Source organism: Polypterus senegalus, chromosome 5 (assembly GCF_016835505.1).
Source record: "Polypterus senegalus isolate Bchr_013 chromosome 5, ASM1683550v1, whole genome shotgun sequence".
NCBI classification, from domain to species: domain Eukaryota; kingdom Metazoa; phylum Chordata; class Cladistia; order Polypteriformes; family Polypteridae; genus Polypterus; species Polypterus senegalus.
This window is the reverse complement of record NC_053158.1, coordinates 65520361-65664539: the sequence shown is the minus strand read 5'-3', so window position 1 is coordinate 65664539 and position 144179 is coordinate 65520361. Positions and strand designations below refer to the sequence as shown.

Sequence of the window (144179 nt, the reverse complement as noted above, 5' to 3'; positions counted from 1 at the left end):
TTAAGAATATAATGAAACAGAGAAGTAACCTTTTTCCTCTTCAACACCTTTCTCAATTTTTGTGATTTGTTCTTTTTTAATTTTTCATTAAAACATTTTTAGAACAAACTTTATTGGACTGAGAGATTTCTTTTGTTATGTGTTTGACTCTGTTGGACCCTGCCTTGCCAACTCAATAGGTGGCTGACTTTGGAAACCTAAAAAAGACGCAGCTACACGCACACCCCTAGCTGACCACCATCAGGATGCTTTTTTCATTATAGCTGCAGTACAGCTGCAAAACAATAGACTAATAAAAAATAATGAAGGAAATATAAACTAAAAAAACACTAAAATTAAATATATAAATAATTACATGCAATGAATGATGCAGTGAAGCCCACTAGAAAAATGTTTACATTGAGTAGTATGTTTCAGTTACTAGACAAACTTAAAAATGGGGATTATGAGGTGAAAATTTGTGATGAATGTTGTACTTGTATATTTAATGTCTTCCTATATTAGCTATGAAGTTAACATATACTTATGTGTATAAATGGATATGCCTGTGTTCAATGTTACAAAATAATGCTTTCTGAGAAATAGATACTCTCTTCCTGTCTATTCCATTGTTTCAAAGATGCACTTTATTTTCAATCAATGGTTGTTTGCTTTGCTACAAAGGTAGCTATCAAAAAAACTGTGAATTTACACACTTCTACCAAGATTATTATTTTTCCTAGACTCAGTAAAAACGAAAAGGCTGTTGAAAAAAACTACAAATGAAGAAAGCTGGGAAAGTTGTATACTGTGACAACATTTTTTACTGCCTTTTTATAATATGTTGCTCTCATGTTTCCTATTAGATTTTGTTTGCATGTGAAGAACAAAAATGAAACCAAAACTTAAATTTAAAAAAAAGTAATCACAAAAGGTTTAAACCTGGAAAACGAAAAACAACAACACAGAAGGAAACTCGATCAGAAAATCATCACAATCCCAGATACATGTCAAGGGCTGAAGTGTGATGAAGACACTCGTCAAAACCTCTGGGCTGTGTCATCCTACAAACACACAGTCGAGTTCTAATAACCAAGCTAGAAAGTAGTGCCACAGAACAAAAAGAACAACATGACATCATGGAGCAATGAAATATAAAATATTAAATGAAAATAAATCTCATGGAAGCTGCTGAATATTGCTAACAGCTTAAGAGATAATAGGGAATAATATATGAAGAAAAAGACAAATGTATTCACAGAGAAAAACAGTTTGAAAAAGTAACTGAAAATCATGCTACACCCACTGTATCGGCTCTTTTACACTAATACATCCCAATAAATAATATCATAATTGATTCTGTGAGAGAAGTTTCCTATCATAAAAAGTACGTTGATTTAATTTTTTGTGGGTCAGACAGTATTTGAATTAATTTACTGGAGCATATTCCAGGCATCCAAATTTTTTTCAATTATTGACCATTTCTGATCATTTTTAGGTGTATTTACATCTTTTTATTACTATTCTGGCAACTCCATTTTATTTTTTGGCTTTGCATTGGATGCCACCATTTTGTGTCAATGCTACAGCCATGCTGTTTATTGTTGTTAGGCTTCTGCAGTAAATAATTTTATAATTATGCAAAACATTGCTCTCCATTTTGTTAAGATGGCTGTGCACAGCTTCTCACATCCAAACTTTTGGATATTTTCCAAAAAAGCAATCCATCACCAAAGATAACACTTTCATTAAGGCCTTTAGTTCCCAGTTCTGTTTTGACGTTTTGATCTCCTTTTTTGCTTCCTAGTTTTTGGATCTCATTTTTACAATTTAGAAAGACCAGTTGAACTTTTTGGGACCACGTCTGCTTGCCTTCTGACTATAAATATTTGCTATTCAACAGTTAAGAAATAAAATATTATCTATCCATCCATCCATCCATCCATTTTCCAACCCGCTGAATCCGAACATAGGGTCACGGGGGTCTGCTGGAGCCAATCCCAGCCAACACAGGGCACAAGTCAGGAACCAATCCCGGGCAGGGTGCCAACACACCGCAGAGATAAAATATTAGATTTAGAAATTATGTTAAAACACCACTTTCCATAAAACAAAAGACTGTACAAAAATAATTGTGTTTATGATTAGCTTAAGACAATGAAGAATATAAAAGATGTGCTCAACATGGCCTAAACAGTAAGTTTAGTATTTTTCAAGTCAAGGTTATTTCATCACAAACATGCTACATATGCATTTGCCATAAGAAATTGTGTTCTAAAGTTAATCACTTTCTATATAAAGTGGAACCTCGGTTTGCAAGCATAATTCGTTCCGGAAACGTGCTTGCAGTCCAAAGCACTTGTATACCAAAGTGAGTTTCCCCATAATAAATAATGGAAACTCAGATGATTCATTCCACAACCCAAACTATTCATATAAAAATGATTAATACAAAATATAAAGTAAAAATACATAAAACAAATTAACCTGCACTTTACCTTTGAAAAGAATCACGGCTGGTGTGAGTGAGTTTCTAAACTCTTGTGGGATTCCACCCAACAGAACGACATGCGGAAGAGCGTCCCAAAGCAATCGCAGTCTCCCAGCAGTTTGCAGTAAAAGCGAATCTGAAAAGATTGTGGACATGCTATAAGCGCCTGCCATCGATGGGTGATTATAATGCACAGGGCGCAGTACTACTCGGCAACAACCCTGCCTGACTGCTGTGTTTGTGTATAGGAGAGTGGCAGATCCCGCTACAATAAATAACCACGCTGTTGCTGCTTCAAGCTGAATAAAGCTGGTGTTGTTAAAGTACTAAGACTCAGCTTCGTGTTTTGGGGCACAAGACGGGGACTCACACGTCACAGCACACACACACACACACACACACACACACAGTCACAATGCTGTAGTAAACAGTATACGGCCGTACAGATGTTGACTATATGAGTGAGGCATGCCGACTCAGACGGAGAATAGGAGACGATTGCCTACGAGAGAGAGAGAGACACACACACATACACGAGAGAGAGACAGGGAGACACACACACATGCGCGTGAGAGAGACAGAGAGAGAGAGAGAGACACACACACACGCGCGCGCGAGAGAAAAACCATCAGCTCAGTTGTGATCACATGACGCTCAGCAGACAAAGCGTATCCATACTGCTTGTATTGCAAGACCTCGTTCGTTTATCAAGTCAAAATGTATTAAAAATTTTAGCTCGTCTTGCAAAACACTCGTAAACCAAGTTACTCGCAAACCGAGGTTCCACTGTATTTAAGAAAATCTCTTACCCACAGTGGCATTTTACATTGTAGTCTATGGGGCATGGAGGAAAAGCTTAAAACTTACCAAACACATCTATTTCTCAAGTCAAGACATTTGTTGAATTCTGAACTACATCTTGTGATTATAAACATGTTGTAAAATGGTTTATAAATGTTATTTTTTAACAAAAAACACCAATATTATGAAAGTCGACCATTTTAACAGAAGACCAGGTGCCTCATGTATAAATAGTGTGTACACACAAAAAATGTTGTGTACGACCATTTCCACATTCAAATTGCGATGTATAAAACCTAAACTTGGCGTAAAGCCATGCACATTTTCACAGTAGCTCCAACCCTGACGTACGCAAGTTCTCCACTCGGTTTTGCAAACTGGTGGCACCCAGCGTCAAAGCAGTGCTACTGTTCTAGTGTGGTTTCCTTCTTTTTTAGATCCACATCCCTGATGCTGCTTTATAAATACACTGCAATTAACCGCATACTGTTTTTTTAGTTTAATGCATCTGATTGTAATTAACCTGTAACAATATAATGATCCACAGAATGGTCAAACTATTCTAAATACCATAGCTGCTGTAGGATTGTTACTCTCACTGGACCTTTTTCTTCTTCTTCTTTCAGCTGCTACCGTTGCCACAGTGGGTTACCACAGCAGGTTGCCACAGCGGATCATCTTTTTCCATATTACTCTCACTGCACCACTTGGAGTATTTATATCACTGTATCTGAGTGGGGAATCACAGCTCTACAGCAGCTGACTCGAAAGAGAATTATCGGTATACAGCATCAAGCACATGCTGCCTCAGCCATGTTGCCTATTTGAACTGCTCTCATATGGCAAACGCTTCAGAGCCTTTCCTCACAGTTCAGTAACAGTTTCATCCCAAGGACTCTAAACGCACTCAATCAGTCCATCAAGTGCTCCTTGTAGAACGCTTTGTACTTATAAGTACAAATACCTCACTGTAAACTTGCAATAGTTATAATATTGCACAACCTGAGCCACTTTATAAAGTGCGTATGTACATATGATGACGATATCATTTTAAAGATAAAATGCAGCAAAATATGTTTATTATATTATACAGATAAAACTCTAACTTCATTTAAATAATCTATATTGTTAATAATTAAACATGTACTACGAAGATATTTCAATGTCCCTTAAACGTTTTGAAGAATTGGCATTCTAAGCTTACAGATGGCTTAACGTCTATTACTGAGCTGATTGTGTGGCGATTGGTTACTTGGAGAAAGAAAAGGAAGGACAGGAATTGGAGGTTAGTATGTTTGAAAGAGATAGTACTGCTGCAATAATTATTTTATCGAAGGTCGCACATGGCACAGCAAGCATCTTGCATGAGGCATGAACAATCACCACACCACCGTGTTCCCATGTTTAATAATTAACTCTTATCATCATGAAAATGATATTAAGTATACATCTCAGTATTTTAATTATTCACAGAGCTGTAATATCATGAATGTAATGGATTCTGTGTCCTGTCGGAGGAAGAGAAAGCCCAGAAGCACGTAGTGATTCACACACACAGAGCACATAGAAGATCAATTACAAAATAAAGTATTTAACATGCTACTTTAGTTATGATGGGATTTGAGAAACTAGTAAATTAAACAATTTTAAGATGAAGTTTATGATGTTCTATTTTAATGACAAAATAAACTATGTGATTAAAGTGGAAATTTCAAGATTAAAGTTGACATTTTGCACTTTTTTCCCCACTGTGTGCCTTTTTTTTCTCTGTACCCTAATAAGCTTTCATATGACACTCAGACTATGACTCACCTTTTCACGGCAACTTTGTGAACTTGAGCTTTTGAATTTCTCCGACACTCTATGTCACACGATCAACTTCCTTTTGTTGTTTATACCACTGTTTAAACCAACAAATAGTACGTTTTCCTTGCCTCCACTTGGTATTCGCTGAAATTCTTCTATTTCCCCCCATGCTTTTGCCATTGCCTTTTCACAGAATGCTGAGCTTAAGGGCTATTTATATTTATTTTCATATTGAAAGTGGCATAATTCTGGGAGGAAATGGGGCGGGACAGCAGGCGTTTGCATGTGCGTTACTTTTCACGCTGACCGGGATTTATGGAGCAGAAGAATGTGGAAGTTGGCGTTCACACAGATTTATGCATCTGGATTTGTTTGTGCGTACATACATTTCTGCTTTAGCCCATAAACCATGTTATAGTGTGAATTCTTCACACGGCGTTATGCATGAGACCCCAGCTGTGCATGATAGCTCAACACTTAATATTGCTACTGTGCAGCAGCCTTTCACACCCCGGGATGTTGTATCCTCCAAACAGACAAAATCATTGTAAACTTTTCATGTCATGTGGTTTGTTTTGTTTTGATTTACTTCCTTATTTATGTGATAATTCACACAAATGAAAAGAAAATGTATCCAGCACCAGGAATATGAGATAAAATTAGTATTTCCAGAATCCTTTCATTGTCACAAACACATGTTGGAAATACTCGGCTTGAAAAATTGAAATATTTAGTAAGTTTTTTAACTTTTCCTCTGTGCCCCATTCTTTTCGGTGTAAATCACCACAGCGAACAAAATTTTTTTTATATTTATGGAAAGCACTAACTGTAAAACACAATTTTGCATGGCAAATGCATTGACACTATGTTTGTGAGGAAGTAAGTTTGACTTGAAGCATACAGAACTTATCCTTTAAGCTTTTTGGAAAGGATGAACCATCTTTTGCAGCGATATCACTACGACCCTGTATTCGATTGGATTACAGTTAAATCAAATCACCATACAAATAACCATTCAGTTCCATTGAGATCATCATTACTTAGTCAGGTTACTGCCTCAGTTGTTTTTAATTGTGTTGGACCTTCAAGCTGCATACAAGCCTATCAGCATAAGGAAAGGAGATGAATTACCACTGGGCATTACAGTATTAGTTCCTGGTGATGCCCTAAAGATTGGCCAATGCACCATCAGTTTCCAAATCATTTGTGACCAAATATATATTTTAATGTTTAGGGTATATTTGCCCTTGTTTATATTAATTTCTTCCAAACCTTCTTCACAATAGCAATTTATATGTCAAACTCAAAAATGTGTGTTTTATAGATTGCAATAAAATAGGTAGCAGTTTGGGGATGGACACCCCATATACTTGAAAAAGGCAGGAAGAAATGAAAAATACGTCTTCATAGACACAAGTTCAAGACAGAACAGACTCACAGGATGAAACTGGTCTATAAATATGGTGGACTACAGGGTGATGTGGAGTGAGGGAAGCTGGAACAGAAATTGATGTGGCAGGTAGGTGGGTTCTGGGTATCGGAAGTGATGCCATCCAATGGTGCTGGAAGTGACATCATCAGTGGGTAGACAGGTCACTGACCGGCATGGTCTTCAGCTAGTCTGCAGAGAGACAAGAGGAGAAAAGATCAGATGATAGCTCCAACCCCTGGTCTGTCTGAGAAATAACACTATTTGAGCCATTAAACTGTCTCCCATGCGCATATGTTTGACAAAATCTACAGTAATATTTCAGGCAATAGAAAATTACAAAATCATATTTAAATTTGAATTAAACCAAGCTTCACTGCCATTCACTGTTATTCAAGGTCACTGCTAGTGATAAGTGAAAGTTTCCTTTTAAATACAGTTTCATGAAATTGCACCTAAAATTTGCTTTTGCAATTGCAAAATATAAAAAGCAAGGAATGCTGCACCTTAAAGGATATTGCATGGCTGAAATCGTTGTCTCCTTCCTCGGTCATCTTAAAGTTTCCACCCTAATATGCTGTCATTTTCCTCCTGCACTACCTGCCTGGACATTAATACCGCTGATTTCTCCGTTGTATCGCTCAATTATGTTCAAACATCATCTGTGCTCACTTTCACCAGCTCCGTAAGCTGATTTAAGGCAACATCCTTCTGGAGACTTCTCGGTGGTCATGCATTCCACGCAAATGACCATGTTTCCAGATATGTGCCTTCTATCAGCTCCCCCTCCCTTACACACTCAGCATTAGAATAAATTTTCCTATGTTCTTACAGATGGAGAAAAAGGTTCAGGATGAGTTGAAAATATGTGACTAGCTATGTTACCTGTTGTAACAGAATAAATTCAGAAATGATAGGTATTTGATATCTCTTGCTTTATATGTAAACTCAGAGTTCATCCTACACCTTTCTTTAGTATCTTTGTGTGCCTCAACCTGGCATATTCACATAAAGACTGCTTCTCAGGCTCTGTCAATTTGAGGTGTGTTGCTCACCTCCTATATCTGCTGTTTGACTACCACCAATGGTAGACAGGCTCCTAATACCCCCTGTGAAAACATCAATTATATTCTTGCAAATACTTCCATTGTTTGAAAATAACTGTTAGATAGATCGATAGATAGATTCTTTTCTTAGTCATTAGCTTTCGTCATATACCTTTCCTCTGTATTCTCATGTGTGTCAATCTCATTTTCCAGGTACTTCTTGTTTTAATCTTGTTTGACTGAGCAACCAAACCCAAAATGGCCAACTAGTTTGCTCAGAGGTACCATACACAGACACACACACAAACAGTAGCATGTTATTATACAGTAGAAGATAATGGAATGCGTTTTGCTGAATTTAAAACTCCATTTATTTAGCAAAATTCAGTGTCACACAAATCTTTTCACTCATCACTAGACTACTATTCATGAATAGAAACACCAGTTGCCGACCAGTAAGTAAATCAATTTATTTACAATACGGGATACCCATCTCAACTTTTTCTTTCAGGCGCTCCGCACCTTAAGCCAGCTGAGCTGGGCAGGCTGTGTGGACACTTTGTTAAACCGAACATGTGCGGAAGAGCCCGTACTGGCCATTATGCCACATGTGCCCAGACTCACCGCGCCTCACAGCGCTCACCTGCTAGAAAGCCTCATGTTCCTGCAGCAGTGCCTTCAACACACAAACGGTAAGTGCACTTCCTTTACGCTGGCATACTTTTACCCTTATAAATAATGCTGCTCAGTTTAAGGCTTTTTAAACTTAAATTTGGTAATGCATGGGTTTGCGTATTACCACAACACACTGCTGATGGCTGTGCCAAAGAGGTCATTACAAGCCTGGATCTTGGTTTTTATCTAGGACACTCACAAGCCCAGACACTCAGACACCTCACTCAGTCTCTCGAGCATCCTGATCAGAACCTCCATTGACTCGACAAAGGTCATAGAATCGTTGACAAAGTCAAGATCATTGAATCCTTCTTCACCAAAAGATGCTGCCCCACAACCATTTTTACACCTAAGAAGTCTTCCACATACCACATCTAGGCCCCAGTGGCTTGCAAAACCATGCATAGCCCTGGACTTTGAGTCATTTATGTTGGATGCTGGTCCAATCATAAAACTAAAGGTTTGTGAAGTGGAAACAATGTGTAAACTAACTGTATAAGAGGGTTTTTGCTTTATTCTGCTAACTATATATACTGTACCAGTAACGGCGCACTGCACGATAACGTGCAGTGAATACACATGACTTGAGCATTCCTAGTTTTCATCCTCTTTCTCTGTACATTTAGCATTCGTTTGCTCAGAGGTTGATGCGCTTGCTGCTTCCTGAGCAGCTCTTCTTTTCTCCACCCTAAGGGCCCACTACTTCTCTTCTTTCGTCTGCATCTTTTTGTGTTAAAACTGATTAAGTTAGCTTTTGTGTTGCAATTACTTTGTATGTTTTCTTTCATTTTTCACTTAAGCTGGCACTAAAGTCTTCAGTCTGCTTCAAGAATGATTAGTGAAGGTGGTAGGGAATGAGAACGGCACCCATACGCATGCGCTGCACAGCCGCCCTGCTGCATGCTGCCGAGAGTTAATTCTACAAAAAAATAAAATAAAAATAAAAAGAGTAATAAAAATCATCACCCGAAAGCGGATAGTAGACATCACGTAGTATATACTAAATTTCAAGTCAATAGGTGAAACGGTTTGCGAACCACAGGTATTTTAAAATCCTGGACAGGCAAACAAACAGCTATTGGTAGCGTATTATAGAAGATATTATGTTATTGCCAAACAAGATTATGACTAGTGAGCAGGTGGAACTTTCTTCATTGTGATTAATACGTTATTCAAACAATCAAATAAGTGTAATAGTAAAATACTGTGAATAAGAAAGTATTTTTTTGCACAACAAAAGAATCTCTCACCTCCTATTACCTCTTATACAGAGTAGGAAAATTCCATAATAACCCATCATGCTGGCTGTTTCATTACAGAAATAAAATATTATTACTCTATAACTCGGGAGGAATGTTATTTTTTGAGTCAGAAAATTCCATGTTTTTAGTGAGATTACTTTAGGCCAATCCATAGATTATACTTCAATAACATGTGAGACCTTTAGGGGCACTGTAGAGACAACCTCAAAACCAAGGAAAACAATTAAAAGCCAAGGTAAACATATAAAGGGTGTTTTATTAACAAAATATAAGTACACACAGTGTGGGAATTCAAAATAAAACAATAGAGAAATGTCACTGTTTACATTTGGAGAAAGTAAAATGGATCAGGATTAAATGGTATGGTGATGGTAAGGGATCTTTTCATTTATGGCAATAAATAAATAAATAGTGGTGTTAACATATAAAAATTGGGATGAAACTGGGTCTAAAATGAGTTCAGGTTTATATGAAGGATCTCTGAGAAAAAGTGTATTGGAAGGGCCAAATGTAGCAGGAAAGAGAACATTGTGGTAAGTATGAGACACCCTCACAGCCTGAAGATCAGATGCTCACTAGTTTAAAGAGCTATCCTTTAACTTAAATAGTTGAAAGGGTTGTCTTATCATCGGACACGCATTTAGAGACTTAAAAAACAATTTTATATTTAAGGACCCCACTTCTCTTAATTATTTATCTATCTAATGTAAGTATTTGCATATTGTATACTATTTATTCATTATTTTCTTCATCTAATTTTAATTTGTCTATCTTTGCATGTAACTATTTCTTTGACATCTTGGAAAGCACTTTGTGATACATCCTTTATATGAAAATGTACTATAAAAATAGATGTTTGAGGAAAGACAAAAACTTAGGGGGGATATGGGGAGTATCTTCCCGAGACAGAAAACTAAGATCTAGTAAAAGAAATAGCTGAAATGAATCCGAGAGATCCAGAGAAAAACAATACTCAGCAAAGCTTGGGGTTGCTTCAGTAAAGTATTTGTAGAAGATAGCATCATTTATGTGTAGTACTCTTCTTATTTATATAGATGACAATAACTCAGTAGGCGTTGATTTGATTTGGATTTGTGTAATCTGTTTTAGTCTGCAGTCTTCACCACCAGTTCTCTGCTGTAGTATTGCAAATATTTTAGACCAGGAGCACTGGCATAGCAGACACTCCTGAAGCCCCAATGAGGTGGAGGGCCTCCAGACCCGAATGACCCCTATATAAGACCTCCACAAAGGTAACCACAAAAAATGTATATTTAATTTTTGAAAATAGAAAAAAACATTTTTGCTTTGTTAGATTTAACAAAACAGTGTGAAGCTGCTATGTTGCATCACATGATGTTAGAGGGAACAGATAGGTTGATGGGTGGGTGCAGTACTGCAAAATTTAGCTAGTACACAATGAAGAGTGGCATCTTGATGAGAAAAAGTAAATAACTAAGCACTGCTCAAAGCAAGCAATTGGCGCAACAAGTCATTGCCAAGCTATACGTAAGATAACAATGATGCTTAAATCATCAGGGGAAGACAAAATTGGCAAAATTCTACCAATGCTGTGTGTCATAACTAGAGATTACAGTAAATCGAGCATCACAACGAACTCGACAGAAGAGGCTTCTTCTTCTTATCCTTCTTGTCTGCCTCTTCTCATTGTAGATGACCAGAAGCCTGTTCACCCTTAACTACTCATGCTGGTGTATTTTGTACACCAATATCAGTTATCTTTGTCCAACATCATTTTAATTGATCCTACCAGCAGCTTCCACCATCTAACCTCAGCTTGATTTACTACAAGTCTAGTGTCGCAATGATTTCCCTCCAGTGTGCACCAACAGCCAGTTTTATGAGTGAATGAACAGTCGCAAGTTCCATATGATGCATTTGATACACCGTGCGGGTACTTACATATGTATGACAACAATGAGATGTTCTTCTTGCAGTGACTTTTTCTGCAAGAACATTTAACAACTGAAGTGAAATGTGATACATGTGCAGATCTTGCAGTGGATGAAAATGTGACTGGTGATGAATGAGCAGTGGAGAAGTGGATCAGGTTTATTTTCAGATAGTCCTAGACTGTGTCATACTATTCAGTAATATGGTATTAAATTACATTAAAAAACATGTACCATTTAAAATTATTACAATATTTTGTATAACAACCTCACAGCGTGCATATAAATAGCCATTTTAACACTGGTACATAAAGTACACCGTGCGAGTACTTATGAGATGAGAAATGGTGCAAGTAGTTAAGGGTTAATAAAGACATGCAGAGCAACCTAACAGCCCCAGACTCGGGTAGAAACAACAATAAGCGATTTCAATGCAAATAAGTAAATATTAACATTGGGGTATCAAAATGTTTCATACATTAACTCCATAGCAATTTTCCCTCTAAATTGCAAAAAACTGGCAAGGCATAGCACAGGTCTAATTTAATTTGAAACTGACATTTGCTTGAATGATTATTGACTTTGGTGGAGAGGCAGGCGAGTTTGAAATATTGTATCGTAGAACACACACGTAGCGTTTTTCTAGGGACTGATAACAAAAAGTTATTGTAAAATGGAGAGTATGACAAAGCCATACACTCAAAGTCAACACTTGTTAACACTTAACCTGCAGACTGGATCTTCCACATTGTTATGCTGCATTAGTTCTGAATTATGATAGGAGCTTCAAATAAGAAGGGTATTTATGCCTTTTTTTATGTAATTATGCCTTTTTGCATAATTTAAATACATTAAATACATTAATTTTGCATAATTTAAATACATACATTTACACAATACATTTAAATACTTTGGCAATGGCACTGTAACATGGACTTCATATGAAAACTGCACAACACAGCCTGTCCAATTTAAACACACCTGACCTACTGTGTATTCTTAGTTCTATACACCTTTGTCTTGTATGTGACTTAAATGTTAATATAATCATTTTTTACTGTGTGTTTCATATATTCTGTACAGTTGCATATTAAAATGATTATTAACAGGTTCATATCTTCACTTTTTCTGAACACAAGACAGTCACCAGCCCAGGAAGCAACAGCAGTGTGCCGCACACTCATACTTTCACTTGCGTATACATAGACAATTCAAAGTTACCAGTCACCTTAGAATGGTGTCATACAGATGAGGGAAAAGTGGAGAGTGCAGAAAAGACTCATTAAGGCATTTAAAAATGGAGAGTTACTTTGCGTGGACATTAGGTCAGTTGCTTAAAACAGATTAAACCCTGCCTTTAAATAGTAAAAAGTCTGGATTATTTGGAAGTAAAAATCTTTTCCAAACATTTTCATGTCAAGTGACAGTTAAGACTAAAATTCATGAAACCTATTGATCTCACTAGAGGGGTATGCTATAAACAATGGCTAGATGGTGATAGCCAGTGCAGAGAAAAAGTAAATTGGGAACATTCTTCATGAGCAAAGGAGCAAGATTACAATTCATGTCTGACCTGTATGTCAAGCATTTACCACAGAAACTGGATTTTGTAGAGTTTCCCTGTCTATATAGATGAGTTTGATTTACCTAAAAAGGCCACTTTTAAACTTCTCTGGCAAGAATCATTTTGCTTAGTTTTGGTTTTGTTTAGTCAGAAAAAGAGCTTAGATATTCTGTCTGATTATTTTATTCAAGTGTGAGAAACATGCAGAAATGCTGAACTTTAACTCTGCTCTGTTTCAAATCTGTCAGTACCTTTATTCTAAAAAGCTACAAACAAAAAGGCTAACTGGATCCATTCCTTAGGTGAGGTCATTAGTGCAGGGCCCTGGCATTAGTCGCTCAGGGGTTTTCTTAAAGGGGATTGGTCCTTGGTCTTGACAGAAAACAGAGTGCAAGGATGGTCCCATGGCGTTACCCCCTGAATGGATGCCTGGGCATGGGTGACCATGTCTATGGGAAAATTGGATCCACTCTCCTCTCTAGGTCGTAAGTACAGCACCCACAAAACCACAAATCCATTATCCTAATAGGAATGACATGGACTGTGAAGTCAGCTGAATTTTGTATGTGGTAATCTACCTATCTATCACTTAATTTCATATAGCACCTTAAAAGAACAATACAACTTTATTATTTCTTCTTTCAGATTATTGCTTATGTTAAAATTAAATAAAACACTAAAGGCTGCCAAAAATGAAATTCCAGAAGATGCTCTCATCAATGTACATCAAAAGGAGAAATATAATAAAATTAAACTGTAGGTCCTCAGTATTACATGTTTCACTGTGTGCGCCCCCTTTTAGCACTGCTCACCTTTTCATTGTCTTATTGAACATGTGATATGGCCTTTTAAACTTAAATGAACTGTAAGTGTTAGATGAATATATAGTCAGTCCAGGCAGTTAATTACAGAGGATAGACTGTTACTATATCATTTTCTTAGTTTTTTGTTTATGTTCAGGTTCTACTTAAATATAACTCTTCTGCTTTTATGGTAAGGCTTTTCATTTGTATAAATTCTAATTATTCTACAAATCTAATTTCATTTGCATTTTATACTCCCAGAATCCTGATCTACTTACATATCTTTCCCTAATCACATTAATGAGTCATCTCATATCTTCTGAAGACACTGCTTCTCTCACCCAACTTGTTGCTGCATCACACTTTGTAAACATCCATTGAGCTTTGTAGCACAAGAGTCTCAGCTCTACTCTATTAAATTCAGCCATTCTGCTTAAAAAGTAAGCAGAAAAAATTATTCAGGGGAATAGCTGAGGTCAAAACCATGAAACAAAACAAAAACTGAAGGTGAACTAAGCCCAATACATAAGTCAAAAATCGAAAACATCTTGGACACCAAGATGTGTACACAGTCTCATTGCATACCTCCTGGTAGTTACGTCATAACATGCAACTTCCTGGCATCACTCGATGGTAATGGGAATGCGTTGCTATGCACAAAATGGTTAGTTAGTTAGTTAGTTAGCCACGCTTTCATTGTCTTCAGCGTTGCATCCCCACCTGTTATAAAGCTTACTCCACTTCTCTTGATCCTGTGCTACTTCCTCCAGGTTTCTTCCCCTTACTCCTCTGTGTCTTGCTTCCTCTATCACCATATCTTTCCTCCTCTTTCTTGGCCTTCCTGCTCTTCTCCTTCCTACTGGACACCATCTTTCCACTCTTCAGGCTGTCCTTGAATCATCCAAGTACAATACATGTCCTGTCCTTTTTTTTATTCATTTTATTGATTTTATTGTAATCATTCCATACAAATAGATCAATTTTTACAAAAAATAGGATTGAAAACAAATCAACCCCCACCCCTGAGAAAGGGAGCATGGCCAACATAAACTTAAAGCTAGTAAAAAATAAGTAAATTGAGTTTAATAAACATGTAAAGATAAATGGAGAAGAAAAAGAATTGGGAAGATAATCTGCTTCCTCAGTGCTTCAAGAACTTAATCTAAAATGTTATTAATTAGATCCTGCCAGGTTTTGAAAAAGTTCTGCACAGATCCTCTAAGTGAGAATTAGATTTTTTCCAATTACAAATAGTATAAAACATCAGTTACCCACTGACTGAAAAGAGGAGAGTTAGGATTCTTCCAGTTGAGCAAGATAAGTCTGCATGCCAATAGTGTAGTAAAGGCAATCACAGTTTGTTTGTCCTTCTCCACTTTAAGCCCATCTAGAAGAACACCAAACACAGCTGTTAATGGGTTAGGAGGGATTGTGACAGCAAGGCTGTCTGAAAGGCATTTAAAGATTTTGGTCCAGAATGATGTTAATTTGGTGCAGGCTCAAAACATGTGACCCAGTGAGGCTGGAGCTTGATTGCAATGTTCACAGGTTGGTTCTCGTGTAGAGATTCCACAGATAAAAGATTCTCTATCTTAAAATGCTTCCTACATTGTTTCCATATTCGGAGTGAGTGAAGCACAATTGGGTTATTAGTATATTGGTAGTAACTTGCATTTATTGGGGCACAAAGCACAAAGCAGGGAATATAAAGAAGTACTGCAGGATTTTATTTCTATTGTGGATCAAGCCTGTGTATGTTCATTTATTTAATTCCAGTTTTTTATAGCTTGTACGTTTGCTGCCCAGTAATAAAACTGAACGTTAGGTAGAGCCATGCCACCTTCTGCCTTAGGTCTTTGTAGGGTCGCTCTTTGGATACGTGGATGTTTTAAGTTCCAAACAAATGAGGTTATGGTTGAATCTAATTACTTAAAAAATGATTTATTGATGTATATTGAAATGTTTTGAAATAAAAAACATCTTAGGAAGGATATTCATCTTAACAACTTTAATTCTTCCAGCCTGAGTGAGATGAAGGGTTGACCATCTATGCAAGTCTTGCTTAATTTTTTCCATAGAGAAATAGCTTTATGGTTACTTGTGATGTTTACCCCTAGGTATTTAAGTTGATCTGCAATGATAAAAGGGAAGGTGTCCAATCTGATATTGTATGCTTGAGAATTCACTGGGAAGAGCTTTTATTCAAATTAATTCTTAGACCACAAATCATTGAAAAATCTGTAAGTGCTGTTATGACTGCAGGCACAGTATTTTGTGGGTCTGATATATACAGTACCATATATCATCTGCATATAGAGAATCCCCTTTATCTGATAAGTATTTCGACAGTGAACTGCCAGTGGCTCAATGGTGATTGCAAAAAATAGTGGTGACAAGGGGCATCCTTGTCTGTTACCATGTTCTAGTTTAAAGTAGTCTGAATTAATGTTGTTAATACAAACTGAAGCTTCTGGATTGGTATACAGTAGTTTGATCCCGGCACAAATGTTCGGGCCAAACCCAAATTTCTCTAGTGTAGTGAAAAGGTAGTTCCATTCAATCATATCAAATGCATTTTCTGCATCCAATGATAATAATATGTCTAGGGTGTTTGACTTTGCGGGTGAATATATTACATTAAACATATATCGAAGATTGGAAGCTAAGTGTTGGCCTTTAATAAATCCAGTTTGATATTGTGATATTACCGAAGGCAGCACTTTCTCCATCCTTCTAGCTAGGATTTTGGAGAGTATCTTAACATCATTATTCAGAAGTGAAATTGGTCTGTATGATACACATTGTAATAAGTCCTTATTTTGTTTAGGAAAGACGGTGATTAATGCTAGGTGAAAAGTTTGAATTAGAATTTGATTGTCTGTAGCTTCTATGTTGCTAATAGGTAACCTAGCTGAGTGGAGAATTTCTCATAAAATTCGACAGGGTATCCATCACGGCCTGCTGCTTTCCCGCTCTAAAGTGACTTTATAACATCTAGTAATTCTGATAGCGCCAAAGGTTTATCCAATTCCTCTGCACTAAGAGTATCTATTTGTGGTATCTGTAATACATCCAGAAATACATTCAATTGTGTGTTGTCTTCTTTAAACTCAGTAGAATATAAGGATTTATAGTAGTCTCTTTATGTGTGCATTGTATTTTTATGGTCAATGATTTTGTCTCTGTTCGAGTTGGTGATTGCTGGGATTGCATTGCGACCTTCTTGCTTGTGGATTTGTTAAGCTAAGAGCTTATTAGCTTTCTCTCCATGCTCATAGCAATGATGTGTTGATTTAAAAATGAGTTGTTCAGTTTCTTTAGTTGTTAAGAGGTTGAGCCCTGAATGTAGAGCCTGCCTTTTCCTATGAAGAGCCTTAGACACCTGATCTTGATCTATTCTAGTAATTTCACTGGATGGCTCCGATACCTTCCTGGTTTCTAATTTATTTCTGTGGGAAAAATATGAAATAATCTGTCCTCTTAAGAAGGCCTTCAGGGTTTCCCAGAGTATTCCTGCAGAGACCTCTGATGATGTATTTGTCTCAAAAAAAACAACTGATTTGTTTTGATATAAATTCTGTACAGTTCTCATCTGCTAATAAAAGTGAGATGAGTATGTGGGGCATAATGATTTTAGCTCCAAGATCAGAGGGACATGGTCAGAAATAACAATAGCGTCATACTTGCAAGATTTAATCGTAGGCAAGAAATTATTGTCTATAAAGAAATAATCAATTCTTGAGTAGCAATGATGCACTGGTGAGTAGAAGGAATATGTTCTTGAGTTTGGGTTTAAAAACCTCCAGTGGTCTGATAAGTTGTGGTCAGTTACAAACTGTGTAATTGTCTTTCCAGTGTTAGATGTCATCATCCCTGTGACAGGAGACCTATCTAAGACTGGATTTAAAACACAATTAAAGTCCCCAGCCATTATAATTTTATGAGTGTTCACATTGGGAATGGATGTAAATACATTTTGCATGAATTCCCTGTCATCTACATTTGGTGCATAAACATTTATCAAAATCACTTCACTGTTAAATAAATTGTCCATGACAATCATATATCTCCCTTTAGGATCAGATACTACATCTGATACCACAAATGAGACTGTTCTATGTATAAGAATTCCCACACCTCTAGTTTTCTTTGTAAAGCTGGAATGGAACATTTGGCCAGTCCAGTCTTTTTGCAGCCGGAACTGATCCATGCTTAATAAGCGAGTCTCCTGTAAAAATACTATTTTAGCATTTAGACCTCTTAGGTGAGAGAATACTTTCTTTCTCTTTAATTTGTGATACAGGCCTTTAACATTCCAGCTCACAAAGTTAACTGTCCCATCATGGAGATATTGATTCTAAATTTTTGATGTCATTTTGTGGTCTTAACTGTCCTTCTTATCATTCTTAAAATGCCAGTTTCGCTTAACTCCATTTAACAAGTCTTTCCTCTCAAATCCTCTTAACTAATTGTTCTTGGCCATCTTATTTTCATTATCCATCTCAAGCATCTTCGTCAAATCTGTCCAATTCTTCATTTGCACAGAGTTATGCACAAATGTTTCAGTCCATGGAGTGAGCAATCAATTAAACAATTCATCTGCTTTTATACATGTTTCTAATTACATCAACTTATCTAATACATCACATCATCAGACTCTTAATATACAGAACTTTATCACCTCCTCCAATCAACTGAAGCCACCAGTTATTTCTGGCTCATGTCGATTCTCTTATTATTCTGAACACTGCTTTGTTAAGGGGGGTGTTTAGCAGAATGTCCCATTGATCTTAGCACCACCTCATAGGAGGGGTGTATGGGTTTTCCTGTCAGTTTATCTCCACTTTCTGGAGATGTGTCCATTAGTCGTTTATGTCATTCTAACCTTGGAAAATGTTGGTGGCTTCACTAAGACAAGGCAGAGACCTCAGGTGCTTAAGCTTTAATTAACATTTAGTTAATCCTTGAGTTACATTCAATCTTTTTCCTTATGTTTAAAAATTAATTCTGTTATGCCTTCAAATATATACTTGTAATAGATTGTAAAAGATTATTATATATTAACTAAAAATTCCATTTGAGCGTATAAAGAAAACATCCTGGCTTACTCAGCAATAGGTTCTCATTTCTGCTAGCAGGGCATACTAACATTTTATAGCTTTTGTCAGTATATGCAAAAACTAAATGAAGAAAATGTTACAAAACATTATTGTTCCTCAAACTCATGAGCAACAAACTCATCCCACACCCAGCTCAAGGTTAGTTTCCTGGAACACGAAGCTCATAAACAGCCTGACTATGCAAAAAAAACTCTCAAATCCAGCAGCTGTAATATATTTACATACTGTGGATTATTGTATTTTTTTCTTTGCTATAATCTTTTTATTGCTATATTATTTTTTATGTGTGAGCAATACAATAAATAATTAAATTACTTATAGAAAGTACAATACTCTACTTATTTCTTCTTCTTTCCATTTCTAATTTTTCCCATCTTCCTTCTCCACTTCATAACTGAAAAAGAAACAAAGAGCAAAAAAAAATCTAAGATCTGCGGGGTCAGAAAGTTCCAATAAAGTCTTCATTTCTTTGGTATGGCCATATAGTAGTTCTACCTATCATATCACACCTTACTAGGCATCAAGTTAATGTTTTCACATTTTCTGTCATCCTTTAAATTTCTGCTGAATTCCATTCTCAAACAGGATGCAAGGTCAGACGGAGATCATTGACAGAGACAGCCAGCAAATCTCTCTCGCATCATCTTTGCAAGTCTTTGGCTGTGTTTAATTTTTTTTTTAGTATTACCTAGCCTATTATATTGCAGGGAACACTGGCTGCCATCCAGCTTTCGGTGCAAATTAGCCTTAACACTTCTGTCACAGTTAGGCAGAAATCATAAAAGCTAATTTCCTGTGCTGGGCCGATGATGAAGTGACTCTCTGTGACCTGGATAATTTTGTTTTATTTCTATTAAGCAGCAAATCCAGGCATTGTTCTTCTGTCTTGCTAACTTTAAAACTGATTTATGATTCTCATTATTTGATTCTTCATTTCATATTTCTATTCTTTAAACCCATAAACTAATGTTCTAATTGTAATTACTTTAAGCACATGTAAACACCACTAAATTTTAATCATTGAACATTTCTATCAATATGAAAATAGACATAGTCAAAAATTTATGGGCCACTCATTCACTGCCCCATCTGTTGTTTTTCCCTGCCTGTTCGATTATGGGGTCAGAGAATGCAGAACCATCAAGTACAAGATGGAACTTACTTCTTTTTATTATATTGTAATGTAAAAGCATACACTTTTGATGTTTATTTTGGCTAATATCCTTTTTTAATTTAATTTTGCTGCTACTGATTTAAGCAAACAGAGTAGATGTGACTAATATATACAGTGCATTCAGAAAGTATTAAGACCCCTTCATCTTTTTCACAGTTTTCTTATGCTTTTTTATGCATTTTTATTTCAGAATAACAGTGAAAACAGGAAAAAAAATGAAGTATCAGTTTGACACAAGTATTTGCTGAGTACTTAGTTGAAGCACCTTTGGTGGTGATGATGGCCTGAAGTGTTCATGACACAACGAGATCCACACACATGGATTTGTGGATTTTCTACAGTTTTTCACTGTAGATCCTCTCCAGCTCTGTCAAGTTGGATGGATTCCATCGGTGGACAGCTATTATCAGGTCTCCCCAGAGATGTTTGCTCAGATTCAAGTCCAGGCTCTGTCTGGGCCACTTTTTCCTTAACCCTAAGTAGCTTCCCGGCCCCTACCGCTGAAAACCAACCCCACAGCATTATGCTGCTACTGCCAGAGTTTTACCACTAGAATGGCATTGCAATGGAGATGAATGGTGCCTGATTTTCTCCAGACATGATACTTAGAAGTTCAGCTAAATAGTTCGATCTTAGTTTCATTAGACCAGAGAATTTTGTTTCTCACAGTTCAAGAGTACTTTACATGCCTTTTAGAAAACTCTAAGTGAGTATCTGTAACGTACTGTGTGTAAAATGTGTGACATGCTCGTTTGGTCTGAATTGTTCCGGCTAGGCCCCTGTAGTGTATGCTTGTGCAGTTCGCAATAAAGAAAGAAATTCTACAAAACGGCTTCCTGGTGGCTTGTTATTATTCTTGCTTAAATGCACAATATTTTGCATGGTGTCAGTAGTGGGACGAGAAAGCAACAGGCTGGTTGTCTTGAAGGAGGACTGCTTCTAGCCTAATGTTGCTGGCATCAAAAAATATCTCTACAGGCTTCACTGGATCAAAAAATTTAAGTACATACCACAGTAAAATCCTGCTTTTTCCATCTTAGGCGAATCGCCAAACTCAAGCCTCTTCTGTCTAACCACCTCCTGGAATCAGTAATTCATGCATTCATTACATCCCGGCTCAACTACTCAAATTCCTGCCTATATGGTATCAGTAAGGCCACTCTTTCTAGACTCCAACTGGCTCAAGATGCGGCTGCAAGGCTTCTAACTGGAAGCAGCAGAAGCCAACACATTACGCCAATTTTAAAAACCCTACACTGGCTGCCGGTTAGATTCAGAATTGATTTTAAGATACTCCTCTTAACCTATAAGGCACTAAACGGTCTAGCCCCCGCATATTTGAGTGTCTTGCTCCATCCTCACAATCCTCTTCGTGTTCTTAGATCCGCAGATCAGTTGCTCCTAACTGTTCCCAAGGCACGTTTTAAAGCTCATGGTGAAAGGGCTTTCTCTGTCTGTGCTCCCAGGCTCTGGAACTCCCTACCTTTAGTGGTTAGAAAAGCCACCTCTGTCACCTCATTTAAATCACGCCTAAAAACACACTTCTTCACATTGGCTTTTACTTCTTAACCTGTCTCATTTCCACTTGTTTCTTCCGTTTTCCCTATTTTATTGGGTTCTCTGGCCTGTTTTTAGTATCTCTGTTTTAATTTCTCTCTTAATGTTTGTGTTTAATATTTTGTTTTTAGTCTTGCTTCTTTTTAACTGTACGGTCAGTTGTAATGCTGTGTTTTTAAGCGCTCAACAAATAAAAATGGTATGGTATGGTAAGTACTGGAGGGTGTGTGCACAATTCCTTGAGGCTTTTTGTTGTTCTGGTTGCCAATTAAATTCTGTTGATACTCTTAATTTTTATATGTCTTTGTGACAATTCAGACTGTGGTAGAATTTCCATGACTTTATCCAATGTATCTTTATCTAGAAGCTTTTTCTGTACTCTCTTTTCACAGACTCCTGCAATTATAGCATCAATCAACATGTCATCTGGGACAGCATACTTACAATCAATAAGTATGAGCCTTTAAGAGTCAATGTGTCAGCTCGAGCACTACAACTGCCAAGGATCCACAACATTTAATATGTGATGAGCATTGGACAGAACCTGCAGATTGACCGCTGGAACAAGAGGTACTATTCCCATCTCATCTGATGCCACCTCAGTCACCACCAAAGAAATCTCCAGCTTCTGTTCAAGCTCAACCAGTCAAACAGAGAACAACCAGACTGGGCCGCTTTGTGGAATCCCCTGATAGACTGAACCTGAGTCCTGCAAATTTGGAAATTCTTTAATAGTTACGGGCAGACACCTTGGGGAGATGAACTACTGGAAACCGCTCCTTCCAAGTTAGTTGTTGTGTTGCAATAGTAAAACTTTTAAATTGCCTTATTAGTTCTGAACATTGAAAGTCATTTCTGTAGTGCAAAATAAACAACTAGACGAAATAAGTAGGCATTGTAAATAATTTGAAACTAATTGCAGATTTCCTGCTTAAAGATACGTAATATTTTCTTCATTTGTCCTCTGTGTTAAAAGAGGGAGGTGTAATGTACTGTGTGCAGAATGCATGACATGCTCATTTGGTCTGTATTGTTCCAGTTAGGCACCCATAGTGTATGCTTGTGCAATTCACAATAAAGAAAGAAAGAAGTCCTACAAAACATCTTCCCAGTGACTCGTTATTATTGTTGTCTAAACACACAATATATTACAGCATCCATGTGTTTTTATTGAGGAGAGGCTGCCCTCTGGCCACTCTGTGATAAAACCCAGATCAGTGGAATTTTTGCAATGATGGTTGTCCGTCAGAAAGGTTCTCTCAGCTCTAAACAGGTTCTCTTGAGCTTGGACAAAATGACTATTGGGTTCTTGGTCATTTCTTTTACCTTTGTCCTTCTTTCCTGATTGTGTGCCTTGTTTGGAAAGAAAACATGGAGGGGTTGTTTTTCTTTTGATATATTCCAGCCTGTGTCAGGTATATAAAATGTTATTTTTGGAGTTTGACACCCGTTCTATAAAAAATGTTAAAAGAGTGCTATACCTGATGTCCATATAAAAAAATAAAGATCAATAAGATTTTTTTGAGAAAGGATTACCTGATTTAGGACTTTAGTTTATGTTATGGTTTTGCCTTGGCTTCATCCCTGGCTTGTGTTTGTTTAAGCCTTGCTTATATTGTCATTTTTGTGTACAGTGAACCCTCGTTTATCACGGTTAATCTGTTCCAGACTCTACCGTGATAAATGAATTTTCGCGAAGTAGGATTCTTTATTTATAAATCGAATATTTTCGCTGTTAGAGTATAGAAAACCTGTTTACGACCTTCTAAATATGTATTTTAACATTATTAGAGCCCTCTACACATGAAGTAACACCCTTTAGTCACCATTACACTCGTATTACCCAATATATTAGACAAAAAAAGAGTAAATAAGACATATTAGACATTACAAATATCATATTATTACTAGGCTCACCCGCCTTTTAAGGCGACTGACTTTTATTTGTATGCGCTCCATGTGTACATCAGGCATGTAAGTGGAGGGAATGAGAACATCAAAGTGCCCATTCATAACATCTCCCGAAAACCTACGTTTTTTTTATCCCCTCGAGTGCCTGTCCAAAGTCGTACAATGTCAGCCCGAATCTGTTTCATGTACTAAATAAGCTATAGATAAGAATAAGCAAGCACCATCTCCCCTGATATTTACTACACGGTGAGGCATTTGTACTCCATCAACATTAATTATTTCCAGAGACATAATTTTGTCGCGCACAAAAGCAAAGGAACGAAGGGAGCACCAGGACTCTGCTCACATCGCGTCACTTTGTACCGCTAGTAGTAAGTCTGTGATAAGCGGAATACCGTTATGCTTTGCACTCATGGGACGGAAGGACAATCCCAACCGCTTTTATATAGTAGATTATTGTACTGTACATTTAATTACACACACACACAGTTCTTAAACACAACTACTAACCTATGAAGGCACGACCTCAGTTGGAGAGTCTTCAGGTGGTGCAGTATCTTCAGCAGGTGCGTCATTGTCTTCTACCGCTAAAGGAGTACTAGGAGTAGGCAGTGGGTGTGCGGCTAAAGAACATCTTGATAGGCAGTTGCTGGCACTGTCTTTTCATATGCGTGAGGAGGCTTTTGTAGGGTATTGCCATCTTTGATCATATCCAAGAGTTTCACCTTCTCCTGGATAGTAAGCATCTTCCTCCAGCGCTTAGTTTTATTGTCAGAAGGCTTAGAAAAAGCAGCACATTTAGAAGCCATCGTGGGGCTTAGATAAAAGTTCTCAGAAAGCGCATGCGTAGTGACATAAGCATGTATGAGAAAAAATCGCGATAGAGTGAAGCCGTGAAAGTCAAAGCGTGATATAGCGAGGGATCACTGTATTGTTTTATTACTTTTTATTATGTCAGTGTACTCATGAGGATTTGAGAAACAATCGGGAGGCAGATGTCTTATTTATTTTGCTGTTTTTTGTGTAGTATATTGGTAAATTTGGCCAGACAGTCACCTCTAGGGAGAGTTGTGGTTGTTCCAGATGTCTTCATCTTATGGAGGCCACTGTGCTCTTGGGAACCTTCAATGTTGCAGATTGTGTTTCAGTAGCCTTCTCCAGATCTGTGCCTCAACACAATCCTGTCTCTGAGCTCTGCAGGTAATAATAATATTATTGTTATTAAGTTACTGTTAACTTACTGTTACTTACTATTTTTATAATGTGTTACTTACTAGTGGTGGCAGGACTCTTGACCAATGAATGGGGGCAGGTCTTCAATTCATGAATTCAACCCCATAACCGTTTAGTTTAGCACTAGTTTCCTCTTTATGAGGTATGCAGACTTTTGTGGAAGTGCAGTAAGTCCCCTACATATGAACGAGTTCTCTTCCGAGAGCATGTCCGCAACTCCACTTTGTTCATAAGTACAGCAAAGTTAGCCTAGGCTTTCAATGAACACGATGCAACCCCCAACCCTCAACTCCTGAAGAAAACATGTGCATGTACAGCTATTTCTACAAAAGAAAATGCTTTTAAAAGTTAAATTGTATTTTGTTAAAATGTTTTGTGTATTTTAACAATAAACAGCAGAAAGTTAAATTTTGTTTCCATTGTTTTCTGTCAGCTGATATACATATGCAGACCTAATCTATATCTCCTCAATTCTTATTGAAAACATATTTATACTGTACAGTACACAAGAAAGTGCTTTTAAAACTTAATATTTGTATTTTTTGTTACATATTTCTACTGCATTTTAACAACAAACAACTGAAAGTAAATTTTTATTCCCATTATTTTCCATCAGCTGATCTCAGTACACTTGATTTGTTTACCGCTGGCAAACGAGCCTTCATGATTGTCTTCAAATCCAATTCTAGCTCCCACACACAAAGTGAGCAATTAGATAGCATAATCACTCGACACCCACTGCCCATCACTTAATACTAATGCCAACATTAGTGTTAGTGTTCATGGTGAAGATTCATGGTAGTCTTTGAAGTCAGAACAATAAAAAAGCATCACAAAAGAAGTACTTCCAGGGGTGGCTCCAGTTTGAGGGTATCGAAATAAAAGCCCTCTTTAAGCCAGCGGTACTCCTCTCGGGATGTTCATATCTGAAGATTATACATTAGAGTTGATTAGGACAAGTTAACAAGAACAAACTGTTCCCGAGAACCGACCCTATTTCACCTGTATTCCACCACACTTTTGGGTTTTGTATGGCATGTAAATGTGCTTCTCTAAGTGAAAAAGACCTTACCCTTAGCGAATTTCCAACCATGTCTCTATGTTCTTGTTGAAGACGCTTAATTCCGGACATCTTGGGCTTCAAAAAAGTGTGTTAACGTATACAGAGATATAGCCAAAAGCACAACCACTTGTAGAGGATGCATGCACGTTACTGAGAATGTAAGCAATAATAGTGTGGGTTTTGTACTCTGCCTATCATACAACTAACTTACATGCTACTGCAAAATTTAAAGTTACGCTACAATTTTTAATTTTTTACTTATTTAAATCATTTTTAACTTATTTGACATGCATGTTCGCATCTTTGAAAGTTTGTAAGTTGAAGGTTTGTATGTAGGGGACTAACTGTATACATTTAACAATATATTACCAAAAAAAGCATGTGTTTTGCATGTTTTGACCATGTGACTGGATAAGGGATTATGCAGATTATGCAACAGAAGTAATGTGACATTTTTTTCTTTTTTTGACAAACATTTTTCACATTATTTGTTGCTGTACAAAATTAGTCACTCTTGACTTCTGTTATGTCATAAATGTCTTTCTCTCCATTCTGCAATGAAAGTACATGGGGGTAAGTAACATATAAAAAGAAATATCATTTTGGGTAGACTGTCCCTTTTAAGTAAACAAACAAAATCAAAAATAAATGTCAGAATCATAATATTTGGTTGCAAAAACCTCCAAAATAAGCGTCAGACCTCTGAAATTGGTCCAGAAAAGGTAGAAAAAAGTAAAAGAAACTCGTTCATAACAGTTCGATAATTAAACTATTTTTGTTTTTTTTTCTGTTTAATCGTTTTTGATTGCATTTTTGTTTTTAATTAAATGTTTATTTTCTAATTGTCCTTTAGCCGTGTCTATTTAGTTGGTTAACTGTCTTGCTACTTTTATACTGAACCAAAGGGACTGGGGCCTCCTGACGCTCCAGATGTGCAGCTGATTAGACTCCCTATTTACTGGCCTAGATTCAGAAAGAGCCAAATGAGAAAGTGAAAGGTCAGACGGAGTGCTCATGAGAGAGTTACCTGAGTAGGGTTGGATCTGGATGGACCATGGATCTGTCTCAGATGTTGGCATGCGAGATTGTGTAAATTCTTTACCCCATATTGTACTAGTTGTGATTAGGTGATGGAACGCAGTGCTGCAAGCATGATGACATGCTAGCCGATGGGTGGGGCGGTGTGAGAGATATTTGACTAGGATTGGCTGCAGAGGTCCTTTGAGAGCATATAATGGCACGATGGTGACTAGAAAGGAAAGAATGCGTTCATCATTTGCTTGTGCAGTCGAGCAGTGTGATGGAGTCTGGCAGCCTTATGTAAGTTTCATATTAGGAAGAGAAGGTTAGGTAGTGTTGTTGGAAGAGACCTCCGATTTATTGTCGGAGTGGAGGCAGAAGCCAAGGTTGAAGCGATGCTACAGGTGCTGGAGGGATTTGACTTTTTTGTGACAAGCCTTCAGATAACTCCATGTTGGAAGTGAAGGTGTTGCAGTGCCCATGAAGGGAAGTCCAAGTGAGGATAGAATTAGAGGCAGCAGAGTGAATTGTTGTGGAGAGCTGGCCATTGGGGTGAGACGATTGTTGTCACCTGTTATGTTTTATCATGTATGAGTTAAATTCATTATTCTGGAGTCTGCTACAGTAAAAAAAGATAAGAGGGATAAGTAAGCAATCAGGGTTGTCTTCATATTTATTTATTCCTTTTAATTACATCTTGCTTTTGCTTGTGTCAGTGCACAAGAATTGATTTCTTTGATAATTCACTGCTTGACACAAGACTGTGATATGGCACAAGTGAAGTAAACAGCTTCTTCATTGTTGTGTCTGTGTCTCTCAATTCCCTTTCTCTGGCCATTTGGATATGACTGCAGATGCCCAGAGTTCAAGTCATGTACAAAGGTGCCATTGCACACAGCCTGATTTTTTGGATTTTTGAGCTTTGGAAATTTTGGCTCATTGGTGTTTTGGCTCATGTCCCTGCTTGCTTTTTTGACCTCGCTTTCTTCCCTCATTTCCTGATTCTTGTCAAATTAGTTGTCTTTAGGCTTGCCAAATTTCTTCCTGTCAGAACAGCTCTTGACAGACAGTGGGTTAATATGTTATTTTGTGTTTTTAGAATAACTAAAATATCCATCCTTTTAATCTAAAGGAACATTCCTTCATCCTTGGAGGGGTTTAAACTCTAACGGCTAGTCAAGTGACATTACAGTGTGTCTTGCAGACAGCTTACGCTGAGATCCTGTCACAACAATACTAAGAGCCTTTGCCATACTATTGCATATAACCACAAATAAATATATATTGCATCCAAAGCACAGCAGAATTTGTGAAATTTACAATACTGAGATATAATTATCTTTGTAAAGGGATCTAGTCTTTAGAGTCCTAGTGCTTCCTATTTTGCTATATGGTTACAAGACATGGATGCTTTCCAGTGACCTGAGATGAAGACTGGACACCTTCAGTTCTGGGTCTCTCCAGAGAATCCTTGGGTAATATTGGTTTGACTTTGTGTTTAATGAGAGGTTGCTCATGGAGTCCTAACTGAGGCACTATGGCACTATGGCCATGTGGCACAATTCCCCGAGGGTGATCTGGCTTGCAGGATCCTCATTGTTGGGGTCCCGAGTGGCTGGACCAGGCCAAGGGAATGCCAGTGTAACACCTTGGCTGCAGCAGACAGATGATCATTTCCAGAGGGTGGTACTGGAGTGCATGTCTGCCTGGGGGGTTGCGAACTGGGATCCTGAGCTGTTTCATCATGTGGTGAGTGTGGCACTGCGCTGTACCAGTGCATGCTCCCGAACCTGACCAGACTTGACCATACGCAGCCTTTGTTGAATTTGCATGTTCTTTCTTTGTCTGCATGAATTTTCCACCCACATTTCAAAGATGCCCATGTTAGGTTATTTGGTGACTGAATTGGTCCTAAATGAGTACATGTGGGTGTGTTTGTATAGTGGTGGACATCTAGGTTCAGTACTCCGAAAACTGACTTCATGGAAGGAAAAACGTCATCTAAACTTATTAGGTGGTTTTTATTATTTAAGCTGATGTAAAGTCATCTCTCAAATGAATACTGGATACACGTATATTGTTTTCTCAAGAGGAGGAGGAAAGGGGAATTTGAAGCAAAAAAATTTTTAGCAGTCCTACAACTTACATTGCATTAGGTCATGAGAATCACTTTTGCATACTTTGAAACCGATGATGACATATAAATCAAACAACTTCTGAACAAAGCAATGCCATTTTGGCAATTAGGTCACTTCCACGGAATACAAACAAGGAAGATAAATAGTGAGTCTGTACAACTTTGTTTTCTCTCCTTTTAGTAGTAGTACAAATTAGTAATCTAAGCAGTGAGCAATTGTTTAAAATTATAGCTGCAACCCTCTGGGAATTGCGATAGCATTTTTTGTGAAACTCCAGGCAGTATATGTAGCTATTTTCACTGAAATTTGGAAAGAAAATTAAAAAAAGAATGTCTCAGGCCCATTCCTTAAGCAAGCAGCACTTTGTTATTTTCCTCAAGTTTCAGTATCTTGGCAGTCACAGAACAGCGAGTTCCCACTTAACCCAATAGTCAGGAAAAACCTTAGAGCCTGTACAGGAGACAGTCTGACTGAGCGGCCAGCACTCAGATCTACTGTAGATAAAGCTAATGTACGTAAGTGTCCGCGACCCTCTGCTCTGAGACACTGACCAGGTCCTGTCATTGAAAGGACAAGCGCCAGTCCTCGGAGGCTCCATGACATCTAAAATAAATGTGAGCCACAAAAAAAAGAAGACCCATTGGAGCCAGGGTTTCCTTTTAAACAACTCCATGGCCCTGACACCTTTTACTTGGCATGTTTGGGTGCCTGATAAACACATTAGCCCAGATAATCAAAGGGGAGGTGGTGTCGATGAGCTCACTGCTTTGGAAATACTGTATGCCTCTTGCAGTTTCCTTCTCAAAACAGTCAAAGCACTCCCAGCCCCACACGTGGCCTTTTGCCTTGTCGAGATTTATTAACAAATGTGTTTATGTGTAATGAATATGCAACCATACACTTCTAAAGAACAACACTGGAAAAATGTTTAAAAGTATGCCAGATGATTTATATAGTAATGCATTCAACGGAAGGAAGGCTTTCAGAAATTCACTGCAAAAAACAACTGAAAACATGTTATATCAACCCATAGGAATGACAAATCAAAAAAGAGAACTCCTTAATATCTTTTTCATTTCTCTGGGACAACTGTGAGATTAGAAAGAAATAAAATGGACACATTGTCTTTTGTCTCAGGCTTCTCAGAATTTTCTCCTGGGAGAAAAAAAATACCCTGGTGTTCTCACAAGTGTCTCCTCTTGAATTTCAGCAGAAACCTCAGCATTATCACACGATGGGCTCAGATTTTCCAATAGTATTATTCAGAAGCAAGGACTAGTCTTGTAATAAATACACATACAATGAATAGTGTTTTATTACCACAAACAACTCTCTATACATTTCACCATATATTACTGAGCACATCCTACAGATGCTTTCAAATTGCAAAAAAAATGTCAAGACATTACTTGGAAGATCTAAGCCCATTGTGTAAGCCCATTTCATTAATTCTCTGCTTATAACATATTATATATTATATGACAGTTTTGATGTCACTACACTGGTTGCCTGTGTCATTCAGGATTGACTTTAAAATACTGCTTATGGTTTATAAAGCCTAAAATAATCGCGCTCCATCTTATATATCGGAATGCCTGACACATTATATTCCAAATCGTAACCTTAGATCTTCAAATGAGTGTCTCCTTAGAATTCCAAAAGCTAAACTTAAAAAAAGTGGTGAGGCGGCCTTCTGCTGTTATGCACCTAAAATCTGGAATAGCCTGCCAATAGGAATTCGCCAGGCAAATACAGTGGAGCAATTTAAAACACTGCTGAAAACACATTACTTTAACATGGCCTTTTTATAACTTCACTTTAACTTAATACTGATACTCTGTATGTTCAATTCATCACAATAACTATTCATAGTGGCTCTAAAATCCGTACTGACCCCTACTCTCTCTTCTGTTTCTTTTTCCGGTTTCTTTGTGGTGGCGGCCTGTGCTACCACCACCTACTCAAAGCATCATGATGCACCAACATTGATGGACTGAAAGCCAGAAGTCTACATGACCATCATCATCAGGTCCTTCCATGAAAACCCTAAATACAAAGAGGACTGTTTGACTAATGTTAGGTAGATTGCCCAGAGGGGACTGGGCGGTCTCGTGGTCTAGAACCCCTACAGATTTTATTTTTGTTTTTTCTGTCCACCCTGGCCATCGGACCTTACTTATTCTATGTTAATTAATGTTGACTTATGTTTATTTTTTATTGTGTCTTCTATTTTTCTATTCATTTTGTAAAGCACTTTGAGCTACATTTTTTTGTATGAATATGTGCTATATAAATAAATTTTGATTGATTGATTGATTGATAATGAACTAGCTGTGTAAGCCCATGCTGTAAAAAGCATGGGGTCCTAGAAACTATTGAAATTGTTAGAAAAAAAAATGAAATGCAGAGATGTCAGGTAATCGAAAGGAACTACTCTAGGCATCTCTCTCCTAGGAGGATTCATTTTGCCGACGTGCTCGCATCGCTTGTGCATTAGCGGCTAAGCGACTGTCTTTCTACTGCCAACGTGCTCACCTTGCTTGTGTATTAGCGGAGGGAGGAAAAGTAAAAAGGGATACCGTTTTACCGATGTGCTCACCTCACTTCTGTATTAGCTACAAAGCGAGTGACTCTTTCTTCATAGTTTTTGCTTTACCAATGTGCTGGCCTCACTTGTGTATCCTCAGAGGTGGAGCCCTTACCCCAACTCTACCTCTCACTTCCAGGCCCGACAGACGCACACACTTCCACGCGTAGACATTCATATATAAGATAGTTACGTTAATTAGGTTTATAATAAAGTGTTATAAATTAAGTTCTGTCATGTTTTTTATCTATTATTTATTTATTATTTAATTTGTTTATTTTATAGAGAATGTCATTATTCTATCTTTAAATAGCAGAGGAAGATTTTATTAGACTAATCAGAATAAAACGTGATAAAAAGTCACATACCCTGAGACCATAAGAAGAGGCAATCAAAGCCGAGATGTGAGGCAAAATTCAAAGTCAGAATGTTCAGAAAACAAGATTGATACCTGGAATTTCAAAAAGGAATGTTTAAAACAGCAGAAATGCACACAAAGATAGGGTTTATCCACAAGTTGGACACAGAAATGTAGAAAGGATGACCTGTTAACCCTTCTTGAATTAGCATAGGAGTTTTGTGTTACATAACCATAAACCCAGAAACTGCAATCTCATCCCTGACCACAGGTACACAAAGTAGCAACTCTGCAGGAGACAAATATAATTCAAAGTTGACTGACTTACTCACTCACTTGCTAATCCAAAAAAAAAACACTATTTGCAATTTAGCTAAAAAGTTGAAATTTGGCAGGGTGGTACATCTAGGCCAGTAGGTATCTGGTAAGAAAGGACATTTGATAAATCAATATTTAGGGATAAAACCCCGAAACAATAGAAAAAACAAATACTCCAAAATCTCAAAAATGCTTTGACTGATTTGATTTAAATTTGGCGACGTTATAGAATAAAGAAAATTAGGAGGTGTGTTTTTTTTTAGTTCTTCATATTTCTTGGTAATAAAGCTTCAGCTAATGAGGTATTTCTTAGGCATCACATTCCTTTTTTGTCTCAACTGAACACTGCAAGCAGAACCACACCACTGTACAAGCTAAGGAAATAATCTCTTAGAGAAATGGGGCTGCCACCAAGTGAAAGCTACTCTACAAAGGAAGAAGAGATGCGGTGGAGAGCTGCATGGAAAATGAGATGTGAAATGGATGAAGAAAAGTTAGGCAAAACTCAAAGAAGATTTGGTTAGTAAGTGGCCTCCTTTTGTAGACACAGTACTCCCTGTTCTTTTGGCTTAGTCTTATTCCTGACGATGTGGTATAAAATACATACAAATTCAAGCCGGTTTAGGTTGTCGAGCACTTTTATATACATAAACTTCAAAAAACGGGAGTTGGAGGACATGGTGGAAAATATATTCAATATAGCAGAGAACAAGGGTGTCCCCTAGCAGGTCAGACCGCAATGTGCCACTATGCTCCAGTTTGTAAAGGATTAACAGGGAATGACAGGTACAGCATACCGACCCACTTCAAGCCCTGGGTAAAACACAATACAGGAGCAACGGCATACTGTGGTCAGTTTAAATGTTTGCAAAATTCACTGAATGGGTCCCCCACAGGCAGAACATAAAGGTGGTGGACATTGTACATTGTTGACAATATTATTTCCTTTCACTTGTTCTTATCTGTTGAATACATTCCATGAAACATGTAAATGTGCAGCCTGTAAATGTCAAAGTTGTACAGTATGTAAAGAGTTAAAGGAAACCATCACTCAGTGTATATTGTTTTTGATCTAAACCTTCTAAAAGTTTGTAAAAGTAAAAGGTTATAGGTCAAAGTATTAACATTCAAATCTGACCAAAGCTGCCACCTTTACAGGATCTGCTACAGGGTGAAACTTTATTTATACCGAAAAATTCCTATTACAGTTTCTATAAAATTATGTTTTGCAATGACCATCAACAAAAGCCAAGTCACTAGGAGAATAAACAATTGATCCATGACAGGAATGTTTTATTCATGTGAAATTATATGTAGTAATAATAAATCTAATAATATTAGCCCCTCAGGAAACACAACAAATATTGTGTACAGAATAGTACTCTGTTACTTAACTAGTACTTCTGATCCATCCGATCATTCCTTGGCACTTTAACCGACTCCCACTGTCTCAGGACATTGCCTAGGTGAAGCTGGGTAGCACAGCTAGTAAAAACATAAAATCCAAATGAAACTCTGAAACATTATTTCAATAAGAGAAATACAGTAGATTCATTGGACAAAAGAGTCTGGAAAGCAGTTTAAATAGAAAATAATAGCAATGAATGCACATACTGGAGCATTTCATGGGACTGGCCTGTCTTGTTTCCTGTTCACCGTCTGCACAACAGACTTCAAGCAAACTAGCACCACTTACCATCTACTGAAATTTTCAGATGATTCATCCATCATAGGCTGCATTAATGATGGAGACGAGTCAGATGCAGGAAAGTTGTGGATGACTTCATCTTGTGGTGTAGAGACAACAACTAGAAACTCATAATCAGCAAGACAAAAGAGCTGCTGTTGGACTTTTGGCGTGCCAAGAAGCCTCTGAGACCAGTCACTATTCAGGGGGAGAACATGGAAGTGGTGCAGAGCTACAAGTACCTGGGGGTCCATATAAACAACAAACTTGACTGGTCTGACAACACAGTGGCGCTGTACAGGAAGGGCCAGGGCAGACTGTATTTCCTATGGACACTCAGGTCTCTTGATGTGTGCAGCAAACTGCTGGAAATGTTCTACCAGTCCATAGAAGTCAGTGTGGTGTTCTACACTGCAGCAAAAAGAGCTCAAAAGCAAGCACAATGCCTGGACACACTGGAAGCTGTTGTGGAAAAGAAGATGTTGGAAAAATTGGATGCCATCCTGAAAAATCCCCCCCCACCCCATCTCCTCCAAGAGGCGCTCTCTTGGAGCATCTTTAGCCACAAACTCATTCCACCACCACGATGTGCTAAGAAGCATCTCTGGGGTTCTTTTCTGCCCACTGTTATCAGGCAATTCAATGCTTCTGCTCCATGTACTCCTTCGGTTTATTTTTATTTATTTATTTATTGATTAATTGATTGATTGGCTGTATTATCTATCCTGTGAGTCTGTATCCTTGTTTTGTTATGTTTCTGCTACTGTCTTCATCTAAATTTCCCCATGGAATTAATAAAATGTATATTATCTAATCTAATAAACAGTTGACCCAAAAATAATGAACCTGTTATCTCATAATAATCATTCAATCTAAGGAGTTATGTAGCATTCAGTTAAAGTAAGATATTTGTCCTAATTCGGATGATCCTGTATTTCCTGTACTCAGGATGAATTTTAATAAGCACTGTTTCTGGATGGATCACAGATCAGTACATATGACAACAATTGAAAACAATCACCCAAAATGGCATAGTAAAAACTGTAGTCAAGAGTGACATTAAACAAAATACAAAACAGTAAACAAAAAAGAGATTAATATACAGTAGTAATGTTAAATAAGCATAGAGTGACTGCTGTTTAATTGCAGTTGTCATCATCTTGCTACAGTTGCAGTTGTTGTAAAATTCACTGAAAACTAAATGAATAAGTAAGATTTAAATAACTTAATAAAAAAATTACATCATATAAATTTGAAAACTGACGCATTGACATATAACATGATAGCATATTGCTTCCCTCACGTAAAAGAGTGAGCTGTTCCTAGAACTGAGAAATGAATTGATCTTATTATGAACAGAAAGTGAAACAGAAAGAAAGTAATGACTAAGCAGGAATTGGGGAAGATCCCCCAGAATTTAAGATAATGAATGATTTAGCAAATCCTGGGGTGCCTGTCCTTTTCCCTATGAAAAGGCCACATAGGGCTGGCCAAAGCCCCCAAGATATCCAGGCCATCTGGTGTTAGCGCATTCCCCCTATATGAAGAAGTCAGAGCCAGTTATCAAGGACATTTGCCTGGTGGCCCGTAGTTTCATATACAGTTACAATGAATGCAGCACATGATTCTGACATAGAGGATTTGGAACATGTTGCCCTTTTTAAAGCAAATGAGTTGATGGGAAGCTGCCTTGGAGACCCAACCTTTTTAAGGATGACAATGTAGTGACCAACAAAAAGGTTCTAGCTTGATGTCCCTGCAGCCTAAAAAGTGTTGTTAGAAGAAAAGAGTTGTGTGAGTGTAACAGAAATGGTTTGTGACATGGGAGTGAAGCATAAGAGGTGGGCCAGGGGACAGGCCTTCGAACCAGAGAGGCAGGGATTAGGTTTTTTTTAGGAAGGTTCACAGTGGCAGCAGATTTCTTGACTTGTAATTTCTTTTGGAGATTGTATTTTCTCTATGTTGATGCCTTCCTGCATTTTTAAAATTAAATTCCTTATCTTACTGGCAGTGTGCCTGGTGATTACTGAGCAGTTCCTTAGATCTAGGACATTATGTAATGGGGCTAGGGCACATATACTTATTTTTAAGAAATCAGTTTGTGTTTTCACCAGAAGGCATATTCTACTATAGGGGCTATCTACTGTAAGAAATGACTGCTGGTCAATAGGAAACAGTGTCATTGTCATTTCCCTGAAAACACTTAGGAAATGCAGATTATGTAAACTTATTTTTACTTTTCAGGAAGGAATCACTGTTTACTTCTTTTATTATACTGTATACTGTGTGTAGGAGCCAAACTGGAGCCAAGGAGACAAGAGACAGGCTTCTTAAAAAGAAATTGTCATTTTTTTTAATGGTACATTGTACTAATCAGCCTTGGAACCATGCCCAAGTATGTAAGTCTACATTTAAAAGTCAAAAAGATTTTTGTCAGGTCAGTGCTGGCTCCATTTAATCCAATAAAATGCAGGCAAGATGCATAAAGGTAGAGTTCTAATGCAGTCAACTGTGTCATGCACACTGCAAGGAGAACATTGAAATTTGTCAGATTCTGGGCTTTTTGGCTTACATCACCACTGAGCATGATGGGTAGATAGATAGAAGGGCTCCCTTTAAACTTAAAACTTAAGATACTAACCATCCTCTCCAGTTGTTTGACAGCTTTAGGTTTCACTTTCTTAACTGCTATATCTTTACCAAGAAAATTACCTCTCTGTACACAGTCATTCCTAATGATGAAGATCTTATTGTGTCATGGGTGGCCAGGATGCATCTGCCTTGGAAGAACCAGAGGAGCAAGTGTGGACAGAGCATCCCCTCCCCTGGACTCCCGCATGGCCAAATGGGAATCGGAGTTCGTTACAGCCCTGTTGGGATCTGGGGGTGCTGCCAGGATGTGCTGCAACTGTCCCTGAGCCTGTGTGGGCGGTTCTTCCACCACACCCGGAAGTTCTGCCGGAAGTGGGTCAATGAGCACCTGGAGCACTTCTGGGTGACCTATATAAAGGACCAGCAGACACTACTCCGAGAGCCAGAGTCGGGAGGAGAGGGAAAAAGCTTGCCGGAGAGGAGTGGAGGAGCCAAAGAAGAGAAGCTTTGTGATAGTGTACTTAGTGTTTGTTGGGACTGTGTTGTGCCTGTTGGAAATGGGGAAGGCGTTACCCACAGGCGAAGAAAAAGAAAAAAAGAAAAACTTGTGTTTTTGTTAGTGTATCTATCTGTGACAGGTCAAGCGCTGGTATAGTGCCTTTTGTTACAACAGACATTTAATGGACATCCAGTCCAGAGTCCTTCTTTGAACACCTTCATCAGACTAGCAAAACTGGTTCTTAACCTTCAATGCCCTCGCTTGATAACAACTTTTTTCCCAGGTCAGTGGCATTACAGTGGTTACTAGAATGGGACCTAGCTATGCCAACATCTTTGTCGGCTGGGTGGAAGAATGTTTCTATTTACCTCCGACCTTGGCTTTGTACCAGACCTGTACAAAAGATAAATGGATGATTGTGTTGGTGCTGCCTCTTGCTCCAGAAGCTAGCTACTGGAATTCCAATGATTTTACCAGTTTCTACCCATCTGTCAGGTTTACAGTTGACTTTTCTGCCACAATTTTACTATTTTTAGATATCACTCTTTCTATCACCTTTCCAGGACTTATTACAAGCCAAAAGACCCACACAGTTACCTTTTCTACAAGGTTGGGTCTTGCCCTAGAAGCATTTTGGGTGATTTTAAATGAGACAGATGTGCTCGATATTTAATTTTAAGTTGAATAATTGTATGCTTTGTGCATATGGAGCTTGAGTGAATTCTGTGCATGGCTGCCTTCCACTCCTTTTCTGAAATATTGAGCGAGAGATCCTTTTCCCACTGTTCTCTTGGATCTTTGAAAGGGAGGAATTGTAAAATGGTTTTATATATTACGGAGATGCTGTCTGAGTCCTCAAGACTGATCAATATTTTTCTGGCATAGAGGTAGGTGGGAGGTGATTAAAATTGGACAGGTTCTGTTTAACAAAGTTTCTCATTTGAAGGTAGTGAAAGAGATGTGTTGCTGGAAAGTTACATTTGGAGTGTAATTGCTCGTAGGATGCAAAGATGTTATTTATGTACAGATCTTTAAGTGATTTAATCCTGAATATTTTCTAGGCATTAAAAATTGTGTACGTTTGAGAGGGTGGAAAAAGGTGGTTCTCATGCAGAGGTGCTACAGATAAAAGCTTCTCTGTCTTAAAATACTTTCTACATTGGTTCCATATTCTGAGTGAGTGAAGCACAATTGGGTTGTTAGTATATTGGCGATGACTTGTACTTTTTTTTTACATCTTCCTGCTTCCTCCAATCTCATTGTTTCTCAGATACATTGAATTTTGTTGCAGCAGTGCAGTTACCAATTTCTTTGACCACTTTAACGGCTTTTAATTTAAATCCAGCTTCATATTTTCTTCTGATCAAACGTTCCATCATAGATATGGGATGCTCTTACGATAAAAAGGTGTATGAGGGTGTGAGATACAAAAAACACGAAACAGTGCAAACGTCGCTTTGGAATAGTTTGGCTATTACCATGTGGTCACGTAGGCACAATACATAGAAAATAAAAGCAGTGTGCTCCGGGGTTATTTCCTCAGTGGGTGTTAGCATATCATAATCTTTTGGACCAAAAGCGTGAGTTTTCTACATTTCACTAATACTTATAAAATGCAGTGAAACCTTGGATTAGGAGTAACTTGGTTTGAGAGTTATTTGTAAGACGAGCTAAAACTTTTACTAAACTTTAACTTGATAAACGAGCAAGGTCTTGCAATACGAGTAGTACGTGTGCTCTTTGTCCGCTGAGCGTCACGTGAGGATTGTGGGTAATCGCCTCCCATGCTCGTTCTCAGTCGCCGTGTCATACTCATATAGTCAACATCCATACGAGCTTATACTGTTTACTATTGCATGGTGACCATGTGCTAGTCCCTGTCATGCACCCAAGAACACGAGGCTGAGTCTTAAGTACATTAGCAAAACCAGCTTTATTCAGCGTGAAACAGGAACAGCACGGTTATTTATTGTAGCGGGATCTACCGCTCTACTATACAGAGACACAGCAATCAGGCAGGGTTGTGACCAGGTTAGTGGCTAAGTAATACTGTGCTCTTGCATTTATAATGTTCCTTGCATCACCCATCGACGGCAGGCGCTTATAGCTTGACGGCAAACTGCTACAGTGCTGGAAGCCTGCGGTTGTTTGCTTCGGGACGCTCGCGTGTTGTCCTGTTGGGGGCGAATCCCAAAAGAGTTTAAAAACCTTACAGTGCATACTCTCACCTTTTCTCTCTTTATCTGCCTGACTCTATTCTCTCCTGCATATGTTACCTGCTTTATCCTTCTTAGTTGCCCACCTAATGGAGCTTATACAGCTGAAATGTTGTGTCTTTAGGCTTCTTTCCATTTCAGTGTGGATATACACTTTAATCTTTTTTTCTAGATAGATCATTTTCAGAAGAAATGTTATCTGCTTGATTCTTTGACAGTCAGCGCATCATTTTTTCCCAACAACTTCCAAAATACCAGGGTCTCCTGCGATACCACAGAAGAATGTTCTGTCAAGCAATTGCTCAATGTTTCTAATTGAGGTTTAAATATTTATCTTCATGAAGTATATATTTAGAACTCTTACAAGTACTGGCTTTTGTGTGACTCATAAGATCACCTCAGGGTCAAAGGGTTACAGATTAAGACTATTGGAGGAGCTCCAGTAAAAATGGAATGTGAATTCTTATGTTTGGACTTACTAATATGAATAAATGACACTGGGCATGAAGTTTGTGTTCAGCTTATTTTTAATGCTATCGCTGAAAGTATAGGAGAGCAAGACAGAAGGTTTATTTATTTAATTTTTGACATACTTTGTCATGGTACTATACAGTGGGTCCAACTACCATTAGAAATCCATCAAAATGTAAACAACCAACTTCTACCTTGGGGTGATTTTTATTTTCTCAGAAGTGAACATTTATAGCCACAGAAGTACCATGCAAGTGCTAGAGGTAGACTGTCTTTCCTTCCAGAATTGTTTCCTTACACAGATATGGACACTGATTCTTGATTCATAATGTAGTAAAAAGCTAGAAAAATAGGTGATGGTGTTGTTCAACACAGAGTTATTACGGTGTATGGAAGATTCCATCCCTTGACATGTACACTCAGATCCATAAGTAGTTTGACAGTGACAAACTTTTCATAATTGTAGCTCTATGCATGAACACAATGGATTTAAAAGGAAGAAATAATTAAATGATTGAATTGCAGGCTTTCAGCATTAATTCAGAGGGTTTAACAGAAATATCATATGAGCCATTTAGGAATGACAGCCATTTTTATACACAATCCCATCATTTTCAGGGGCTCAAAAATATTTGGACAATTGACTGACAAGCTGTTCTATAATCAGGAGTGTGCAGTTCCCTCATTATTTCATTAACTATTAAGCAGGTAAAAGGTCTGGAATTGATTCCAAGTGTGAAATTTACATTTGGAAGCTGTCCGTCCTATCTCTCAATATGAAGACCAAAGAGCTGTCCATGAACAGTCCCTCATTAGGCTGAGAAACCAAAACAAACCCTTTAGAGAGATAGCAGAAACATGAGGAGTGGTCAAATCATCCATCTGGTACATGTTTAAAAAGAAGGAGCACACTGGTGAACTCGGCAACACCAGAAGGTCTGGACAACCACAGAAGACAATTGTGCTGGATAATTGCAGAATTCTGTCCTTGGTGAAGAAGAACTCCTTCACAACATTTAGCCACTCCAAGAACACTCTCTGTGAGGTAGACCAATCATTGCCAAAGTCTACAATCAAGGGAAGACAAGGTGCAAACCACTGGTAAACCTCAAGCATAGGAAGGTCAGATTAGACTTGGCCAGAAAATGTTTTTTTAAAAAACAGTCCAGTTCTGGAACAATTTTCTTTGGACAAATGAAATTAAGATCAATATGTATCAGAATGATGAATATCGAAGAATATGGAGAAGAGAAGAAACGGCTAATGATCTGTAGCATACCACATCTTCTGTGAAATATGTTGGAGGCAGTGTTAAAGCATGGGCACGTGTGGCTGCCAGTGGAAGTGGGTCATTGGTGCTTATTGATGATATGACTGCTGGCAGAAGTAGCAGGGTGATTTCTGAAGTGTGTAGGGCTATACTGTCTGTTCAGATTCAGTCAAATACTGCAACACAGATAGGTTGACACTTTACAGTAAAGACCCAAAACATACTGTGACAGCAAACCAAATACTTTTTAATGCCAAGAAGTGAAATATTCTTCACTTGACCAAGTCAATCAATTGACCTCAACCCAATTGGACATGCGTTTCACTTGCTGAAGACAAAAAGTGAAGGCAGAAAGACCAACAAACAAGCAGTACCTGAAAACAGCTGCAGTAAAGGACTTGCAAAGCATCACTAGAGTGAAAACCCAGCACATGGAGATGGCCACGGGTTCCAGACTACAGGCAGTCATTGACTATAAAGGATTTTCAACCAATTATTGAAAATGATTATTATATTTATGATTATGTTAGTTTGCCCAAATACTTTTGAGCCCCTGAAAATGGGAATACCGTGTATAAAAATGTCTTTCTAAATGACTCATACTATACTTTTATTAAGCACCTTAAAACTTAAAACTGCAAATCTACACTTTAATCACATCTTGATTTCTTCATTTCAAATCTATTGTGGTGCCACACAGAGCCAACATTATGAAAACTGTATCACTGTCCAAATACTTATGGACCTAACTGTATGCCATGGGTTACAGTTGTTGCCCTTAAGCTCAGAAGGTTAGCTTGATTATTGGTCTGGTCTGCATGAGGAATGTCAATGCAAAGGTATGATTTCAGGATAAAATTGAGCCATGGAGTGCACTGGACATGAACCTGATCTTGATTGCAGTGGGGGCTCCCTTCAAGAACAGATACTTTATGTATAGGAGAATAACTTCAGTGTATGAGCTCACTATCAGGCACTGTCATCTTTGGTCCTGCATGTTAACGAGATTTTAACTGCCTGGGCTTCAAAAATGCTTACATTTCATTTTAGATTGACACACACATGCACTTGGCAGGCAATTCCTGGAATTTGTCTAATGGTAATTCCACCCAGAGTTGAGGGTTTGTGTTGTCACCTAATGCTTCTTCTCTCATTTCTCCTAAAGATCTAGATGTCAAATAACATAATTTCTGGGATTTGGTCCCCTGAGCCCACCTCTTCCACCTCACATGCCTTTTAACCAGCTTAAAACCATCATCTTTTTTGAGCTGTTGTTTTGAGTTACATCTGGAAAGACATTATCATGTTCTTTTTGTGAAACCTCTTTAATATTTTCATTTCAGTTATATGGGATCACTGGCTCGTGCCCCAGTCCTTTATGATTTTTTTTATTATTTGTTACAAGGTCTATGTTGGAGTTATGAGAATGAGGGCTGGAGTTTGATCCCAAGTGAGGGGTGAACCACAGTTGGATCAAAGACAAACCCAGTCTCTGTTATGTTGGAAATCAATCTAGATAAAAAAGTATATCAACCAAGATTGAATTTCCAAGCTCTTGCCTGCTGGTCTGGACTAACACCATACCTCAATAGCACCTCAGCATTCCTTAATTGTCAGCAACCTGCTCATTGAGGTTGTAATAAGCCCCATGAACCAGTCTCCTCAAAAGCAGTACCAGTATGTGTGCTCACTCCGTATGTTTCCAGTGATGTTGGGTAGCTGTACATTAAAAAACCACGAAGTAGGTCTCAATGCTGTCATCTGGATGCAATGGTAGTAACACTTGGGATAGTCCCAACAATTATTCCTGTTGGAGAGCAGCATGCGCCTGGTTATATATCTCCGCTTCAGCAAACAGTGTCTGTTGTTCCCCAACCTGGACCTTAAGAGCCTGGATCTCTGCAACCATAACTTGCATAATGGTAGCTACATGTTATTGCTGTGTCATCTTCGCAACTTGTAAAATCCTGCTGACCGTGCCACTGTAAAAAATAAGGCGGAAACAACTTAAAGGGTTGGGGCACCTTAGGGCAGATCCCATATAACTGCAAAAAAATCCAAAATGCATTGTTCAAAATAGTCTGAGAAAAACATTTTTCCAGATGTGTGTCCAATGCTGACTGCCTAAGATGGTGGATTTTGGCACTTCTGGCCTCAAGAGGCAGATCCAAGTAGACAGCCACTGAAAGTAATGTCATTGGTGTTAAAGCCATTAATCTTTCAGTCTCATCTAGGATAAAAGAAGTTAGTACACAGTAGGATGGAGTGGGTAGAGAAGAGTGTCAGGAGTGATTTGTGACAGATGGGTCTCAGCAAGAATGAAAGGGAAGATCTACAGGACAGTAGTGAGACCAGCTTTGTTATATGGGCTGGAGACGGTGGCACTGACAAAAAACAGGAGACAGAGCTGGAAGTTGCAGAGTTAAAGATGCTAAGACTTGCACTGGGTGTGATGAGGATGGACAGGATTAGAAATGAGTACATTAGAGGGTCAGCTCAGGTTGGGCGGTTTGGAGACAAAGTCAGAAAGGTAAGATTATGTTGGTTTAGACATGTGCAGAGCAGAGATGTTGGGTATATTAGGAAAAAGGATGTTAAAGATAGAGTAGCCAGGCAAGAGGAAAAGAGGAAGGCCTAAGAGAAGGTTTATGGATGTGGTGAGAGAGGACATGCAGGTGGTGGGTGTAAAAGAGCAAGATGCAGAAGAAAGGATGATATGGAAGAAGATGATCTGCTGTAGAGACCCCTAACAGGAGCAGCCGAAAGAAGAAAAATAAGAGTACAAGTAGAAGGGGAGAGGACAACTCTGACAATATGCATATTTTAAAGATGTATAGGCTCAATACATGTAAAATTATAACAGCTTTTTAATAAGGAGGTCTTCATTCCTGTCCAAGAGGTTTTTGAAACATTCTCTGATTGAGATAACAAGGTGTTCTGGATGACAAGAGTTGAAAATTTGGTCCTTTAGGGAAATAGAGGGTAGCAATTGGACGTTGCAATGATGTCCTAGGGTTCCCCTCTGGTGTCTTTAAGATGTTGGCCCTTAGGAGTTAAGCACTGGAAGTACTCCTGATTATCACTTCAATCGAATTCCTGTTTCACCTGCAGGCAAGCTTAGAGTCGTGTATGGAGATGAGGCACAGGTTCACCAGATGAGGAGGTGACGGAGGAGGCAACCTTCTAGATGAGAGAAGGAAGAGGAAACAGGCAGAGCTATCTACTCTCTATATATAAAATCCCAAGCCTGAAAGCACAATGATTTTGTGCAATGATTTTATGTCACGCTTTAAATTAGGCTTATTTTAAAACCTACATATATATGTTTGGTATCATTCTTTTCAGAATGTATCGAACTTTGATGTGAATTTATTAGATTTTCAGATTGTTATTCCATTTTTAAATTATAAACTAAAATATCAAGAGAGTCGTGCATCAAGCATAGTGGACCTCAGTTTAACAGGAATACTCATATCGGTAAGAGAGTAAATATTTTATTCTCATTTCATGATTTTTACTCCATTAGATAATAATTAAGTTTTCTTTTACATATTTATAGAATTTTGTGATTTTGACTCCAATAAATAAAATTTTTTCTTTTGTACATTTACAGATTTTACTAATATTGTGGCTGCAAATCGGGGTTGGCGCCCCCTAGTCTTATATATAAATGTCTATGCGTGGAAGTGTGTGTGTCTATCCGGCCTGGAAGTGAGAGGTGGAGTCAGGGTAAGGGCTGAACCTCCGAGGATACGCAAGTGAGGCCAGCATGTCAGCAAAACGAAACATCTCAAGACAGAGTCACTCACTTAGCTGCTAATACAGAAGTGAGGCGAGCACATTGGCAAAATGGTATACCTTTTACTTTTCCTCCTGCCGCTAATACACAAGTGAGGTGAGCACGTTGGCAAAATGAAACCTCCGAAGAAAGACAGTTGCTTAGCTGCTAATGCACAAATGATGCAAGCACGTCAGCAAAACGAAACCTCCTAGGACAGAGATGCCCAGAGTAGTTCCTTCCAATTACCTGACATCTCTACATTTCAACTTTTTTTTCTGATGTTTTCAATAGTTTCTAGGACCCCGTGCCTTTTTACAGCACGGGCTTACACAGCTAGTAGTATATAATCAGGATCAGGCATAGTTTACTGTTGGTTGTTCTTCCCTTTTGTGTGTAATCCCTTACCCCTGCAATAAACCACGCTGTGAGATTTTGTGCTGTCTGAACATCATTTCTGATTTTAGCATCCCTAACAGTCATATTGCCCAAATGTTTCACAATCCCAGTTTAGCACAACAGTCTGTTTGTTAGAAGTTTCTGAGGAGCTGTATTAGCACATCGGCAGAAATAAAAAAAAACCAAATAGCAGTTTTATAGGTTTACAGAGTTATTGTTACTACATGTAGAGAGCTCTAATTCCTACTTGCATGTGCTAAAGTCAAGGTGTTCAATTATTTCCATGTTAAAAAACAGATCTAGACACACAGTGTAATGGACGTTCACCCTTCTTCACATATGTACCTGAAAAGAACAAGTAGATTCGATATCTAGGTGGGAAAGGGAAGAACAAAGCAGAAGGAAGCTAAACAGAGTGACACGCCAGAATGGGTGCAATTAGAAAATATAGATAAAGTGACAGATAAACAGATTAGTTGGTTGTTTAATACTGGAATAATATGTGATGCAAGTTTTAGAAAGAGTTTCTTCTGTTTTTCTGTGAAGCATGTTTCTGAAAATTTGTGAAAGGATTGCACTGAAAGGTCAGCATAGCTCTAATTAAGAGAAATTAAATAATTCACAGTATGCTTGGCGAGATCTTTAAGCTTGACGGCTGAAACACTCTCTTTTAACCAACAATATGGCCATATATGGTCCTTCTGGAAGATTTAATATCGCAAAACACAAATCCCGCTTGTCTAAAAACTATATTAACTGCAACTGTAGAAAGCTTCTAGTAATTTGCATAACTGAAACAGGAAGATGGCTTAGCGATCATTTCAGGAAATGATTTCAGCATGTAGATTGTGTTTCGTTGAAACTAATAAGGGATTTTTTTTTGTTATTAAAGAAGGGGTGGGCTAATGGGTGTGGCTAATGGAATGTGAATTTTTCAGATACGCATTTACAGGAAACAGCAACTGGTGGAGGAGGCAATGTGCACCCTATGCCCATAAGGTTTTGAGAGTGTGGTTGGAAATTGTTTCCAATGTGTAAAGTTTTCATCCACTTTAATAAGAAATGTGACCAGTTTTCACCTGAAACCCACAAAAGAGCAGTGCACTGTAAATATTGATTTTTGCGTAAGCATTGGAAGATGAAGGGGTGAGGCACGGCTTAGAGGAAGAGAATCAAGACTGCTTTTCTGTTGTAGTTAATATTTAACAGGGTGAGAGCTCTTTGAAACTGTAGCAGATAGGCCACCTTGTTATCAGCTGTATCACAACAAGATTAACAATGAAAGCAATATCTGAAATCTTTCATATGATACAATAAAGCGAACTATAATTAAGTCCAAATAATTGACTTAATACCACACTTTGCTATTTCTTTACCTACCTATGTAAGCAAATGGTGTAACCTTGTAACATTTTGTTCCTTGCACCGCTCAAGTGTACTGTAGCTCACACCAATGAAATAAAAAAAAAAACACATCTCTAGCCAAATGATTAATGTAAGAAAATTCATACAAAGTAGATCACTGCTGAGAATAATGAATGGAATGCCTTTTTACTTCTCCTTCCTAGGTGATTTCCTCTTTTTATTATTTGCACAGTTCCACCCCCCCATTTCAAGGGCAGTATTTATGGATATATCCCTGAAGACAGAGTGTGTCTTATTTACTTAACGGCCCAGCTTTCCAGTTTCTCCCCTAGACTCCTACACTCCATAGAGCTGCCAAGTTTGCAAACCTTCAAGGTTAAAACACCATGTTTGTCAGATTCCTTCAGCAGATGAGCGGCTCAAGTGCAGAGCAAGTCCTCTGCCAGGAACAAGAATCCACGCTGGAACTTCACAGTGGTGATTTTTTAATATATTATTATGAAGCAAACTTATTGATTTCAACTAATACACGTGTCTGCTTTGTAATTTGCTGATCGTGGCTTGACCTTCTTAGCATTTTCTAGCTCCTCCACATTACTCCGTCAATCATGAAGCAGTTCTATGGAAAGTCAAAATCTTGTTTGAACCAGTCATTGTCTAGTTGTACCTTAATGAACACCTTAGTGGTTTCACTGTAGCAAATTAGAGTCATTTTAAATGATAAAGGTATGCAGTGAGCTTATAGGGCAGGGGAAATGGAAAACATGAATCAGAGAAAAGCTAAAAAGGTTAACGCTGGTCAAGGAGGGAGTACTCACATCGACTGGCAGCACGAGCTCATTACTTGAGTTAGAACAGATGTACAAAATAAAATTGGTGCTTTGTTTACACAGAGGTGCCTCTTCACTTTCACCTGGCATCTCTTTGGATAAAAAAAAAAAGACCTCACTGTTTTTCATTCATTCTTTTTCACATCCTATTGTTCCCATAGGGTAGCTTATCGCACCATCCTCAGGGGCAAGGTACACTGGGAAAAAAATGCTTGTTTAACCTACAAAATACACCTAGTGTGCCAACGAGTCATTTTACCAGGTTTATTCAAATCTAACAATTTATTTGATTGATAATAATATAAACGAAATGCTCAGGTTTTACTAACGAAACGTTCACTTTGGTTGAACCTAATCTTCTTTTAATAAAATTCCACTCTGATGCAACCTGATACTTTAGACTAACTGCAACCTAAACATTCTAGTTTTATCCAAATTGTAACTTTTAACTGGATTTACCCAAAAAATTCAATTCATGTGGTAACCTCTGACTAGGTGATATGTACACAATTGCACAATTAGTTTGTTGAAAAGGGCAGCAATAATGGCAATAATTGCTTTCAAATCAACATCATTGTATTAAAGTGGGTCACATATAGCATTAAGAAAATACTTCATCTTCTTCCTCTTCATCTTTTCTCTGCAGGGTTGATGTGTTTGATCAGCCTTCTCCATACAGTACAGTAAGTCAATATTTTACACAAAATTATACCAAAACGTACAAGGTCACCTGTGGTGCAAAGCACAACACAAGATCACTGTCATTTGGTATCAATACAATTAATGGCACATAACACTTTTCTTGCATAAAACTGATATAAAATATGATATTAAATGAAAGGTTTTCTGCAGTGATGTGTCCTTCTTCATTTTGAATTTTTGGCATAAAATGACAAGGAATTATAATTCTGGACGTCAGCCACCTGACATTTGTAGTCGCATGTCAAAGAAGCACAGTAACTGGGACATTGCTTATTTGTTCAAAGCAAATAAATTAGATGAAACCAACATGATCTTGTTTTAGGATTATATATGGAATAAAGCTTTTTCTTCAGTTTTCTTTCTTTCTAGACATTCTGTGGAATGCTGAGTTGTTGTTTGTTATACTATAACAATGTTTAATTCTTGATTTTCTGTAAAAAGCCAAAATGTCCCCTTGCTGACAAATAAAGTCTGCAAGACAAATACATATCTATCTATCTATCTATCTATCTATCTATCTATCTATCTATCTATCTATCTATCTATCTATCTATTATAGTGACCTATCTATCTATCTATCTATCTATCTATCTATCTATTGTGACTGGGAGGACAAACCACAAATAGTCGCCAAGGAGTGTTGGGGCACCTGCCGGACGGCCCAGTTTGATAATAAGAAAGCAAAATAAAGAATACACTATGGCACTACGAAAATGCTGGCCAACAATGGCCCAAAATGAAAAGGTTCTCTGTATGGAGCAAAAAGGTTTAAATTGGATGGAATCTCTATACTCAGTAACGGTCTGGTCAGAACAAGACTGCTCTGGGCATCATGGATAGTGTTAGGTGTCATCCTTGGATGCCTTTTTGGCACTGTGGGCAAAATAAAATACAGTTAGCGACAAAAACTCCTCTCGTCCCAGAGGGGCATCACTTACCTTAAGCGAGCCATCAAGACAACCTTGGATACAAAGGCATGACACTAACTATCTATCTATCAATCTATCTATCTATCTATGTGATATAGTGACCTATCTATCTATCTATCTATCTATCATATAGTCCCTTTTATACCAATCTATCTAGCTATCTACTATATATTAGGTTATATGAATGAATGTAATGAATATAAGTCGGATCAAGTAGAAATAATTCCTTAAAATAACTTCTACTCATGTTCATCTTTTTCAGTGTAAGAAACAACCTATCAGAACTTCAGTCGGTAGCAAAATGAGGCACAATGAGAGATGCCAGACAAAAGGACGTAAACATCTTTGACTAAGTTGGGATTTTGTTCAGAGATTCTTAAGTGTCTGTGGTGGGCTGGCGCCTTGCCCAGGGTTTGTTTCCTGCCTTGCACCCTGTGTTGACTGGGATTGGCTTCAGTAGACCCCCGTGGATGGATTGATTCTTAAGTGCAATATCTGAACTAAACATTCAAATGGGAAAACGTAAAAGTCATGGATGCCTGTTTTATCAGATTTATGTGGAAGTTTACTCTCCTGATAAGAGGGGACAACACACCACATTGTAGTGAAAAATTAGAAATGGACATAAAGACATAGACTTGCAGTGGGCATGTCTGTTATTTATGAAAAGAGTCTGGATGTTTGACTGGAATGACATCTCCAATAAGTTTAAAAATTGGTCCTAATCAATTGATCAGCAGATTTTCACTACATTCTACATTTACAGTTTTTCTCGATTTGTTTGGCTCATTTCCTGAAACCGAGATGACATTCTCAAAATAACATGGACAAATCTCCAAACCACCTTGCAATTGTTCACAACAGAATGTCATTTTTCATTGGTTTAATCAAATTGCAAATGCTTTAGTACATGTCTCAAGTGACTCTGTGCTTCTTTTCAAATGATTATGTACAAGTAGCTACAGTTAGCACAATGAGCCCACATTTAGCACATTTTCCAAATAAATAGATCTTGCCGATCTAAACTGATTAGTTGATTTTTCAGTGAAATGGTCACTCACTCCAAAACATATCAGCATGGTTTCATTGTGTAAGTCATCATATGCACAATTGTCTGTTCAACTGTCAAAATTAGTCAAAGATATAATACCATGAAAGAATATCTTGGAACATTTGATAAAGTTATGACAGTACTTGACAATCAATCAGGTGAAATTAGAACTAACGAAGGAGCAGTTTCCCACATCTCAGATGACCAATCAAACAGGTTGTTCAGATACCTGACAGGTGTTGTCTATGATTATGACTGCTGCCAAAAGTATATAGACAGAGCTTGGCGCGGGGCCAGTTTCATTTGCAGTGTGAACATGGAAGCACCTCGCCAAGTACAACAGCAACTTCCTGCTCGAGGAAGAGGAGGAAGAAGAAGAGGAAGAGGAGGAGTGAGAATGCGTGGAGGAATAGGGGGAAGAGGCCGAGGAGCACGGAGGCACCATGATGTCCCAGATGAAATCCGGGCCACCCTTATTGACCACGTCATAAACCATCGCCTCACAATGGCAGAGGCAGGTCGCCGAGTGCAGCCTAATGTGCCTCGGTCTACAGTCTCCTCCATCATCCAAACCTTTCGCAGGGAAAACAGGTACAGAACTATGCTATTGAACTATTCAGTGTTGGTGTGTGTGTAGGTCTAGAGTACTGTAATATCGTCATGTGATGTTATATGATACTATAAAAATGACAAAGACAAAAAATGGAGAAAATACTGTGAATAGTATTCCAGTCACTGTGCAGTGCATCACACTTCTAGTACCATAAGACAGCAGTACAATTACATTGGTAACTCATTTTGTAACAAATTTACAGTGTTGACCTTTGACTTGTATGTCTAGGATTGGACGACAGCCTCAAGTGGGTGGCAGAAGAAAACTTCTAAATGAACAACAAGAACAAGAAATATGCAACATGGTCATTGCAAATAATGCCATCACACTGAGACAGATTCGTAATGCAATCCTGCTAGACAATGTAATGTTCCAAAATATAAACTCTATCAGCATCTCCACAATAGACCGGGTATTGAAGAAACATCAGATGACCATGAAACAGATTTACAGGGTACCATTTGAGAGAAACTCTGACAGAGTGAAAGGGCTGCGGTACCAGTATGTGCATGTAAGTCAACTACTGGTTGTCTATCATTGTAACACTATTACAGTAAGACATGGTTACCACTGTTTTTTGTTTTGTTAACCTTGTCACCTTCAGAATCCAGCTTTGTGTGACTAGAGCATTTTTAGTGCATCGCGAGAAAATATCCGTTGCATGTGGATGAGAATTTATGGCCTGACAGAGAGCAGCGCGTCGATGGCCAGGAGGATGAGGATGGTGGCCAGGAAAGAGAGGGTGACAATGGCGACCACTGAAAATATTACTGTACTATAGTTCTGAGACTTTATTTACAGTATGGTGGGCTAGAGTTTTTTTGTTTTTTTTTATAACAGAATCCTGTATATGTTTTCTTTTCACAGTATGTTCTCTAATGTTAACATTTCTTTGTACGAATAAAAATGTTTACAGTTTCCTTGAGTATGAGTGGTTTATTGGAGGCTGATTTTACTGTAAAATCTTTTGGTTTTATTCATAGTGGTATTCTGTTGCTAGACCTGTGCCTCAGTGACAAAACGTCTAAGCATTTTGACTTGCAGTGCTTAAACAATGCCAAAGGTATAATGCATTTTGGGGGCTATTTAGTTTTGACACATGGATAAACTCTTTTGGGAGAGATATGAGCTTTTGCAGGGGATCCATGGTGTTGTGCTAAACCATCCGGGGTATTCTGACAAAAGCACTAAATGAATGCACATGTGCCAAGGCAATTGAGAAGGATCTGTGCTATTCTGACTGTACTGACCTTTTATATGGGAAAGGAATCTGCTTTTGAAGCATGGACGAAGAGTTTGGGGTAAGATATTTGTTTTGCTAGTGAGCTATAATGTTGGGCAGCACTGTAAGACTGTTTGGCCAAATGACCTTATGGTTTTGAGAATGTCATCTCGGTTTCAAGAAATGAGCCAAACCAATTGAGAAAAACTGTAATATAATATACAGAGGAGCTTGATTCAGGATTTTTGTTTTTAATAATTTTTTAGGCCATTAAAGTAGTGTGTTATGGTTAAGAGTTTTCATGTTCTCTTCTCTTGTTTTCTGTGTGCTTCAGTTTCCTGCATATCCTAAAGATGTGCACATTATATTGATTGGTGAGCCTAGCTGGTCCCTTAAAGAGCGACTGTGGATGTGTGCTTAGCTATGCTCTGTGATGGATTGGCATCCAATATGGGGTTGGGTCAGGTGAATGCTGACTTGTGTATTTTTTGGACAAAAACATCCATTCACTCAAATAATACAGTGAATTTGGAAAGTGTTCAGACCCCTTCACTTTCTATGAACTTAGAAAGGTTTTCATGTTTAGCAAAAATTAAAAACTGAAAATATTTATTCATATAAGTATTCAAACCCCTAATTTAGTTTCATAAAACACCCTAGGCGGCAATTGGCAAAAAGCAGTGCCTGGTCTTCACCAGACATCGTTCAGTTTTCCTGTCTACTTTGCCTTCATGCTCTCAGAGTCCTCTAAATGTTCATATGCCTTTCCTTAAGAGTGGCTTCAGTCTAGCCACTCTATCATAAATGCCTGATTGATGGAATAAGGCTGAGATGGTCATCCTTCCAACAGGTTCTCCCACCTCAGAAGAAGAGTTCTGAAGCTCTGTTAGAATGACCATTTGACTGTTACTCTCCTCTCTGACCAATGGCATTCTTGTCCAGTTAATTAATTTGGCCATACAGCCAACTCTAGAAAGAGTCCTGATGGTTCTATACTTGTTTCATTTCACAATTGTTGAGCCCTCTCTTCTCCTGGGATCACTCAAAGGTTTAGAAATGGTTTTATACTCTTGCCCTGATCTATGCCTCACCACAATTTTATCGTGGAGGTCTACAGAGAGTTCCTTGGACTTCATGGCTTGTTTTCTCTCCTAATCTTGCAGTGTGAATGGTAGGACATTATGTACACAGGTATCCCCTTCTATGGTATTTCCAATCCATTCAGTTTGCTACAAATGGACGTCAATCAAGTTCTAAACACATCTCAAGGACAATTAAAGTAAACAGGATGCACCTGACAGCAATATGGAGTGTCAAAGCTAAGGATTTTAATATTTATGAACAGTGGGAGACTTGCCCGGACACCACCAGTCGGAGACCACATCTTTATAAAAATCACACGTTTATTATTCATTAAATAAACACAGTCCCAAACACCACACAATGCACAAAGCAATAATCACCAGTATTAGACTTCTCTTCCTCAGTCCTTGGCCGCCAATCTCCTCCTGGGAGCTTTGTCCTGCTCCCTCTCCTGACTCTAGCTCCCAGATTGCTGGGAGGCGGCGCCTTTTATTCCCGCCCGGATGCATTCCAGGTGGCTGGGAACGAACTTCCGGCAGCACTTCCTGGTGTGGCGGAAGTGCTGCCCTTTGCCCTGGAAGCACTCCGGGCGTCCCTGGCAGGTTCCTCCGCCATCTTGCCAAGTGTGGCGGAAGTAATGTTCTCCCGGGTCCCAGGAGGCTTAAAGCGTCCCCTGGCGGTGGCCACGAGTCCCAACGAGTAGGAAAGTCTCTCCTCCTCTCCCGTGGTCCTCTCCTGCTCCAAGACGGTTGTGTCCTCCTGACCCGGAAGCTTTTACTGCCACCTTCCGGACCTTCTAGGCGTCCCGGCTGGGTAAGAACCCCAGCCGTCTGTGACAACAGTAAGTGAGAGATTTCAGTTTTGCATTTGTAATAAATTTGCAAACTTTTCTGAAAACATGTTTTCACTTTGTCATTATGTGTTATTGAGTGTAAATTGATGTGTACAAATGGCAAATGAATCTATTTAAACTAAATCTACAGCGCAATAAAATGTGCAGAAAGTGAAGGGGTCTGAATACTTTATGAGACCACTGTAACTGAACTGACCAGAAGACAGAAATTGACCCTCAGCAAAAACAGATGCACATCAGGGCCACCAGATAACTGGAGGCATCAGACATTACCTCCGGTGTACGATCCTAGGCTTCTAAAATTGTCTCAGAAAAAGCATCCAGAGAAGTGTCATTTCAAGATACATTTTAATAAAATAGAAGATACACATTGATTTATGTTTTTTTTCTACAAAGTACAAATTTGTAAATTTTGCAGCCAGTGAAAATTCTTTACTCTGAGTCTGTTGTTCATCAAATGTAACAGAGAGATGAAGTTTATTCTTTATTATTTTATTGGGGTAGAAGACTAGATCTAACTTCCCTCCTCTTCCAAAACCTGCTTAATCCAATGCGAAGTTATGTGAGCCAAAGCCTATCACAGCAGCATTGGGCACAAGGAACGACCTATCCAGGAGTATCTAGGATGCCAGCCAGTCACAATCATACACCCAAAATGGAGCAGTTTAGAATAACCAGTCACATGATCTGACAGTCACAGAGATGTGTGAACAACCTCCAGAGTACTCACATGAAATCCCACGCAGGCCTTGTTGACCTGCTCTCTCCACACTGATGGGGATAGAACTGGGAAGTGAAAATTGGACAATCAGGAGCTGTAATTCAGCAGCCTCTAAACCACCATGTAACTTTTGCTTGAAATTGTGGTAAAATGAAGTCTGCAGCTGATTGGCATCTTTTAAATAAATAATCATCGTACTCATGTCTTTTTGTGGGATTGGGCGTGGTAGTGTGTAGGTGCACAGGAGCAGGATCGTGGGCAACCCTAATTGGTGCTGGGAACTGCTGATTGCTGCAGCTATGCCACGTCCCTGCTTTAAAAAGAGAAGTGCGAGTGCAGGATGGGGGGAAAATAAAAAGCAGATCGGAGGAAAAGTCGCTGGCCAGTGACCATGAAAGAGAGAAGGAGGTTGAAAGAAAAATTGGAAGGGAGGCAGAGATGGAGAGAAAGAGAAAACCCGAGCTTTTCGAGTAAGGCAGGTGGTCAGGGGTGAGCCTCAGGGTCATGGAGGAGGTGATAGGGGAGTTCCTACTGAGCACTTTCTTGGGGAGTATGAGCGGCCTGAGTGATGGTGTCTCCCTGCAAGGGCTGAAGGTGAGCGGCACGAGGGATGGGTGGGGCTCATCGGGTTGCCATGCAGATGCCACAGGAAAGGAGGCAGGTAATGGAGCCCAGTGAAGGAAGTTGACTGTACCTGTCGGCGAACATCTCCTGGCACTGCTGGGTCCAAATAGGATAAGTGGAGGAGATGCAAATATTTAAAGGGAAGCATTGGGGGTCACTTTTTTATAGTCTGTCTCTGGCTTTTAACCTCATCGTTTTAATGAATTTATTTATTTGCATTTTTAACCTCCACGGGTCGCTTTAATTTATGGATTATTTATTTATTGACATTTTGAAGCACTGCACTTTTTGGACACCTTTTTTTGTTAATTGTTTTTAATAAAGCACTTGCAGTTTTCACCATCCCCTTGCCTGTTGTGTTTGTCCTCACCTGCTCAGCTCATCCCACTCATAACTATCATATCAGGTTCAAGAGGCTCTCAAAAACGACCCGCACCATCACAGAAATGTTGATTTATATTTCCTTTACCTCCATGTGCATGTGTGCGAGTTATTTTAAACATCTTACTTAGGGCTCATGTGAACTTCCCTCAGAAACCTACACTTGTAAAGTGAATAGCATATATGGTGTAGTTGAACATTAGATTATTTTTCATTTACCTACTTGGCCCAAGCCTTTATCCAAAGTGATTTAACAACATTTCAGATACAATTGGTTACATTTCTTTGGTTTTACCAATTCAAGCTGAGGCAGGTGAAGTGACTTGCTCCAGGTCACCAAGAGGCCATGCCAGGATTTGAACTCACAGTCTCAGGGTTTGAAGTCTAAAGCCTTAACCACTACACCACACTGACATCTTTTCTGGATGTAGCAAATATTATGGAATTGTTTGTCATGCTTGCAGTTTCAGTAAGTAAAAAAATGCAAGATATAAGCAAAGTACACAAAAACAATAAACTTGCTTACTCCTTGGTTAACGCTGCTGCCTTACAGCTCTGTAATCCAGAGTTTGAAACCTGGCTTGGGTGTTGTCTGCATGAAGTCTGAACTTTCTTCTTCTTGTCTCTATTGGTTATTACTGATTACCTTAATTTGGCCCAATATAAATTGGTGTTAATCTACATGTGAGTGAGTGGACCGTGCAGTCAACTGGGGTCCTATCCAAGGTTTATTTCTATATTCTGATCGGTTCAGCTGAAATAGGCTCCATCCCTGCAGATCTTTCCAGCTTGTCTATATTAATTACAAATATAAAGCACAAAATCATTTATCACATAAATATTCACTCTCCTTTAAGGTGGCACACCAAAATCAACTGTGCAGCTAATTGATTTAAGAAGTTACATAATTAGTTCAATGGAGATCACCTGTCTGTAGTCAGAGGGATTCAGATTGCAGTATAAATGCATTTATCCTGGAAGGTCCAGCTTGTGGTGAGCCAGTATTGTATTGTGTCCTAGCCTTCACAATTAAAGCAAAAGAACACGAAAACCCTTAGTAGAGAGGTGATTTTTAAAGGACAAATCAGCAGATAGTGACAAGAAAATATCCCATGGAATCCAGTTAAAACAATCATTAAGAAATGGGAAGAGAATGACACATCTGCTAGACCCGGCTATTCAGAAAAACTGAGTGATCTACAACAAGAAGTAAAGTCAAGAAAGTCACCAACAGACTTCTCAGAACTCTCCATACAAAAACTGTTACCCGAGTACTTCATCGGTCATAGCTTTATAGGAGTGTGAAAAAGAGGAATAATAAAAACAAGCACGATATCTTGGCAGCATGAAGAAGCCTGAAAGCTTTTTGACCATCTGACTAAACTCCATTTAAACACTGCCCATCATCAAAAACACAGCATCTCCACTATGAATCTGGCCGTTGGCAGCATTATGCTGTGGGGATGCTTCTTTGCAGCAGGCCCCAGAAAGCCTGTTGGGGTAACAAGGGTAACGTGAATACAGAATATGGGAAATCCCAAAGGAAAATCCATTGTAATCTGCGAGAAACCTGTGCCTTGGAAGAAAATCTGTTTTCTGTTTAGACAATGATCCCAAATATAAAGCCAAAGCTACACAGAAATGGTTTAAAAACAACAAATTTAATGTCCAGATCTCAATCCAAATGAACCTTTGCAGCTGACCTTGAGAAAGGCTGTTCACTCACAATCTCCATGCAACATAATGAGCTAAGCAGTTTTGCAAAGAAGAATGGGGAAAATAATGGCAGTGTCCAGGTGTGCAAAGCTGATAGAAACCTGTGCACAGAGACTCAAGGCTGTAATGGCTGCCAAAGATGCATCAACTAAAAACTGACACAAAGGGGGTGAGTACTTACGTGATCAAATATTTCCTGTTAATACTTGTAATTAATTTAGAACACTTTGCTGAGATCACTTTAACATTAAAGAATCTTTTAGTTCAATTTACTTTGTTGTAATGTTGTATAACAATGAAATCTGAAAACCTCCAAGAGGGTGAATATATAGGTGCTGTATCAGTATAAAGAAATTCTGCCATCAAAAAGAAAGTTTCTTGCAAGATCCATTCATGTTATGAACCTGCTTAGCCCATTATCTGGCTTGGAGGTCTCAGATGCAGGAATGGCACTGGATAGACACTCTAACTCACACGGGGACAGTCTGGTGTCATCTTACTTATACATTTGTTTTTGGTCTGTGAGAGGAAATCAGAGCCTCCAGATAAAAACCTGGGAAGAATCTATAAACTCTACATACGAGGTGTGGCAGAAAAGTAATGAGACTGATTTTTTATTTACCAAAGTTTTTCTTTTTTTCAAACATCAATGTTATCCCCTTCAAAGTAGTTCCCTTGGGCAGCTACACACCGCTGGAGACGTTGTTCCCACTGTTGGTAGCAGCGCTGGAAGTCTTCAACCGGTATGGTCTTCAGCATGTCCGTTACACTCTTTTGGATGTTTTCTAAAGTCCTGAAATGACGTCCTTTGAGGACATTTTTCAGTTTAGGAAAAAGGAAAAAGTCACACGGACTGAGGTCAGGTGAATAAGGGGGCTGGGGAACCACAGGAATGCCTTTTGAGGTCAAAAATTCTGTTATGGAGAAGGCAGTTTTTCGGCACCATTTTGGCACAGACCTTTCACATGTGCAAATGTTCAGTCAAAATTTGATGAACGGTAAATCTGTTCAAATTTAATTGTTCACTCAACATTCTTAATGTTAAACGACGGTCTGATCTCACAAGAGTGTTCACACGTTCGATGTTTTCATTGGTTTTCGAAGTTGAAGTCCTCCCTGAACGGTGTTCATCTTCAACATGTTTTCTGCCTTCCAAAAATGATTTGTGCCAGCGAAAAACTTGAGCTCAGGATAAAGAATGTTCCCCATAGGCCTGTTTTAACTTTTCAAACGTCACACTTGCCGTTTAATGGCACACCATTGCTCCAAATTCCGCTGTTCCATTTTGCGTGACGCACAGCCAAAAACACAACTTCGCTAATAGCAGTCACAAAAATCACGTAGTTAACGGAAGGAGTTGAAACTCGCACTGAGCTATGGGAGGGTACTGATACACGTGCTCTATCAAGGACAACAGCGCAGCGTTGCCAGATCGCTTGCAGTGTTGCCAGTCTCATTACTTTTCTGCCACACCTTGTATACTCCCTGGATTATTGAGTTGTCTGGAGTTGTGAGGCAAAAGTGTCCCATTAAGAACAATATGACCCTGACACCAAGTTTCAGAAAATGGATATATGAATAAATAAACCCAATTGACATCCCAGATATGAATTCTTGTCTTCTGGGATACTATAGGACACAACCTATTCCCAATATAGGACTCCCACATTGATGTTTCTGGCACCATTCCTACAGGGACTTGGCCTCGAAGTAGACTACTATCTTTTGGGATTTTGTTACACTCCTTCTTTTGATGGGCAGCAGTCTCGGGATCAAAATTCATGATGTGCTTTACTAGACATTTGTTTCACATGTATACCCAACAATAAGCACCACTACTTTATAATGCAGCAGGCTGTGTTTAGGACTACTGGCAATAAAGAGATAGACACTGATTATGTGTTGTAAGCTATTTATGGTCATTTAGTCTTTTAGATCATCAGAATTTAAAATCTTTGTGATGTAATGTATTTCTTGTATTATAATTCTGTCCTGCTAATATTAAGACTGCATGACTGCCTAACTACTTGGCCATACATGTTTCTGGAATAAGGCTGGCTTCTTTTGCATTTTGTTTTAATACAGTCATAAATACAGATGATGATACAGATTATTTGATAATGTCCAGAAAATGAAAATGATCAATTGACAATACATGATGTTTTTCCCTCCAGTCCTTTATTGACCTCACGCAATCCAGTTTTAGAGTTGCATTGAGACAGACCCCGTCTTGACAGATTTAAGAACATAGTTGGAAGAAACCCTTAACAGAATGCTGGTTCATTGCAGCCTTCTACATGTGTTCTTCTTAAAAATGAATCATCAAAATCTTTATTATGCCACAAGAAAAAGGCTTTAACTGTGTAAAAGGCCCAGCAGTTCTTATGTAGTCCAAGCGACTGTGCTCTATTGGTTCTATAAGTAGCTACATGATTTATACATCCTCTCTGTCGAGCAGAAGAGGCCAGCATACCTCTGAAATTAAGGATGAAAAAGGATTACCAACAAGGTTTAGGGGGTAAGTGAACTGAGGCCTGAATAAGGTGGACCTGGTGGAACATACATTAAGGAAATAGGGCAAACAGGTTATTCATCCATGCCACCTGATCCTGAAGCTACTTTATCAATTAGGCTCAGTACCACCTTATTGAGTATACCAGCTTGGAGAGCCCATTCTTCTAAATAGACCATCATATGGCTACATCTCAATACAGTATATGGTATGTAGCATACAGTCATGGTCAAGTGGCATTTGACCAAATATTAGAATGGAGAAGTTATGTCATCTTGGTCACTGGTGTTAGTGTTATGGCAACAGCATCTCAACAATAGCCTTCTTTCTGTGATTTTCCTGCTATATGGTCCCTAGTCTTTATACAGAATTATTTGATCAATCAAAAGGAATTCAGTGAGAGGCAATTCTTTGGATGTAAACATCTTGCTAATCAGAGAGTCTGTGGAGAAGGGGTAAACTTTTTCAGGTTAACCGAAGTACCTCAAATATCTAAATAATTGTTCCTCACAACAGTGTTGTCTAGAAGAGCATCTCTGAGCACACAGTGTTGTGAACTAGGAGTCCCAAGCACTAAGGAGTTCCAAAGCACGTAGTCTCAAACTAGTCTCAATAAGGCCCACTAGAGGGGGATATCACAGTCAGACCATATCTTCATAAAATAAAAGATTCATTCTGAGGCTAGGGATCAGCACTGGCAATTGGAATGTTGCTGGTTCAAATACCATAAACTCTATAAGTGACTCTACTCCATTGGGCCCTTGGGCAAGGCCCTTAACGTTCAATTGCTTCGTCCTGGTATGACGTTAATCTGCATCCAGCCTTACAAGCAGGTCCTCCAACTCACAGGGAAAACTTGGGGGCTGGTGGCAAGATTGGCACTCCAGCCACTGCAAAGAAACTCACACTGTTCCAGTTTGGTGCTGAGGTGCCACCTGCTGCACTTCTGTCCAAATCCAGGTGGTTCACCATATGGTAGGTGCATCAACATGCTATCAGCACATCTTCCCAACCTCTCTCTCTCTCTCTCTTCACAATGTGGCTCCATGGAGCACAACGGCAAAATTGAATTGCATATAACAAAGGCAATCCAAGCCAAATAAAGTCCCAAACAGAGCAGTAAGTCGAAAAATCAGAGATTAAATAATTCACAAAATTCACATTAAACACAAGTACACTCACCAACTCCCTAGCATATTCACAATGAACTACCAAGAACTGTGGAAGACCCTCCGGATTTCTAGGCCTGAGGGCAGTTTGTGGTGGTTATTGACAGGTACCCCCCGTTGGGGACCACCCACAAAACAAATAGGGCATAACACAGACAGCTTATATACATAGAGAAAAGCAAAAATAAAGAATAATACACATTTTCAACATAAATAAAGGAATTAAAAATGAACAAAAGAAACATAAAACATGAATTTGAACCTCCAGTGGGGGAACCCTGCCATGACACACACACAACATGTTGGACCTTGGAGTAGATGAAGTACGACAGCAGAAGATCTCCTTGAATTTCACTTTTGTCAGCTAAAAGCTTGAAGGTGCAGCTGTAGTAGGCCTGTGATCACTCAACCTGAATGGCTAAATATGTCGTCTGGTCTGCCGAATTTCAGCTTCTGTTCTAACATGCAGTTGGTGAGATCAAATGACATAAACCTAAAGACTTAACTCTCCCTTTTGCCAACGATAGTGAAGTGGTTCAGTCCTGTTGGCAATGTTTTCTTGGCATGAATTAGGCCCATTCTTAGAAGCTGAGTGCCACAGTGCAACATAACTATTGTTGCTGACCAAACTCCTCTATTTATGATTATAATCTGCCCAATTTAACACATTGGATATAATAATGCTCCAATTTCATGATATGTTGGTTATATGAACAAGACAGTGACTTCAGCTTACTAGAATGGCCTACGCAGTGTCCAGATTGTAATCCAATAGAACATTCTTGTGAAGAGGTGGGACAAGTTGTTTGAAGCACATCAGTGTGGCGATAAAGTGAAGAAATGTGTGATGCTATTGAGTCAGTATGAGTCAAAATCCCTAAAGAATGATCCCAGCAGGGTAGGGTTCTATCTGATAATTCATTTGTGTTCCCAGTGCCGGTGCTTGGTTCTTGTCTGTGCTAGCTAATTGGTGCTGTTTGGTAGCTAACCTGTTCTGCTGGGTTTCCCTATCTTATGATCTGCGCCCTAGGGAAATGCCTAATTTGCCTTAATGGTAGAGTCGGCTCTCGGGGTACCTAATAAAAGAAACACTGAGTTTTTCAAGTCATAGAAAAATTTGAAAGAAGCCAGAAAGCAGCCTTGAATTAGATGTCAGACCATTGAAGGAAACACTCATGCTAACAGCACCCACACTGAGTCAATGCGGAGTCATCAGACAACCTCAGAAGACTACCTCTAACATCCATCCATTTATTTGGTGACTGCATTTAATCCATTTTAAGGTTGTGGGAAGATGCTGCAATCGGTATCCCATCAAAAGAAAGTAAGGAACCAGCACTAGATGGGGTGCCAGTCCATCACAGGACACAATTTAAAATAACTAACTAAACAAGCATGCACATCTTTGAATATGAGAGGAAGCAGCAGAATAGTCAGAAGCAGAACACTTCACTGACACCTTTGTTGGGATTTCAACCTGTGATGCACCATGAGATGAATGTGAAAATAGAAGACTTTAGGTATTTATAGGTGAAATACAATGGCTTAAATGTCCTCAGAAAATAAAAGACTAATACAGACACAAAGAAAGGCTAGAGGGGCCATACATTAAGTAAAATATGCTTCTGAACTCTTCTGAGAAGAGTTTACAGTTAATGCACTTCTACATTTGAAACTAAGCCAACCGTTGACTTTTGTGCCCGATTGGTAATTAAAAAGCAAAACAGACAAAGGCGTCTAAAGATGATGAACGTTTATTGTAACTTCCTTGGGGGCTTTTGGTTTATCTTTATTGGTAACATACAACCATCTTAACACAAGTACAATAAAATGTTAAAACGGGTGCAATCAGAGGAATGCGTTTGGATCCAGATAGCAGCGTCTTGTAAACATCTGAGCGTTTATCTTAGATATGAAAAAGTGTCAAATTTATACAGAATCTCTTGTGAAAAATAAGGGCACTCAGGGTCAAATGATATCTTTGTTATTTTTTTATTGCTGTGTTGAAGTATAATATAATAATAATAAAAAATAGAAACTCCAGTTTCTCCTTTCTTGTTGGTTTTCACTTGTAAGGCCTGACATTGGTGACATAAAATGGGCTATCTTTAAAAGTACACATTTGATGTTATGTCTAGCTTTCAAGGGCACATGTTGGAAGGCAAAGTATTGCTTTCTGTACAAGAATATAGTGAATCAGAGCCCATACTCTGAAAATGGCTGACAACAGGGATAATTATTATTCTTTAGTAATTCTGGTGTTGCAGTATCCCAATTAGAAAGAAAATACGAATGCAAAAAAGCTCAATAGCTTAATGGACACTTAACATTTGGTTATTTTGTAGGTTTTTAATGCCTAAACTTGACTAAGGTGTCTGGACATCTCATATTTCCTGGGACAATACTGTATAAAAGCTGCAGCCATTTATGTTTTAAATAGTTCTTCAAAAATCATTCTTTTCCCTATCTAAAATGTGAGTAATTCTAACTCAGACAGCTTGCTAGGCGGCAGCCATTAGCCACATGGCTTTTGCTGTTTAGTGTAGGCTATAGGCTGAGGGTGACATTTTGGTTTAAATCTTTCAGTTGATCTTCTGTGCCATTTTCTGTTGTTTTATTTTTCCACCAGTGAGAGGCTTGTTTTCTGTTTTCCAATATAAGTTTTCATTTTTGAACTTTTTAGTTTGCCTAGGTGCTACTGATGACAATCTGAACACCTTGACTCCTTGTTACTATTTATGATATCTTCTTGATACTATAGCATTTAAAATGAAAATGATGATATTACTTCAGCCAATGCCGCGGGAACAGATTCTTCTTCTTTATCAGATTACCTTACAGTGTAGACTATTATGTGTTAAGCCTCACAGAGAAGGCTACCAGGGTTTAAAAGGATGACCGGGAGACGTAAAATGAGCCAGAAAGCCTCTCCTGTCTTTTAACTAAGACAGACTGTTAAGCAAAAATCGTAGAGAGGAAAAGCAAAGGAAGAGCCAAGAACCAGGAAATCTAACTAGCAAAACTAAGGTTCTTTTTCAATTGAGTATTCACAAACAGCGACAAGGAAATGTTGCCACAGGTGACCTTTTAATGCATCATGTCGATGACATCAGATGTCGTGACCTCGTAGGCCACGCCCCCAGCAATCAGGAGTGTGTCCTGCCATTGAGACTGAAAACATGGAGGAGACACATGAAAATCCAGAGGGGATCAAAAAAATGGCGTTAAAATACATAGCTATTTGAAAACATTATTATAAAATGGGTGCAATGTCAGAAATTAATTATGCATCCCACAAAAACTAGGTTTTTATCGTGGATGTAAAGGATTTTCATCATCATCGTGATTTCATTTTCACTTTACACAGTGTCCTAGTTATTGGAGCCATTACATACTAATGACCTTGTTAATGGGTCTAGCGTTTACATGTGCCTCAATAACCCGATTATTCACTAAAATGCTATGTAAAGCCTAATTCTGATTAGAATAATCGGGTTATTGGCCTATGAGAAACCTGATTAGCATAGGGTTGCCAGATTAGAAAATTAGAAATACAGGACACTCTTAAAATCTCTCGCTCTATATTACTATATATATAAATTTATACATGCCCCCTACACACCCAGACCAATATATTGTATAAAAGTAGAGACATGAGTTAAAAACATAAAGCAAGAATTTTAATGGGTTATGAGGAAAACAAAAGTAAAATCATTTGAAAATTATTTACTGAAAGTGCAATTACATACACCACAGTTTGCTTCAAAACAGCTTCTGCCTTGTTTGATAAATGTCCATTTGCTGGAATATTCATCACAAAATTTACACTTACGTTTTGGCATCTTGGGTTGGATGGATGGATGGATGGATTCGTTTTTAAGTTGGAAAAAGTGGGCAGTGGCAAGTAGTAACAACACACTTTGTTGACACTGCATGTGGCAATGCTGATACAGAACTGCACAGCAGCGCGGCTGGAGAGCAAAACAGTAACAGTGTCGCTGTCCTCAGCCAACTATAGCAACTGAACAAGCTGCAAACAGGCAGCAAACACTAGTTTCCTTGTTACATTTGGGTTATTTTCATCAAGAGAATCTGAGAAAAGAAAGTATAATTATTTACAATGTTACAACTAAGTACCATAAGAAGGTAGTAAAAAAATATTTTTATTACGAAATTTGAAAATGAACTAAATACGGGACATTTGGGTGTCCCTGAGAGGTCAGTACGGGACAGGGGACAAAATGATCAAATATGGGACATGTCCCGTATATAAGGAACGTCTGGCAACCCTAGATTAGCAGAGGTAGATTTCTTGGTGATTATGTGACCATGTAAACCCATAAGCACATTGCTGTTCAGTATTTTGTAGTCTGTGCGTGTCAGTTGCACTCTGTCAGCCTGTGCAGTGCATGTATTTACTTCACACACACTTTCAGCAGCCACGGGTAGAAAAGTCCTCAAAATAAATTTCCAGAGGCAAATGTTCGGGTGATCTCTTGATTCCTTCTATTGGCTGAAATAATGTGTCTCAATATTTCAGAAATCACAAAATGTATGTTGATTAACTGAATGTACAGTGCTAAACTCAGAAACACAATCTTGGCAGCAGTGTTGGAGTAACACGTTAAAAGTAACAAAAGTTATATAGTTTCAGCAGTTCTATTACTTTTTAAAATAACAAGTAGCCTAACACAATAGCTATATTGTTGAAGAAAAAAATTCTTGTGTTATTATTATTATTCCAGCAGCACTGAGGGTAAGGTAAGAGGCACACATACAGGTACTGGTATGCCAGTCCTTTGCAGGGCTCAGCCACACAACCAAGCAGAAAAGAGTTTGCTGCATGAAATCTGGTAACATAAACCTGCAAATAAAGAGTCAGCTTGACTAAACATATTTACAGTATAAACACAGGCCCCACACTCATTTTCAGATTGATGATGATATTTAACTCTTTTTTGCTCATTTTAATAACGTTGGAGCGTTATGCCCAAGGAGAACTTGTAGAACTGGACCCAGACACAGACAGACGGACATGGTTTGTTCACTCAACACACTCATTTATTTTACAAATATTTACAGGTTTTAGTCCAGTGCAAACCCAGTGCCTCCAGCACCGATCCCCCAAAGTCCAGGCCTCACAGTCTCTAGTGCCTTTCCTTCTGGCCGTCTCCACTCCTCTCTCCGAGCTCCGTCCTCTTCCACCCGACTCTTGCTGATGACGGAAGGGAGGCGGCCCCTTAAATACCAGCCCGGATGGTGGCGGAAGTGCTGGCTGCGCACCCAGTCCTCTTCACCCCAGCACTTCCGGGTGTGGCGGAAGTGCTGAGGTCCAGGGTTCTTCAGGCACCGGGGCGCCGCCTGGCGGTGGCCACAGGCCCCTACAGGGTTGGACTTCCATACCCTCTACATATGGCCCCCAACACAACCAGGGCGGTCGCCCCCTCATGGTCATGGCCACCAACTCCAGAAGATTACTTGCTTACATAAATGTAAATTTTTAAGGAACTAGTTATTCACCTTAACCTGATTATGTGTGTGCATGTAAAGGCACTGACTAAATACGTAGCCTTTCAACACTCAGTGATGTTTGTCTCCTTTGTGTACTCCACTCCTTGTTATTTGCCATTATGTTATTGTTAGAAGAAATTAAAGGAGTAGAGTCCACATCAAAAAGGTGAAATTGATAGGAAAACAGAAAAAAAGGAGTTAAGCATTTAAAGAGATGGCAAAGATACAAATATTTCTAAAGTTATTATACTTCTGTCATTTTTTCAATGCAGAATTAAAAAAAAAAGAACAAAGAAAGCTGAGCTAATTAAACAATAAAATCAATCAGAGGGAAAATGACTCAGTGACACTGACTAGAACAAAAAAGCTGCAGTCACAATGGGCTCCAAGGACTGAATCTGAGGAGCAGTGAATGTGGGGGGTCCTGTGATAGAGTTGTCTCACTACTGCTGAGTGTCCATCGCTGACCCTCCACCAGCCAATCAAGGTGAGCAAGCTATTACAATGTAGGACTGACCGATCCACACAAGGAATAAATAAGGAAACCATAAGATAACAAGAAGACAATTGTACAACTTAACTGGAATGAAATTAAAATCTCCTTTGGATATAATTTTTAAGTTTTTTAATGTGCTTTCTATCTGACAACAATCTTCATTCATGGAGTAGCTAACCTTAAGCCATTTTTGCCTTTCAGATTAAGTTTGACATAACACATCCACCAATGACCTCACTTTTGCCACTCTTTGACCCTCCTAATGGCAACTGAGTTTTTCTCATCAGTTGTCACTCAGACCTCTGATCCACTGGGATGTAGATATCAACGTGGGGACTGGAGATAAAGAGGCCCAACCAAATACTAGAAGCAATTTCAGACAATTATAGCCACAGGGAGTGTCTGTGTACTCTCCCCTGCCACTTTTTAGTATGGCACTGCTCTTTAAGCAGTGTCCCGTTTTGTCAAGCAATGTGTCACATTTTGCACACATACAGTATGTCTGTCTCATCATGTAACCCAATAAAAATCAAAATGAGAATTTAATCATTCTGTTGCTACCTATCTATAGGCCTTATTTATATATTTTTTTGGGTCTGTTGTGAGTTGTATTTTTGTTTTTGCTCTTATATTGTTCTGTTTTTTTTTTTTTTAGGTTTGTCTAATTTAATTTTTAGTTGTGTTGTGAAGTGAGTCTTTTAGTGGCAATCTAAAAAGATACCGAAGAGGCTGAAGTATATACAAACATGTTTTTATTACATAAGTAAAATTAAAGAGAATGGAATAAGCAAAGGGAGAACACATAGCACTAAATACTGAATACAAACATGAAAACCTGCAGCCTTTCTTGGGCTAACTATATAGGGTGCTGATCACAGTCTCTTTGGTAAAATGGTTCACCCACCCAAACACTCACCTCCTTGTACCCAGACCTCTCTCTAACTCTGGCCTCTTTCCCTTTCCTTACCTTGGTCATTGCCTCAGCTAACCTCCTAACTCTAGACTCATTCCTCACTTGGCCTCAACGTAAGCTTAAAACGTGTTCCGGAGTAATGTCCGAGCAAATGGTTGCTATATTTCTGGAATATAAACAGCAACCTGTCTGTATCAGTCCTAAATGTCTCTACACCCCCAGTGCATCTCCAGCGCTTGAATTCTTAAATGGTACCCTTAAATGGTGGTCATTTACCCTCTCCCAAATTCTCCAAAGCCCCATTTTCTCTCTTTATGAGGGTGTGAAACATCCCTAGCACCTGTTGGGTCATCTGCCTTTTAATGTTATGATGATGCCTTTGATTCCCCTAAGGTCAAACCCTTTTATTTTATTCCTGGCTGTTCTTATTTCTCACCCTTTTTTGTCAGATTTTATGTTGTTTCAGTACATCATTCTTTATTTTTATTTTTTTCCATGTGTATAACCTACCTTTGTATTGTTCCATGTGTTTTGTGGGTGGTCCCCCAAGACCACCACCTGCCTAACACCATCGGGAACTGCCCTCTACCCTATAAAACAGAAGGGTCTCCCACAGTTCTTGACGGTTCATTGTTTATGTCCTCTTGAGTCAATGAGTTATTTGTGTCTTGCTGTGCTTGTACCTTTTGTAGAAATTCTCCAGGCTAATATTGTAGAACATTTTAAAAAACTGTCAAAAACCTATTATTTTAAAATGGCTTTTTCATAGCTACATTTTAGTTGTACTTCTGTTACACTATATAAGAATTGAATTATCATTTTCCTCTGGGTTCTGCAATTCCCTACAAATCTGTACCATTCTCTACTGTCTTTTCCGGCTCCTCTGTGGTGTCAATCTGTGCCAGCACCACCTAATCAAGGTACCATGCTGCACCCTGCATCTATGGATTGAATGGCAGATGTCCACATTAGCATCATCATCAAATTCTTCCATGTGAAGCCTGAAAACCATCAGGACTGATTTAGAACATTTATGTTAGGTAGTGCTGCCTCGCAGTTAGGAGACCCAGGTTCGCTTCCCGGGTCCTCCCTGCATGGAGTTTGCATGTTCTCCCCGTGTCTGCGTGGGTTTCCTCCGGGCGCTCCGGTTTCCTCCCACAATCCAAAGACATGCAGGTTAGGTGGATTGGTGATTCTAAATTGGCCCTAGTGTGTGCTTGGTGTGTGGGTGTGTTTGTGTGTGTCCTGCGGCGGGTTGGCACCCTGCCCAGGATTGGTTCCTGCCTTGTGCCCTGTGTTGGCTGGGATTGGCTCCAGCAGACCCCCGTGACCCTGTATTCGGATTCAGCGGGTTAGAAAATGGATGGATGGATGTTAGGTAGAATACCCAGTGGTGGCTGGGCGGTCTTTTGGCCTTGGAACCCCTGCAGATTTTGTTTTTTCTCTCTAGCCTAACTGGAGCATTTTTTCTGTCCTCCTGGCCAACCAACCTTACCTTTTTCTTTGTTACTTACTGTGTAATGTTATCGCCTAATCTTACTTGTTTATGTTTTATATTAACTTCCTTTTACTTCATTTTCTAAAGCACTTTGAACTACGTTGTTTGAATGAAAATTTGCTATAGAAATAAATGTTGTTATTGTTGTATATTTTGGAATTTTGCTGTTTTTTTTGACCACTTTATTTTAATTCTGCATTAGGACTTTGTTCAACTTGTATTGTCTTGTTACAGGCAATTCCATTTTGCCTCCATGCTCCACAGAGTTTCAATATCATTCGAATCCTTATTGTGAACAATATATATCTTTTTTTATTCTATAAAGTTTTGGTGCTTATCTTTATTACTAGCTTGGGTTTGAAGGTAATATCCCCCTTTAGTGAGCATTATTAGAAGTGTTTGAAACTCCCAGTTCATGGCATACACATAGACAGCATACTGCCCAATAGCAGTACCCTTAATTCTTGACTGACATGACAGAAAACATCATTAAGGACATCGCCTGCTCATCCTCTTCTTATAGTACCTTGTGAAGCCCTGCCACACATTTCTATAATTCTTTAGTTCACTCAGAAATCCCTCACAACTTCAATATGCAAAACAATTATAACAAAGAAAAAAAGAATAATGACATTTATTTCTATAACACATTTCTGTACACAGTAGTTTACAAGCTGTCAAAGAAATAGTTGCAAAAAGAGAATAATAAAGTAATAAAGAATAAATCAATATCGGGTCAGGTTGGGGAACATGTTCATTGCTGCACCCACCACACAACGAAACAGCTTCTGATCCAGGTTGGTAAGGCCCTAGGTAGACACACAGTCCAGTGCCACGCTCCAGAAATAGCCTGCAGCCAGCTGTTACGTGGGCGTCCCCTTGGCCTGGTCCAGCCACTCGGATCCCCAACAATGAGGATCTTACGAGCTGGATCACCCTTGGGGAATCACACCACATGGCTGTAGTGCGGTAACTGATGCTTCCTCACAATGCAGGTAATGTGACTCATTTGGGACGCCGTGAGCCACAGCTTATTCGACACAAAGTCAAACCAGTGGCACCCAAAGATTCTCCGGAGAGACACAGTACCAAAGGAGCCCAGTCTTCGTCTCAGGTCACTGGATAGCGTCCATGTCTCGCAACCATATAGCAAAACAGGAAACACCAAGACTCTAAAGACTTGGACATTTATCCTTTGGCAAATATATCAGGAATGCCACACACCCCTTTTCCAGCAACCTCATGACCACCCATGCTCTCCCAATCCGTATACTGACTGCATAGGGAGAGTCACCAGAGACATGAATGTAAACCTCTCAACAAGGTCGACACTCTCTCCGCAGACAGTCATACTGCTGATGGCAGTGCCTAAGAGGTCATTACAGGCCTGAATCTTGTTTTTTATCCAGAAAACTCACAAGCCCAGACACTCAGACTCCTCACTCAGTTTCTCGAGAACTCCAATCAGAGCCTCCATTGACTCATAGCATCGCTGGTAAAATCAAGATCAGTGAATCTTTCTTCACAGCCTCTGGACCATAAATCCCTGCCCAATACCCAAAATATGCAAACATTGAACAGAATAGGAGCAAGAAAACCCCCCCAACGAACCCCACAACTGGGAAAAACGCAGAGGTTCTGCACTCACAATACCAGTGTACAGGCAGGCCACGACTATGAATAAATCAATATGGACTTACATAAAATAGACATTATAAAAATAGATTCACCTGCTATGACAGAAATACACTAACTTTCTTGAAATTGTATATCCCATATCTCTGATTCTACAAACTGAGAGGAAGATTGTCGGATTGTTCACAGAGATCAGTTAAATACACAACTGATCATAAAACTACAGTATATGGCATAAACCAGGCAGCAGTGCTCCATCAGGAGAAGGGTTAAGAAACACTGCTATTGAGTCGGTGTTAAAAAAGGAGTTAGCAGGAACACACAGAGTTAATCTGGGAGAATGCAGCTTCGATTGGCTGCAGAGCCAGAAGTTTAATTGATTTGGAATTTCCTTAATGTAAGTATGTGCTTAGCGTGGAAGTAAAAGAAAATAAATTATAGGGCTGGCAGCGACTTGAAATAGCTCCTCATCTTGTGTACGATGCTTGACTCTTTTTACCAAAATGCAAAACTATCTGATGTTTTGAGTTCTGTATGATGCAAGTATACATTGCAAAAAATAACATTCATGGCCTTTTATATCCTTGCCTGACATGTTTTTGGACACAGATCTTTCAGGAAACAGGGATGATATCTTGGATTTCAAACTAATGCACCTTCAGACATGGTGACCAGTACACAATGGGGGCATCCAATTAATCACCAGCCAGGAATTTGTGTAACAGCTTTGCCAAAAAAGGCACATATAAATCATACTGTCCGAAAATGTTAAATTCAATCTTGTGGATCAGGTACATAGTTTTTTTTTTTTATTCAAGTTTGAATAATGTGAATGAACGTTTCAATACAGTGAGGTGACTAAAAATGGGCTTGTCACTCCATTGGCCACTGTTTGTGCTGTCACTTGTTGGTAATGCACTGGAGTTGTGATAATATTTTAAGGAATGTACAGGTTTAAGAAGCAACATTTTGTTTTCTTTAATATTCCTCCCTAAGTGAGTAAATGACCCTGATTTTAGGGGGTATTTATTCAGGCCACACTCTAGCTGACTTCCTAGATGTGCCCACATGAGTTTGGTGCTTGATTTTCTTGAACTTTGTTTCTTAAACTACTGAGTGTTAATATCCCTCCGACAGTGCTCTTGCTCAGTATATATATTGTGAACTTTGACCCGGACACAGACAGACGGACAACATAGTTCCACCCACACACTGTTTATTTAAAATAATATTTACAAATTAAACGTGCACCACAAACCCCAGTTCCTTCTGCACCGATTCCCCAAAGTCCAGGGCTCACAGTTCCTGTGCCTTTCTTTCCTGGCCGTCTCCAGTCCTCTCTCCAGCTCTGTCCACTTCCACCCAACATCCACTGCTCACTGAAGGGAGGCGGCCCCTTATATATGCTTCCCGGACGAGCACCAGGTGTTCCCGGCATTCTTCCCTTGGCCACGCCTCAGCGTGGCGGAAGTCCCGGCTGTCCTCCCAGCAGCTCTCCGGGTGTCCTCCAAAGTCTTCCCCAGGAAGGGCCGGGCTCCCGGGATAATCAGGCACTGGGGCGCCGCCTGGCGGTGGCCACAGGTCCCTACAGGGCTGGGCTTCCAAGCCCTCTACCCGAGGCCCCCAACATAACCAGGACGGACGCCCCCTCACGGTCTGGAGGAGGCACAAGCCCTCCTCTGGTCCTCCTGGGCATCCACAATATATATATATATATATATATATATATATATATATATATATATATATATATATATATATATATATATAGCAGTGTATGGCTGGCCGTTCATCCCGGCCAATACCCCCAAGCCGCCAGGTGGAGCCCTCCCTGCCTCCCTATGGAGGTGCCCCGAAGACCAGCAAGGCATCACGGACATTGGAGTCTTTATGCACAGCACTGCTGGATACCATGGGGGCCACTAGGAGACACTGCAGGAAGGAAAGATGATTATTTGCCTTACGCCCCGGAAGTACGTCCGAGTCACATGGACAAGGGGAATGATGTGCTTCCGGGGTGAAGAAAAGGACTTTTGATCTGACCCAGAAGTGATAGAAGATCACATGGACTGGGGATTGGAACATTTCCATGTCAGGGAGGATAAAAGGAGCTCCCAGACGGCGAGCTGAGCTTGGTGGAAGGGTGGCAACGCGTTTGGGAGTGGAGGAATTGTGTATTGAGAAATATTGTAGTTTTTAATGAGTATTTTGGAGGAGAGGATGCTTTGTGCACTGTGCAGTATAAATAAAGTCTACTTTTGGACTTTTATCGGGTGTCTGGCATCTTGGACAAGGGTTTGAGGAAGCGATAGCGCCCCCAAACTGTCACAATATATATACTGCTCAAAAAAATGAAAGGAACACTTTTTAATCAGAGTATAGCATTAACTCAGTGAAACGTCTGGGATACTGATCTGGTCAGTTAAGTAGCAAAGGAGGTTGTTAATCAGTTTCAGCTGCATTTGGCTACAGTCAGTGTCACTACTGGTAGTATGAAGCGATACCTGGACCCTACAGAGGTTGCACAGGTAGTCCAACTTTTCCAGGATTGCCAGAAAGTTTGCTGTGTCTCCCAGCACAGTCTCAAGGGCATGGAGGAGATTCCAGGAGACAGGCAGTTACTCTAGGAGAGCTGGACAGGGCCAGAGAAGGTCCATAACCCATCAGCAGGACCAGTATCTGCTCCTTTGGGCAAGGAGGAACAGGATGAGCACTGCCAGAGCCCTACAAAATGACCTCCAGCAGGCCACTGGTGTGAATGTCTGTGACCAAACAATCAGAAACAGACTTCATGAGGGTGGCCTTGTAGATTTAATTTTGAAATAAATACATTTGCCTCTTTTACTACAGCAAAGAATGTGAATATTTATATGAATGAGAGATATTTCAGTTTTTGATATTCTGTAAATTTGCAAACCGTTTTCATTTTGCCAAATTATGAGTTTGTGCCAGGCAGCCGGGGCCCTGCAGCATATCTTCCGGGGGAGCAACGATGGGAAACCCAGTATTTCCCCCTGGACGCTAGATGGCAGCCTCCCTGGGTTGCAGCAGTGCCTCGGACTCCCCCAGGGCTTCATAGGGGTTGGAGGTTTGTGAAGCCCTGTTGGGTTCCGCAGGTGCCGCCAGAGGGTGCTGCAGCTGGGACTCCTGAGCCCGTCTGGGCAGCATATTTGTCACACCCAGACGTGCAGCCAGATGTCGGCAATCAAACATCTGGAGCACTTCGACTGTGCCCTATAAAAGGAGCCAGCAACCACCACTCAGCGGCCAGAGTCGGGTGGAAGGAGGACAAAGCTTGTGGAGAAGTAGTGGTGAAAGAGAGAGGAGTGTTTTGGTTAGTGAGTTTGTGCTTGGGACTGTGTTGTGGCTGGAGGGATTATGGGGGAGATGTGCCCTCCTGCGTCCCAAGTCTTCTCCTGTATTCCCCCGGTCTTCTCTTGAAAAGGGCGTCCCATCTGGGCAGGATCCCCGTCCATCCATCACAGAGTTATTGAAATGGCAAATTTATTAAAATATATTTAATGTTAAATCTACAAACATAGCGTGTGCAGAAAGTGAAGTGGTCTGAATATTTTCCAGATCTACTGTATATAACGGTACATGTAGGGAAAGTAAAAAGGCTTATCCATTCTGCCTTTTTCCAGCTCACTTAATACAACTTTAGGGTTACAGGGGGCAAGAATCTATGCCAGTGGCATTAAGTCCAATGGAGAACAATTCTGGACAGGGTAGCAATACTAAAAAGGGGGCTTCTGTGTCTTAAAAGACAACAGCACCTAATAAAACGGCTGCTTAGTGGTTAATTAGTATTGTGTATTAAGTAAATTGTATAAAATATATGGTGTATTAAATATTATATGAAATATTGTTTTGTTTGATATACTCAGTACTGTAAAAATGTGGTAATTTCTTGTACAGTATAGGGCATACGTGATGTTCTATTCCCAAACTGCCTGTGTGTTAAATACACAGTCTAACTTAATTCCTGGCGACCTGACGACACCTGTCTCAGTACATGGCAGATGATTTCCTTTATTACCAATAAACATACAGGATCATACCTGAGAAACATGAAAACAAAGATGAATCCTCCAAGAAGCTAGCAGTAGACCAAGTAAGTGCTTTCCAGTAAATATTTTAACAAGGCTGGCTTTTGTTTAACTGCCATTTTTATAGGGATTGAATTTTATAGTCTACTGTAAACTGATGCGATCCTGCATTGACCTCTAGACGTGGTGAGCTGTGTACACAGTAGTGTGAAATAATACAAGACTCCAAAAAGGGCTTCACCTTCATGCTGGTTTACAGGGAACCCGTCTTATTCTTTATTTCTTCAAAATCTGCCAGACAAAATTTTTTAAATGAGTGTAACAAAAATTATGGCTACTTCGTTATTCATTGTCTAATCTATGTGAAAAGGGAACCAGTATGCCAGCCCAAACATTTGTGTTTATAAATCTTTGCTTTTTCTGATTAGAAACATAATGCGTTGTTTTCTTTCCACTATATCTGAACTAACAGATTCTTTTGAATGTTGCTATTATGAGCATTGTGTTGTTTGATGCAGTAAGTGAACAAAGGAGCGGCGCCATGGCATAGTAGCTACCACCACTGCCTCACAGCTTTGGGTTTCTGTGTGCGTGTAGAGGTGATAGGCTCTGTTTGTGTGGGCTCCTGGGTTTAATTCTTGGTTTGCTTATTGTATAGTGAACTTTGCATATTCTCCACACGGTTCATTTCCCAGCCTGGTGCCTTTCTGTGTAAACTGAGAAGTTTCTTGCGAAGACATGTGGATAATTCAGACTTCGACCTGATCCTCATTTAAGAGAAATTTGTGCATTCCTTGCATGTTTTTGTGGGTTTCCAGATCCAATTCCTCTTTTGATCATTATCTCTACAGTTTACACATTTGCCATGCATTTTATTTGGATATCACAATTTAAAATGCCATTCTGATCCCTCTCTGTATGCAGCTGACATTTTCTCTTTCTGTTGTTATACATGCATGTCAGAGGAGCACCATCCAGGCTCACCTAAAGTAAGCAATACCCTGCTGAGGTGAGAGGGGGCGCAGTCCCTAATAGGATCATCTCTTCTCTTCCCAACTGTACTGAGAAGACTCCCCTTAAGGGCAACTGACTCTGCCCTTTTTCGGTCAGGAGTCTATAAAAGCCCGATGTCATCTCATTTAGACTCTGACTTGGCAGAGGATGGAGCTCCAAGATCAAGACCTGCTCTTTCAAGCTAACAGTTTGAGAAGCCAAGAAGGCTGCTTTTGTTTAGAGTTGTGCTTTGTGCCCTTGTGAACCTTTTGTTTAAATCTATAAATAGGATTAAAATGGGTGACCTGGCTGGCACATAATTCTCTGGGCTCACCCTGTGTTTCTTCCAACTGTCCATTCAGTTGTCAGCCTTGCTACTGCCTATGCAGAATTTTTATGATTCTTACTAAACTTGTGTGGATTCTAGGACTTTGATCACTGCCTAAAAGCTTTTTGAGTACCAAGGTTCAATTCCCAACCTGATGATTATTTACATCTTTGTCTCCATATTTTCTGCATTTATTAATTGGATTCAAGAGTTCATTTTCAAGTCCTGTGGCTGTCAATGTTCTGTTTGCATGTTTTACATGTTTTTTGAGTTCCCTGTTTTAATTTGGCATTATATCAGGTTAAACATGTCTTGTTTATCTGTTTATTATTTTGTTACAACTTTTATTTGAAATTTTGCATTTTGAACCATTTCTGCCACCATTGCTGTCTTGTGTACCTGTGGTCCCGGACGCTGTCTAGGTAATTGGCCATTATGTGGATACATAGGTCACAATGCCTATGCTAATTCACAACGAGTTAAAAAACTTAAACAAACATTTGATTCTTCCAGTAATGGTCATGTTTTTTGTCAGCTTTTCATCTTTGATTTTTGTCTCATATTTCTGCCTTGGTTGCCTGTATTATAACCTTTAGCTTTGTTTTCACCATGTCTGAGTGTGTTCTGGGATCTGAGCTAGCATCCATCCATGGTTGGCTCCTGTCGTCCACAATAGAGAGAATGAAAAGAAATGGATTTAGAAGAAGGAAGGATAGATGAATAAGGTTCTGTTTGATTAGACATGAAGGATTAGTCAAAGCATAGTTAATTTGCCCAGGAAATGCCCCAATATTATACCATAGTCAGCTGGGACAGCATATACAATTGTTTATTAAAAGTGACAGTTTCATAAATGAATGCATTGCATCATATACAGTGTAAGAATAAAGAACAAAAAGAAATCAAAGAGTTGGGGACACCACAGGTAACCCCATTTAACTGATAGAAAAATAACAAAACAAAAACATGCAATTTGAGCAGAACGCTTTTTTAGACAGGAGTGTTCTATCGGCTGCCCCTAGATGGCAGTAAAGCTGGTTATCAAAGCACCGTGCTGTCCCTACATTGATGGATTGAAGGCCAGATGTTCACATGACCGTCATCATCAAGTTCTTCCATGTTAAGCCTGAAAACCATGAGGACTGATTGAGGTCATTTATGTTAGGTAGAATGCCTAGAGGGAGCTGGGTGGTCTTGTGGCCTCGGAATCCCTGCAGATTTTATTTTTTGTTCTCCAACCGTCTGGAGTTTTTTGGTTGTTTTTTTCTGTCCTCCCTGGCCATCGGACCTTACTTATATTCTAAGTTAATTAGTATTGACTAATTTCCATCCATCCATCCTCTTCTGCTTATCGGAGATCGGGTCACGGGGGCTGCAGCTTGAGCAGAGATGCCCAGACTTCCCTCTCCCCGGCCACTTCTTCTAGCTCTTCCGGGGGAATCCCGAGGCGTTCCCAGGCCAGCCGGGAGACATAGTCCCTCTAGCGTGTCCTGGGTCTTTCCCGGAGCCTCCTCCCGGTTGGACGTGCCCAGAACACCTCACCTGGGAAGCATCCTAATCAGATGCCTGAACCACCTCATCTGACTCCTCTCGATGCAGAGGAGTAGCGGCTCTACTCTGAGCCCCTCCCAGATGACTGAGCTTCTCACCCTATCTTTAAGGGAAAGCCCAGACACCCTGCAGAGGAAACTCATTTCAGCCGCTTGTATTCGCAATCTCGTTCTTTCGGTCACTACCTTAGGTGAGGGTAGGAACGTAGATCGACTGGTAAATTGAGAGCTTTGCCTTACGGCTCAGCTCCTTTTTCACCACGACAGACAGATGCAGAGCCTGCATCACTGCGGACGCTGCACTGATCCTCCTGTTGATCTCATGCTCCATTTTTCCCTCACTCGTGAACAAGACCCCAAGATACTTGAACTCCTCCACTTGGGGTAGGATCTCACTCCCAACCCTGAGAGGGCACTCCACCCATTTTCGGCTGAGGACCATGGTCTCGGATTTGGAGGTGCTGATTCCCATCCCAGCCGCTTCACACTCAGCTGCAAACCGATCTAGAAAGGGCTGAAGATCACGGCCTGATGAAGCAAACAGGACAACATCATCTGCAAAAAGCAATGACCCAATCCTGAGTCCACTAAACCAGACCCCCTCAACGCCCTGGCTGCACCTAGAAATTCTGTCCATAAAAGTTATGAACAGAATCGGTGACAAAGGGCAGCCCTGGTGGAGTCCAACTGTGACTGGAAACGGGTTCGAATTACTGCCGGCAATGCGGACCAAGCTCTGACACCGGTTGTACAGGGACCTAACAGCCCTTATCAGGGTGTCCGGTACCCCATACTCTCACAGGATTCCCCGAGGGACAAGGTTGAACGCCTTTTCCAAGTCAACAAAACACATGTAGATTGGTTGGGCAAACTCCCATGCACCCTCCAGGACCCTGTTAAGGGTGTAGAGCTGGTCCACTGTTCCGCGACCAGGACGAAAACCACACTGTTCCTCCTGAATCCGAGGTTCGCCTATCCGATGGACCCTCCTCTCCAGGACCCCCGAATAGACTTTTCCAGGAAGGCTTAAAGATGGGGACCAATACCCCAGTCTGCCAATCCAGAGGCATTGTCCCCGATGTCCATGCAATGTTGCAGAGGCGTGTCAACCAAGACAGCCCTACAACATCCAGAGCCTTGAGGAACTCTGGGTGTATCTCATCCACCCCCGGGGCCCTGCCACCAAGGATTTTTTTGACCACCTCGGTGACCTCAGTCCCAGACATGGGGGAGCCCACCTTCGAGTCCCCAGGCTCTGCTTCCTCATTGGAAGGCACGTTAGTGGGATTGAGGAGGTCTTCGAAGTACTTCCCCCACCGCCCCACAACGTCCTGAGTTGAAGTCAGCAGCGCACCATCCCCATCCTACAGTGTTGACACTGCACTGCTTCCTCTTCCTGAGACGCCAGATGGTCGACCAGAATCTCCTCGAAGCCGTCCGAAAGTCGTTCTCCATGGCCTCCCCAAACTCCTCCCACACCCAAGTTTTTGCCTCAGCAACCACCAAAGCCGCATTCTGCTTGTCCTGCCGGTACCGATTAGCTGCCTCCAGAGTTCCACAGGACAAAAGGGTCTTGCAGGACTCCTTCAACTTGACAGCATCCCTCACCGTCGGTGTCAACCAACGGGTTCAGGGATTGCCGCCACAACAGGAACCGACCACCTTATGCCCTAAGCTCCGGTCAGCCGCCTCAACAATAGAGGCACGGAAACATGGCCCATTCGGACTCAATGTCCCCCACCCCCCTCAAGACATGGTCGAAGTTCTGCTGGAGGTGGGAGTTGAAGCTACTTCTGACAGGGGACTCTGCCAGACGTTCCCAGCAGACCCTGACAATACGTTTGGGCCTACCAGGCCTGACTGGCATCCTCCCCCACCATCGAAGCCAACTCACCACCAGGTGGTGATCAGCTGACAGCTCCGCCCCTCTCTTCACCCGAGTGTCCAAGACATGCGGCCGCAAGTCAGATGACACGACCACAAAGTTGATCATCAAACTGAGGCCTAGGGTGTCCTGGTGCAAAGTGTACATATGAACACCCCTATGCTTGAACATGGTGTTCGTTATGGACAATCAGTGACGAGCACAGAAGTCCGTATTGACTGATTTTATTTTTTTATATTTTGTCCTTTTTTTCTTTCTTCGTCCTGTAAAGCATTTTGAGCTAAATCATTTGTATTAAAATGTACTATAGAGATAAATGTTGTTGTTGTTGTTGTTATGAGGCTGTGCAAGGAGAAGGGGCGGATCTAGGAATTCACAAACTGGAAGTGATGTCAAAGGTCTTTCAGCTGTCAATCTTCCAATCTGCAGAGGGAGGAAGTAGAGAGTTAGTTAGATACAGTGCCGCCCTGTGGCTCAGAGTATAATTACCATCAGAGTATAATTACCATCATCACGTATTGACAACAGAAACAAAAATAAAATGATAAAAGTAAAAACAGCAAAGAATTGATTCAACAAATGTTACCACAGGAACAACTACAATGTCATAATTGGCCTTTTTCTTTAATTTTTTTTCCAGGTCCCCTGTGGCGTCTAGTAGACCTTTATATGTGTGGTCTGACGTTTACCCTAAGGCAGGCGTCTCCAACCTTTTTTCCCCTGAGAGCTACTTTTACAAAATGAAAATGGCAGATGTTTTCTAACGTTTATTCTCATAGCTTATTTCAACCCAAACAAACTGAATAAGCTTGTTTTGCCTGAACATTTACAAAATGTTGTTGTCCACATCTCACATTTTGCATTAAAACATCACAAAAAATATTTAGTTTACCTGCAAGTACATTTTGTATGTCTGTATGCATTTTCTAGTGTATCTCACACTATTGAATTAAAACATGAATGCTGTCAAAACAAAGCAATGCAATTACAAAATTACAGATATTACTTACTAGCAAAATACCCGCGCTTCGCAGCGGAGAAGTAGTGTGTTAAAAAAGTAATGAAAAAGAAAAGGAAACATTTTAATAATAACGTAACATGATTGACAATGTAATTGTTTTGTCACTGTTGTCAGTGATGAGTGTTGCTGTCATATATATATATATATATATATATATATATATATATATACTGTATATATATACACACACACATATATATACATACATATATACACATACGGTACATCCACATATACAGGTATATACATATATATACAGATATATATACATATCTACATATACACACATACATACATACACACACACACATATATACACATATACTGTATACACATATACATACATATCAACATATATACATATACACACACATATATATGTAAATATATATATGTAAATATATATATGTAAATATATTGTGGTTGATAGGGGGCGCTCTCGCTCCCTTGAACCCCTGTCCACGACTCCAGACACCAGGTAAAAGTCCAATCTTTGACTTTATTAAATTGCCACAGTGCAGAAAACACCCTCTCCTCCACTATTCTCATATAAATCACAATACCAATCACAAATACACAAATAACCAATCCTCCAACTCCCAGACGCGTTGCCACCCTTCCACCCAGCTCAGCTCGCCGTCTGGGAGCTCTCACAGTCCTTTTATATATCATGACCCGGAAGTGTTCCAATCCCCAGTCCATGTGACTCTCAATCACTTCCGGGTTAGGTACAAGTTCTTTTCTTCACGTAGGGAAAATAGCTATTGTTCCTCCCTGCAGCATCCCCTAGTGGCCCTCACGGCATCCAGCAGGGCTGCGCATGAAAACTACATTGTCCAAGATGTCCTGCTGGTCTTCTGGGGACCTCCATACTGCAAGGAGGGCTCCACCTGGCGGCTTGGGGGTATTGGCCGGGATAAATGGCCGGCCATCCTCCACAATATATATATATATATGTATATATATATATATATATACACACACACACTCTCTTTGGGGTGCAAGTGTAACCGACTCGACTCTGCTTTTTCCTGCGTTGTGTAAATAATTATCATGTAGGCACGTTGGGTTATAACACAAGCTTTTATTTTCCTCTTCCAGTAAACCCCTTTGCAAAACAAAAGGAAAGAAATAGACAGAGCGTCACATACACGTCTTCTTCCCTCTGCCCCTACAGCGTCCACCGCGCTTCTCGCGTTATTTATACAAACACATTACAAATAAAACTATTTACAAAAAAATTACTCCAATTTTCCAAAGAAAACTATTTACAATACACATAGGTTTATACAAAAAAAATCCTAATTTTATAATTATATATTCTTAACAAATGAAAAGAAAATATATATATATATATATTTATATAGCATACCTTTGCAAAACAAAAAGAAAGAAATAGAGCGTCACATACACGTCTTCTTCCATCTGCCTATTAAATAATAAATTAAATCGATTATAAATTATTAACACAAAGTAAATGAAAAAAAAATAAAAAAAATATCGGGAAAGAAACTGAAACCACAACCTACCCCTACAGCATCCACCGCGCTTCTGGCGTTAGAGCCAAAAACGTGGTGCACGCAGGTTGTAAGGTGTAACGCTAATTAATGCTCGTGCTACAACAGATTATATTGTTGGTATACTATGAACTATTTACAGGGATCAACACTTTTGGGGAAGTTCATAACAAAAAAAAATAAAATTATAGATAACATTTTACACTTTGCTACATGAGCAACTGTTGCTGGGTGTGCCAGAATCCATCAAGGAAGAAAAATGAAAAACATTATTTGTACGAAATCTTAATTTATTTATCCATTCCTAAATAATTAAATGGGCAGGCTATTTCGTATGCAATACGTTGCTTGTTCAAACAGATGACTCCCGCTCTTACGTGCAAGTCTGAGTGGATATTATGAACTATCGTATCTGTTCAAGTTCTATTTAAATTTTAAATAGAAGGAATTTTTATTTAGTCGACAGAAATGTCTTTGGTAGGAATGTAAGTTAAATGTAGGCATCATTGCATACATTTTTCTTCACCATAGAAATGTAAAGAGTAAATTCGCCTTACATTCCAACTAAAGATATTTGTGTCGACTAAATAGAACTTGAAAAGATATATTTTTTCGAATGTGATCGCGCAATTCAGATTGAGTTGATGTGCACTACATTGAGGTTGCGTGCTATTGTGGTTTCGCCTGTGTGCCTCAATAAGTCACCCTCCCCTCGCTCTTACTTTTTTACCGTTCATCTAATGATTACACTGAGTATGGCTTTACCAAAACAATCATTGATGGTGAATAAAGTATCCATTATTCATAAAGCTTCAATTGGTGATCTGTCTTTCTGTGTTAACCACATATTTTTTCATACGTCTCAAACCAATGGGATGCGAGGGTAAAATGAATCGGGAAGCGCTGATATATATGTATGTGTGTGTATATATATGTACTGTATGTATATATATATTGAAATAGTTTCACTTTGAAATAATTAATAGAGTACGCGACACGTGTTTCGCCCTAATTTTGGGGTCATCAGGCGTACATACTCAGTGCACCCCCTCTCGGGAATCAAACCTCGGACGTCGGCGCTAGAGGCGAAGCCTCTTCCATTGCGCTATGGCGTCTTTTTTGTCTATTTGAGAGTATGTAGATCGGGGTATGTATATATATATATATATATATATATATATATACACTCGCGTTTCAGCGGAGAATTAATATGTTAAAGAAGTTATGAAAAAGAAAAGGGAACATTTTAAAAATAACGTAACATGATTGTCAATATAAAGTAATTGTTTTGTGAGTGTTATGAGTGTTGCTGTCATCAAGGATTTGATTATCATTATTTCTTTCAATCAGGTTCGTATTTGTAGGATGTGTTGTGTTCAAGTTACATTCCATGTTTGTCAATCGTTGTAAAGATAACAGGTTTCATTCATCGATTCGTTTCTTACTGCATCAATAAACAGCTCGACTTCCTCTTTATCTGAGACGTGACACACTGCATGCACAGGTTTTTTTTTCACTGTCTTCCTTTAGCAGGACATTGACTTTTTCCACCGTGTGCTTTGTTTCCGCAGTAGTTGCACTTATATGCTTGTATGTATCACACGCTTCATATTTTTTTGCTGCCTTCTCAATTGTGTAATTTGGTTTTTGTTCAGCACTCTTTTGAACTGCTGCTTTTGTCTGTGCACTGCGTCAGTTCACGTGAGCCGCTCGGTGTACATGCATCGAAGGTTCCCAGCTGTGCTGGTGCCATCTCGTGCGATGTCCACGGCTGTATTTAATGTTAGCTAAGACCCGGCACTTAAAAGTTTCTCTCGCAGTTTCGCTGAGTTTGTGCCAAACACCACCCTGACCATCTCATCTTCGTCTGCATAAGCACAATCCTTGACCCTTGAATATTTAGCGGCAGTGTTTCTATTGGATTGCCACTGACGGACGGCCTTATATGGGTAGGCACTAAATTACGTGGGAGGCGTAACTCCGCCTCCCACAGCCATCGAGCAGACATCTATTATAGTCTATGGACGAAATAATAGGTTCCAGTTATGACCATTACGCGTAGAATTTTGAAATGAAACCTGCCCAACTTTTGTAAGCTATAAGGAATGAGCCTGCCAAATTTCAGCCTTCTACCTACACGGGAAGTTGGAGAATTAATGATTAGTCAGTGAGTGAGTGAGTGAGGGCTTTGCCTTTTATTTTATTTATTTATTTTTATTAGTATACAGGGTGGGCCATTTATATGGATACACCTTAATAAAATGGGAATGGTTGGTGATATTAACTTCCTGTTTGTGGCACATTAGTATATGTGAGGGGGGAAACTTTTCAAGATGGGTGGTGACCATGGTGGCCATTTGGAAGTCGGCCATTTTGGATCCAACTTTTGTTTTTTCAATAGGAAGAGGGTCATGTGACACATCAAACTTATTGGGAATTTCACAAGAAAAACAATGGTGTGCTTGGTTTTAACGTAACTTTATTCTTTCATGAGTTATTTACAAGTTTCTGACCACTTATAAAATGTGTTCAATGTGCTGCCCATTGTGTTGGATTGTCAATGCAACCCTCTTCTCCCACTCTTCACACACTGATAGCAACACTGTAGGAGAAATGCTAGCACAGGCTTCCAGTATCCGTAGTTTCAGGTGCTGCACATCTCGTATCTTCACAGCATAGACAATTGCCTTCCGATGACCCCAAAGATAAAAGTCTAAGGGGGTCAGATCGGGAGACCTTGGGGGCCATTCAACTGGCCCACGACGACCAATCCACTTTCCAGGAAACTGTTCATCTAGGAATACTCGGACCTGACACCCATAATGTGGTGGTGCACCATCTTGCTGGAAAAACTCAGGGAACGTGCCAGCTTCAGTGCATAAAGAGGGAAACACATCATCATGTAGCAATTTCGCATATCCAGTGGCCTTGAGGTTTCCATTGATGAAGAATGGCCCCACTATCTTTGTACCCCATATACCACACCATACCATCAATTTTTTTGTTCCTACAGTCTTGGAGGGATCTATCCAATGTGGGTTAGTGTCAGACCAATAGCGGTGGTTTTGTTTGTTAACTTCACCATTCACATAAAAGTTTGCCTCATCACTGAACAAAATCTGGAAGCCTGTGCTAGCATTTCTCCTGCGGTGTTGCTATCAGTGTGTGGGAGAGTGGGAGAAGGGGGTTGCATTGACAATCCAACACAATAGGCAGCACATTGAACACATTTTATAAGTGGTCAGAAACTTGTAAATAACTCATGAAAGAATAAAGTTACGTTAAAACCAAGCACACCATTGTTTTTCTTGTGAAATTCCCAATAAGTTTGATGTGTCACATGACCCTCTTCCTATTGAAAAAACAAAAGTTGGATCCAAAATGGCCGACTTCCAAATGGCCACCATGGTCGCCACCCATCTTGAAAAGTTTCCCCCCTCACATATACTAATGTGCCACAAACAGGAAGTTAATATCACCAACCATTCCCATTTTATTAAAGTGTATCCATATAAATGGCCCACCCTGTAGATTAATTTGTCATTTTGTTACATGTCACTGTTTCACTTCACAAGAGTATTCACATGTCCAGTTGCATGTGTGATGTATTTTTAGTGGCACTGCATGGAATCAACAGGAGAGGCAGGTGTATGGTGGAGTGTAGCCACTTAGGTTCACTCATTCACTTATGGAGTCATTTAAATGTCCATCTCTCAGTCTTGTTCTGAACTTTGATTTCATGACATTCATGTCAGAAAAGGCAGACTCACAGAGGTATGTAGATCTAAACAAAGCAGACATTTTCAGAGCTGCTTGGTGAAGATTCTTATAGTTACCTAATCTATAGTTTACTAATATATAATATATAAAATGCAATGTCTCTCTGTCTGTCCACTTTTCACGAGTGGAACTACTTAACAGATTTAGATCAGGTTTATTTTTCTATAATTTGCTTGAACATTCCCGTTGATTGTTGTGACTTCTCTCATTTCGCTATGTATCCTAGTTTACTTGCGGTACAGATTTATTTGCACAAATCCAAGATCCATGCAACGGGCCGAAGGAAGGGGCCTTCCTCACTCACTCGCCAGTTTCGGTGCGTGTTCCTTAACTCTGCTTAGCTAGTGAATGAGAGAACAAATGAATTCAACTTTGTTTGATATTTAAAATAAAGTGTTACTTAGGTCTTGATGAGTTTAAGTCCGGGTAGTCTCTTAAGAGTATGCCACATTGAAAAGATAGATTGCAATTCAGATTGTGGATTGTGATGTGATTTTTTGGAAAGATCGCCCACTCCTAATTTGACTAATACGAGGGTGGCAGGTAAGCATACAAGCCTGGCACACCAACTTCATTATATTTTGCCTTCAGAATAGAATCTGACTGCAGTTTAATCAATTCCATTTGGATATTCTCAGGCACATTCTCAACGTTGTAAACGTATGGTGACGTAAACAGCGCAAAGTCCTGTTCATGTGAACTGAAATCACGAAAATGCTCACTGAATTTATTACTCAGTAATTCAAGTTGGAATGCAAATCCTCCAAAAATCAAATTTTACTTTACTAATTTTACTTCAAAGTTTGTAAAATAAGCCGATATGCAAAAAGCCCCCTGACCTACACTAATTTTAAAAACTCAAAATCACACAAAATTGTTAATAAGCAATTCACCAACTTCTTGCATCCACTTCAGATCTTCAGCTGCAGTCTGCACTAACAGTTTGTTACAATCTAGCACAAAACTACATAAAACTACAGCAAAAAAACATCCATCCTCTTCTGCTTATCCGAGATTGGGTTGCAGGAGCAACAGCTTGAGCAGAGATGCACAGACTTCCCTCTTCCCAGCCACTTCTACTAGTTCTCCCGGGGGAATCCCGAGGCGTTCCCAGGGCAGCCGAGAGACATAGTCCCTCCAGCGTGTCCTGGGTCTTCTCCTCACCAGGGAGGCATCCAGGTGGCATCCTGATCCAATGCCTTAGCCCCCTCATCTGAATCCTCTCGATGCGGAGGAGCAGTTCCTCTCGGATGACTGAGCTTCTCACCCTATCTTTAAGGGTGTAGCGACCCCAGCTGAGTGATGGTCAACTCTCAGACTGATGGTTTATGAATTTTATTATCGTTTCCGTGACCTTATTCCATAAATACACCGTAAGAGCTATAAAAGGCAAAGTACCAAATAAAAAGCATGTAAATAACATAAACATCCGTAACCTTTGTTTTACATATAACACAGAGAAATTAATACCTTGTTCGCTTTTCAGCGAGGTGCTTGATTGTTAAACCCATATGTCACCATTTTCCTTTCCTATTCTCGGCAAAACTGCACAATTAATTATGCAAACTAAAGACACCCAATAACTTGTCAAAATAAAAATCACGCAAACGCTGTGATTCAAGCCCTGCTGAAGCATCATGTGTCCTTTACAAAGGGAAAGCCCAGACACTCTGCGAATTTATTTCAGCCGCTTACATTCGCAATCTCGTTCTTTCGGTCACTTCCCACAGCTCATGACCATAGGTGAGGGTAGGAACGTAGATCGACCAGTAAATTGAGAGCTTTGCCTAATGGCTCAGCTCCGTTTTCACCACGAAAGACCGATGCAGAGCCCGCATCACTGCGTACGCCGCACCAATCTGCCTGACGATCTCCCACTCTATTACATGAAAATATGCAAGCTATTACTACTCGTGATTGGTCAGTTCTGACCAGTGGCCAGTCTCAGCAGCCAAGCCAGTAGTGTAGCCCGTCAGGCTGCTGCAGCCTAGCACTTCAGTTGTGACATCGCAGCTAAATTAACTTTGGTCAAGGGGGGGGCAGTCTCATGCCTAGGATATCGAGGAGCTGACGCCACAGCTGCAACTATACTAGCAGATAACGTTTCCGGTACTGTAATGCCATGGGAAAATGCGCTTTTGTCAGAAGGCGGAAGAAAGAAAAGTCAACAAGTAACGCCGAAGATGCAGAATGATTCAATCACAAACGATAGTAATCATTTTGTACAAATTTAGTGCTAACTAGGATCTGTCATGCGGGCCGCACAGATTTCTGTTGAGGGCCGCATGCGGCCCACGGGCCGCGTGTTTGACATGCCTGCCCTAAGGTATCCATTGGATTGATTTGTTTTTGAAATATAGTTTTAATTTTGATCTGTGATTTTGGTCATTATATATCATTGCCATTCTGACAGCACTATTGTTTATTCCTGTTGCTAGAACCATCCTGGAGTGAGCATGTCCTTAAAGCTCATGGCCTGTCAATCACAACAATCACTGACTTTATAAAGTCATCCAACGTATGCTTCCCTATTGCAATACATGGATTCCAAAACCCTATAAACCTATTTGGAAAAATTTTCTTTGCTTTTGTTTTTCTGTGTTTTGAACTCTCCGCTTTCCTTTTGACTTTGAATTTGTCTTGTGATTCTTGGCTTAGGTTACTGATAGTTGTTCTTCTGGTTTGGACCTTGCTACAGTTTTCTGACTATGTCCTTGCTGTCCAGTTGCTCTCTGAAGTCTCGTGCCTGCTGGGCATAACATTTTTGATATTGGTGGACATTTTTAAACTTTAAATGCCTTAAACCAGGAAAGTTGTTGTACAAGTAGTGTGGTTGTGTCTGGGGTTCTTGGGGTGTGTTTCATCCCCTACAGCTCACAACTGCTCTACAGGTCCCATTTTCAAATTAGTATTTTATTGTCACAATACTTTCACAAAGGCTGTACCACAAATAGCAGTCCACAATATAAACACATTCACTTTTATCCTTTCTTTTTCTCCTCTGCTGGTGAGCTTCATCGGTCTCCACTCATGACTCTGACTCTGTAGGTGAGGTGGAGGAGCTCCTTTTTAAGCTGTATCCTGGACCACTACCAGAGTAACGATATGTCCTCCAGGAAGCACTTACAGGTCAGGCAGAACCCTTTTGAGAACCATGGACCCTGTACCCTAACAGCTCCCTCTAGGGGCACACCAAGGACCCCAACAGGGATGCACACCAAAACTTTAATTGCCATGTAGCCGAGTGGGTGTTGAAATGGGAGCCGTACCAGAGAAATGCTGCCACTCAGCATATTAGAGGTACACCTGGTAATGGGAGGCAGTCTCTCTCTGTTCTTCCATTATAACCTTTATGTCTGGGAAATGTGGGTGTCACCAACCAACCCAGCTGGGATGACCATCCCTTTATCCTGTCATGATGATGAACTCGAGGACACAACCCTAAAGACAACACCCCTAGAAATACAGAATGCAACCCTAACGACAGTTATACAAAATGGCATCTAACAGAGAAAAAGGCCATAAGACCCTTTCATGAGAGAGTCAAAAAGTCAAATTAAATCCATTGTGATTCAATGTTGTATAAAAATAAAATGTCAATAACTTCCAAGGGGCTGAATAAGTTTTTAAAACACTGTATTTACTTCTATAGGTCTTATTATTTCTATTTTGCTATGTTAGTTGTTACTATGATAATGACAGTAAACAATTTGTTAGGTATTTTCTAGAGTAACAATGGTGATTGTTACAGTTTATTATTATTAAAATGATGATACAGATGAGAGCGGTATTTCTTTTCTTAGACAGCAAGTTATTCAAGGTCATGAAGCGACTGCCTGCTAATGTGAAAAGTGCAGATTGTCATTTTGAGTTAGTGCAAATAAATTACATCGAACGATTAAATTGGAAAGCTTTTAGAACACAGAGCTGGGAAAGAATCCTGCAAACTGTTGTTCACGGGAAGAAAAAAGTAAGAGTAACAAAGCCATGAATCACTGCTGACTTTTTTAGAGACTGTCTAGAATTATTGGACCTGCAGTCATTGAAATGCAATTACAATACGCTACATGATTGTTATTCCAAAATTATTTATGTTTCCTGTATGCGAATCTGCTTTAGTTCACCGGTAACAAATGATGGCAATCAAGTGCAGGATTTACTTGTTTGTTGAACAATGCCTATTTCTCGCACATTGTCTGAAATTTTTTGGCTGTAATAATTTTTACAGAAAAAAACAAACAATGCAACCGAATAAAACATTCCCTCACACACAAGAGATTTCTAAATTGAATTTGGTTTGTTTTATGGATTATTTAGAAGCCAGTCCAAGGAACTTACAATATATTATCTGAATCAAGGGTAAAAAAATAAAGGATTTGCTTATTCACGAACTGCTTTATAGCCAGAATTACCAAGAGTTCATTCTGCAGTCTCGCATTCAGTTTTACGAGACAACACAAAATATCTTGGTGTCTACACATTTGATGGATAAAATGTATTGCCTGTGTGCCATTAAAAGCCTTGTTTTCAACACATGCCAGACAAGCAGACAGCATGCTTGGACATCTTAACAGGATTCTGATTTTTCCTACTCGTGACCAAAGGTCTTGTGCTGCCAAGATTTCTCCAAACGTATAAGCTAATGAGAAGTGCAGTACACCAGGGGACTGAGTTTGAGCATAGTGGAGAAAAGAGAAAGAGAATCATCTAGATGTAGTATAATGGCAGAGCTCCTGAAGAATATGCTTATCTCATTTCCCCTTCTAATCACACACGTCTTTGCTACTGTAAGCCATTTACTACTTTTTTACTACTTTACTTTGAATATTTGTAGGTTAGAAGTGGACTCGCAGGTTTAATCAGAGCCACCAGATTTTTGACCTGTAGTTCCAAATTAGATGTAGGGAATGTGACAGTCAATTGCATACCCTCTTACATGTCCCCTTTTTTCCTCCAAAAGTCTAAAAAAAGACAGGTTAACTTGCTACTCTTTTATAAGTGCTATGAAAGTCCTGCTACGATTAAGCTCAAAAATTGGTGCAGGCCTTGGAAAACCACAAGCCAAAGCAGCCCTTCACCTAAGTCTGTCTCCATAAGGTAGGCCTCATTGCAGGCAACCTTACCCAAAATTCACCATTCAGGTTTTGGCCTTTACAGGTCCAATATGGGTCACAAACTTTTAAAGTTTAAAAATACTCAGAGATAATATTAAGGGAGACAGAAGGAACTTCATGGAGGTTCAAGAAATTAGCCTCCCTGGCCTATGTTTACATTTCTTTTTTCTTTGTTCAGTTTTCATTATTGTTAATTGTTTTCTATCATGTTTAATATTATTGTTCTGTAACACATTTAGAATGCCCCTCAAGGGAGAGGGTTGCCATCAAACCCAGGCTTGTAAAGAAGTGCCACAAGAACTCTTTATAAAGGAATTTTTATTGAATTAAAAGGGAAAATACAACAACAACATTTATTTATATAGCACATTTTCATACAAATAATGTAGCTCAAAGTGCTTATATAATTTACATAATGAAGAAAAGAGAAATAAAAGACAAAGTAAGAATTAAAATAAGACAACACTAATTAACATATAATAAGAGTAAGGTCAAATGGCCAGGGAGGACAAAAAAAAACAAAACAAAAACTCCAGATGGCTGGAGAGAAAAAATAAAATCTGCAGGGGTTCCAGACCATTAGACTGCCCCGTCCCCTCTGGGCATTCTACCTAACATAAATGATCAGTCCTCTTTGTATTTAGGATTCTAATGGAAGGACTTGATAATGATGGTCATGTAGACTTCTGGCTTTTAATCCATCAATGTAGGAACATCATGGTGCTTTGATTAGGTGGTGATGGTGCAGGTCGCCACCACAGAAAACCGGGAAAAGAAACAGAAGTGAGTAGGGGTTAGCACAGATTTTAGAGCCACCATAAATCGTTATAATGAATTGAATACATAGAGTATCAGGATTAGATTAAGGTGAAGTTATGAGAAGGCCGTTAAAGTAATGTGGTTTCAGCAGTTTTTTTAAAGTGCTCCACCATATTAGCCTAGCGAATTCTTATTGGCAGGCTATTCCAGATTTTAGGTACATAGCAGCAGAAGGCCGCCTCGCCACTTCTTTTAAGTTTTGTTCTTGGAATTCTATGGAGATACTCATTTGAGGATCTAAGGTTACGATTTGGAATATAAGGTGTCAGACATTCCGATATATAAGATGGAGCGAGATTATTTAATTTATGTAAGCGATAAGCGGAATTTTTAAGTCAAAAGGTTTGAGGAATGCAAAAACAATCAAAAAGGACTTGCCCTAAAAGGCAATCCAAGGCAACAGAGTTCTAAATTGAAATCTGGAAGAATAATCCAATAAATGGCAGCAAAAAGTCATGACAAACAAAAACACCAAGAAGAAAGCAATACCCACAAGAAGCATCAAAATCCACCAGAGTGTATTTGAATGAAACACAAGGGGACTTCACCTCCCTGCCTGCCTTTATTGGCTGGGGATGGCCCCTTGGAGATCCACCCACAAAATATACGGAACTTCAGAGAACCACATAACATACATAGAAATTAAAAAATAACTAAACAGAATAAATCTAGCAGAAAATACAGAATCAGACAAACAATAAATGATCAGAACAATATTATCAGTAATGATAGAAAGCAATGAAAAATAATGACAAAATAACAATTTGAACAGATTGGGCTCATAATAACAGAAGAAAGTTTCCTAATTTACTGGGAAACACATGCTCTTCAAATAAAGGTGGTTCATATAAATCAAGCTGAACGTTTCCATTTTGGTCACACATTCTTTTGATTTGAGTATGAAAAGATTTTGTCCTACGGTAAACATATCGTTACGCTAACTTGCGAAAACAGTGATCCTCAACCAAACATTGATGTAAGGATGTAAAACAATGTCTGCATATGGGCAGAAGCAGTGAGTATTTGACAATCTCATAGTTTGTTTGGCATACATTTTCTCTGTCGTTGTTGTTCCTGCATTCAGTATTTTGGAATATGTGTAGCATGTTCATAAACTATGATATTGGCTAACTGCTCAAAGGCTTTGTATTCAAGCTTACCTTTCATCATTCTTCATCACTTAAGCACTCCCTGTGTTTGGCTTGGAACTCAGGAAATGTTGTCATCAGGATCTGAGGTCAGTTTGCTCAGGCAGTTGTTTGTCTTTGTAGATGCTGCTGCTGTTCTTCTTCTTTTTGCTATGGGCAGATTCAGCAATATGCGTGATAGTAACCAGAAGTTGCCACTGTTCTTTTTCTTTCTGTCATGTCACTCTCTCAGGTGTTTTGCTGCAAGGAACACATGAACCTAGATGTCTTCTGAGAGGCTGCTACCACTCAATTTTTTTTGCTTCACCAGCATGTATCACATTATAAGCCTTCAATTAAGACAAATAAGATTTAAGGAAAAAAGTGGAGAAAAAGGGGAAAAATAGGTAAAGACAAACAAATCCAAGAACACAAATCTAGTAACAGAACGTTGAAAGATTGTACATTCTCTATGTGAAGGATTTTTCTACCTCCAGTCTTTGTGTAATGTCATTTAGGGTTATTCTGACATTAGGAAAGATGCTCTACACTATAAAATCAAACATGAAAAAAGAAAAACATCAGATTAAAAAGGCAGGAATTACTGGGAATGTGCTTTTTCATTAACTTTTGAAATATTTAGTCTTGCTTTCATGTCTGTTCACTGTCTGTAGCAAAAATCAGGGGATGTTTAATGCAAAATCTTATTAGTATTTTTTTTATTTATTTATAAAACGGTATATATTCAGTACTTAGATAAGATGTTATTGTGCAACTGTATTAAGGGTTGAAAATTAAGGTACAACAGGTAACATAAACCCTAGCTCAAGCCTAGTTCAGAAGCAGCCAACTTCTATTTAGGTGCCCGTGTAAACTGCCTAAGAGGAATCTAGCTTCTTTCTACGGTTCAAAGTACAATGTGAATCTAAATTAGTGCAGAAGAACAGAGTTTCATCTGCCTTTTCTTTAGATGCATGTATCAGTGTTATTGTGTTTTTTAGTGTACTCTTTGGTAGCTAGTTTATTGCAGGCAGGCACTCACGTCTGATTTCATAGATTATGTGGCACAAAGCAAACTTTTGCTGACTCTCAATAAGGACAATATACCAACTTCTTTCTATTACGGATTATTGTTCAGCCACCGATAGACCAGCCTTTTGTTAATTCTTGCTTTCATTAACCTCTGAAGCATTTGAAATGTTATGACTTCTGTTGTTTTCCTGTATCTTTGGATTCTTTTTCTTTCCTTTAAAGGTGTTTATATATGTCAAATAGATTTTTGGCAAATTAAAAAATATTTAGGAGCATTAAATATATTTAAGGGCTTAGCATGATGCTGTTATTGTTTTGTGATGGGCATCGCCATGTCTGCTTCAAGTTGCTATGGTTTTTCTAACCAGGGATGACCCGGAGCGCAAGGGTTTAAGGATCAGTGCCCTGTTCTTCCTCGTTTAGATATTAACAATACAAATCTCTTTATTAGTGTGTGCTTGAGTTAAAGAAAGCTCTGTTATCCTCCCCTTTGCTTTGATTTTTCTTTTTTTTCTTTTTAGTTAGTGTGAGTGTTGTGACAACAGATTTTGGTTTAGGACTTTGTCCTGACATTTGACTACATCTTCTTTCTGGTTGTTATTAGTTCAGTTACCTGCCTCCTCAATGTATCACCAGATGAAGTGCCTTTGCAAAACTTTATAATTTAATGCACGTCTGACTATATAACCTCAATATATTCACAGAATATAAGCAAGTGTGTGTAAAAACAATTGCATGCAGCGCATGGCTGAAAATTCTAACTGCTAACATGTAACTTGATTTCATTTTTATTTGCAGTGCAATAATAATTTTAAAAACTTCACTATTAGCATGTAGACTTTTCTTGCTCAAACGGAAGAATCCCAGCCCACCTCTTTTAAGTCATTGGGTAACTGATGTTATATACTATTTGAAATTGGAAAAAATCTAATTCGCACTTAGAGGATCTGTACAAAACTTAATGAAATCCTGGCAGGATCTAATCAATGACATTTTAGAATAAGCATTTAAATTGGGGAGAACGACTCCTTTCTCTATTTAATACTCTCAAAGTATTACTCAGGCTGTTGGCCTTCCTCTATTTCTCGTGGGTGGGTGTGAATTGAATTTAGTTTTTTTGAGTTTGACTGTATGGAACATTACATGCTTTTAATAAATTCAATAAAGATTAAAAAATTCAAACATAAATCCTACATTAAACAGTAACAGACAAAATTTACCTTTTAGATTTTACATAAAGAAACCCAGGCTACTGCATTTGATAAAGTGTTACAAAATAAATTTACACTTGGAACTTTGTTGTTGATGGCAACAAACATGTGTCCGACACTGCTAAGACAAGTTAAACTTAGAAGTAACAAAGTAACTGTATTTTATTATGTCATGTGTTCATCACCTTACCTTCAGAAGGTAGCTGCCCCACACAGTTTCCTTGTCTAAATAGCCCTCACCCTGACCCTGTAGCCTGTTAATAAAGATCTCCCTTGTTCCAGACTATCAATAAGGAAAACATCAGAACAGCACACTGTGACCCATCTTCTTCTCATGACCAGTGCCTGAACTTCCAAGGCATATTACAGAATTTAAAAACGGCTCTTGGCCTCTTGCACTTGACACTCTCATATGATATTATCCCTAATACAAAAATTTTCCCAGTTTGGATCTACTGATGCATTCTGTGACATTCCCTCTAATTAAATTTCAGCAGTTCCCAGGATCCAGAATATTTTTGTTTTACAAGAAAAAGAGCATTGTATTACCATTACATTTTGAGCCTCTTGGATTGCCGCCTGTTTACAAGAGCAAGTTAAATGCATGACATAATGCTGGTCAGATTTGCTTTCTGTGGACCCAGGGGATGTCTGCATGTCTTCCGTCAAAAACAGTTATTGAGCATGTTCTTTCTGAGATGTTATATCACACCAGTCCGTCTTCTCTTTATTTACCTTATAGTTAGACTTAGCCATTTATAAGGAGTTGATATGGTGATTGTTGTTGCAAAAGCAAACTTGTAGCACAAAGGTGGTAAAATTAGTACACCTTGAGCTTGAAAACAGGCAATTAAGACTCCCAGTGTTGATATAGCCACACAAATTATAGTTTGGTGTATATAGATAGATAGATAGATACTTTATTAATCCCAAGGGGAAATTCACAGTATATTGGTTTCTTTGTGTTATATCTTTGTGCCTAGTTGGTATATTTTAAGTGAATGTTCCTGTGATAGATTGGCACCACATTCAGGTTTAGTTGCTGCCCAGTGCCACCAGAGTAGGCTCTTTCTTTCTATTGTGGAATACAAGTTATGCTCCTTTGAATAGACGTGCTCCTTGATCCATAATGGTGGAAAAGCTGAGTTAATTTGGATTGTCAAGTGCGATATACATCTGATCATTTATTGAGTCAGTAATCTGCTACAAAAATTTATGAATTGAATCCTCATCAACCTAACTACTGAGTTGCTTCAGTTTTGTGATAGTTGCACCACCTTAGTGTCAATGGAGACTTACTGATTGACAAATTGGACATACTGACAGACTGTAAATTGAGTCCAAACTAGAAGCAAAGTGCCTGTTGAACTGGGAAAATGTTTCATGATAGAATAACAATCATAAATATGCTTAAAGTACTGCAGGGTAGCAGAGATGTGTCTTGATAATTTGCATATCATGTGTTCTGTATTATTGTTCGGGATGTAATGAGCAGTATATACTCTATGTACAGTAGGTTGCAGTTTTGTGCTCCACTTTGTTATATATGGGTCCCTTTCAGGACTGTGTGCTCTGTTGTGGCCAGAATGTATTGGTGGTCCTAGGGTTATAAACAAGTTTCATTCCTACTGAAGTTTGTATCCCTATTTTGTATGAACTTGCAATGAAAAGGTCCATTAATGGAAATATAGGCAAAAATGCAAAATGCGGTATACTTTTTTTTAAAGAAAAACATTTCAGACTAATTAATAAAATGACATTAAAGTCATAATACTGTACTTTATTTCACAAAGCATACTATGGGTATGTACAAAATGTTCCTTATTCTTAAACATCCTACAGTTCTTAATAAAGTTACAGTTAATCAGAGAGCTAGAAAAAGCATAGTCACAAAACACCACTGCTATCTGACAATTGGTCCCTCAGCAGAGACATGCTGTCTTTGCACTAAGAGTGTCGCTACCCCCTCCCAGCAGCTGAACTCCATGAGATGGTGTGGCCATGAGGTGCACTTAGGATAGCAGGAATTACAAGCAGCAGGTTCTAACTCTCCTCAGCTAAATGACACATGGCTGACTGCTTGTCTAGCTGCCTCGCAGAGTTTATCAAGCGGCTGCATATGTTGCTGGTTACATTCGCTGACACATGATGTCTTTACTGAGGGACTCCTAAAAGTCACTTAACCCTTTCCAACATCTAAAGTCCCTGAGACGGCATGACTGAGACACATAATTTGGACATTATTGTGTGGACGCACGTGCTTCCAGTTACATATGATGGCATGTATATATGAAAGCACTAATTAACGGAACATGGTGGCAAAGTCTGTAGTGTGCGATACTATTCCTCACTCTGAGTGACAGCTGCTCTGTATTCATCCTCTTCAAAATGACTGTACTTCATTTATTAGCAAAAATAAGAGAAGTTGAATAAAAATTAATTGACATTTACTTGAAAAGGAAAATGTGTCATTTTTTTATTGTAAACTTATTTTCAATGTGCTTTGTCCTGCTAGAGTATGGATCTTTTATAATGATAATACGAGGGGGTACCCAAAAATAATTGAGAAAAATTTTTTTTAATAATTTTTACTTACTGAAACTTTAGTCTCCTTCAAAATACTCTCCATGTGAATGAATGCACTTGTCCCAACGGTTTTCCCACTGGTGGAAACATTTTTAGAATCTCTAAAGAGGAACGTTGTCTGCAGCGATTTTTCTTTGACTTCCTCCACGGTGCCAAAACACTTTCCTCAAACGTACTTTAAGGAGACTAAAGTTTCAGTAAGTAAAAATTATTAAAACAATTTTTTTTCAGTTCTGGTTATTTTGGGGTACTTCCTCATATAATGATACCTAATTATGGGTTATGTGTGACCCTGCAAAACATACTGGTTGGTGAATCTGTACTCTCTGAAGACAACCTCTTTAAAATAGACTTTACAATTTATGACTTCATATATGCCGTCATCTCACTATTTGTGTGTCTATAACATTATCCTCCTCTGTTAATGTCAAGAGATTTGATCGAAGTGAAGCATTGACTCATTAACTAAGAGGTGACTTGTTGCTACCTAGATGGGCTCTAGCTTTTCAGGACTCTTTTCTGACTGTCAGTAAGAACAGACAAAAGGAGAATATTGCAAATTAGGACCAGTTAATGATGATTATTAGTTTGGTGGGAAGTGATCGAGTAGTAAAATGGGGTCAGAAACCAAAAAGCCAAAATAGCATCAAAACCTTCATTAAAATTCAATGTCAAAGCCAAAAGCCTAATCCCTAGTCTAACACCCCCCCATATGACTAATTTATTTTGCAAGGATTCATTTGTGGAGTCTTTGATCCAATAATGCTTTATATCTTTCATATGCAGCATTTCTATTGAATATATCGTAGAAACAACTTCTTCTTTCGGCTGCTTCCGTTAGGGGTTGCCACAGTGGATCATCTTCTTCCATATCTTTCTGTCCTCTGCATCTTGTTCTTGTACACCCATCACCTGCATGTCCTCTCTCACCACATCCATAAACCTTCTCTTAGGCCTTCCTCTTTTTCTCTTGCACACTAAATCCTTATCATTAACAACATGGCTGTGACAATGAGAAAACACAAAAAATTAGCAGTATTTGCCAGCAAAGTTGTGTTGTTCTAAAATGGCAAAATAGAATGAGATGGTTATAATCAGTTGGTTTTATCAATTTTTTACAGCTTGCACTGGAATAATTGATTCAATTTGTATGCCCATTTAGAGATTTTTAGAAGACAAGGATTATGAATTTGATGATTTGAATATTTTTCATATGTCTTGCTTTGATGCCATTTGCAATCCTGTTGTTAAGATGTGGGTTCTGGTTGCCTGGGGCATGGTCACAAGAAGTTACCACGTCAGACATCAATCATGTGAAGGAGTTAAAATGTTGAAACTGGCAGCTATTCCCTAGCAAACTTTTGTGAATAAAACCTTTCCTTTGCAAATTACTAAAAGCCTTTTATCTATTGACTTCCCAGAAGCTCATTTTTTGCTCCGGTTCCTGACTCTTGAATTTAATTCTCCCGTTTTGTCTCTGCCGAAAGATTAGTCTGACTCATAGTTTTGACCTTGGCTTGTTTCTTTAACTAACGTATACTTCCCAGTCCTTTTTATTTTTCGTTACTGTTTCCCGTGCGTCATTATGGAGATGAGAAAAGGATCAGGAGAAGAGGTGTAGTCAGGAGGCAAATAAGGATCGTTACCACAAGTTTGAAAAATATAAACCTCCAAACAAGAACCAAAACCCATAGTCAAAAAGACGAGCCAAGAAATTTGTTAAACAAATACAAAGAAAACTTAAAGAAATGTAAGAAACAATGGTGTTATCTGCAGTCTTTGATAGAGAGATGCCCTGAGCAATGATCTTTTATTCCATTGTCCTGGTGACGTTACAAACTGAGCACATCTGGGTTATAACCAAGCAAATAAATACTGAAAAGGTATCTGCTGCAAATAAGCAAAAATAATGATGAAACAATTAAAAATATATATATACAAAAAGCACATAGGAGAGTCAAAATCAAAAAACAACTTAACAATTTAAATCCTTATACTCAAAAACCTAGATAGAGTGAGGAAAAAAGCTAAGAGTACTAATCAGTAAACACTAAAATAAATTCAATACAAAATGCCATTATAACAAACGGTATTCAAAGTGGTGTTGCAATGACATAAAAAAACAACAATAAAACTTAAAAACCTGTTTAAAACAAGGTTAAGTAATGCAAATATTAAATATGCTCCATGAGGGACAAAATCCTCAAATAATAGATTTAAAACGTTGCCTAGTGTTCTGCCTAGTTCAGTGCCTGAAGTGTTGGTAGTGTCTATTTTTCTATTTAAATCTGATTCCTCTTTGGAGTTTTTATCATTGCCCTATAATAACATGTGTCATTTGTTGTGCACATCATTGGGATTTGATAGAACACCCAAGTATTTAGTGAAAATCAGCCCAGTTATGGGGGAACCACATATTCACAGTGACTGGGCAAGAAACTGAAATGTAATTTAGATAGTATCTTTCAGTTCTGATCATCATCCCAAGGCAATTTCCCAAGGAACAGAGGTGTAGTAATATTTTTCAAATACATTTTGGAGTACATCCAGGATAACATGGTGAGTCACCAGCAAGTCCAACCAGATTCTCGCTGGAAGAGTACGCGATGGCTCCTCTAGGAAAGCATGAGGCTAGTGGGGACTGGAGGTATTACGGTTTTTACCATGCGGTACACAAACACGTTTACACAGCTCCTACATATGACGTCTCCAAAGAATAAAATCACACAAACACAGCATTAAAGCCACTCATATAATAAAGTACTTGATTACTTGTGTTCTTTAAACAACACCTTATGCACTTGCTGGAGGTGTAATGCAATGTTACAGTGCTATCTTCTACCCCTTTGACATGTCTTGCACGTACAATAACTCATTTTAATTCGAAAGCTCTATATAGCCGTTCAAATCATATTTTATTTATGCTGAAGAACGATATGTGAACAACCCTACACTTGAATAAACTGTGTCTGCTTCAAGTTCTGGCCAAACTGGCCCACTTATTCCTTTCAGTGTCCTTATGGTTTTTCTTTTATTTATATACTGTCATACCTCCATGTCTGGTGTGATCGAAAAGAAAGTCACAAATACAAAATAAAGATTTGGGGACCATCCCCGTATATTGTCGTGCAGACAATATTGAAAAAATGCAGTGATTCAAAGTCCTGAAAGTATAATGAACAACTTTACTGAAACAAAATAGCAGTTTTATAGAACAAAAAACAGGTGACAGGAAATGGTTGGCAAAATGGTGACGTGGCAACAAGAACCAGAAGTGGCGTCATTTTGAGGAGCGTGACGTCATCAATATTGGCTGGAAGTGACGTCCTCACAGCCATTTTGAAAACCCGGAAGTTCCGGGATTATTTCTCTTCTTGTTTCCTGCTGGCAAAAGAGAGTTCAGGTAAGTACCACGTGACATCCCCTTATCTCGCGATGTTTTACTCACCTTTAAGCTCTTTGATTGCCTCCTAATCGTACATGTGTGACACTGGGAACTATCTTCCTGGTTCTGATGAGGCAAACAATACCACCCTGGAATGAGAGGAGATACTGACACTTAAACCTTCCTTCTCTGTACCAAGAGAAAACGCCTAAGAGGAACGACTGACCCCACCCATCGCCCAAGAAAGCCCACCCCTTCCAGTCTCCAGAATATAAAGCAGCCTCATTCCTGGAAGGTGTGGCGTAAGATGTCAAACTGACTATTCCAGAGAACAGAGCTCCTACAGTGAACCGCTGCTAGACATATGAAACATTTAATGTTTTTTAGTTTGAGTTGTTTGCGGCTGTCTCTTTAATTGTCATTAAACTGGGCTACCAGTGTGGTACCCCAACCTTTCTTGGCTTCTCAGAGTCATCTGCCTGCCTGGTCACTTCCTACAATGCTGAGTAATGTTTGTGCTTCCTCTATGGGAAATAGAACATCTACCTCCACATATTAATTTGTTGTTCCTCAAAACCAGATACCTCTTTTTTCAGAAATATAAAGCTCTTTGTTAAACGAGCACAAACATTTAGTCATATTGACGGATTTAGTACTTGGCTAACACAATCCATGTCAGAACTAAGTGCTTTGCCATTGGAATTGTGCAGTTCTCTATTCATATGCTTCAGAAAATCTGATTGGTCTGGTGTTACCTGTTTTGAATAGAATTGATGTGTTTGGTAATTTTTAATGCATTGAATGATGTATGCTCTGGAGTCCTCTTTCTACAATAACCTGATACTGCTTTGTCAATGAAGTGAGAATTTTAAATCCGATACAAAAGGCCAACACAACTGGCCAAGAAATGTACAATTGCCTTTGGAAATATGAGAAGCCTGGTAGCAATAGTCACCAGTCTGATTTGAATGAGCAAAGAGCCACTAAGCCTCATCGTCTGCCTAAAATCTGTCTTTCACACACTTTCTGTTCATTTTCTCAGTGTGCTTTTACCACACATTATGACACCTGCAATGCATTGCTTCCTCTTGCTCTGTGATCATTGTTATGGCAGTGATCTCTAAATTAAAACAATAACTGACTAATTTAATTTACAGATTGGTTTTCTCTTAACAGACTGTACTGCTCTACACAAATGGTGGAGAAAAGATGAAAGCCTAAATGAAACATTTTTTCCTAATAACACTAGTCTTCCATTATGTTCTACTCAGAAACATTTAAGCACTGGGCTCCTTGACTGTATCACACCATTGTTATCTGAGAAAATGTCAGTTTAGCCTCTCAAATGACCCAGAGCTGCAGTGGTTCTTAGTCTCGGGGGACTCCTAACAGAGAATTGGAATGCTGGCAAGTGAAACCGGCCAGCTCTACACAATACGGATCACACACTTACCTAAAGTCAATCAGTTAAGAGTCCCCGAAGGACCATTTCTCTAAAACAATCACTCTGTAAGTAGTTCGAGGTGACAGGCCTAATTATAAACAACCCATTGATGTTACAGAAGCCGCAAAGCTGTGGGCATTGTTGAGCTGGAGCACTCATCTTCAAAAGAGTCTGTAAAAGCTTCAGGGAGGAAGGAAGCCTGCATCATGTTTGGTTAAGGCTCTTTGTGAGATACCAAGCCACATCCAGGCAGGTGTAAAAAACACATTATTTTAAAAAGAAAACAATGCAACTTTTTAACCAATAAACAACAAGGAACCTCACTAGTATTACATCCAATGAGTCATCCTGCAAATTCAAAAGATGGTTCTTTCCTTCCCTTTATTAAACTCATGTATTTGCTAACACTTTCTAAACAGCATCTTTCCATTCTGAAACTCTCTTAAATAGTTCAGTGTCAGGGTGTGAAGGCCATCCTGACAGCATCAGGAATAGAGGAGGAACCAAGAACTCTTTACCAAGTGCCAGTTACAGTGTACACTCATTCATACTGGGTCAATTCAGACGCAGACGTCTTTGATGAGTTAAGGTAAAATGTACCATTATAACACATTCCCTCAAAGCAGGCAGCAATGTGGTATAGCAGTTAAGAAGTTGTGGGTTCAAATCCGACTACTCACACTGTGTGACCCTAACCAAGTTACTTGACCTGCCTGTCCTCCAACTGGAAAAACCAAAAGAAATGGAACCAATTGTATCATAAATGTTTGTAAGTCGCCTTGGATAAAGGCATCAGCCAAATAAGTATATGTAAAGCAGTCATATTGTGCGAGCATTAAACTAACAAAGCAATGGAAAAAAAAACGTTCTTGCTAATAAATTAAATCAGAATCAGTTTAATGGAAAAGCTGTTTTATTTTAAGGTTTGATTTACAATGTAGTGTACATTACTCATTTTAAAAAGCTGGAAGTGTCCTCCTCCTCCAACATCAAGACATTTTAATTGTAAACGGCCCAGTACATGTTGATAAAGTCCTCAAGAAGAGCTCTCGTGCTTTCTCTTTTTATCATGTTTTCTATTTGCATTATGGCTGTCAGTGGGACCATGCCAGTAAAATGCATGATCTAAGAGACACAAGTCTGTGGCTTGTTGTAAGAACATAAGGAATTTGACAAATGAGAGGAGACCGTTCAGTTTACCCAACAGCTTGGCTGTCCCAAAACCTCATCCAGATACTTCTTAAAAGTTGTCAAGGTTTTTGCTTCAATTACATGTCTCAGTACTTTATTCCAGATCCCACAACTCTTTGCGTATTGAAGAGCATCCTGGCTTCAGTCCTAAATGCACATCCATTTCATTTCCACTGATGTCCTCCCATACGTGAGTCACCCTTAAGCTGAAAGAATTCTGCCGGATTTACTTTATCAATGCCTCTGGGGATTTTGAAGACTTGGATTAGGTCCCCATACAGTCTTCTCTGCTTGAAACTAAACAGGTTTAAATCTCAAAGTCTGTTACAGTACAACATCTCCTTTACTTTGAGGGTGCACTCTATTGTTCTTCTCTGCACAGGTCCAAGTGCTGTGGCGCCTTTTTTAATGCGTGATTTCCAGAACTGCTTGAAGGACTCCAGATTCAGTCTCACTAGTGCATTATATTGTCTAAGCATAATGTCCCTCAATTTATATTCAGCGGTTCTCACATTTTGTTTGCCTTTTTACTAGCTTATTGGCATTTGTTATGAAGATGAAAATGATGTGAGAACCTAAAACCCAAACTCCTTTTCAGAGGTTGCTTCCTTTAGGACAGTGTCTTCTCATCTTGTATTTATAATTGGCGTTCATTCTGTGCATGTGTAGCACTTTGCACTTTTCTACATTTTTCCAGGTGTTTGCCCAATTCTGAAGTATGTCTGGGTCTTTTGAATGGTCTTTGTTGCCTGCTCAGTGTCTGCCATTCTTCATCTGTGAATTTGTACACCAAAATCAGTGTCATTATTATAAATCAGAAAAGGTAACATCCCCAGGACAGACCGCTGAGGGACTCCACTGATGATGACCTCACTTCACGTGGTCCATTCTCCTGTTATCTGTACTCTTTGTCTCTTGTCAGTTAACCACCCAGAGAACCCGTTTTGTAGTTGACCTCTGATGTCCACAGTTCAAGTTTCAGAAGTAACCTCCAGTGTGGGACCGTGTCAAAGGCTTTATGAAAGTCAAAGTAGATTACATTGTATGGTTTGCTTTTGTCAATTCATTTAGTTGCCTGTACAAATAAATCTTAAAGATTAGTTTGGCAAATTTCAGTTATAAACACAAGCTGGCTATTATTTACTATGTATTTTCTTACAAATTTACCATTCCATCAACAAGCTAACTTGATCCTTTTGATGGTCACTGATGGTAAGACCATATCCTGACAGCATTAAGTGAATGACAGGAACAAACCCCATAGGAGGTCATTCCATTGCAGGGCACACTCAGACACACGCTGGCATTCTCTCGTAGGGTTATAGGACCATTACTGTCACAGGGGACAGTGAAATTCTTACTTGAGTTTGGGGCCAAAGCAGAGTTACCAGTTGACCAACAAGTGTGTCTTTGATAGATTTTATGACACTAGAGTAACATTTGTGCAGACAATAACAAGAACATCCAAACTCCACAAAGACAGAGACTGAACAAGGCAAGAAACTCTGCCTTCTAAAAATATGCGACAGCAATACTAAACACCGTGTCACCGCAGTTAAACTGTCATAATTCAAAAATGTTATAAGCATTTAGTTAAAGTTTCATATATTTTCACATTTTTTTGGATCTTGTTCAGTTATTGCAGGCTAACAGCTGTAAACCGTTTTCTCATTTTACCATTTTTGGAGTGAACATTCTTGGAGAACAAGGAGCTAGTTCTGTTCTTGCACATTCAAACTTTGTGGCCATTTTTTAATTTAATTCCATTAAAATGAAATCATTACATGCATAAAAAAACGTTAGATGAAAAACAATATACCCTGCACATGGGGAGACATTCAAAATTTCCCAATGCAAGAAGGAAGTAAGTGCTGACTTTGGAAGAGAATCTGTTTTTAAGAAAAAATACAGAAACAGAAGGAAACAGGAATGATGTGAACACTCCTTTTATTAGATTTTTAATAATGCTGTGTACTTCACCAGTGGCAAACATATGGGCCACTTCCAGCAGCAAGCTGTGTATAGAAAGATTAGTGCCCATAATGGGAGAGTTCTGTTCATTCTTATTGTGTAGAATTCTCAGAAGAGCTCCATGAACAAATCACACAAACACACATCAGAAGGAACAAGCTAAGCCCCAGAGAGTTGTGTAAACCTCATTTCTACAAAGCTTGACCTCAGTCCATTTGTTTAATTATGTTAGAAGCTGTATACTGATTTACTTATATAACATACATTGGTAGGTCAGTGCAGAAAAGTGCCAAGTGAGGCATGCTGCTTTCAGGAACATTACTTAAAACTAGAAGATGGCTGTCACTGACATATAGGAAGCAAACTCTTAAAGGATTAAGGGGGTTACGCAAAGGGTCTGACTGGGTGGAAGATGAAGGACCAGGCTTTATGGAGATTGATCAAACACATTGACTCCAAATAGAAATGGGAAGAAGAAGAAGACATTTAACATTCTCAATATCTCTGCAATGTTCAGAACTGTTTAGAAAGGCAAATAAAATGTTAGGCTTTTGTTAAGCCAGGGTTTCTAATGGAGGGCACTCAGGCCATTTGGAGGGAGAAAGGCTATCCTGGAAAGATACCTGTTTCCAAATGGGCAGCTTTTCCTGTTTAAGCTTCTTGTGGAAGAAACTATGATCAACACATGTTCATGCCGGAACCACACCCTTAGAATTCTCTTCAAGTCAATCAGTGTACCGGTTCTCCGGTGGTTTCCGAGGGAGAAAGTTAAGCCAGAAATGATCACTTTGGTAGCCCTGTGGCTTAGAATGAACACTCTGCTCCACTGTGCTCATCCAAGACACATCACTTGAGACTGCCAAGTTTTCCCAGCATCAAGATCAGAGGCAGAGGTGTGTTGTTTCATGGTTCCGTCCAAGATTGAGAAAAAAGACAATTTCCATCTTTCAGTGGCATTGGCAAGGCAGGTAATATTTGCCATACTGTGTAATCTGGCGAGACCTGCCACAAAAGTTGAGATGTAAAAGATTGGAGTGAGTAGACATTTGTTGTTTTCATCGTGATGTTAAACAATATGAGGCTGTGCTACTTGTTGGGAAATATTGGGCGAAGACGTACATGGTTTGGATGGCAATTTTCGGATAATGGTCCCTGGCCGATGTCAATTGGGAAACGAGATAGCCTTTACCTTAGATCCTAGCTACTTGTAGCTGGTGAAGTTGCTCAGAAGGTTTTTCTATGAATTGAACCTGCTTTGTCTAGTGGAAATTGAGAAGAGACTCCTCCCACAGATTTGGAGGAACTATTCCAGGAGAACTCAGAACAAACAACTGAAGCAAAATGGTGTTGTGCCTTCAGCAAGTGGTCATCAGTTCATAGTGTGCAGAATGTTTCAAAGCCTGAGTTTGTACAACTACAAAACAGAGATGCAAGTTTTGAACTTGCATTCAAACAGGCTCATTTGGCAGATGATGAACATTCTAAGGAACAGGAAGTGCACAATTTCAAGAATCCATATTTTGTAATAAAAAAGGTTTCTTGTACTGTGTTATATCTGACAAAATCACTATGGACATTATAGACCAGTTATTCCACTGTCCCACAGACAGACTGTTTTACACATCACACATTTACACGTGTTACGTTGCCATCTTGGCATACAGAAAATGGGAGAATGTACTTTAAAACTTTTTATTAGGTAAATGTGGCTAAAGATGCAGAATTTGTTTGTAAATCTTGTCCTGATTTTCAAATAGTTTTAGCACATATACCTCAATATGCTACCCTCATACCAGACTGAGTCTGATTTAACTTATTAGCAAGAATGTTTTTTTTTCATTGCTTTGTTATTTTAATGCTCTCAAAAATTCTATAAATTATATAGTTAGGTTATGTGCATGCTGCAAGCCAACTCAAATACTACATGTCAATCTTTTGAAGAAATGGCATGACCTGGGGAGACGCTTACGACAGTAGCTGCTATTTCTGATGAACCATAAGTTGCTAATGGAGTTGATTTGACTGACACACAGACACTTGAGCTGATTTCTCTAATAAAAATGAACAAAATATCGTTAAATCTCTACCAAGGGAGACTACTGGTGGAGCTTAAAATAATCACAGAAACTGGTGTTAAAGCACAAATGTGCCTGCAAGAATACTTAATGCTAGAAGAGAAGTAGTATGGGAGGAAGTAAAACAAATGCTTGAACCGAATGTAATTTGTGAAAGTTAACAGTGTAGCCCAGTTGTATTAGTTCCAAAACTGGATGGGTCCTAAAAGTTCTTTATAGATTATAGGTGACTGAATATTTTTTTTGAAATTTGATGGATACCTGATGCCAAAGGTGATGAGTTGTTGGATAAGCTCGGTCAAACGTTACATATCTCTGCCTTGGATTTGACGGAGGGATACTGCCAGGGGCCTCTTATGATCTAGCTGTGAAAAAACTTCTTTCATCACACTGGTTGGTTTATTCAAATTTATCATGTTCCCATATGGACCTCTTAGGGTTCCTCTCACATTCTAGTGTATGATAGATCAAATATTACACACTCATTTTAAATATTCAGGTGTATATCAAGATGATGTTGTCATTTTCAGTGATGATTAGGAAACGCACTTCACACGCCTCCAGGAAGTCCTCAACAGCTTAAAGGAGGCTGATTTCAAAAAACTATAAATTATGTATGTCGTAAACTCACTACCTTGGTTATTTTATGGGTAAGGGATTAATCAAACCACAAATGAAAAAGATCTGTGAAGTACTTGCAAATCCATGTTCCAAGACAAAAAAGCAGGTCTGGCAGGTTATTATAGAATGTTTATTCCTAATTTTATTGGTCCTTTAACTGATTTGGTGATGGGCCATAAAATCATAGTATTGTCTGGTTGGACGTTTGTGAGAAAGCTTTTACCGATTTATAAGACACTCTTTCTTCTTACCCTGCTCTGTGAAATCCAGTTTGTCACCATTCTGGTGTGTATCATGTTTATGCAGATGTCATTTCTCAATTTGATGAGCCCCATTTGGAGTGTCACTTTGTTAAAAAATTAAACAGAACTGAGATGAAGGGTGTGAGTGATCAGGCTGTATTTTTGCATTTTAGAGCTGCAGGTAGAACGTGCAAAATTGCATACCTTACGGTAACAAGAAACTTTAAAAGCTCACTAACTTACTCTATAACTGGTGACTTAGCTGGGCTAAATTTTCTATCTTATAGAAGCACAGAGAAAATAAGGGCTAATGCATATCCCTGCAAATTTTTTATTTTCTACAAAGAGATGACTAAAACAAGGGAATAAGTTTATCACATTTCTTCCTTTTAAAGGCTCCTATATTGTTATTTAAAGTTGAAGAATAAAGTAAGTATTAAAGGACTTTTCTGAGTATTCTTTGTGTAAATCTGGACCTAAAATGCGACAAAAGATATTGATCAGGAAGTCTTTATTTAACAACTGCGCAGCATGTGAAAGCAATACAGCGTGGCTAGAGAACTTTTGAAAGAAAAATTATGTTTTTAAATGTATCTGTGTTAATTTGGACTAAACACACCGGAGGACCTAATGCAGGACCTAATGCCTTTAGAGTTTGCAGTCCCACCCCAAGTTGTCTTCCCTCTTCTCCTACAAGCTCCAACAGGCTGAGAAAACTGTGAGAAATATTACCTGATGTTGAAAATGTTGCTGAATATTAGAAAGAAAACAAAAAACAGAAGTACCAAGACAGAGCAGGCATGTCTAGGATAAAAACTGTAGGACAAGGGGATGGGTGGGCTGCCAAAGCAGTTGGCCGTCTTAGATGGTTTATGAATCCATTTGTGTTAAACAGCCAAATGTGATACTTCAAATGAAAAAAAATAATAATTCATCCTGCTAGCTGTACTTTATTGGCCCTATGAAAGTTTTATTTATGTATTAGTTCTTCAGGCAGATGGCTTAATTCTTAATCATTCAGCACCTGATTCTATGGCCTTGTAATGTATTAAAAATTGCATCCAGCCAGACACAGAATATCCCTATTTTATAGCCTAAGTGGCACAGTGCTTAGGATAACATCCTGGTTGGCATCATGGTCAAATGTTCATGTTTGGCTTGTGCTCATGTGGATTTTCTTCTGATAATTCCCATTTTGTTCAAATTGTACATATTATGTAACTCTAAATTAGTCATACCCCAGCTTTTATCCACCCCAAACTGGATTATGCAGTTTTGAAAATATTATTTAATGTTATGTTTTAGTGCCAAAGGAGCCTGAGCTCACACTAGCAGCATTACGCACAAGTTAGGGTCCAATTCTGCACTTAACATCAGGCCATAGCACAGCACTTAAGCACTTGGCCAGACTGGGCCAGTTTAGTGGAGCAACCTGTTCTGATGACATTTGTTTACACCATTGGAGAAAACTGAAGAGGAAAATATGTAAAATTAACGCTAATGGTATAGCTTTGGTCAAACAAAGTTTCAGTTTCTACAAGGCATCAGTTCCACCATACATTTTGCAGGTACAATTGTTCATTATTCCACCTAATACTTGTTTCACTGAAGGGTTTCAGAGAGCTGGAACCTATCCTAGCACCAGTTGGTGTAATTACAAACCAATCCAGAAAGGGTCAGCAGGACACCATCACTCACTCTATTTTGAGCCACCCGAATCCAACATGCCACCATACACTATCTAGTTAAGGACATCTATTTATCAATCCAATGCTTATTTTATTAAAAGGTAGCAGAAAGCTGGAGCCTATAATGTCTCCACTAGAACAGTGTTTCCCAAACTCGGTCCTGGGGACCCCCCGTGGCTGCAGGTTTTTGTTCCAACCAGCTTCTGTTTTTAATCGATCTCCTGGACTAATTAAGTTAACTGACATTTCCCAAGTTCTGCGTTTAGGAAACAATGTAGAACTTAGAAAACTAAGTTTGCTAAAAAAAAAAATTAAAATGTACCCAGCAGTTATAAAGGAATAATGTATTTTTTTCATTTTAACTGTATTTTCATCTTGATTTTCGTTCTACTTTTCTAGGTGTTCTAATTGTTTAATTAATCCATTATTTACTAATTAGTGGGTCTGACTCTAAAGTAGTTGCAGCCTTTGATTATTCTGTGTTGTTTGCCTGGGTGTCTGATCTGCTCGTTTTAAATTGTCATTAATAAGATACAACGACGGAGGAAAAACTGCACAGAGAAAGGGCAAAATATAATGAAATCACGAAAAGAGAGTTAAGCATTTAAATCTATAGAAAAAGCAGAAATATTTCTAAATGTCTTATAAAAATAAAAATCATGCTGCTGTGCTTTTCTGAATGTCGAATAAAAGAAAAAATTTGCCAGCTAATTAAATGAGATCAGTGCTATCAGGTGTTGTCACTGATTAGGAATCCGATTGGAACAAAAACCTGCAGCCACAGGAGGACCCCAGAACCGAGTTTGGGAAACACTGGTACTTCTGGATAGTGTGTTAATCTGTCTGGTGACATAATGAAATATATAAGAGTTACCTGAAAATCTCGTGATACCATACACATTCAGAAATGGCATTATTTAGTTTACCAGCCAAGCAAAATGACCAGCTTTGAATGTTTCAGTATCATTAGAGCTACAATCTATCAAACTGTCACTGTTCATTTCTAAAAATCTATCACTACTATAATATAATAAATCGCTTCCTTCTTCACACGCTTTATGTTGTGACACCCCTATTCAGCTCACCCCACCAGCAGCTATCCTCCATTGCTAGCTGTAGTTCACTGGAAATGAGTCAACTTAGGGATGACTGTGCGTGTGCGGTTAGCGGTGGACGAGGTATTTCAGAGGCAATGGTAAATGTTTTAAACAGGACAGGATTGGCCAGTCTAGCAGCAGGAATATTTCTTTGAAAACCAAAGAAGAAACATTCATTCATAAGTTTAATTTCATTTCAAAGCCCCTGTAGGCTGAAGCACCCCGGGCTACAGTCAGGCTAGCCCGCATTAATACTGTAAGTCCAACCATGACAAGGTGAGATTGTGTCAGCTTCACACAATCCAACCTAAATCTCTAGGTGTATGATGCAATAAGTGCTGGCCACTATGCCATGTTGCTTCCCAAGTTAAGATTAAAACATTTTTACGCAAGAACTTTAGAAATTTGACAAATGACAGAAGACAATTTAGGCCATCAGGCTTGTTTGTTCAGCTAATAGCTAAGCTGTCCCAATATCTCATCCGATACTTCTTCAGGTTGTCAAGGTTTCTGCTTCAAATGCATGTCTCAGTAGCTTGTTCCAGACTCCCACAACTCTTTGTGTTGAGAATGTTTTTACAATATAACCTAAGTTCATAATCAAGATCAAGTCCCTGGTGCTTACCTACAGAGTAGCTTGTGGGTCAGCACTTGTGTATATGGAGACACTGGTGAGGAGCTACGCACCTTCTCTCTCACTCAGGTCTTCCAATGAACATCATCTGGTGATGCCACCTCTGTGTGGTATCAAGTCTTAATCCAGACTATTTTCTTGCATAGTTCCTAGTTGGAGGAATGAGCTGCCCACCTCCATCCGTACTGCTAACTCCCTCAATGTATTTTAGAAGCAGTTGAAAACCTATCTGTTCTGCGAACATCTGTGTGATTGATTGAAAAAAAATCTGCTCTGTGATCTTACATACTGTTTGTTGGTTTGTTGTTACATTAAGTTTAATTGCTTTATCAATTGTTAATGTATTGTGACGCGTGAGTTGGTGTCTTTCACCCCAAAGACGAGGCTGAGTCTCAATACTTTATCACAACCAGCTTTATTCAACTCGAAACAAGAACAGCAAGGTTATTTATTGTAATGGAATCTACCTTTCTACTATACAAAGACACAGAAAGCAGACAGGGTTGAGTTTAGGTCAGTGGCCAAGTTAAAATGTTCCCTGCATCACCCATTGGGTGACTGGCGCTTTGTGCGTGGCAGCGATTAGCTTGTAGTTGTTTCTGTGGCATTGCAAACCTGTGCTTGTTTCGGTGACACACAAGCAACCCTCAACGTCTGCGTGTTGTCCCGTTGAGGAAGGGTCTCAAAGAGTTCAGAAGTCTCACACTATGATCGTAATACATATATGAGTTATTAAATCTTTTCACTTGTGGAAATCATCTTTTGTTCTGTCCTGTTACACTTGCTGAACAAACCTAGCTTAATGTTACTCGATTATGTTTACCTCTTTTGTAAGTCGCTTTGGATAAAATGATCTGACAAGCAAATAAATGAAAATGTTAACATTTTATTTGCCTTTTAATTATTTCTGCACATTGCTTAGATGATGAAAATATTTTGTCTGAGTAAACCCTTAAATCACAGGTGTACAACTCTGATCCTGGTGGGCTGCAGTGGCTGCAAGTTTTCATCCTAATCCTTTTCCTAATTGGTGACCAGTTTTCACTGCTTATTAACTCCTTTTCCATTCATTTTAATAGCCCTGTTTTTAAGGATTCAGTCCTCTGAATTGATTAGATTTTTCATTAAATGACAGCCAAACAGAAATGAGACGTGAAACAGATGACGAGCTAAATTGGGGCTTCAAACTCCAACCAATTTCACTCCAACCAGATTCTTAATGAGAAGTTGATTCTTGCCGATAATTAAACATTACTTTATATATTTTACTTAAACCTTTTTTATTATTATTTAATTCCATTGCTTGTTAGCTGTCATTCTGCCACAGCAGACATTTCTAAATTTTTTGTTTTTTCTACGAACATACTCAAAATGTTTTGTTAAGCTGAAAGATCAACATTACTGAGACCTTCACTTTTCTTTATTTTCAGATATTGTGTGATGGGCACAGGTGAGCTGGCCACGTGGTGGCTCATTTTGTGTTTCATTATTATTTGGCTGTTTATTAAAGAAAAAGAAACAACTTAGGGGCCTGAGTCAATCTGCAGCCACTGCCACCCTCCAGGACTGGAGTTGGACACCCCTGCCTTAAATCGCTTTCAGAGTTTGCTTTCTGTTGGACGGTGTCTCCCATCTTGAATTTATAATTGATATTTCTTTTGCCCATCTGTAGCACTTTGGACTTTTTTACATTAAACTACATTCTCCAGGTGTTTGCCCAGTTCTGAAACTTGTCCAGGTCTTTTTCAATTCTTTTTGCTGCCCCCACAGAGTCTGCCATTCCTCTGTTTTTAGTGGCATCTGTGAATTTCACAAGTTTACTAATTACACCAGAATGTATGTCACTAATATTAATAAATACTGTAAAAGTAACAGGCCACTGAGGAACTCTACTGATGACCTCAATCCACATGGACCGCTCACCTCTTATCTGTAGCCTTTTTTTCCTGCTGGTTAACCACCTTGAGAACCAATTTTGTATTTTACCTCTGATGCCAACTGCTCCTAGTTTCAGATTTTTTTGGACTATGTGGCACTTTCTACAAGGTGCTATTAGGTTCTGTATCTTTTTCATTATTTATGGAAACAGGTGTTTGTTGTATATCTTTAATATATCGGTGTGGGTTGAGCGAATGGGCTTCTGCTTAATACTTGTTTGTATTTTATTTAATACATACTTAATATTTGTATAGGAAGAGGCACCTTGTTAGTATATTCTGAACACCCATCTTGCCTTGTGCATTTCTTTTGTGTATTTGTAAATACTGCCAGTGAGCTTATTGTTATTGGTCATAACAGTACCAGTCAAAGCCCATTTGGCGTCCTAAGATGGACATTGTCTCTTGTCCATAACAGGTAGTCTAGAGTTGTGGCCAAAAGTTTTGAGATTGACACAAATATTAATTTTCACAAAGTTTGCTGCCTCTGTTTTTATGATTGCAATTTGCATATACTCCAGAATGTTAGGAAGAGTGATCAGATGAATTGCAATTAATTGCAAAGTCCCTCTTTGACATGAAAATAAGGAGGAGGGTTCAGGGTGCTCAATAAAGTCCAGCAAGCGCCAGGACCATCTCCTAAAGTTGATTCAGCTGCAGGATCGGGGCACCGCCAGTGCAGAGCTTGCTCAAGAATGGCAATAGGTAGGTGTGAGTGCATCTGCACGCACAGTGAGGTGAAGACTTTTGGAGGATGGCCTAATGTCAAGAAGGGCAGCAAAGAAGCAAATTCTCTCCAAGAAAAACATCAGGGACAGACTGATATTCTGTGAAAGGTACAGGGATTGGAATGCTGAGAACTGAGGTAAAGTCATTTTTTCTGATGAATCCCCTTTCTGATTGTTTGATTGAAGATTGAAGAAGAAAAGGTGAGCACTACCATCAGTCCTGTGTCATGCCAACAGTAAAGCATCCTGAGACCATTCATGTGTGGGGTTGCTTCTCATCCAAGGAAGTGGGCTCACTCTCCATTTTTCCTAAGATTACAGCCATGAATAAAGAATGGTACCAAAACATTCTCCGAGAGTAACTTCTCCAATCATCCAAGAACAGTTTGGTGATGAACAATGCCTTTTCAGGCATGATGGAGCACCGTGCCATAAGGCAAAAGTGATAACTAAGTGGCTCAGGGAACAAAACATTTAAATTTTATGTCCATGGCCAGGAATCTCCCCAGACCTTAATCCCATTGAGAACTTGTTGGTCAATCTTCCGGAGGCGGGTGGACAAATAAAACCCCACAAATTCTAACAAACTCCAAGCATTGGTTATGCAAGAATGGGCTACCATAGGTCAGCAGCTGGCCCAAAAGTTGACTGACAGCATGCCAGGGTGAATTGCAGAGGTCTTGAAAAAGAAGGGCCAACACTGCAAATATTGACTCTTTGCATAAACTTAACGTAATTGTCAATAAAAGCCTTTAAAACTTGCTTGTAATTATACTTCAGTATACCAAAGAAACATCAGACAAACACTGAAGCAGCAAACTTTTTGAAAACCAATACTTGTGTCATTCTCAAACCTTTTGGCCATTACTGTATATAATTATATTGCAATGACCAGGAAGTCACGTGACCCTTCAGTAGAACAACCTCCGCCGCTTGGTGTATATACCGTAGACTTTAAGGAGTGTATGCTGCTTGGTGTATGAGTGTGTGCATTTTTACTTTCATAAATGGCGGCCAGTGGGTAACAGAGCCCACTCACTTTCATCAGATATACTGTGTATATATATATATATATATACTGTATATATACATATATATATATATATATGTATATATATATATATATATACTCTACTTTTTGTACTCTTTTAAACTAATTATTTTGCATTTATTTTGTATTCTTGTATTCATAACTCGGTACCGGGTGATGATGTAACTGTTTTTCTAAGGCCTGTCTCAAGCCATAAACTGACTGAGCGCCATCATACTACAACAAACAAATAAATGAACAAGTCAAGACTGGAGTGTTCAAAATACAAACTAATATATTATGATCCAGATCTGCTCAATCCATTAGGTGACATTCACCTATATATATATATATATATAAGGCAGTTCTGAGGCATGCCGGGATGTGGCAGAGTGCATTGACTCTTTTTCTCCCTTCCCTGTAGACCATTCCTGGGAGATTCCACCTGGCTCTCTTGACATCACTTCCGGGACCGAACCAATGGAAACAGACCTTACCAGCTCCGGCCCCTCTGATGTCACATCCGGGCTTGATCCAATGAGTGATGAACACGTGCCCGATCCTTATGACCTCACTTCCTGTCTTCCCCTTTAAAAGCCTGCTCTTTTTCCCTTTTCCCTCAGTCTTGATTTGGACTCGGTTGTATGCACGTCAGTGCTCTGTATTTCTATAAAACGATTTTGCAGCCAGGATATATACGGGTGGCTGCCCCAAACCTTTATCTGAGTATGTCTCATTCTTGTTACATTGGCGTAGCCGGCAGGATCGAGAAGTCCTGGAAGAGAAGGGGACAGGACCTGCAACACATCCAGGTGGGACCGTACTGGGGCCGAGTTTCCAGGAGGGGAGGGTGTCCCGTGTTTCGGAGTGGCCCGGTACAGGCTCTGCTTCCGGCATGCTCCACTAGGCAATCTAGACAGGCCAGGGAGTGTTCGGGAGGGGCTCACAGACTTGGGCTGCTTCGGAAGAGGGAGGCGAAGAGGACTGTTTATGCTCTCTCGGAGGAGAGTGCCCGCCTCCCTGTGAAGCCAGAGCCCCGATTTCCACCTAGGGGTGCCCCAGACTGGCAGGTGAGTATCCTGAAAAACTGGAGGTTTGACCCAGAGCGGCCAACCCCACAGCAAACCTGGTCTGTATGGGAAAAGGTAGGGCAGTGGCTACGGCCTCAGAAACTTAAGCCCTTCCAAATAATAGAGCAGGTGGCTTGCTACCTGCTTCTGGACACACTACCCTGGGGCTTCACCCAGCTGGTCTGGGGTAGACAATTCAAAAACTTGGCAGAGCTCATAGAAAAACAAATGACGGCCTCACAATCTGGGGGAGCTGAACCGTCCATTGGCCAAACTCGGCCGGAGTATGTCCCAAAACCTAGCCCCCCCAATACAACCCAGAGCTTGTGCTGGCGTCCCCGGGGCCGTGGGCGCAAAAACCGCTTGGGAATAAGGTGGAATGCAGGTGGAGGGGGAAGAGGGGTTGGTGTGCTCTGACAAACCCGTTGGCGGTTCCTCACACAGGCGTGGTGATCGTCAACGGGTTTAAAACTTCTGTTCTGTTTGATACTGGCAGCAACATTTCCATTGTTGCCCGCTGATTTGTGCTAGTGCAACAGTGGTTAAACTTTAAGGCTGGTATAACCTGAGTCCACGGGGAAACCCGCTGTTACAGGACCGCCGCTTGTGTCATCAGCTACGGAGGATCAGTTCAGAAAGTAACCGTGGCAGTCCTTCCTGATCCTCCACACCCGGTGATACTAGGGTGGGTCTGGCCTAATATTAAAAGCGGTGAGACACCTACCACTCTCAGGGTTAACTTGGGCCTAGTCGTGGACGGAGATGAGCTGTCTCAAGCTGCCTCCACGCCGTATAATCAGCCGGCAGAGAGAGACGAAGCGGCCTTCCTTGGTGACGTGGCAACTCCCGGGCCGTCGCTTGCTGACACGTCATCCACCAGAGCCGCGGCAGAACGGGAGGAAACCACGCCCATTGAGGTTGGTGCAGACCCTCTCTCCCTTTTGCGGTTCCAATTTAGAGAGACGCCGGGCTCCTTTAAAAGGGAGCAGTGGAGTGACGACTCCCTGAAATTTGCAAAAAATGCAGTGGTCCTTGTCAATGGCCAGCGCACTGATCAGTCGATGCCACAGGGCCCTCACTTTGTATTAGACAACGACCTTCTTTACCGTGTAGCAATGCATGATGGGCAGGAGAGAAAGCTGCTGCTAATTCTGTATACCTAGCACACGCCCACCTCCTAGGTGGCCACTTGGGCACCGAGAAAACTCTGGAGCGGATCAAGCTCCGTTTCTACTGGCCGGGAATCAATGAGGAGGTTCGTCACTTTTGCGTTTCCTGCCCGGAGTGTCAACTGAGACAAATTCCTAGGAGAGACCGTGCTCCTCTCGTTCCTATTCCCCTGATTGATGTTCCCTTCCACAGAATTGGGGTCGACTTGGTTGGACCCCTAGAGCCCTCAGCCCGAGGACACAAGTACATTTTAGTCCTCATGGATTATGCTACACGATACCCCGAAGCTGTTCCGTTGCGCTCAGCTACCTCCAAAGCCATCGCACGGGAATTACTAGGGGTCTTTTCGCGCGTGGGTATTCCCAAGGAAGTCTTGACAGACCAGGGGACACCTTTTAAATCAGAGACATTCAAGGAGACTGCCAAGTTACTGAAAATAAAGCATTTAAAGACCGTGGTGTATCATCCTCAAACCGATGGGTTGGTAGAGAGGTTTAATCAGACTCTCAAACAAATGCTGCGTAAGGTGGTCAGCGAGGATGGAAGGAACTGGGATCAGCTCCTCCCCCTCGTCCTTTTTGTCTATCGGGAAGTCCCACAAGCCTCCACGGGGTTCTCCCCTTTTGAATTACTGTATGGGCGACAACCTCGGGGCATATTAGACATTCTAAAAGAAGGATGGGAAGAAGAGGCTCTTCCCTCTACAAACATATTAGAGTATATCGCGAGTCTGCGATAGATTTTTAAAGATTCGGCCTCTCCTTAAAAGTCACATGGAAGAAGCTCAAGCAGCACAGGCCCGTTACTACAACCGCGGCACGTCTCTTTGGGAGTTCCACCCAGGAGATCGGGTCATGGTCCTAGTGCCTACCTCCCACTCTAAGTTGCTTGCCCATTGGCAAGGCCCCTACGAAGTTAAGGAGAGGAAGGGGCTGGTCGACTATTTGGTGAGTCAACCCAATCGTCGGCCGAAGAAGCGGGTTTATCATGTGAACTTGCTGAAACCGTGGAAGGACAGAGACCCCGATCCCTCCTCCGGCAAGCCCCGCTCACTCTTCGCTCACACACACAGCCTTAACTTCAGTACGGACTTAAGTCCCAGACAACGGCAGGAGCTGGAAACAGTTATCCGGGCCGTTCGGGAGGTAGTTAGTGAAAACCCCGGAAGGACCTCTCTGGTTGAGCACAACATTGTGGCAGAGCCTGGGGTTATTGTCCGAGAACGCCCATGTCGTCTTCCCGAGGCAAAAAGGGCTGAAGTGGAGTTTGAGATCAAGCGCATGCTGGAACTAGGTGTGAATGAGGAAAGTTATAGTCCCTGGTCCAGCCCAATTGTGCTCGTCAGTAAGCCTGATGGAAGTTGGAGGTTTTGCAATGACTTCCGGCTTAATCAAGTCTCCCGATTTGATGCCTATCCAATGCCACGAGTGGACGACCTCCTCGAGAGGCTTGGACAGGCTCGATATTTGACCACACTTAACATGACAAAAGGGTACTGGCAGGTTCCTTTAACGGACTCCGCGAAGGAAAAAAACGCGTTTAGTACCCCTAGTGGACACTGACAGTATCTTGTCCTTCCATTTGGGTTACACGGGGCTCCAGCAACCTTCCAGCGTCTGGTGGACAAAGTGCTAAGGCCTCATAACTCATACAGTGTTGCCTACCTGGATGACGTGGTCATCTATTCCAGCACATAGAGGGAGCACCTACAGCATGTCCGAGCGGTATTGCGGACACTTGGTGAGGCCGGGCTCCGGATTAATCCCAAGAAATGCTTCTTTGGATTGAGCGAGGCCAAATATTTAGGCTTCCTGGTGGGTCGGGGTACCATAAGGCCACAGTGCTCCAAAGTTGATGCCATTTTGAAATGGCCGCATCCGCGAACCAAGCAGCAGGTCCAAGCCTTTCTCGGGCTAGCCGGGTACTACCGCCGGTTTGTACCCCAGTTCTCAGAGAGAGCGGCGCTCTTGACTGATTTAACAAAGAAGAGGGCCCCGAACATTGTGGTATGGACTGAGAAGACAGGCGCTGCATTTGGTGACTTAAAGCAGGCCCTTACGTCCGCACCTATTTTGATGGCACCTAACTTTTCTTTGCCTTTCATCTTCCAGACGGACACTTCGGACACAGGCCTGGGCGCCGTGCTGAGCCAAAGTGTCGATGGTGTAGAACACCCCATCATGTTCCTGAGCCGGAAACTGTTGTACCGGGAGACCAGGTATGCAGCGGTGGAAAGGGAGGCTTTGACGATTAAATGGGCGATTACTCAGCTTAGGTATTACCTGTTGGGCCAGGAATTCACCCTTGTTACGGACCATGCACCTCTACAGTGGATGGCCCTCCACAAGGAGTCAAATCCGCAGGTCACCCGGTGGTTTCTTGACCTACAGCCGTATAAGTTTTCGCTCGTTCATCGCCGGGGTGCTCTCCATGCCAACACTGATGCTCTTTCCCGGGTTCATGACCCCTCGGTTAGGGTCGCCCGATCCGACGGGTCTGGGCTAAGGGGGGGGCCTTGTCACACACGTGCGCATGAGAGGCAGCTAAACGGCTTGAGTGAAGGCAGTTCTGAGGCATGCCGGGATGTGGCAGAGTGCACTGACTCTTTTTCTCCCTTCCCTGTAGACCATTCCCGGGAGATTCCACCTGGCTCTCTTGACATCACTTCCGGGACCAAACCAATGGAAACAGACCTTACCAGCTCCGGCCCCTCTGATGTCACGTCCGGGCTTGATCCAATGAGTGATGAACATGTGCCCAATCCTTATGACATCACTTCCTGTCTTCCCCTTTTCAAGCCTGCCCTTTTTCCCTTTTCCCTCAGTCTTGTTTTGGACTCGGTTGTATGCACTTCAGTGCTCTGTATTTCTATAAAACGAGTTGCAGCCAGGATACCAGATTATACGGGTGGCTGCCCCAAACCTTTATCTGAGTATGTCTCATTCTTATATATATATATATATATATATATATATATATATATATATATATATATATATATATATATATATGTGGTGGGCTGGTGCCCTGCCTGAGGTTTATTTCCTGCCTTGCACCCTGTGTTGGTTGGGATTGGCTCCAGCGGACCCCCATGACCCTGTACTTAAGATATAGCGGGTTGGAATATATATATATACTGTATATATATATATATATATATATATATATGTATCACATCTGATTTGTCACTGTCTGTTGACTGTTGGCTTTGACAGCCCTTACATTTCTCTTAAACAGTTAATAAAAAAGGCAAACTGTTCTAGATTGTCACACAAAGAATTGTTTCTGCAATGAAGTTTTCCTGTCTCCATCCGTGGGGAGAAAATAAAGTCCCCTTTAAAAGGCCAAGAGCTCTCTGTAAAGGAAGGCTGGGACAATGGGGAATGAATCGAGCTAAGTACCATGGCGCTTCAGACAGCTTGTGGCAGGTCACATGGGGACGTTTACTCAGTCAAACAGCGCTGAAGGAGTGGGAGTGGGGGGCCGTGGGTCTAGGATTTTGACGTAACACAGATTAAGTGAAGCATACAGGAAATTTGGAGTTTCTGCCAGACAGTGTTAAGAACAGCCTCCATTCTATGCTGCCCTCCCCACCTTCTCCTTTTATTATAGGGGCAGAAAAAAAGGGTTAAATAAATGTTAGTGAAGCGATAAGGTGCTTGTTTATTGAAATCATGACAGAGTACTGACTCTGAGGCTAGAGAGCTGCCAAGTGCAGTGTATTTCCCCTTTTCCCAATTCTCTCTGTGTTCATTAGAAGCAGTAATTTATGAGAAAACAGCTTGAGTCGGAGACGCTGGGCTTTGATTCCATGTCAAGGGAGTGGGTTGCGGAAAATGAGAGGTGGAGGGGAAAGTGAATGCAGCCCTTCGTGAGTTAAAAAAAAGCCTACTTTCAGTCAAAACGCATTTATTTCCCCTTGCAGTGTCTGCTGTCCCTTTGCTCTTCCCCTGTCAGATTGTATATATGGTGCTTAGCTGGAAGTCTCAAGATGACAGCAGTTTAATAATTCACTGTTGAGCAAAAGTGGCTTTGACCAGAGCTTACTATCACCATTTTTACATAGTTTGAATTTTTGGTATTAGGTTCATTCATGTTTTGCACTTTTTGACCAATTTCATCACTATTAAACAGTATTTTTTGACATTTTGGTAGTTTGTGCAGCAAAAGCATCCATTTTGATGTAGCCACTGTTAGCATTACCATCACATGTCTTTGTGATAGGTTGCATCATCAAGTTGATTTGTTGCTTTATTTATGTGTAACTATTTATGTTCTAATTGGCCATTTGTTTTAACAGTTAAGCTGCGCTTACCTTTGGAATTACAAAGTGGTGTAGTAGATGCTGTACTAAGAAAAATGGCTGCACAGCTGCATGTGTATGCAGATCAGAGTGATGCAGTGGTCATAGAGCGATACTTGGCCCATCCACGCCTCTGAGCAGGATTTATGATGGTAAAATAGAAGGAGAAGGTTAGTATAGCCATTAGGTTGTGTTAGAGGGCTCATGAACAAACTACAGATATACTTATCCCAAAAGGGGTTGAAGTTCAGATATCCAGAGACATGCATGGGTGCTCCTGAGTTCAGAAATATCCAGAGTTCCTTCTTGATTGACGTGCATAACATAACAAGCAAGATGGCATGTAGTGTCATTGGAAGGGGCAGGATAGGCAACAGGGAGGACTGGTGGATAAAATCCTGTGGTCAAATAAATTGGGGTAACAGACACTAGAGGTCGACTTTTTGCCTTGTGCTTGTCGTCAATGGTTGGTGCCTTGAAGTCTTTCTGAACAACTTTTAGAAAGGAAGGGAGTGTACAGTACTAACTATTATCCTGTAGCAGTGACACTGGGAATAAATCTGTTGAGGTTTGATAGGGGGCGCTATTGCTCCCTTGAACCCTTGTCCAAGACGCCAGACACCAGATAAAAGACCAATAATTGACTTTATTTATTAACAACAGTGCACAAAGCACCCTCCTCTCCACAATACTCATTAATCACTACAATAATTCTCAATAAACCAATCCTCCACTCCCAGAGGCGTTGCCACCCTTCCACCCAGCTCAGCTCGACGCTCTGGTGTCTTTCTCAGTCTTTTATATTCCCTGACCCCGAAGTGTTCCCACAGTCCTTCAGTCCATGATTCCTTATTACTTCCGGGTCAGATAAAAGTCCTTCTTCACCCCGGAAGCACATCACTTCCGCTGTCGCTTTGCCTATGACGCACTTCCGGGTTATAGGGCACATGTGACTCTCTGGGCCACCCTGCAGCGTCCTCTGCAGCAGGTTTGTTGGGGAAAACTCCATAATCCATGATTCCCTGCTGGTATCCGGGGCCCCTCCATGCTGCATGGAGAGCTTCATCTGGCGGCCTGGTGGTATTGGCCGGGATGACAAGCCGGCCATAGACCACAGCTTGCTGTTGGCTTATATTTTATGGTTTTTTTTGTGCTTTACTCCCCACCATAAACTGTCATCTATGGGGGAGGAGCAAAAGCTTTAAATTTGTCAAAAGTTTTGATCTCCAGTTTTCGATGGATCTTGACGTTTTAGGGTTCCCTGATACTGGAAACATCGATATCTTGATGAAGGGTGTGTGTCTGTCTATGTGTCACAGTTTCTTGAGGACGGTCTAAAGCCAAATCGTGCAAGAGAAAGAGGCACTCTAGAGGAACCTTCAAATAACGTAATTCTGCAATTAATTATGAATTCATCTAGTCAATTGCTATTATAATAACCTATATTATGATCAAAAAGGTTACCATCAGAGCAGTAAATAATTACTGAAATGTTCTAGAATAGTTTGGGTAACTTGGGTACAAAGCCTACTGGCACTCGTGTCTGGATTTTCTTTTGAGATCCTTTCTTTAATAAACAACCTGGAAGAAGTTAAAGGAATCAAGTTATTGTGGTGTTTTCTTCTAGATTTTGTCTTATTTTACTGAATTTTAATTCATGCATCACAGGTTAGTGTCTAATACATTTTGTTTAGGGCATAAATTCATAAAATCATCAATTTTTTCAGACTTTTAAAAATTAAGAATTGTTATTTTTGTAGCAGCTATTATTTTTCTCAGAGTCTCTCTACACCATACTCCTAGTTTATCTCAGTCATGAACTACTAGATTCTCCACAATTAGGTCAGTGCGAGAGAAGTGGCGTCGTGAACTAGGAGTCCTAGGCACTAAACAGTTCCAAAAACACTTCTAAAAATGCCCACTAAGAGGGGATTATACCGCCAAACCTGCTGCACTCGGGTCCCAATCCAGGTGGTTTGTTATGTGGTGGTTGTGGCAACATGCTATCAGCGCATGCTCCTCACCTCCTCCTACTTCAGGTTAGAATAAGGGCTAGAACAAATCTTTATAAATAAAAAAAAAATCACAAAATGTTCTGTACAAAAAAGTCAATTCCAGAGAACCCAAAAAGAAAAAGGAATTGCATGAAATACAAGACAATCAGAGCAAACAAAGTGCCAATACAGAATCCAAAGAAATAATCAGAAGGAACAGAGCCGATCGTTAAATAATCCATAAATAACTAAAAAGCACTGCAAAACACAAGTAAAGTCACCACTCCCAGGGACTTTCAAAATGAACCACCAGGAACTGTAGAAGACCCTCCAGATTTATGGGGTGAAGGGCAAGTAATGATTGGTAAGCGGCCCCACTTCTTGGGGGACCAAGCACAATACCCATGAAATATAACACAGGCAGCACATGCATAAACAAATCAAAAACAAAGAATAATGCACGTAAACAACAGAAGTAACATAATCAACATCAATGAAAGAATCAAAAATGATCAAAAAAGACATGAAACATGAATTTCAACCCTAGCCAGGGGAGAAACCCTGGCTGAGACATGACAAGCCATTTCCGTGTGGCTTCAAAGTCTTATGTCACTATATAAAACCTTCAGAATCATAACAGTTGTGATATTGCATTTTTTAATCTCCAAAATATTATTTTGAGTATGTTTTGTACTTCTGCTCATTAAAACACATTATGAATAATTTTATGTTTAGTATGTTTAAATTTTATGTTGCCATTTTGTTTTTTGTTCTCAGTTATGGGTGTCACGTTTTGAGTGTTTTTTAAGAGTTGCAGCCATGTTATTTTTGGGACTGGAAGTAATGATGCCTACATCTTACATCCGTCTCTATGTAAGATGGTAGGTGTTATCAGCGGCCCACCTTTCTGGATTCTGATAAACATTTTATGTAGTAGCTAGCCATAACTTTTTCTGGGAAAATGAAAATGTTTGTCTGGTTTTTATATTTCTGTGTTATAATCATTGAGTGGGTCATCAGTGATCGAAAGATTTTTTTGAAACTAAACTAAATGTCCAAGAAATGGAAGTGGCCCTACAGAAATAATGATCTAAAATTCATGAGGGCATGACCAACAGAAAAGGCAAAGCAAAACCAATCGTCAAAGACAAAACCTACAAACATAAGTCATCATCTTAGAAATGCTGAAAAATTTCCTCACTCTAATTTGTTTTTCGAGTCATTTTGCCTAAATTCTCACTACTCTTAAATAAAACTAATCATTTGTTATTTGTGTTTAAGAAGATCCGGTGTTAAGATAGTGAGGTGCTGCATGCCATCATCAATAAAGATCATTCAATGATGTTGTGCCTCGTGACAAAACCAAGTCACATGACTAGTAATGAACATTGTTAGGTTAAATATCTTTGTTGTTGCTATCAAAAAAATCATAACAAAATTATTGCATTCTCTGTAAACAATTGTCAAAGACTGCACCATGGTGAGGTCACAATATGAAAATAATTCTAAAAATCACCCACAAATTAAACAAATAATTTCCTTGGGTGCCAAAACAAAGATTCATCCCTAGACTTGCCACAGTGTGTGTGTGTTGTAGCAGTAGGTGTCCACAAAGATGGAAAGAGATTAAGAAAAAGTAGGAGATGAAATACAGGGTTTTCTGGGAGAAGACAGAGGAAAAGCAATGTCATTTGAACTTTGTTTTAAATTTTAACAGCCTTTTTGCTGGCCTCTAAAAATAATGTAGATATAATTTTTGGAGGGTTTAATGGTCAATGAATATTTTTGCTTATTTAGGATGCTATTTTGTTTTTATTATGGGCACCGTCATTTTGTACTATTTGTGATACACAGCCGCTGAGCTGTTACCAGGTAGGATGACTGGTAGTGTGCAATGTGTGTCATTACCATGACAGTACAATGATGTCCATGGCATACACTTCCTGGTTGGCAGATTTGACAAAAATAATTAAAACTTAGATTTTATGTGTGCTTCTGTTAGATTCCTGGTTAGAAATCACCTTCTGTTTCCTAGCTACAATTTCCGTTTTTCAATCTGGTAAAAGTTTCTTGGTTGTCATTGATTTTTGACACTCTCACTACATTCTTTAATAGACAACTCTGACTTCATTTAATCTCTGACATCTTGGGTATGATCTTTGTTTATTTTGTTTGTTAGCCCCCTTGCCAATTCCACCTTTGGCGGCTAAAAAAAATAAGAAATCTCAAATGTGTTCATAAGATCCCAAGTCTAGGATGGCACCTTCATTTGATGATGTTTTGTATTTTGACAACAGCAACCATGTGAACAGTAACGGACATCATTGCATTAAACAATTCAGTTACAAAAAAGCAAAACAAGCACAAAATGGAGTTGTATGCAATGAAACTCCATTCAAAGATGATGTTCAAATGATGCTATTGTAATAACAATGAAAATAAATAATTACTTGAGAAAGGTCATTAACAAATACAAAAATGAATAAAATGAATTGACAGACGCCACAACTAAGCATTATGTGTGGAAGTGGTTGCTGTTTGTCTGATGTTTTACCAGGGTTTTAAACTTTGTCCTTTCTTCTATTTTCCAATGCTGCTTTGATATGCTGTAAGCAAAGGGATTTTTTTACATTAGAATTGGGCTAACCTTGTGTAAATGCAGAGTGGATGTAAGCACAGTAAATATAATATGAACGTGTAACCAAGGAAAAACAAAATTTTAGTAATTATAATTTGCTTAAGGATGGGGATTCATGTAACAACCTCACCACACTTTTTGACCTGCCCAGTGTTATATTCCTAAGTACTAAATAGTCTTAGTCAACTCGCCAAGGAAGTCCTCCCTAAAAACTAAGAGAAAGACAATACGCTTACTTTTTTCTCATGATCCTGATTGAAATGGCTTCCACTATAAAGCAGAACCAATAAAGTGCCCACAGGACCTACTCAAATTGATGAGATTCTTCAAAGTTTTGAGGTCTCATCATCAGGTGTTTAAATTATACTGATAGGCAAAGAGTGTTGTCTGTCATGTCATGAATCCCATTATTAGAAAGCTGAAAGTTGTTGGTGTGATCATTTCTCATTTACCCAGAATCTCTGAAGCTAAATATGGGTGACTTCCATCATGTAGTCAACTCTCCAAAGCAGTGTTTCTCAACTGATCCACATATAAGGTTATGTATCGCCACTGGTGGGTTGTGAGTTGATATTGCTTTTAGTGAAAGGTTGCTTCTCCAACAATCTGACTTGAATCACCAAGGAAAACCCACCTCTGCTCTGACAATCACAACTCAAATCACCACCAAGGAGAACTCTGGTAGGGTGCAAGCACTAACATAAGAAAAAGTGGGTCACAACACCTAAAAGGTTGAGAAACACTGCTCCAGAAGGCAGATTAGATGCCATTGAGGAATTCAGGGTTGTACGATACTTCCAGTAAGACTTCTTATGTACTGACTGCATCTTCTAATTAGAATTCTCCTTTAGCTCGACAGGATAATGGATGGTCTGATGGAAGTTTACAGGACTTCCTTGATATTATAGTTTTCACTGTAGGGAATATTTGAATTTAATCTTTAATGATCTGAAAATTGTTGTTTAATTCATGATAATTTTACTCTTTCAGTTACCCACTGTTCACTTGTTAGGGGCTTTGCAATGCATAGTTATGGGTTGTGTGGGTGAGATGTTTGAATGGAAGCAATATATCAACTGTTGCATTCACAGCCCCAAGTATCAAAGACAAGATTCTTTTCCATGGACTCCTTTTTATTTATTTGTAGAGCTTTGTTGGTGCTTTAGTCCTTCTGTTTAGTTTGCCACTTATTTAGTCAACAGTAGGGTAAGAAAAATGGATTGGTTGTTTTTTGGGTGTTGTCTTTGTTGGTTAGTTCTAGCAGATTTTATCTCTCCTTATGATTTGTGGGGTTGATTTGAGGTGTGAGAGGGAATTATGTGCTGTATCTCCTGGTGGTTGTTCATTGCTATACAATTGCTCCACTACTGCAATGTTATACATCTGGGTTTTCTCCTCTTAAGTAATTTCTTTAAATATGAACAATCTTTCTGTTACCTCATGGAATATTCTGGGCTTGAATTCCCAAAACCACCATTCGCTGCTTTGACCTTTTGCATTAGTGAATCAGCATCACATTATTACAAGAAACTCACTTACAGGCAAGTTGATGTTAGTTGTTGCCAAAATAGATATTATCAGGTCACTGCCTCTTCATCGGCTTCTACCAAGAAATGAGGAGTATGCATATTTGTTAAGGAAGAGTTTACAGGTGAAGTTTATCACATTAGGAATAAAGAAATTGGAAATTTTCGCTATTTGGAAAGAGTGGGGGAACAGAAACCACTTACACACCCACTCCATACCAAGCCTCTTTCCTACCTAACTTCAAAGTTTGTTAAAGTTATCCTTAATGTAGATGTTTTATTTAGCCAATTTTAATATTTTGTTTTCATTGCAGGGAAATTCGAAAATCTGTTTTCACCTAAGCATGAAGAACCAAACTGGGGTAGGATCATAAATGCTTATTGACCTAAAAGTCCACATTCTCTATAATTTTATTACCTATCAAAAAGTAAACTCTTCTTCAAATTTTTTAACATAATGTCTCAGGTAAAATCAGCTAGCATTCTTCATTTGCTGATAGATTATTCTTTAGTTGTTCATGTAGATTACATGGATCCAGAATCCACAAAAAAATTCTTTAATCTCAACTTTTAGGAAAATGGTGTTCAAACTAAACTAATGACATTTTGTAAATTATTATTAATTAATTTTAGTTGGTTCACATTATAATTTTCATTTCCCTTCTCTGCCTCATTCATTTGGTCAGTTAAGTTTCAAAGATATCAAAGAAATTATTTTCATTTCTTTGTATGCAAAGTTTATTTTCTTCTTTGGACCTATTAGAACTGTCACAAAATATGGTTTTATGTGTTTCCTGACGTGATAAGTCTTTAAAAGCTGAAATATGTCTGCAAGGTAACATTACTTCATGTTCCAGTCTGCATCTTTGAAGAACTGCACACACTTTATGTTTAATATGAATGTAATTGTTTCTGCTCTCAGATTATTACAGAGGCTTTTTAAAAATCAGAACTTGCAAAAACTGGCAAACATCTGCAAGTAATAAATTGTTTTTAAATTCATACCATTGGGCTTATGTGTTACATCCAGTTTGGATCTGGTTAAGCCCTTTAAACCTCTCATCTTGGATTCCCAACAAATCTGCCACTGCACATCCATAAACATTAAGTTCAATTATATGTGCCAGTTTGAATCTTAAGACCACCAAACTTTGCCCAGGACCCATTATGACATACATAATTCAAATTTGCTGTAAAACTGAGTGGAAGATAGGCAACATACCCAAATAGTATACACACTCACTATTCTTAAATAATCATGATTTGGTATTAGATGGTTGTCCAAATACCTACCTGCCCAGATGTTGCATGGTATAAATAAACTGGGTGATCTTCTTGGGGATTCTGGCCTTGAATCATTCCAAAATCTTTAGTCTCATTTTGAATTTCCTTCATCCACCTTTCTCTGTTGTCTGCAGCTTCATTCAGCACACAGGGCCTATGGTGTTTCATTTACTTTTTCTTTACCCTATCATCCTCTTGTCTCTGTTGCTAGCTCATTTTCTCCTCTCAGAAAATCTAAGTAAGTTACAAGGAATGGGTTGGGGTCGGCTATGTAATTTCAGTTTATTACACATATTCATTTCTTCCGGTTCTGACATGTTGATTTCCTTTTGATATTCTTATTTGAAAAGCATTAATAATTAAAGCTGCTGATTACTCACCATTAATGGGTACAATTAACACATTAAAAATTTCTTGGATTGAATTTTTTTCTTGCAATCCCTGAATATTTTAATTTAATTCGGTTAATTTGATCGTGCTTCATACGTCGCAAATGAATCACCATTATGTCTATTAATAGTAGTAGCAGTGGGTTACTGGCGCTTGATCGTTTTCTATGTTATTTCTTAATAATGATCTTCACCCACACACATCAGTAGTGTTACCACCCCCAGGATGACTCAGTATTTGAACATGAAATGCAAACAGTATTGAATCAATAAGAGATGCATTTTGTATCTTATTTGTACACATCTTTTCATGTAAACACAAGCTCTTCAGAGTGCATGGAATAACATTAGAACAATTAAACTCTAAAACACTCATACAAATGGAGTGAATGGCTTTAATTTCTGTGGCGTGTGTCATCACACAATGACAATAAAAAAAAAAGTCACATCATGCAGTATAGTGGAATGTCCTGAACAACACGATATACACTGTGTATACATTACCAATCTAAGTCTGCCTGTAAAAGAGGTACAGAATGTCAGCCCTGTTCCTGCTGATATGTGACCTGAAACAGCACGGTGAAGGTGCTAGCCATGTCTAAACGACTAAAGAGAAGATGACACAGAGTGGAATTACTTGATTCCTTATAGTGCACTTAGACTTCCCCAAGACAGACCTGGTATGTTGTTGTTGTTTAATTACCATTTTTACTCATGTACCATGGGCCCTCATGTAAGACGCACACCCTAATTTTTACAAAGAAAATCGTGAAAATTGTTTTGCCCCATGTATGACGCATGTTGTGATTGTATAGGAAGCATTTAGAGAGGGAGAGCACGCGATTGAGAGTGTGAGAGCACAAGCAAGTGAGAGAGAGAAAGCGCGAAAGCGCGAGCGAGAAAGAGAGATCGCAAGTGCGCGAGCAAGCAAGCGAGAGAGAGAGCGAGCGAACAAGCAAGCCCAAGCAGAAGAACTAAACATTACAGAATTACATTTCCTCGTGTATGACACGCACCTGATTTTCTAATGCTAATTTTTGGGAAATTGTGTGCGTGGTACACGCATAAATACGGTAATTGTATGTTACTTACTAAAGCCTGTATAATAGCTTACATTAGCCTATTTTATACTGTAACCAGTAAAACGAGGTAATAATATGTGCAACCTGAACATGCTAATATTTCCAATAGTTAGATTTATTTTAGAATTCATAAATGATATATTCTATGACATTGTGCAATTTAAAACAACTAATTAAACAGCATATTTAAAAGATTTTTTCAGTCTATCCTTTGCTATTTAAAAGCCTTATCTATACAAGTTTTCAGTCTAATTAATGACTCCAGGTAACAGCTAAGCAGTTGACTCATGTGTGTAACACAGTTAAACACAACTTGAGCTTTAGCAGTGCTAATTATGCAGAAACGCTGACCAGGATTTTATATTTCTGTTCTTTAATGTTTAATTTTTTTTGTGTAATTGTTAGTGTTTTTAAAATAATCTTGATTCATCTGAGGTATGCCCGATCAGTCCAAAGTAAAGTGGATTCATACTGTGCTTACATTTATATATATATATTTAAAATAACACCTTTAAGTTGTTTTTTTATAATTATGCAGTGTGGATCAAAAGCATTGGTCACAGTAGCTTTAGGAAGCTGTTAACCTATTTGAGTGAATGAAAAAGAGAATGACATACAGACAGACAGTATGTACCATAGCTGGAATATTAGTGAGGGAGTGCTGGAGTCATGCTTATTAGTTTTAAATCTGTCATGGTCTAATTTATTAAAACAGAAAAATCCCACTGCCTTTTCAAGGCAAAAAATACTTTCTTTATTGTCACTTTTATCCTATTATGGAATAAATTTGGAAATAAAAACATATGATTCATTTCTGATTTGAAAGCACGATGGTATGACCAATCAGCTGTGAACTGCATTCTTTTTAACTTGTAGTATAACACATTTGAATGGGGGAGTTATAAATTATAACAACATATATTGCTTTTTGATGGAGTTGTCTATCCAAACATCTGTCCATTTTCAAACCAGCTGATCCAGTTTAGGGTTGTGAGGAATAGGCAGGAACCAACCTTGTTGGGGTCTGTCGCTTGCAAGCATGCTCATAGTAGATAATTTAAACAGAATGTCTTAGGGTTTGGGATGTGAGAAGAAAACTGGAGTGTCCAGTGCTAGCTACAGTTGTAGCAAAAAAAAAAACTGAGATGAGTTTGACACCAAGTTACAGTCTTTGTGCCTGTGGCTAGTCTACACTGGTCATGAAATGAAATGCTCTAAAACTTTCACATTGGCCAGACATTTGTGTGGCTCAGCTCTTAATGCTTTGATGCACGAGGCAGTCTAATGTTACAACTTGTAATAAATTAACAGAAGACGTGCAATCAACAAGGCTGCTAAACAGCGTATTTTATTGTTAGTTAGTTGAAAGTTCATGCAATACATATTTGAATGGAACCGGAGCAAATGGGACTCTGTCTTCATCTAAGGGTAACTGCTGCAGTTGAGGTCAGTCCTATTCAATGCACAATTCTGGATTAGTACACATATGCACGCTATAGTAAGTGTGATCATTTATTTGAGGCACCCTAAAGACAACAAAGACTTTTTTTACAAGAGTTCTAACTTACAGATTACTATAAAACTGACCAGTTTGATTTCTTTAAGGCAGCATAAAGTTGGACAAATATAAAAAAGAAGAGATTCAGAAACGTAAAGAATCAGTAGTTTGTCCCATTTCAGCCTGAATGACTTGTGCTTGTCCATTTAATTTTACACTTCAGGAGGTGTTATTGACCAGCTAATGTTTCCTGCATGTGTTGATGCAAACATAAATCTTATAACAGCAAATGTCACAAAGAAACTAGTGAGTGAGAAATCTTGATATTCACTAATTTATATGCTACTTTAAATGTGCTGATGTTTAAGTTTCAATTTTCAGTGTTGATTTTAAGCAATATTTACTCTTCAGTTGCAGACCAGTGACCCAAATGCCAGTGAATACATTTGGTATGTAGTGTCACAGAGGACACTGATTGGCTGACATCCCAGTTGGGATGGATGGTTCCTTACCTGTTTGGGTAACCTTTATAATGGTTGGGATGAGGGAAGCAGCCTCCCGGGGCTATGTGCTCCCCCCGTGTGATGGGTGGCAGCATCCTTTTGGTGGATCTTACATGCGTACACCTGCAGGGCTGCATTAGAAGTGGTACTCCAAATGGATGCCTTGCTGGGTTTCTTGGTAGCTAACAGGGGGAGCTGCAGGAAGGAGCATTTTTGTTAAAATAGAGGTTCTACTTGGCCTGGAAGTGCATTCTAGATGCACTGTGGTCCGGTATAAAGGTGTGGTAGCCCTGATAGACTGCTCCCATAAACCTGAATGTTGATAGTTATGTCAGAAGATGAGCTGGCCAATTAGGACACAAACAATTGCGAGTAAGGTGCAAACGTGCATTGTGCTTTTTATTAACAAAGTGTTCAACAAAAAAGAGTGCAAAAATAAGTTGATACATCAGCAAAAACAATGACACTAGTGGAGATTAAAATCCTTTAAATAAGTTAATCCAAAACAGTCACAACCTTCTCTTTTCCTTCTCTTCTCTGCTTATCCTTAGAGGTCTTCTAAGCCAGAGAAGACTTCCTCTAACAAGTACAATCAACCTTTTTAAACTGGCTTGTGTCATTGCCACCATCCCTCAGCATCTGCATGGACCCCAAGCTCTGCTCTTTTCCCCCGTTGCCATCTCTCGTGGCCGTCAGTGGGAGCACACTCAGAGTGGTTGGTCACTCCTTCTCTTTGATTGCTCAGCAAGAGTGATGCAACCCCTTGAACGCTGTCCACTCCCTCATCTTGGGGCCACAATGCACTTTAGAGTATTAATGAGTGAATAGGGCAGACGGCATGCATCTACACATGAACACGTACTCCGCCAATCCCTCCATCAACAACCCAAAGCCTCTCACCTACGCTTGTTATACGTATCTGTGCTAGCCCCAAGTGTTTTAACTAAAAACTAGCACAATACTTTGGACCCCTATTTCATCTTGCCACAAAACCAAGCCACTCCACCTCAACTGGGCAAGCTGGAGTTGGGTGTGGAGAAAGGACAAAGTTTGTCTGGGAGGAGTGGAGGAGGAGGAAAAGAAAGAGAAGAGGCAAGGAAATAATTGTATTAAGTTCTAAAAGCTGGAAAGAGGAGTCTGTTTAAAAGTACACTGCTCCAAAAAATTTAAGGAACATTTAACCATCACAGCCTAACACCAAGTAGGTGAAGCTTCAGGGATATCAGTCTGTCCATTTTAGGAAGCATAAGCAATTGTGAATCTACTTCACCTGGTTTGGTGGAAATGAAAGCATGAATTTGTTCTCAGTTGAGACAGTTGCTCGCTCCTTATCCTTCTTGAATGATTCTTCTCCAGTTTTGCGTTTTGCTAGTGTCCTTGTCACTACTGGCAGCATAAGGCAGTACCTGCTGCCGATCTAGTTTGAACAGGTAGTCCAGCTCCTTCAGGATGGCACATCCATACATGCTGTTGCAAGAAGGCTTGCTGTTTCTCCCAGCACAGCCTCAAGAGCATTGAGGAGATACAAGGAGACAGACCGTTACACAAGGAGAGTTGGAGAGGGCCATAGAAGGCATCAATCCAGCAATAGTCCGGTTTCTGGTACCTTTTGCGAGGAGCAACACGAGGACACTACCAGAGTCCTACAGAATTTCCTCCAGCCGGCTACTGGTGTGCATATTTCTGCCCAAACACAAAGAAACAGACTCTTTGAGGGTGGCATGAGGGCTCAATGTGGGACCTGTGCTCACAGCCCATAACCGTGCTCCCATTCTCTTCACAGATGAGAGCAAGTTCACACTGAGCACATGTGACAGACATGAGAGTCTGTCATGCTGTGGTAAACATTATGCAGCCTGTACCATCATCCTGCATGACCAGTTTGGCAGTGGATCAGTGATGGTCTTGGGAGGCATTTACTTGGAGGATTACACAGAGCTCCACATGGTAGGCAACGGTACTCTGACTGCTGATAAAATCCTCAGAGCAATTGCAGTAGGTCCTGGGTTCCCACTGGTTCAGGACAATGCTTGGCCTCATGTGGTCAGAGTATGTAGGTAGTTCCTGGATGACAAAGGCATTGGTGCCATTGACTGGCTCGCACATCCCCTTCTCGTGTAATGGCCCGTCTCCTGTTATCTCCTCCATGCTCTTGAGACCTTCGTGCGATGACATGTATGGATGTGCCTTCCTGGAGGAGCTGGACTACCTGTGCAAACTAAATTGGCTGCAGGTACCGCCTCATGCTATCAGTTCTAACAAGGAACTAGAGAAGAATCAGTCAGGAAAGATAAGGAGAGAGCAATTCTCTGTGGCCACCACCTGCAAAACCATTCGATTTTTGGGGGCTGTCTTGTTGTTGCCTCTCCAGTGTATCTGTTGTCTCTTTCATTTGCACCAAAGCAGGTGAACTTGATTCACACTTGCTTATACTTCCACTCTGGACAGATTGATTTCCCTAAAGCTTAATTGACTTGGTGTTAGACTGTGATAATTAAGTTTTCCCTTATTTTTTTGAGCAGTATATTTCTTTAATATAAAAATGTTTATTTGGAACCTGGGACAGTTGTTGCAAAGTTGTGTCCTGGGTTTGGGGTTCTGATATGACCCCTACAGGTCACAGTAGACAAGATAAATAAGGTAGTCCATGATGATTCTTCATAAATCCCAAACTGAACCTCCCCCCAAGCCTTTAAAAACCCCCACAAACCAATACAATTTGTTTAATTGGGAAAGATCCCCAAACTGGCACTATGCATAATACAATTGATATAAATATAAACTTTTCACTAATTCTGCTCTTTGATTATAATGGATGCAGACTGATCTGTACATTCTTGGGTGGTGGTGCTTCTGTGTTGGCAGGACAGTCAGTTAACCTGACCACCCACTTTGGAACAGGCCCACCCAAAAAACAGAAGTAGAGAGTAGGTGAAGAGAAGGAAGGGTCACTGTTCTCATCTGGGTAATCGACTTCCTGGTTGAGCATTCTCCAAATCACCCCCATTTCAAGTCAGTACCCATAAGTCATATGGCAAGGTACTATTTTAAAACAGCATCTATTAACAGCTTATGAAGGCATTATGCCTTACATCAGACATAAATACTGACAATGGCGTTAGAGTAGGACTGTGTTAATGTGCATCTGCCAAGGAAAAAAAATGTTAAAGGTTATTTCCATGCCAAAAAGGCTTCATCAGAAGAAGAAGAGCAGGTGGTATATATAGGAGGGGAAGGTGAGAGGAAGGCCAGGGAAGATGAAATGAGAAAAGGTGAGAGTAGGTGAGAAAAACGTGCCATTTGAGAAGATGAAGGGAGACATTAAAATGTTAGTCAGCCATTAAGAACTGGAGAAATATGTGGTCCCAGGGTGAGAATGAGCTTAGCGTATTCAGTTTTTCTTTGAAAAGTGTCTTTGACGCACTGTAAAAGAACACAGACAGAGAGATCAGAGTTTCTATGGTCAAGGGTTGTGAAGTATTCTAGGCTTTGTAAGATCTTTTATCTTAAAGATTGGAGGCCAGATTTGGTCCTTGAAATGCTCTGTTAGTCATCTCCCTCTTTCACCTATGTACTGTAGATGGCTGGACACTTCCTGCTAGAAATGCAATAGATAAGATTTTTAGACAGGCAAGTCTAATATTGCTTAATATTTGGGTGTTAAGATGGACTCTCAACTCACTTTTGACACCCACATTAAACATCTCTGTAAGTTACCTTTTTACCATCTCAGGAACGTTGCTAAAATTCGTCCAAAACACTTACCCTGGCAGATGCAGAGAGGCTTGTTCATGCCTTTGTCTCCACCAGGCTGGATTACTGTAATGCGCTCCTCATTGGGATTCCTGGCAAGAGTATCTAGAGACTCCAGTACATTCAGAACAGCGCTGCCAGGATCCTGATGAGGGTGCGAAAGCATAGCCACATCACTCCTATATAGAAACCCCTTCACTGGCTTCCTGTACCACTTAGAATAGAGTACAAGGTTTCCCTCCTTAGCCATCAGTGCATCTATGGATCTGCTCCCCTGTATTTACAGGAACTCCTTATCCCTCATAGTTCCTCACGCACCCTCCGCTCTGTGCATACTAACATTCTTCAAGTTCCCAGAACTAAGCTTAGCAGTATGGGTGATAGGGCCTTTTCTTTCGGTGGCGCCGATGCTGTGGAATTCTCTCCCTGATTGCCTGAGAGCCCCACAGCCAACTGATGCGAAACCTAAAAACTTATCTTTTTAGAAAGACATTTTGTTAAATTATTTCTATAGATTATCTTGTTTGTTAATTTATTCTAATTTTGTAATAAAATTTAATATTATTATTATTAATATTGAAATTAACAGAGCAATCCAGTACCAGGGTAATGTTAATGACAGTTGTGAATTATTATATTCACATGCATAAGGATTTGAAAATTGAAATTGTCACGTGTCATACATGTGCTTCTGAAGATTGCCTTCAGGGCTAACATAAAGTATGTGTTACCAACCTGGGATGGGGGGGGCGCTGTTGCTAACAGTCTTGTTTGCCTTTTCCCCTCGAGGGTAACAGAGCCAAAAAAGCCCCGCTCTTCTGGTCTGTCCAGTATAAAGGAGAGTCGCTCTCAGGAAGTTACGTCTCACATTGGACCTGACTAACCACAAGGAATGTCACCCTGATGCCTCATACTTTTAAAGCTGCTGACTTTTGCAGTGCCACCAAGCGCTTATTTTTTTTAAAGATTTGCTTCTTTTTTGGTGTCAATGAATTAAATGGGGTTTTGGCCAGGTGGAACCCCAGGTATTTTTGGCCCTGCCTTGCGTCATCCCTTGCACAATTACATAAGACACTTGTGAAGAGTGCAAACAAAACATAAAAGCTCATCTCCTTCTGACCTTTGGCAAGCATCCAAAGGACAGTTGCTGCTATACTGAACATGAAAATAAAAGGACCAAGAAAATTGTTGGTCTAAAAGTAAAGCTTTAGAGATCTGATTTCATGCTTGAAACTCTGCAACTAAGTTTTAACTCTAGCGTTCCATCAAGAACACATTAGTGAGTGGTGTGCTTCTTTTTGCTTTCCTTTGAATACTATATATCATTTCATTGTTAAGGTGATGTCATGAAATTGCAATTGTGTGCACTGGATTCATTTGGACGTCACCAGTTTTTGATTCTTTGTATAGGTGCCACAAATTTGTATGACACTATGATGCTGCACGGTGGCAACACATGTGACTTTTTGACATTACGGTGACCTTGATATATAAGATGGCATTGGCCAACCATTTGGGCTTTAAGGCTATTTTTATGAGGATTCGAAAGCAAAAAAAAACTTAAAAAGACTTTTCTGGTTTATCATTGTAGTTTTGTTTTAATGCATTTCTTTGTTTAGCAATTTGGCTTTGGTACTGTTTAAAACTATTCTGCGTAACAGACCCCAGCTTCAAGTAAGAATGTTCTTTTCATTTATCTCTAAAAGAAACTGCTTGCACATCACTGCCACTCTTAAAAATTCCATATTGTCAGATTACATTTACTCGGTCCAATTCAAACATAACACACTCTTTATTTATTGCTCTCTCTGTTTTTCCTTACTTTTTATTATCTTTCCTTTATTTTAAGTATTTTCTAATTTGCCTGAAGAGTTACCAAAAGTTAGGACCCCACTTCTACAGGTATTAGCAGTAGCACAAGGTGCAGATGTTTCCAATTTTCTTAAGTTATTTCATGAGTGGCTTCTTTACACACCCATAAGGTTTTTCCAGAAATTGGTGGTGGAAGTTGAAAGGGCAGGTGCATCCAAAGCAGAAGCTGGAACCTTCTGTAACCCTTCCATTGAGGCAGACATTATACTTGACTTGAAGATGGCCATAAATTAAAACAAGACAGAAGGCTGATAATGGGGTAAAGGCAAACATAACACTGTTATAAACTGCTCGAAAAATTTAAAGGAACACTTTGAAAACACATCAGATCGCAATGGGAAAAAAACCCATGCTGGATATCTATACTGATATGGTCTGGGTAATGTATTTGGAAATGAAAATTATCAACCAACAGAGGACTTATTTCAAAGACACCATGAAAATCAAAGTGGAAAAATGATGCAACAGGCTAGTCCATTTTGCCGAAATTTCATTGCAGCAACTCCAAATCACACTCTGTAGTTTGTTTGGCCCACACACACTTGTATGCCTGCCTGACAACGTCAGGGGTGCATGCTCCTAATGAGACAATGGATGGTGTCCTGGGGGATCTCCTCCCAGATCTGGACCAGGGCATCACTGAGCTCCTGGATAGTCTGAAGTGCAACCTGGCAGCATCAGATGAACAGAAACATAATGCTGCAGAGGTGTTCTATTGGATTTAGGTTAGGCGAGAGTGAGGGCCAGTCAGTGGTATCAATTCCTTCATCCTCCAGGAACTGCCTACATAATCTCGCCCCATAAGGCTGGGCATTGTCGTGCACCAGGAGGAACCCAGGACCCACTTCACCAGCATAGGGTCTGACAATGGGTCCAAGGATTTCATCCTAATACCTAATGACAGTCAAGGTGCCATTGTCTAGCCTGTAGAGGTCTGTGTGTCCCTCTATGGATATGCCTCCCCAGGCCATCACTGACCCACCACCAATCCGGTCATGCTGAACGATGTTACAGGCAGCATAACCTTCTCCACGGTTTCTCCAGTCCCTTTCACATTTGTCACATGTGCTCAGGGTGAACCTGCTGTCATCTGTGAAAAGCACAGGGCACCAGTGGTGGACCTTCCAATTATGGCATTCTATGGCAAATGTCAATGGAGCTCCACGGTGCCGGGCAGAGAGCATAGGGCCCACTAGAGGATGTCGGGCCCTCAGACCACCCTCATGAAGTCTGTTTCTGATTGTTTTGTCAGAGACACCAGTGGCCTGCTGGAGGTCATTTTGTAGGGCTCTGTCAGTGCTCATCCTGTTCCTCCTTGCTCAAAGGAGCAGATACCAGTCCTGCTGATGTGTTAAGAACCTTCTACGGCCCTGTCCAGCTCTCCTAGAGTAACTGCCTGTCTCCTGGAATCTCCACCATGCCCTTAAGACTGTGCTGGGAGACACAGCAAACCTTCTGGCAAAGGCATGTATTGATGTGCCATCCTGGAGAAGTTGGACTACCTGTGCAACCTCTGTAAGGTTCAGGTATCGCCTCATGCTACCAGTAGTGAGCAGTATATTTTAGAAGGATAGTTTAAATACAAAGGTATCATACAGTAGGTAATGTGTTTGAACTATATTTTTGAATGATTTTATATTAACGCTTTGTTCACTTTTTATTCTCCTTTCGTGACATGATCATGATGCTGTTTTTTTATTTTGCCACACAGAATCGTTAGTGTATTCATATCTGATGTCATCTTAAGGGTTTTGGTGATGGTAGTTAGATGCCAGACCAGACCCTTCTCTTCTCCTCCCTCTTCAGAACAGAAAATTAAAATCTTTAACGTCACTTCCATGTCTGTCCGTCTGGACCCTCCCTCTCCTGCCTCTTGAACTCATAACCCAGAAATCTCCCATCTTGAGTCGTTTCTGTTATCAGCTAGTGTATGTGAAGACATTTTCGCATTTGTTGTATGTTTTTATTTTGCTTTAATCCTTTTAATTAGTTGAGGTCAAATCTCCACTTTCTACACCAAGTAGTCTGGTGGTCCGGGGTGATTCCATACTTCATTAACACCAACATAGATGGAGAGGCTGTCAATCTTCTATTCCGCAGAATGAGGAGAGGAGAAGGCATTACTATACAGTGCCAACCTCTGCTCAGGCTGGTAATTCCAATCACCAAAGCATTTAAGCTGCCTCCCATGAGCACACACGTGACATGGGCAAGAGCTCATACTGTATATAAGGCATGCAGTGTCAAATAAAGGTGTTTGAACTCATCCAAATCTCTTTGTAAAAGGAACAAACAAAATAATGATTTTGAATTTCTGATTTCAATGTCTGTTTTTTGCATTAAATAAAATGGCAGGACTGAAAAGGCAGGAGTAAACAAGCCAGGCAGGAACCAGAAAAGTTCAAAAATGTTAGTTAAAAATGAGCTGGAGTCAAAAGCCAGAATTCGAAATTAAATTAGAACACCAAAATAAATCACCAGTTAAAATTTGTGGGTCATATGCAGGCATGGATTTCATGACTTTCAAAGACTGCAATAACTATTCAAGGACATTGTTCTGTTAGTGCACTGGCAGATAAACTTTTGGAATGTGATCAGAAGATGCATGTAGGGAAGTAAAAAGGGACTAAGAACAAAAGGAAATGGAAGCAAAAACAAGAGAAAAGATTTGAGGTTGAGAGAACAAGCAAGAGGACAAAATCAAAAGTAACATCAGGTTTTGAAACCTGGCAATCTTTTCATCTCCACACATCGATTAAGCACAGGTCACAATCACGGAGGCAACTCTCCTAGAAATGCAAGGAAGCGGATCTAACTGATGGGACTACAAAATGGCGGCAATTGAGAACTTAAAATGGTGTCCAAGATGTTGTAAAACAAAACCCAACATCTGAATCAGAATCATTACAAAATATAAGCAAAGACTCCTCCACCTAAATAACTCCTGATCATGACTTCTGAGCTTTGTTTTGAATTGAGAAACTTGAATGAAGTAGGTGGTGCAACACCATCTTTAAATCGTCTCTAGAGCATGATGCCGCATGTTGACAACCTGGACATTACGTAACCATGATGCCACACTGTTGTTGCCATCAGGAGAAACACAAGTTTGCAGCGACCGTGACCAAAATAAGAAAAATAAATTGGTGGTCTCAAATGCGATAAGCATAACCACAAACTAGTTTCATTTTTTTTGCGTGGAAAATATCAGAGAATCACTCATTCCTTTGTGACTACAGGTTTCAGCTAAAGAAACATCCTTAATAAAAGGATAGGTATCTGTCTGTTTCTACGTCTGGTTCATAGGGCTCTGCCAGTCAAAAAGATGTTCACAAACATTTTTGGGACGGCTTCGCTATTAGCTAAACAAACAGGCTTAACAGGATGAATGGTCTCCTGCCATTTGTCATATTTCTTGTTTCTTATTTTTATAAAGTGCATTGCATCCCAATAGATGGCACATCAGAAACATTACCACTGCTTTTACGAATCCCAAAATAGAAAGAGGTTCACACAGGACACTAGAAGAATCTTTATTAAGGGCCAGTTTGGCAATCTGCACTTGTTGTACAATATCTTTTGTCACGCATGCGCGAGTAGGAGATCGCGGACGGATCTTAAAACACATCGAAGGATGTTCGCCGGCGGGGAATGGCGGGGTACTAACCTTGTTTCTTTGTTTTCCAGACCCAAAGACACTCCGCCATAAGACCTGCCCGCAGTACGTTTACTTCCGCCCTCCCTCCGCCATCTTTGATGACGTCATTTTCTCCCATCATCCATCACTCCTTCCCAGCATTCCTGCACTTCCGGCTCCTCCCATATAAAAATGGCCGCGGCGCCTATTATGGCGTCGCGCATGAATTGTTTATGTTTAACCGAACTGTTTGTTTTTTGAAAGACTGGAGTGTCGACAATATAAGGGGCCGGAAAACCCCAAACCTTTTTGTTGTCTCCTATTGAATTTGTTACACTTTGTACATAAAAAGTTCAAATGTCACTACTCTTTCATAAGGTTAGTTAATTACTAGCTGTGCAACCCATCTAAGATGGGTTGAAATTTAAATATTCAACATAGATATCAATGTTAATGTTTGCAGTGCACTATGTAATGTATATGTCTCTGTTATATGCCATTTGGTATGGGATTTGAAAAAGCAATATTAATGTCTGTGATGTGCCATCTGTTGGAATGACAAAAGTTTGGATGCACCATCTGTTGGAATAATAGAGGCATAGCACTAGATGGACATATACAGTAGATAGACACACAGACAAGTATCCTTTTATTAAGGTGGTTGGCTCTGAGTCAGCATGACTATCATGAAACTGAAACCAAAAGGATCAGTTTGATGTTTTTGCTTTGAAAACAGTGAGAAATAATTAGGTTAAATCTGCTGAAGAAAAGTTACCATCTAGCCTGTTCAGTGTTTTAGCTGTCTGTAAGGATAATGGGTATTTATTGTGATTGTACTGATTAGAAATGAAGTTTATTGGATTTACAGAAAGTGTGCAATAATTGTTCAAACAAAATCAGGCAGGTGCATAAATTTGGGCACCACAAAAAAGAAATGAAATCAATATTTAGTAGATCCGCCTTTTGCAGAAATTACAGCCTCTAAACGCTTCCTGTAGGTTCCAATGTGAGTCTGGATTGTGGTTGAAGGTATTTTGGACCATTCCTCTTTACAAAACATCTCTAGTTCATTCAGGTTTGATGGCTTCCGAGCATGGACAGCTCTCTTTAACTCACACCACAGATTTTCAATTATATTCAGGTCTGGGGACTGAGATGGCCATTCCAGAACGTTGTACTTGTTCCTCTGCATGAATGCCTTAGTGGATTTTGAGCAGTGCTTTGGGTCGTTGTCTTGTTGAAAGATCCAGCCCTGGCGCAGCTTCAGCTTTGTCACTGATTCCTGGACATTGGTCTCCAGAATCTGCTGATACTGAGTGGAATCCATGCGTCCCTCAACTTTGACAAGATTCCCAGTCCCTGCACTGGCCACACAGCCCCACAGCATGATGGAACCACCACCATATTTTACTGTAGGTAGC

At 39.6% G+C, this 144179-nt stretch overlaps 1 protein-coding gene across 1 annotated transcript; it reads left to right on the top strand.

Moving 5' to 3' along the window:
* The first annotated feature begins 50094 nt into the window (after positions 1 to 50094).
* On the top strand, positions 50095 to 51239 carry LOC120529871. Its single transcript, XM_039754091.1, has 2 exons — positions 50095 to 50628; positions 50879 to 51239. Exons 1-2 carry the CDS (start codon positions 50138 to 50140, stop codon positions 51237 to 51239), a joined length of 852 nt encoding a protein of 283 aa, XP_039610025.1. The 5' UTR covers positions 50095 to 50137.
* The last annotated feature ends 92940 nt before the right edge of the window (positions 51240 to 144179 follow it).

Excerpts from the sequence above, each read along its gene's own strand:
- LOC120529871 (XM_039754091.1), top strand. The coding sequence starts at position 50,138 with ATGAAAGAATATCTTGGAACATTTGATAAAGTTATGACAGTACTTGAC. Across the intron at positions 50,629-50,878 it reads ACCTTTCGCAGGGAAAACAG|GATTGGACGACAGCCTCAAG; the intron begins GTACAGAACTAT and ends TTGTATGTCTAG.